The 144,179-nt window shown below is 39.8% G+C and overlaps 3 protein-coding genes across 6 annotated transcripts; all 3 read right to left on the minus strand.

The window, feature by feature from the left end:
* Nucleotides 1-493: 493 nt before the first annotated feature.
* On the minus strand, nucleotides 494-77,409 carry SLC16A10 (solute carrier family 16 member 10). Its single transcript, XM_082481121.1, has 6 exons — nucleotides 76,801-77,409; nucleotides 29,449-29,593; nucleotides 25,611-26,049; nucleotides 5,139-5,282; nucleotides 1,913-2,141; nucleotides 494-1,115 (listed from the first exon to the last, which is right to left on the minus strand). Exons 1-6 carry the CDS (start codon nucleotides 77,180-77,182, stop codon nucleotides 880-882), a joined length of 1,575 nt encoding a protein of 524 aa, XP_082337247.1. The 5' UTR covers nucleotides 77,183-77,409; the 3' UTR covers nucleotides 494-879.
* A 26,799-nt stretch (nucleotides 77,410-104,208) lies between these two features.
* RPF2 (ribosome production factor 2 homolog) lies at nucleotides 104,209-122,621 on the minus strand. 2 transcript variants are annotated; one of them, XM_082480278.1, is made up of 10 exons: nucleotides 122,490-122,621; nucleotides 121,392-121,524; nucleotides 120,544-120,581; nucleotides 119,781-119,820; nucleotides 112,810-112,891; nucleotides 112,641-112,717; nucleotides 110,578-110,677; nucleotides 106,057-106,159; nucleotides 104,965-105,109; nucleotides 104,209-104,604 (listed from the first exon to the last, which is right to left on the minus strand). In XM_082480278.1, exons 1-10 carry the CDS (start codon nucleotides 122,510-122,512, stop codon nucleotides 104,425-104,427), a joined length of 921 nt encoding a protein of 306 aa, XP_082336404.1. In that variant the 5' UTR covers nucleotides 122,513-122,621; the 3' UTR covers nucleotides 104,209-104,424. The 2 variants fall into 2 exon arrangements, with proteins under 2 accessions (XP_082336404.1, XP_082336405.1); XM_082480279.1 differs by lacking the exons at nucleotides 112,641-112,717; nucleotides 112,810-112,891 and having other exon boundaries at nucleotides 122,490-122,619.
* A 3,672-nt stretch (nucleotides 122,622-126,293) lies between these two features.
* On the minus strand, nucleotides 126,294-133,560 carry GTF3C6 (general transcription factor IIIC subunit 6; the record flags this gene model as incomplete). 3 transcript variants are annotated; one of them, XM_082480962.1, is made up of 7 exons in its annotated part: nucleotides 126,294-126,655; nucleotides 126,745-126,887; nucleotides 127,789-127,902; nucleotides 128,033-128,077; nucleotides 128,657-128,720; nucleotides 131,554-131,634; nucleotides 133,495-133,560. In XM_082480962.1, the coding sequence occupies 7 exons, from the start codon at nucleotides 133,558-133,560 to the stop codon at nucleotides 126,515-126,517; spliced, it is 654 nt and encodes a 217-aa protein (XP_082337088.1). In that variant the 3' UTR covers nucleotides 126,294-126,514. The 3 variants fall into 3 exon arrangements, with proteins under 3 accessions (XP_082337088.1, XP_082337087.1, XP_082337086.1); XM_082480961.1 differs by having other exon boundaries at nucleotides 126,294-126,887; nucleotides 127,789-127,899; XM_082480960.1 differs by having other exon boundaries at nucleotides 126,294-126,887.
* Nucleotides 133,561-144,179: the final 10,619 nt, after the last annotated feature.

The following is a 144,179-nucleotide window of genomic DNA, read 5'->3' on the forward strand; positions in this document are numbered from 1 at the left end:
AATAATTTGAAATTTAGTATCATTTTTACAATACTGCTCCAAAGTATTACTGTCAGTACAATTCAAAACTATCAGCTATTCTGAGGTTTAGCCAAAAAAAAATGTACACATACATTAATAGTATTGCTTTCATCAAATAAAAAAAAAATCTATCATTCAGCAGCTTTACTTCTGAATGTGTTTGCACTCGGAGCTTAGTTTGTGCATATTCAAAACCTTTGCCCATCAAAAAAATCATCCTTAATGTTCTTTGCTTGGGCTACTGTGAAAAGGTGAATCAATGCAAAAACAGGTGAAAGTTTAAGCAAACTGAGCAGCAGGCTGCACTATTTAAAGAAAATAAAATAGATGTTTAATAATTTAGCTTTCTAATGATTTCAGCAAGAATTAAGGAAATCAAAAAGATGCATATTTGCATTCATGATATAGAATTGTAAAAGGCTGTAAAACAGCATGAGAAACTTCAAAAAACAAATCAGTCATGAGAGCTACTACAGTTCCCAGTATAAACACCCATGGTGTGCCTGCACTGGATGGATCATAAATGTTATTGGAGAACCCTGGGTCAGTAAACCAAAACCAGCTTTCACACTTTCAGAAATAGGTTCTGATGAATTAGAAAAATATTCTCTTCACACACAGAATCACTACGCACGTACACACTAATGCTACAAAACTTCAAATACCTTGAAAATGTGGCTTGAAATCAAACTCAACGACTCATCAAAAAAAAGTTCACTGATATAAAAGATTCTTATAGCAGTTTTGCAATTTGAGCAATGGTTCAAAACTTCTTCAGCATCATATAGTATCTTCAGCCAAAAAGTACAAATCTAGCTTCGGTAGCAGAAGGTCAGGCTGGTACAGGAAAAGAAAGCATCAAAAACCAGATTCCATGTCTTTGACTGGCTTTTCTGTAGTGTCCAACACTGAAGTGTTTTCATTTTCCAGCATTTTCTCAGTAGTTTCTCCATCAACAGGTTTTGCTCTTTCTTTTAACTTCTGCCGTTCATGGACCCAGGGGATGACGCATAATATAGCTCCGCCAATAAGAGGAGGGACTCCAGCCAGGTAGAATGCTACATCATAGGTGCCAAGGTGATCACGCAGCAAACCTGGAAAGACAACGTTACAACTGATAAATAATAGTGCATCGGAATCTACAAAAAACACATTTTTTTCTTTGGAATCAGAAACCTGAGAGCTGGCACAGATTACCATAACCACTAATCTGACTACCTGATGGCCAAACATAGGTATATATAGGTAGAAAGGTATTCCAGAGTAGATTTAAAGACTCCAAGTAACAAATAATTCAGCATGTCACTCCCAACTGCTCAATTACCACTCATCATTAAAAACACATATCATGTTTCCTATTTGAACATTGCTCATTTCAGCTTCTGCAGCACTTGAATCTTGCAATGACTTGGTGACATTCTCCCTCTTTTGGTAACAGTTGCCTTTGATCAAGGTGCCTCTTAATCTTATTCTAGATATGCTGCATACATTGCATTACTGGTAGCCGCTCATTAAAAGTGTGTTTTCCAACAATTCACTCTAGTTGCTTTCTCAAAACTCCTCCCATTAATCAAAATCTATTCATGTAATAGTAGCTGTGATGGTGTATCCAGATCAGGAATTGCCTAGTCTATGCTATTCTAGCTTTAACATGCTTTTTGAGGAATGTTTTATATCTGCATAACAATAAAGAAGACTGAAGCAAACTTTAAAGAGTACAGTAAATTAATAACCCACAAGCAGCAGTTAAATTCACCATATATTCTGGAGCACATACCAAGAAAAATTCCAATGTAAGTCCACCACAAATGATGTGGGAACAGAAAATATGGCCAAAGAATCATGCAACCATAGAAATATATTTACAGCTACAGACCATATCTATACTTACCTGCAATGGGTGGACCAACTGTCATAGGTATTGACATGAGTCCTAGTAGAAATCCTATGGCCTGGGAGACATCCTGAGCCCCAACAAGCTCAAAGGCAATAGGAGCCATAATACAAATGAAGCACCCATCAAAAAGGCCCATGAAGAGACAGACAGCAATGAGACCTCCAAAGACGTGGCACAATGGAATCATCATAGACATCAGGCCAATAAAGAAGAATGAGGCCACCTAAACACGACCGAAGAAAAAATATAAAAACATGTTGCTTCAAATCAGCAAAGATAAAGGAAACAGATGTGCTTTCTTCCATTTATAGTGAATTGTCTGCCTACATTTACTTTGAAATAAACATAAGCAGTCTCTATGCATTACCACCATCAGAAGTCATATACCAAGATAAAACAAACACGTATAACTGTCATGACACGCAATTGATGAAATTCCACTGCCCATTTCACAAGTTTTCAAAATGCATTTGTGATCAAATATCCTGCAGTGAGGATGACTGTAAGGTCATTTCTTGTACACCAACATTTTTTGAAAAGTTACTCCCTGCTCTTTTCACAAATGAAAGCCACAAAAATATCAAAAGTTTAATATAGCTAAAACACTATAACTAGACTACTCACTGTTGTAATTTATATAAAGATATCAGTATTATGAGTGGTTACTTCAGGGTGCTTATATTCAACAGCTGGTATTTGAAAGTCTCATTTCACTTTTTCCATACAAAGGTATCTTGCTGTATTCCTGTAGCCGTGCATACTTACAAAGATTTCATATTATAACCTTAGATTAAGTTTATTGTTTGTTGTAAATTAAAGGAATAAAACTCTGTCTTTCCGCAAAATTAAGCAGAATTAAGAAGAAAATAAAAAAGGTAAGAGTTTTGCTTGTGTACCATCCATATGTCAGCATAGGAAACCAATGTTCCACCTAACTGCACAAGCACATTTTCCAAACAAGACATATGCATTATGCATTGGTCACTTGTAGACGATTAAAGAAAAACAAGGTCACTTACAAACTACTAGACATGACAATTTTTTGACAGATAAGTGACATCAAATAAATTCATATGAAAATTCTTTAAGCAGACAGATAGATGAAAATTAACTTTTGGGACAGCATAAAAATTCTTTTAGGTAATGTACTTTATTTAGCATACTAAAGAAAAACTGTTGTGAAGCATCTAAAGTATGGTATACAACCAGAAACTGAAGAACTGGGCTTCTAATAGAAACTTAAGGATAGAGGTGAAGAAATTCTCAGTTCTGTGTATTCTGATATAGAAAATACAAGTATTATTTGAGATGAATTTGTATCCAAGTAGTAATGTGGTTACCTGTAGATAAACTCTAAACAAGATATTGTTGAGCAGATTCTTTGTATTACCATATTATGGTAAAAGCAGCACTAAAACCAGAATCAGTAAACTTTGTATTCACAAGAGACAGAATATATAATTCTACTAAAGACAGGATTTATAATCATGTTACTAAAGATCGAATTTATAAAGCAAAATCCAGCAAGACAGATCTGTAAGAAAGCATGCAGAAACAGAAAGATGAAGGTTGAACTTGCTGGGTAGAATTCTTGTAAGTTGTTCACTTATGAGACACTAAAGTTCTAAGAGGAAAGAGGTTTCATTTATGTTAGTCAAAGTTAGTTCTTAAATAATTTTTGCATGAGATAGGATGATAATATGAACTGTTCGACCATCCAGAATAATACTTGAGGTGAATATTCACTTTCCCTCAAAAATGCTGATTTGAAACAGGAGAGCTGAAGATGCTGGGGATGGATTAGCAAAAGTCCATGTTTTTTGTGCTTAAAACTAGGTGAAACCAACAGCGCTTAGAAGCATCCTAGTTCATGTCCCAAGCAGAAGTCCATGTTTTTCAGTTCTAGCTATTCAAGGAAAAAAAAAATAAAGCAGCTTGTAGTTTTTACTGCAAGATTGGTATTTGTGCTTTGTAAATCATGTGGCATCTTCATGCTGTCTTTTCACTTTTTATCTTAATATTGACATTACCTGGAAGTGTAACAATAGGTATTAAATCAATGCCAATGAATGAGATACAGTCCCAGTCTCTATCATCAGGGAATTTAAAATTTATGTAACTATGGCAACAAAGACTCCATCTTCAGAAAAGTGGTTCTCTCCTAATTTTTATTTTCAAGAATGAAGTACACATAATAGCCATTAGATGTCTCCCTTGTTATTCATTTTAAAACAACAAAATAAAACCACCCAGTAGTTGATAACATGCAAGTTATTAAACTAAAGCTATTCAAAAAATCTACACTAACACTGCTACTTTCTCAAAAAAAGTAGAATTTGTAAGTGTGGAGGGAAAAAAGTGTATATCTTCCTGCATCCCCAAGCTTCAGCATTTCAGGAAGCTGTGACTCTTTCTGCAAGTAACCCCCTTAAAAATCATCTCAGCTAAGGATCTCTTAGATTCCCATGGTTTTACCAGTGTGCACTATACACAGAATATACTTGACACCAAATTATCATCTATGAAAGATCATGAAAAGGAACCAAAATCCTTAACAGAGGAACATAAGAAAAAAAATAATTTTTCTGCAACCTTTATGAAATCATGGCATAAAACAGTTTGGAAAGAAAGCAGAATCTGGAGACTCCCCAAAGTTTTTTTCACTCACATGGTAACTATTAGTAATTTCTTTCATTCCCAGCTGAAAAGAGCCAGCAGGTACGTCCTGGTTTCCAAGAAATATTCCACACCACAGACGTCATGCTTAGTATTTAAATGGGGACTGGCCGGGGATGGGGGGCAGGAATCTGCAATCCCTGCTTGGGACAGGCCGGGCAACCAATCCTCAGGTGGTAAGAGCAATTTGTGTTGCATCTTTTCATTTTCTATATTCTTTTACCATTATTGTCATTAGTATTTTTTTTTCCTTTCATTACTGTTCTATTATATATGCTTTTGGTTGGGGTTTTTTGGGGAAGCTGTGGGGGTATGTTTGAGTGACAAGGTAGCAGACACTTTTTCTTAGCATTAAGAAAAAGAAAAAAAATATTCATGAACCAAAGGCTCCTAGTATCAAAACCCATACATTGAGTTTCCTAGAGTTTTGAACTTTCTCAAATTTGAATCTCCAATCAGTTAATTCTGCTTACTTAACAGTACCTGCCACCAAAGCCTTCAGAATATTGTTTGTACATTCCTTCAGACCAGTGTAAAGACATACCTGTAAATAAACTTTTTTTGCACCAGGAATATAATCTGCAACTCTGCCAAAGATCAATCTGCCAACTCCTGAAGTAATGCCCAGACACAGTAGAAGCACTTCTTCTGGCACGCTGTCACCAAATCTGTCTTTTACGTGCTTCATCTGTTTAAAAAGAGGGTTGAGAAAATAAAGTGACTTTAGAATTAAAAGGAAGATAAACCTTAGAAAACTTGATTTAAATAGAAGTAATCTGTGAATCTCAGACTTACAAATACGGCTACAAATGGTCAACTAACTTACTCTGCTTTTACAGATTTTGGAATAAGTTCTGCACTGGCTTATCAGTATTAAGTGCAATACAGTAAAAACAATCTGAAAACTTATTGTTGCTTTATTCACAATTAAGGAACTCCCTTCAAGAAAACAACAAGGCTGCGTCTAATACCAAGAAAATTGAGGAGAACCCAGAAATGTTCTCCCCAGCCACATTTAATTTACCAGTCATAGATTGAACATAATGTAGAATCCACAAAGGATGTCTAGAAAGAACGGGTTGCTTCACTGGCCGAGGCATGCTTTCAGGTCTGAAAGTACTGAATGATTAAAGAGTACCACCACAGTACTGTTCTGTGCAGTATGACAGAGTTAAATGCTACCAAACTTAGAAGAAAGCTCAGGGCAGGAGCAAGAAAGCAGGGGGCAGAGCACTGGAGGCCAGACAGTGCAAGTAGGAGGGGCCCCTCCAGACTGCCTCATCCTGACATCCACGATCACCATGACATGCAGGGGCAAGGAGGAATAAGAGCAGGAACCACCTGCAGTGTCAAACACAACAGCAAGCGCTTTCAGGAGAGGGTGCAGCTGCAGCAACAAAGAATGTGGCATGACGGAAGAATGACTTATCAGCCACTTCAACCAAAAGAACTGGATCCACTGATCGATGGTCCTGACAGTAGATCATCAACTACAATGTCAAGAACTACCAGTGTCAGTAGTTCTAACCTTTCCAGTCATGGTCAAAAAAAAAAAAAAAAAAAAAATTGTAAGAGTGGCTTGATGGATTTGGATTTCTTATAATCTTTCTTGTTCCAGAGTTTTTTGTTTGTCTGTGGTTTGTTGTTTTGTTGTGTTTTGTTTTTTTTTTTTTTTTTTTAAATCAACCATGAAGACCAGAAATTTCCCATAAGAATGATTTTTTGCACAATCACTTTTTGAAACACACTTGGCAATACCAAATATGACAAAGTGATCATGAGATGTAGAAATCATTTGCATAGTGCTGCAATCTCTGTGCTCATAACTAGTTCCGAACAAGAAACTGTAAAGACTCAGAAGTGTGAAGAAGCAAATGGAAGAAATTGATTTCAGTAAAGATGTAGTAAAAATATTCAAGAGACAAGGTGACCACAGGCTGACAGACCTGGATAGCAAAAGCTGCACACCACTTTTTGTTATTAATCCTGATTAGGTGATATCACTTCAAACTAGAGAACACTTATTCTCCTAACTATAAAATAGAAAAGTCCAGTTTTAGTAAATACTTCTAGAGCAAAATAGTCAAGATTCTTTCCTGGCCAGAGCCTACACAAGCAGAGCCTTTCCCCTGCCCCCCCGCTCCCCAATGTAAACAGGATTTGCTCAGTGATGGTGATTTTCTTAAGTATAAAATCAGTTCAGTTTTGTTTACACATTACAGAGAGTCTATTAAATCTATTAAATCTTAGATAGATAGATTATATATATAGATTATATAGAGATAAATCTTATATATATATCAAATATATAAAAATATATGTAAATATATTAAGTCTATAAAGTCTATTAAATATGTTGTAATTGATTTTGTCAGAAAGCAAATTAAAAACATGGGTTAGTGGTTTTGGTTTTTTTTGAAGAATAACTTCTAACTTCAATTGAAGACAGATGCTTGCTCTTTCTATTTTTGAGGTGGTTTTTTTCTTTGCTTTAAGACACATTTGGGAATAGAATCTGACGAAGTTTTTCTTCTGGAATTGTATTTAAACATAAAAGATAAGTTGTTCTATTTATTCCCTTTCTGTGAAAGATGAGAATAGGAAAAGCTGACAGTTTTCCCACCCCTACGTTTATGTGTCTGTCAACACCTGCTGGCCCAGCCAGCAAGAGAAGCCAAGGTATTTTCTGTCATTCTCGTCACCTGTTCCACTTCCATGTTTCTGCAGCCTCTAGCTTGTTTAATCAGGAGACCTGATTCATCCACTCCCCAGAGGCTTTTTCAAGAGGTAAGATAAAGCTCCAAGTCTAGATAACTATTAACCCTGCATCTGCAACTGAGTAACTGGATTTCTCAAAGCAGCACCTTGAGGGTGAAATGCAGTCCTCTTAGATCAATAGGGGGAAATAGTGGATTCAATCAACTCCTTAAGTAGGAAAAGAACCACTACTCATCTCGATCTTCAAATACCTAAATTAATATTTATTTTTTTAGCTTTCATTCCTCTTAAGCATACCATAACCTTAAAGAGAGCTGCCAACTAGATGTAAGGAGGAACTTTTTCCCCAGAAGGGCAGTAGGCAGTGGCACAGGCTGCCCAGAGAGCTCCTTCCTTGGAAGTTTTCCAGACCCAAGTGCACAAAGTCCTGAGCAACCTGGTCAGATCTCAGAGCTGACCCTCTGATCCTTAGCAGCATATTCAATTTCAGTGATATGGTCACTAAATAAGCTGTAACAGCAGGATTATTAACTGAATATCTGAAAATACAGTGATTCAGGATTAATTCAGTACTGTAAATGCTAACCCATCGTGGACTTAGCGACATCTCTTGTAACTATAGGTTGAATATATGTATTTATTTATGAAGAAGTAGCTTAAAAGAGATTCAGATTTCCACAGATATTTAACTGATAGAACTACTCAAAAAATCCCGTGATGGGCAATTGCTTGTGAACCCTCTCAGGCAGCATCTCATGCATTAATGCTCTTGTCATTGCAGAACTATAGAGGCTGTAATTAAATGACTCCTTAAGCATTATCTACAGCAGTCAAATGGGGACCCAGGCACACAGCAGACACAAAGGCCAAAGCATTTCCCTATGGGTTTTGCCTGTTCTCAGTAATGTAGCTAGCTCCTCACTCTCATTAGAGCTGTGTGAATGCTGAATTGCAAGTTTGATTTTTCCAAGTGTAGAAAAGGCCTGTAATTTTGTCTGAGCCAACCAGTACAAGATTTTCCAGAGTAGCACAACTTCTTTACTATTTTGAAGTAAGTTATTTTTGTACAATCCCATTTTCCAAATCAAGACATAGACAGTGGACAATATAACTGAATGCATCCCTGGCACTAGAATTTTAACTTACATCCTTGCTTTCTATTATCAGCCATACAAACACAGATCTTATTGTCCAAATTCTCATTAGTCCTAGGATGAGACTAGAGGAAAGATTAGCCACTTGGTAGTGGCTGGAATGCTTTCAGACATATTTTCTTGGCTAACCTCTCTCCATCCAACCAAGATCCAGATTTTTGCCAAGATCTTCCATTCAACGCACACACATTTCAGCTATATTCATGCACTAAATCAAAGATAGCGAGATCAGTCTCAGTTTAGCATCAATTCCTTTTTCCAAACACAAAGACCCTGAATCTGAAAGAAGTGGTAGCGAACTAGTAAGAAATAATTCTGTCAACTGCTCTCCTCCCATGTATATTCCATTTTGGGAATTCCCAGTCAAGTAAAGCTTTAGTAGGCTAAATACAGTGCAATCTCTTTCTCACCAAAAGACATTGCCAACAGCAATATATAACCTAGAAAAGTGTGAGCACATAAAAACTAGCATTTTCTTCAAGTACTGATGTCTGACACTTTCACTCAGAACTAGTGTAAGGATAAAAGGAAACATTTGCAGAGTACTGCTGGTACCATTTGTAAATTGGAGATACTATTCCTAACTGCTCCAAATTAAAAGTTTCCTGAAAGAGCTAAGGGGGGTTCTTTTGGTTTTGATTTTTCTTTCTCAGACAGGAAAAGGAAAAGGATAGCCTACACAAACAAACTTTTCATTCTTAATGCTTTCCAGAAATGTATAAATTCTATAGAAATCCAGGCAAAACTGTGCTTCTTTAGAATGAAAATTAGTGAACCATGCCTGTAAGTAACAAAGATGAAGCTCTGCATGAGGTGTCGGATGAGTAAAACATAACCTTACAGGCAAAAACTCTGATCAGAGACTGAATCTATCATAGCGCTCATAGTATGGAACCTGCCCTGAGGTATAAGCACTTGTAACATCCAGAACCATTTTAATAATACTGTTTTTTTTTCAGTACTAATTGGGCCTCTTAGCCATGCAACAATTTTAAATCGAGACACCCAAAATAATTCTAGACTTGTATAACGTATGAGGCTTAACCATCAATCTAGGCATGGCAATACCTCCACGATCTATTGATTTGATTATTACTACCATGGCCTTCAAAAACCCATTCACTATTATTACAAGACGAGATGGCCTTATCATTCCATCACTAAAGATATCTTTTTTTTTTTCCAAGCTGTAAGTGCAAAAAAGGCAAAAGACAAAAATAAACTAAGTGCATGTCCACTAAGGGTATTAGCAACTGACAGCACACATCTGGACTGGATATTAAGAATTATATTGGTGCTCATCTTCAAGACCACAATTAGAGCCCAAAAATTTCAGAAAACTAAAAGCTTAGGTTTATTTCACACACATCTCCTGAGAAAAGAACAGCCTTACTGATGACTTACAGATCTTTTTGTGCCATTAGTGACATCACACAGCAACCTTCCTTCAATGAACATTCAACTACATTCCTGAACAAGCAGATTCCTTCAAAGGCCTAGAGAAAAATGCTAACTGGTCTCTTGATAAAGATATATTGAGAACTTTGCAGCAAACTGTCATTGGAAGATCAAAATTTTCAGGCTATGCTGAAAAACAAAACAAAGTAACTCTGGACAAGTCACTGTTTATTCTCTAACATGAGGACTTACCATAAAAATGAGGGGAGAGGGGGGCCAAGATCAGAGAAACTCAGTGGCCAGAGAACTGCTTGAAACTAGGCACAGGGAAGATCATTTAATGCAAATACATTTCTGGTCCAGACTCCACTAAAGAAACTTTTACTGAGGAGCCCAAAACTAGCAAGCGAACCAGCAGCTCCCGACTCCTGAACATCTACTGAAACAATGTTCTCCATGTTAAGAGACATGAAATAGCATCACTCATAGCTTACACAGATCTATTTTTAAGGGCGTGCCATGGTCTCAAGATGGCTACAGTAGCATTTTTTTGGAAATTAAGTGTCTTCACATGACAAAAATATGCATATATACATCTTCAAGATAATTCCTGTTTACAAACTTGCCACAACAGTGATAGTATCTCTTTCTATCTCTGCTCAATTTAATCTACATAATAAACAAGAAGAGACTTAAAGAAATAAGGTGACTATCACATGGCAATTGGGAAATTTTTTATTATTCCACTAACTAAAGCAGATTAAAGAGAATTATCCATACATCATGAAGGTTCAGAACAAGTATAATCTGGATTTCTTAAGTAAAACTGAACATAAGAGTTAACAGGTTACCTGTTAAGCTCATTTAGCATAAAAAAGGTTAGGAATTCAGATTAGATTAAGAAAAACTCAGGTTGACAATTACATAGTTAGAATTGTCTGGGTTTTTTTTCCCCTCACAAAATAGCTAGTCCTGAAGAAATTTGCCCTAAATAATAAAAAAAATAAAATCTTAGAGCTGTTAGTGTTATCTTCAAAGGCATGTGAAGGATGAGCATGATCCCAGAGATCAAAATAGGCAACTGATAGCATAAAACTTAAATTGGAAAAACCAAGACAATGGTTGTTAACCAATAAACAGTTTGTCCACTTAGTCTCACAAATGCTAATAATTTTTAAAGCAATTAAACCAGTTCTCATGTCTTGAGAGAGTGAATGCCAATTGGTAGGCCTGAAAGATATTCAGGGCATAGTGCAAGAAAGCATGCTGGGGACTGAGAAAAGCATGAAGCATGGGGGGCAACCCCTACTGAGCAGAACAAGACAGTCCACGACTTCTGCTCTTTCCTTCTTCCACTCCATCTCTCAGAAAATTTTCAGGTCCTATCCTCTACTAGTAGCTCCTGGAGGCGCCAACAGAGACTGGATCCCATTGGAACCACAAGAGAAAGCATATAGAAATGGGCACAAGGATACTGGTGGGTTGGTGTGGCTTGGGCAGCATCAGCAAAACAGATAAGGCACTCCATGTATCTGGGGAAGCTCACAGTGACTGAGAACAAGGGTGAGGAATAAAGCCAGGGATATGTAAGAAATGAAGTGTTACATGAGGACTGAGAGTTAAATTGTCAAATAACTTACCCTTTCTAAGTGTTTTTTTTTTTTTAATTGCTTCTCATTTGTGACTACTATCCACAATTTAGTCTTAGTTCTATCTGTTCTTCTGTGGCCCTAAAGCAGTGTTTCCTTAGCCTATCTTACTTTCAAAACTCAACTAAGCCACTACGTCCAAAATCAGCTGCTATCAGCAAGCCCTAGAGAGTTACAGTAACATCATAAGCTAAGGATCAACATAGATTTGTGAGAAAACAACCAACCTTAATTTCTCTCTACTACATGGCTGGTAGCAAACCTTGGCAACAGAGGGAAGGACAGATGTAACAAATCTTGACCTTGGCCAGAGTTTTGAATTTCTCTCAAACATAACAATTCTTATGACCCAGCTTGGAACACATGACTTAAATGGAACAACTGTAAAGATGGATGTTCAAATGTTTGGAAAAGCTATTTTTAATTAGTGATTCATTGCAAAATTGAATATGCCAAAGAAAGCTCCATAAAAACCTGCCCAAATCTACTGCTATTTAACATTGTCATCGATGATATGGACAGTGAAATAGAATTTACTTAAATTTGCAAATTACATCAAATGATGAGTATTGCAGGCACTGAAAAGAAAAAGACTGGAATTCAAAATTATCTTGGCAACCTGGCATCTCAGTCAACAGCCATGAAATAAATGATTAATTTCCATAAAAACATTATGAGGCAAATAATACTGAAAAAATACTACACGAGGTAAAAATCAGATGCATGAATACAAGATGGAAGAATGATCTGGCAACAGCTCTTTAGAAAGGGTACTGAAAGTTTAGTAGATTAAACTCCAGCATATTCTAGTAATGTCATCATATTGCAAAAGTAATAGAATATATCAATTCATGACACAATGTGACCTTCACACACCGCTCTCTACCAGTAAGGCCTCAGCTGAATTATGTCCTGTTTTGGTCATTACTCATTATTAAAGACATGGACTACGTATACAGAATCCAAAAGAAAGATCTGGCAATAAGCAGAAATTTGATAAGCATGACTTATGAAAAAAAGATTAAAAAAAAAAATATTTAAAAAGGTCCTTTCCCAAAGTAAATCTGTACTCAAAAAAATGGGTAAATTGGATAAAGTACTGGGACACCTCCAATCTTATTTTCTACGATTCATGAAGTGACTTGATGGATGTCTTAGTATAGTCAAATACATACTTATTAAGTCTTATAACCTGAAAACGTTTTTTTTTTCTGCTCTAGCTTGGTAAAACTCTGCTGCACATTTGATTAAAAGTAACCTTATGACCAAAGGAAGTAGTTTCCTGACATCACCACTTAAATTTTAGAAGTGTAATTGAAGTAATTCTTTTTCATATCATTGTGGCATTTACTAAAATGACAAAGTGTTATCAGGTTATAACTTATGTAATTAAAACTGAGCATATTATATGATATGCTATGATTAAGAAATTATGGAATATCAAAACAATGGATTAAGATATCCTCTACAAATACCCAAAGTAACAAGAAAATACTTCACTAATCGCTGATGACTAACATTGTATGCGCTGGACTTATTAAAAACCCACTTTGGCTAATTCTTGTAAACACAATTTAAAATGGATGCTCAAAGCAGCTAATAGAAGTGAAGCAACTAAAATCTAATATAGCAAGTTCATCCTTTCTATAATATTAAAATCTTATAGCATGGATTAATTTTATTTAGCATACTACAGTAAAATTTTAATACAAGTCTGCTGCTACACATCCAGTTTAGTCTTCAACTTTAAAACATGAAAAATATATCTATTGTACTATTCTGCCTAGTGATGATAATGCCTTGGCTTCCAAACAAATAAGGTCAAACTTCATTACCCTAGCTTAAAAATAAAAATAATAAAGGAATACTGAGAAGAGGTATATAAACTTATATGCTATTTCCCCAGAAATAAGTGCAAAGATATGCTAACAAAAGCGATTTTATTAAACTAAGAACTGTTAGAAGTTATAGTTACTTCAGTTAAATAACTAATTTCCTTCCTTATTTTTGCCTAAATTAGACATTGCTGGAAATATTACACAAATTTTATAGAAAGCATTATATTTAGCTTCTGACAATTAAGTTCAGCAAAGCTGAAGGTAAGCTTACAGTGGACTATACGGGAGGATAAGTGTGACTAACAGTGTATTAACCAATGAAATGAAGTAGTAAGTAGAAAAAGGGAAGTGCTAACACCCATTACAATACAACAAGCAAGACCGTTATTAGAATATCGTGTTAACTACAGTATTTACATGTCACAAAAGGATGTCTTCTCACTGCTGAACTTAAGATGTCTGCCTTAGCCAACTAGTCTTCCTAACTGATACCCAAAAAACCCCATATTATTTGAGAGGCAATTCAGATTCCTGACACTGATGCTCCAAATTGCTCTCTGGAGAAGCTTCTTATTCTTTGGACTGTAAGACCTAGTCAGTCAAACTAAAGGTCTTCAAGTCAAAAGTGAGGTGAGTACCCCTCAGCTTGAAAAACATTTTGAAAGACAGTTACAAGCCTGATTCAAGGTCTCTGGAATCTGCCATACTGAAAAACTTATCAGGAGAGCGTTCATGTTCTGTAACTACTCAGACGGGAAGGTGACAAAGGCAAAGAGAAACACTGGAAGCTGGACTAAGATCAGAATGAAAATAAGTGTTTATTTGCATCAGTGAAAGTAATTAGCCAGGAAAAAAAAGAAGCCTTTACAAAAGGATGGGTTTCCATTTTACAAAATAATGCTGTTACCTCAAGTAAATTTTTCAAGTCAGCAGTATAATTCACAATAAGATTACCAGACAAGATTGTATGACTCATTTCTGTGAAAAGAAAGCATCTTATTACAGTAGCCCCTTCTAAAATTTACAAAGATTGTATTTCTCACCTATTTTGAAGAACAACACAATAAGCACCTAAGTAGGAGTTAATTGGTTTGTAAAATAGGGATGCATTCATCTACCTACATGTTACAATGCTACTGTCATATTTTAAGAGAGGTTGCTTCCTTACTCCACAAGAGGATTTGTGTTATTTTTATCAAGTCTCTCAGGACTAGACTCCTTCAAACCATAGGACTTAGGTGAGTAAAATCAAAACACAGATTCTGAAACCTTTATTCAGAAGCCAGAATTCTGAGGGCATCCATAAAACTTCAATATTAGACATCTACTTGTGGACATGGTCATAATCACATCATCTTTCACAGAGCTGGGTGAAGTGCCTGTCTCATTCTACTGGAAAACACAGAAGAAAGCTGCCAAATATCTACCAGATCAGGGCTCAGAGAAATTGAATCAAGTAGTCATATCTTCATTTAAAACACAACAAAAAGATGATAATGATAGACTCCCCTCCTCATACAGAGATATAGCCCTTATTCAGGATACAGACATTAACGTTCAGTTTTCTTTCCTGCCTGGAGCAACCCGAAACCCCCTCTCCCTTTTCCTAGGAAATATTCCGCTCAATAGTAATGGCAAATTTTAACTCGATCATCAAAGAACCTGAAAAATAGCACACAGCTTGACAATTACTGGCAATCAAATAGAAAGAGCTAGGTTCCAGGATTTCTTCAAAGGGAAATTCAGAACATATGGAAGGAAATTCACAACTCTGAACAGGACTTAAAAAGCACAGGGGGTTTCTATGCAGCTCTTCTTGGAGCAGAAACTGGACACAAAAACTGGTCTGTATATGAATGAAGGAAGGTTCTTAACTTAATTTTGGAAATTAGTTTTCTTTACTTTGTATGATGATAGCAGGAAAAAACATCAACTGTGATCTCAGGCTTCTGGGCACTTGTGGAGCTTGAAGAGTTTAGTCCAGGTCAAGATGCTTCAAGCATCCAAAGACAGGATGCTGATAGCATTTAAAAAAAAAACAAAAACAAAAAAAAACACAAACCACCAGAGAATACACTTTTACACTTTACAATTTAATCTGACTTCAAACTATATGCTCTGTTTGCTATTAGAATAGTTTGTATTAGGCAAGAGTACATTAACTAGTGTGCTGTTAGAGACTAACACGAAATGAAACCATAACGTAACTCAGACCTTTCAATTTGCTAATATTGCACTGACCTCAGGAAGACTGCTTTGCTCTTATCGTTCAACATCATCTTACTGTTTATACCTGCTACCTAAAATATTTTTTGTAAACTTTCATTTACTTTTACTTGTAAAAAGGTAGCTATTTTATTCTTTTCAGTTTCTATTCTTTCTGTACTTATGATTTTTATTCTTCTCCAGTACTTATTTGGATAAACATAGTTTAAATATGCTTTCATAACAATTACAAGTATGAAGTAGGAAATAATTTCTTTTCCCACCACCACCCCCAATGTCAAAAGTGGATAATCTAGCCAAGAATAAATACTGCCAGATCAACATTGAGGAATACTGGGAAAGAAGTCAGTGCACAGGATAATTACAGAAGTGGATAAAGGGGGAAAATTTCACTAACCTGGGCAATCAAACTGCAGCAGATGTTGAGATCTGAAGGGAGATAAATGCAAAGATTAGAAAAGCAAGTAAAGCATGGGGAGCCACTGAAGATTTGGGGTCTCAGAGATATCTGCTTAATTACATTGGACCTTTACAAAACCAGTGCCTTGTTAGTCTTCCGTTGGAGACAGAAATATGGTAGATTAAGTGGATGAGAAAGGTAACAGTGCTAAAATTGACAGCTATACCTAATGTTTTAACTTTTTTAGATTATCTACAGTGTAGAGAAATACCAGTTTGACACACAGTTATCTGTTAGTACTGGACATAATTTAAAAGATACTATCCTACCATTACAAAACAGACTAACAGCAGATTCCGGGAAATAAAAGACGTAGACTTCAGACAAATGACTGATGTAGGAGATCTAAATAAATGAACAGGTTTCCTGAATAGCAGCCCATAAAATCAAGTGAATGTAGTGATGGAGGCTGATTTTTTTGCAGTTTGAGTAAAAAAATCCAGACATACCAATTAAACATTATTTTACACGTTTTAAAAGTAGCAAATTTATGACATAATACAAGTGGTTCACAAAACAGAGACAGTACTTACCTTACAAGAACTGAATTTCTTCAAGATGTGCTATGTGTATGCACTTTACTGTGTATATGCATGTGGTTTATATGTTTAAGTTTAGAGATTTTTGGTTACTAGAGTCCATACAAGTATACATCATATACATCATGCTTTGCACTCAGACATAAAGGACAGTATTTATATCTGTGCTTCTGTTTGTCTCCACTGTGGAATCCAGGGCATAGGACTTAAAGGGAGGAGAGAGGTGCAGGATTAGAACTGTACACACAGAATACACAACCTGAAGAGCTTCACTTATTGCAAGGTACGTAACTCCTTTCTGCTATGGCTCCTTGAGCAGATGCATGTCTGTCCACAGAGAACACAAAGCAACAACACTATGTGGAGATGACCACTCTTGCAAGGACAGCAACTGAAACACTGGTTTCTCAAATGAGAAGTCTAATCTAGAGATGTCACACCTGACAATTTTTAAGGAACACAAAATCAGTAAGGGGGTTTGAAGAATTACAAAAATATTTGTAAGCAATGTTATGGATGATGACTTGGGTCTTGTTAGGCAGAACATCAACTACTGCAGTGAGATTCATCCTGACTATCCTATAGCTTGTCCCAATAAGACCTTTCAGAAACAAAGTATATGGAAGTGAACACTATTTTCAAAGTACATAGCAAGAATTTCATATAAGTTCCTAGAAAAACTGTGGATACAGAGGATCTCATGAGAGCTTGGCTCTTCATTTCTCCAAGTTAATCGCACAGGAAGACAGTTTTTGTTGGCACATGTTCTAGGGTGCAAAGGTTCAGACACTGAATTTGCACAGCAGACTATGATCTCTCATAAACAAAAACAAGGTACATCACTGATACAGAGTGAGAAATAAGTAAAGGCAAGTCAAAATAGCTGGCTGGTAAAGAACAGAGCTGAAGGACAAATCATGCTGGTTCAATTTAAGAAGGCAGTCCAAGGTGATAAAACAGTTAAATCAGATGAAGGCAAGGATCTTACGCTACAGAGGGGAAAAGAGGGGGGAATCAAATCTGGCAACAAAAACCTGCATGACCTATAATACATATCAGCAAGTCCTTCTGTTCATTATGTTGTTTCTAAAGTAAAAGCAAGAAGAATTTTCTTAGCTAAAGAACAGGAACAAAATATATGTTCCAGCAAAAGATATGAAGTATAGACAAATAGCACTATCTTTTTGTCTGAGGACAGACTATGGGGGCACAGCACTAGACCCAGCAATGTCAAAGTAACAACCAGAGAAGATCTGGAGACAGATACAAGGGACAGACTAATATTTATTTGAGCTGTCTGATTTTGTTATGCAGCCTAGAAAAATGAGTTTGTTTATATGCATTTAAAAGTTCTTACCACTAACAAGTACTTTACAGATATTCCAACTATCTCCATGCCCCTCCCAGGAATAAATGTGTGTCTTGTTAGGATGGTGAAGATTTTTGAATGACGTTTAGCTTCCATCTGAGAAGCAGACTGCCTAAACAATTTAGTCTTTAAGTGCCCATCATCTGTTCTGATGAAATATATCTGAAATACATTGCTTTAAAGCTTCCCTGTACAGGAGAAGGGCTGTGACCTTTCTCTCTGATAACAGAAAATGCAATTGCAGTATTGCCCACAGCTATCTTTAAGCACAGAGATTGTCTAGAGAACAGATTCGTGAATTCTGAAAGACAGTTTACATTTTGAGGGTGCTATATCTGTCACTAAAACCAGTGAGCTTCCCCCAGTGACCAAGTTGCTCTGGATGTCAAAGTGAGTTTCACCCCAAACACTTACTAAACTATTATAGAATTTCAAGCAGGCAGAAGCATATATAGAAATACCTGCCTGTGGAACAGGCCAACCTTCAACAGCCCATATGCGATCACAGATGTAGCTTGGCACGTGGCACAATGTACATTTTCACTGTTGTGTTTTGATGTGCAAGCCTGAACAGGCTCTAGAACTTACTGCAAGAGAGGTACGCCCTTGCAAATGTAGAAACCAAACAGGCCACCATAGCCTTCATTATGCCAAGGGAAAAGGTTTGACTTCTGAAGGTTTAAAAACCCTACTGAGCTCTTTGATGAGGTCTCTAAATATAGAATCATAGAATATTTCACCACTAAATATTTTCTGTAGAGAAGATCTGTCTGTATTAGTCAGCTACCTCAAAGACCTGGGTTAAAATCCTCAAAGATGTCAATAATACAAATGACAAGGCCCCTAGTATTGCTAATAGTTTTGACCTAACACAAGCTAAGGAACTTCACACATGTGGTAATGTAACAGAAATGCTGAATTCTGAATGCTAAGACATAAGAATTAGTCTCTTAATTCCATTTCACTTCAGTTTGCAGATGAACAAGTTTTCCTAAATCTCTTCATTTTTGGAGAAGAAAGCGAGCCATTTCCTATTTCCCAGGAAAGTTCCTATTGTAAAAGATACCATTGGAAGGACAGGTGAAAGACCACTGGAGGTAATGAATAGGAAATGAACTGAACTGGAAGGATTATCCAGATGAAAGAGAGCCCAAGATGACTACCCAAGATGTTGGGTAATGCCAACTCAAATGCTCAAAATGGGCTGAGTGGTCTCCAAAGGACACACAGCAAGGCTCTCAATCTGTAATAGCTGTTTGTGGACTGAGCAGGGTATTACTGGCCTGGTAAGAATGCTTGTCATCACTGGCACTTCTTCCCAGCCTTTCCCAAGGTCTATAAAAAGAGAAGGAGGCTAAACTGATTACCTTCATGCAACTTACAATACTGTGGGGAGCAAGGAATCTCCTCTGAATTCTTCCAAACACAGTGTATTCCTCGTTTTCACACAGCAAAGCACAGCACCATAGAGAACATATACACTATGGTACATTTTTATTTCCAGTAAAAAACAGCTACACAGTGTCCACCACTGGCAGCCAGGCTTATTTAGAGCCTAAACCTTCATTTCATTGTTACAAAATTTCCCCAAGAATCTGAAAAGCCAATTTACCAGAGACAGCAAATCTCGTATTTTCAAAGAAGACGGCAGCAGAGCCTGAGAGTCTGTACCAAACAATGGTCCTGGGGCTGCTATATCTTTTGGGAATACCTTTTAGTTGGCCAGCTGCTTGGAAGACTCTTTACTTTCCCTTGTGATATGCATCTTCTTGTCCAATAACAGTTCATAAAGATCTTGGAGCAGAGTCCAAGGTGATGCTGTATTTCTCAGTGGCAGTATCTACCTATATTTTCCAAGCATTAAGTCTGCAGTCTCACTTCCCTGTTCCTTGGAGGTCCAGCTGAACCTATTCACGGCATGTGCAGATTCAGAGAAGCAATGAGATACTGAATCTTCAGTATCTATCCATGAAGGAGAATAAATCCAGTCTTGGGAAGACATTCTCCCAAGGAAGTTGTTGGAAAAAATGGCCAGGCACACACACCATTTTTTTCGTATCTTAAAGATCAAGCACACAGACATAGAACACATGCACTTCACATAGCTACTGCTAACCAAAAATCTCTACATATGCAAGTATGTACCCATCATGGAATATGAACATGGAAAAGCATCAAAAGGAAAAGTCAAGATTTACACAGTAAATTAAGAAACAGGCAGAAAAGCAGGGTGAGAAATATTGAAATCTATTTTTCCTGAGCTATTATGAAGTTTCAAGAGTACAGTCAGTGTTATGGTAAATTTCACATTGCTTATCAATTAATGGGTAGCTTTGTATACAAGTCTATAACCATATTTAAACAATAAGCCTAATTTTCAAATAGCTCTGGCCATTCTTTAAAAGTATGTATATTCTTTATCAAAAAGATTTAGACTTAGAAAGGTAAACGTGATCAATACACACTTTTATTGCATTGACCTAATTGACCTAACAAGTTCATAAGAATTCAGGATTTATGATTAAGTACATACTTTTTTAAGCGATAAGAGAGAACAGCACTAAAGGCTTAACATTAGACTGTGATTCCTGAAAATCAGTTCTCTGTTTATTAGCACAACAAGCACAAGACATGGCACAGAGACAAGGTATACTTTCTTCCAAATATACTTAATTTCCTTGTGAGACTGTTCTTATTAAAAACAACTTTGAAATTGTTTTGCATTAATCTGATAAGATTTCTGTTGTGGACTCACAATTTAAACCGGAATGGACTAAACTTTTTTTTTTTTTTTTACTTGGCTGTTTGTCTAATTTAGAGAGATATCAAAAGAAAAAAAAACACCTCTCAATCACTGTAGTTTAGACTGGTTTTAAAATTGAGAGGAATAACAACTGTTTGGTTTAGTAATCCTATGAATTATCAGTTTGCTCTTAACAATCTGAATTAATGCTACAAGTAAACAAAAAATTAAGTCAAAACCTATTTATAGTATTTCTCCCAACCCAATTCCCCAAAATCACATGGAATAGAACACCTACTAATGGAATTTGACACCAATTAAACTGGGATAAGAAAAGCTCTCCCTTTTTAGTTCTCCCCTGCAAGAGCCAAAAGGAATATGATGCTTATTTTGCATGCAGCTGATATCTACCAGTCCGGGACTGGTAATTCTTGCCAGCTGCTTGATATGAATCCTATCTAGCATGCCATATAATTAATTTGTTGATTTGTTTAATTTTAGTTAGAGCCTAGTTCACGAGCAGGTTATTTTCTCTGCTTTTATCAAGCTTTTACTTTTACTAGCAAATACTGTGCAGCTGGTTAAAGTCACAATGGCCTGACTACTTCTATTATTCCAAAGCCCAAAATGAGCTTTTATTTCTTTTTTATTACAAGTTTCACAACATACATCCTCCTTTCCAATACACTTCAGGAAACACAAGAGACACAAACAGAAATCAGGACTGGCCTCAGAAGCACTCAGAGACCTGCCTGGGACCTTAGGACTTCCTCCCCTGTGCCAAGCTGGCAGACAGCAGCTGGTGTGCAGTGACTGAAGCACACCAAGTCCGCAACCTCCAGTTACCATGGTCCCAAGTGGTGACACACAACAACCCTAACCAGTAGGGCCTGTGGCACCCGTGTTTCAGAACATGGCCAAGAGCACCCAACACTCTCGGGTGCTACTCTACTCTGGAAAGCTGCCTTTCCAGGTGGGAAAAATGGGATTTAATAAGTAAAGGAACCAGATCTGAGGGCTAAGGGAAGAGTTGTGGGCATGCAGCTCCACGTATAAGTGTTTTTTCTTAGGCTGAACTCACAACCAGCATCCCATTCTAGCATTCTGGCTATTATTGGCCATCCTTAACAGTGGGAAAATTTCAAGAGTTTTAGCATAACCAAAGCTGTCTCTTGTCCAAGTATCATATATCCCTTTTCCAGTATAGCTACAATTTTTAAAATGCAGTAAACAGTGGAACAACAGTAACTTTCATTTTCAAAAGCTGAAGAAAGTAATCTCTGGTTTGGTAGATGTACCACTAAAAGTTATTTTTTTCTTATAGCCTTTGACTTATCTGGAATTACATACTTCTATGTACTTCCAGAAGTACATAAAATTGTGGGTTTTATCAAAAGCAGACAAAACTAGGATAAAAAAAAAATCCAGAGCTATCTGCTGGAGTTGAAGTATCTGTGTTGAAAGGCAGAATCCATGCTGTTCCTTCGTAAACACTGATCTATTCACTTCCTCAAATACAGATACACAGAGACTTTGTAAGGTTTTAAATAGTACCCCCAGCATACCCCCAGCATACATCATTGCCCACCAGCAATTAACACTATGGTTCATCATTTATTCATGTTTTCACAGAAAGAAATACTTCTTTCAATTAAAAAGATTTTCCCTTCTTTTTGAACTATTAAATTTGAGTTAGAGGGATGAGTGTTTGCTTAGTTCTAAAAGTAGACCTAAATTCTTGAATGAGTTCAGGTTTATGTAGAAATAATTACAGAAGTGGTGGGTTTAGCTGCAAGAACACTTCATTTTTTAAGCACCAAGCAGCAAGTTTATTGTTAGTCCTACAATTGTATCCTCCAATTCGAACTCCTGCTTTCTGTCACAAAGATTTCTGCAACTTAGTATACATCCGTCCTTGACAAACTAATTATTAAATAATCTCAAATACATGACCTGCAGGTATTAAACTCTCTTCATCCTGATCACTGGAAATCCTTCCAAGACTGAAGGTTAGAAAAATCTTACATGTTCTGGAAGGGGAAATACTGCTATTTATGAAATTCAAGTTTTAATTTTCCATTTCAACATCAGTAAAGCTAGGGATTATTTTATTAAACTATTGGTATGTCAAGCTTTCTGAAAGATTAGTGAGCATTTACATAGTACTTAATGAACCATATACATAAGCAAACAGAAATCTGACATTGATGGTACCTACATAATTTCTTATCAGTCTGAATAAACACATGAAATTTTATTCCAATTCATACTGTTTCTTACCATCCTTATCATACTCACTGATCAAAGTTTGGTTTAGGTTTTAAATATTTCAGAGTATGGTCAAGATTCCTGCATACACAACACAAGTTAAGCAGTACCCCAATCCTCCATGGATTCTTTGTGTATATTGAAAGGTATCTAATATTAGATTAAAGACTAAAGAAAAAATCAAGCAATTTTCCATTTAATAATGCTATCTGCAAAGCTAAGAATGAAAGCTAAGCTTCTTGATTAGAATGGTTTTATTTAAAAGTAGTGGGAGCTTACTATACATTGTTTAAGAAGATTTTCCTCTCTGGTTTACAAGAGGACCAGAGAACTGCACAGTAAAATTGAGTATTTAGAGACAAGTAAATTAAAACAAAAACTTGTGGGTTTCAGGAAGGGGTTCTGATAATAAAATTTATCAGTGAAGAGTTCCGAAGAGCTGGTAAAGCTTCCCCCTCTCAAAAGTGGCATACAAAGCAAACTGACTACCATTGAAGATTTTATGTTATAAATAGTTAAGCTTCATGGTTCCTCTGAATCTCTGAGCAAAAAAAAAAATAAAAAATGCTGGAATTTAAATCTCTTACTATAATTTTGCGGTAATCTTTAAAATATTAGATTCTAACTGTACTTTGGAATAGTTTTATAGTGTTATCAAACATTATATTAGAAACAGCCTTGATCAAGTTGTTTTCATGTACTGGAGCTGTATTTCGCAACCAGAATTTGTGTCAATCTGATGGGGGGGGCTGGGGGAGGCACACTCAACAGGAGTGAAAGCACACTATAAAAATATATATAATATTAAAAAAAGATACAAAGGACTTTGTCCTCTACAAGTTGACCAGCAGCTATAGTCCAATCTAGAAACAACAAGCATTCACGCGAGCATCTTGGTAAAAAAATTACAAGCTTTTTTTTAAATAAATGTATTTTATAGAGGTTTGATGTGACTGCATGTATAGCTTCATTCTTCAGTTCTCTGCAACTGTTAATGATCATTTACAATCTATCAAACACTGTTCTCCAGAACACTTCCCTTCTACGCCTCTGAACACTTTTATTTCAAAACATCTTTACAAAACTTATGGGGAAATAGCATAAGATGTCACAATAGCCTACTCATCTTTTATAGTCCTTTGAAATAGTCTAATTCTAAGTCTTATAGAATAACATCTACATGATGAAAAACTACGTAACAAGAACTAGCCATGAAGTCAGTTTACAACTACTAAGAAACAAACCAGCCCCCACACTGAGGTAATTTTTAAAATAAATATCTAATGCAAATTCAGTAGCCTAACCCATGTATTACCAGAAAGCAGTGACACCACTTGCTATACTGCATACAAACCCACGAGCTTTTAAGGAATTGAATATTTTTGACAGAATTCAAGACATTTATCATCATTAATGTTACTGTTATATCACAGATAAATAATAAATATTAACATGATCCTTCTGTTTTCATAGCGGGTATTAGTTCTACTAGTCCATGCTTTTTATCAAATACTCTTGAATATGAGGATGTGTAACGGTTTAAATAGAGCATCCCATTGCAGGTTGTGGGCTTCCCCCCCCCCCCCCCCCCCCCCTTTCCCTTTTAAGCCTTTTGGTTTGCACTACTTCAGTTTAGACAACACCATCAGGAAGCTGTTCAAAAATAATTCACCACTTTAGTGCAATGAAGGCCAGCCAGATACATTTTATGTAATGCATCTCCCAGTTGCATCAGAATTTCTTAGACAAACAGTGTACTACAGAAAAAAAGAATTCTGCTAGGGGAAAAAGGTTAACTTTAGTACATATCACAGAATCACAGAATCACAGAATTATCAGAGTTGGAAGGGACCTCTAGAGATCATCTAGTCCAACTCCCCTGCTAAAGCAGGTTTGCCTAGAGCACATTACTCAGGACTGCATCCAGGCGGGTCTTGAAAATCTCCAGGGAAGGGGACTCCACAACCTCCCTGGGCAGCCTGTACATGTATCAGAATTGGCTGATTGACAGCTTCCCCATCATCAGAAGCTAAAGCTCTATCAGTTACTATAGACAGCAACTAAAACCAGGTGAACTGGCAGCTAAAAAGCACCGGATAACAGGATCAGTTATATTAGTGCTATATGAGTAAACTACAAAGCTAAAGTTTGAGAGATAGAAAAATCCAAATATTTTGCTTTTAATAAACCTGGAAAACAGTCAATAAGGTATACTCTAAAACCACACATTTTAACAAACACACCTCAATTTAAAAGCACAAAAATTAGACATTTCAACTGTTTTCTGTTATTTACTTCTTCCATTATTGCTCTGAAATGCACAAGTATCATTGGCAATGTATGCAGCTGGGTACCAAAATAAAGAATTCTCTTTGGAATAGTACAGAATACTTTTCAAGTATCTCTTCTGACGATTAAGTATTTTAAACCTTTGACTGAAAACAAGGAACTAAAATTTTAACTGCCTCAACTAATAGTTCTGATTAGAGCCCTGGAATCTCTTTTAATCACAGACAACAATTTCATGTTACTCCCCAACACAATTTGCACTTTAAATATTGCTTCCTATCACCAACCATTTTCTTAGTCCATAACACAAACGGAAATAGCTGTAGTTTTAAATATATCATATGTAGGAAGAAACATGCACTTACCAAATGAACATAAGGCACAAAGTATCCAAAAAGTGCAGCTGGGATCCCAAAAGCCCAGATTCGGTAACTGAGAACTTTGAAAACGGAGAAATTGCAAATCTTTTTTTCAGGAGGAAATCTGAACTTTCCCTTCTTTCCATTCTCCTTGTCTTTGGCATTGGGAACAAGGGGTTTGTACGTAAAGCCAGCCAGGAACAGAATAAACATAAGGACGCACAGGACCCGCAAGGTGTTGTATAGGCCAACAGAATCGATCAAAACTCTCAAGAGGAAGGGCAGTGACACGGTGAACAAGCTGCTGCCTGCAGTGACAATGCCATTCACTAGTCCAAGGCGTTGCTTGAAATAGTGCCCAAGAATGACCAAGGATGGCTGGTATGCAAATGAGCAGCCACAGGCAAATAAGACTCCATAAGTGAAATATAGAGGTTCAATGGTGCTATATCAAAAGAAAAAAGAAAAAAATTAGTGTTTTGTACAACATTGTGTGCTCACATTCACCTACCATATGCAAGACAGTTTTTCAATGAATTGACATATTTACAGAAGTGAGTTAAGAGTTTGTATGTACTTATAGTTGAAATACACTGTGTCAGCTTAATTCAGCAGTTATTCTATTTTCTTCCACTGAAAATTTCCATAGAGTTCACTGAACAGGTAAAAAAGCAAAGTTATATTTAAGCATAACTACTCCAAACAGTCTGACTAAAAAAGTTTTAAAAATCATCGTCAGGGTGAATTAGCGAAATATAAGTTCAACCATTGCCAGGGTTTTGGTTTTTTCTTTTCCAAAGAAAACGATACTGTTTTGATTTACACATTTCTTCACTGTGCAAGCAGTTTAAATGTAATACTGAACACTCCTCATGAACACAGATAAAGCAAGTATTTACACAGTTTATCATGAAAATACAATAGCAAAAGCAGTAATCATTAATAATGAAATATAAAACATAAAAATACTGTCAAGTTTGGGTAATATAATACACACATTACTAGCAAATGATAGACTTTTTAGGTATTAATTTTTTCAGACAAATAATCTCCTTTTATTAAATATACTAAATTCGGTGTTTTGATCCAGATATTGGATATGCTAAGAAAGAAACAGAAAAAAGTTAATGAAGAATGAAATATTTCAGGTCATATTAAGAAGGTTCTTAATCACAAGGTTCTCCTCCATTACCATCTACTATACTACTGAAATGAAGCAGAGCGGTTGTATTAGAACACAGGCAGACATGTGATGGTAAAAGGTACTTGCAAAAGAAATCTTAACAGTATGAAGTAACAGTGTTAGTATAATTAAATTAATATTATAGTATTAATAAGTCAAAGGAAACATTTTTTACATTTAGATGAAACAGGCAATGGATTCCTGAGGTGGCACGTGATGATTTATCCAATTATTTTTTAAAATACTATGTTTTCAATGAACCATGGGCTTTTTTTTTTATCAGCTAACACCTGATTTTAAAGCAGTTACAGAAAACCATTTAACCTGTTAGCCAATATATTAACTTTTTTTTTAAGGAGTATGAATGCTTTATGCAGTACTTTTCATCATAGGATCTTACCTACCAGCCATGATATCAAAACAGACTCCACAAGCTTACCATGCAATTACAGGTATTCTTAGAAAAAAGTATTTGACTAACAAAGGTCTAACACCAGGAACTCTGGTGCTGTGTATTATAGTGAAAAAGAATATTTGTGTAACAATATTGTTGCTTTTTACATTAAACTATCGATTTCTAAAACTGATTATACACAAGGTAAGCCAGCAGAAACAACATAAGGGGGGAAACAACTGATTACTTTTATCAATGGAAAATAACCAGGAAAAATAAAAACAGAAGTTATCAAATGAGAGGAGGAATGCAATACAGTAAGGACAGAACTTCTGCTTCCATCTGTAGATTCATTCAAAGAGTTTGAGCATGACATACATAGTAAAATATTTTCCTGCATTACAAATATTCTTACATCTCAGGTTCCCAAGAGATAAAATTTATATTAAGAAATCACTATGTAACAAAAGCAGTAAATCATATTTACTTTTATCTACTATACAATATTTTACTTTTGGAACACTGACTTCCTTATCTGAACTCCTTCAATTAAGCGATAACATCATAGGCATAAATCATTTTACTGTAACATAATGAAACACCAAGAATGCATATTAACATGCCATGTACTCTAACAAGAATTCACCTTTCCTCCTAAAGTGCTCCTCATGTTCTAAAACAAAATTCAAATAAGCTAAAATATTTTTAAAACCTTTACAAAATAACTTCCTTTTGCATGCCTCTTCTGTGCCCTTGTTCCACTGGATATCAGGGAAACACAAGGATGATAGCATTTTGTTCAAAGGAAGAAAACATCTTTCCTGTATCCAGAGGTTTAATTTATAATAACGAGACTGGTTTAGTATTCATCACTTAACACACTACTGGGAGGCAAGGAGGAAGAAAGACTTCCCATATGCATTATTTTAGTTTTTACCTCACCTGTGGTAACAAGTCTCTTAAAACATATTGGGAAGTGGGGGGTTTGTTCACTTTAATAAAGTGAATTAAGCAAAATATTTGCACTTGGATTAACAAAAAAAAAATAATCAGAAACTTGCTCAAGTAACAAGAAAACAAAGCTTTCTTTTTCCAATAAATATAAGTTATTCCAAGAATAAATATAAGCAGTAGTCTCAGTACCTAAAACATAACTATTTGTCTTCTCTTCCTGTAAATTTGTGGATACATTTTTCACATTATGGGACATATGCCCAAACTAGACATATTAGCACAGGCATAGCGTCACACAGCAAGGATATTCATTCATCCAGACCACAGTGAGCTCACATCTATCTGGTCCAGAGTACAGGCATAGAAAACACATTTTTACAAGGCTGTCTATATAGATATATTTTCATTTATGTAGGAAACTTGTGAATTTTGCTTTTGATTGTTCCTGTACTTATTCTGTTAAGTGTGGAAAAAAAGCAGACTGAGAACTAGAGGTAACTGTGGCTTATTTTCCTGCTACTTCTTACCCTATCTTCACTAACCAATTTCTGCAGATGACTAGATAAGTGAGTAAATTTCCTGTTTCCTCATCTTTTATTGGGCACATTCAACAAGTCAGCCGCTCTTGAACTTGTAGGATTTATTCTGCAAAAGTTACAGAAATGTACAAAATAAAGTGTAATCTGGAGGAAAAAACCCCACTCAACTACTGTTCCAAGTTTTTTCAATAACGCAAGGAAGAACTGAGATTTTCTTAATAAAGCAAACAAGCCCTAAGTATATGTCATTATGCCAAGGGTTTCACTATCTCTGTGTTTGGCAATTGGACCAGTAATAGTAGAAGAAAACATCAAATTTTATTAGAACATTAACACTTTCCTGGAGGTCCTACTGCATATTTATCAACATCAAAACAGTCTTGAAAGACAGAAACAATGTTCATGCACCTGCTAAAACACAGCATACCTCAAGCAAACATACAAAAAGTTTATCCAGGACAATGCTGTTCATCTTATAGCATTAGTCTTGCTGTTGATACATTTATACCTAGTGGTTCCTGTTAAATAGGGAGTGCCATTATGAGGTTATATTATATTTTTAAAGTTACTTTTGAAGTTGAAAGTACCACTTGGAGTTTTCACAACTCATAGTTAGAAAGACAAAACCAAAAACAAATAAAACAAGGTTTCTACTCTAACAGATAATATAAAGTAGCACTGCTTAATCCTTCATATTCTGTTGCTAGGATCAGCATTACCTCTCAACTGTATAATTGATAAAATACTCCAAATGTAAAGAAAAGAATTTTTTACCTTACAAAAGAACTTGAAAGGAGTCCAGCAAACCCTACTGCAGCTCCAATAACAGCTACTTTTCGACAACCAAACAGGTCTGTGAATATGCTGACTATTGGAGAACAGAAGAAGACCATCCCCATTGAAAGAGAGCTCACCCATGCTGCAAAACAGAAAAAGACAGCATTTTTGAAGACCAATTGATTTAAGCTTTCAGCTAGTATTTATTTTAGTTCAGCAACATAAAATCTTAGATAAAAGTTAGGTAATGCTTTGGTAACTATTTTAAAAATGTTAAACACATTTTTAAATATATTTACCTAACATGGTAAAAGAGCCTGACCAATTTACATAATCAACTAATTTAGACTTTATCTGCTCAAGGAATGCAATTAGCTACAGAAGTTATCACTTTTCCCTTTAAAAAAAAAAATCCATATGCATTCTGACATCAATTAGCACATTTCACTTGATTTAACTCTAGACTTTAATGACTTTAAACAGCTAGGTTTGCTGAAAAAAATTAACAAACTTTTAACTTAATTACATAGATCTAGATCATACTGAACATTAATGTGTAAATGAACAACAACAGGCTTTTATACTGTATTATACACATTAGGAATATAATTTTACTTTAAACTAAAAGAACTTGAGCTAGTATAACTATTTCCATATATAAAGGGAAAATGTCACTACATGTGATACTGCTCCAGCTTTACAGACATTGTTAGAACTGTACTTTGTTTACAAATTACTCTTTAGTTCATTAAGATTTAGTTGAGGTGAGTACACTGAAGTTTCAGCCACAACTGTGGTTTTTATCCAAGGTGTACGAAAAATATCTTCAAACAACTTAGGTAGGACATAATTTGATTCATTTTATATTAAAAGTCAGCTTTCTGCTTTACTTCATACAGGTGTTCAGAACCACATCATTTACCTGCTATCATCTAATCATTCTTTCAAACATGCATTACTGCCGTTACACCCAATAGTTCTCTCAGGGCATAAAGGTAAATCAAGCTGCTGCAGTGCAACAGTTACAACAAATATATTCAGGTGGGTCCCCATTTGTTTGGAAAAAAATGGTCTAAACAGGTAGTGGAAAAAGCTGTAAGATGCACTGTAAAAAATATTTTAACTTTTTTTAATTGTACGGAAGATGAAAGAACTCTTTCAACCTGGAATGGATTTATATCTATGTAACTGGAATTTTGTTTTGAATATCTCTCCTAAAGACACAGTTAGGTAAACAACTGTGACGCAGTGATAAGGGCAAATAAAATCATCTGGAAAAAAATACAACCAAGACACCTAATGAAGAATATTTGCAAGTATATCTATCAATACCAAGACTTAGAATTAGTGCTGTTAAAGTACTAATAAGCCCTATGCATTGATGGAGACCCCATTGTGCAACGCACTAAGGAAAACAGCAAAACAAACAAGCAAACAAAAAAATTTGTTTGTTCAAAGAGTTTACAGTGTAAAGAAAGACAAGAGAACAGATGTCTAGAGAAAAACAGAAACGAGAGTACAAGAAATAAAACCTTTATTTTAGGGCAAACAATAATCTCGATAAACCATGACCTAACTGTTTGGGGCAGGGGGGGCGTTATTGGGGGCATTTGAGCACGTGATAAATACAACAGAATTTCAAAGCACAATCTGAAGAAGACTGAGGTACTTTTATGGGTATTTCCTGCATTTCCTGGGTATAACTAACCCAGACAAGATAGCCCTGCCAGCCTTGCACCTCTGCAGCAAACATGAGCTGTATGAAGGGAGAGCACAAAAGACTGGGAAGAACAAGGCCCCTGTGATACTGACTGAAAGGCAAAGACCCTTATGAAAGGTCTGTCCTTTCTCTTCCTCTGCAGTCAAGAACAGCTCAAATGCACCTTGGGTGTGGCAAGAGGTAACTTAAATATCTGTCCCATTTTACAGCCCAGATGGGTCCTGATGCTGCAAGAGAACATTTACCAACTACTGGAGTCAGAGGGAGTAAAAGCTCTCATACAGTCTGGAGACCAGCCAATTGCAAAGCTTCTAAGATGTCCAACTTCCACAAGACTCCTCATCTTTTTACTTGTCTTTTCCGTTTTTACTTATCTTTCCCAGAGTGAGCTATATAGACCCTGCAGTTCTACTGTCCAGAGGAAACTGCAAACACTAGGAGGTAGAACGACCATGGCTTCCTGTCATCTCCTCAAATAAATTGTAGCTCCACCACCATGAACAGCCCTCAGCATCTCTGCATAACTTGCAGGGCAGCACTAAAAATCAGAGAGTACCTGTAACACCTTGGATATCTGCAAGGACAAGAAAAAAGGCAGCTAAGTCTTGAAAAGTAGGCTTTACAAGACTCATTGTCATCAGATTCATGGTGATATGAAGGTACCAAGGAATGGTTGAACCTCCTGCCAGCCTTCCTGCCTAGGTACGAGAAGGCACAAAGGCAGCTGTGACACTAGACAAGCCCACTAGAGATTACTGGTTATGAGCATCCAATCTCACATGGACAGGTACATGCACCCCATTCATGGAGACAAATTGGTAAAGAAAACTCTGTTTCAGTTGCCCGGTTAAGTAGCTTGCATAAAGTCACAGACTAAATTACTTCAGAGCCACAGATACAAGTCCAGCAGTCCTAATTTCCAGTTAGCACAGGCTGTGATTGAATTAGCATTCTCCTTAGTGAAATACAATAGTTTGTGGTATTTTTTAATGGCTTATATAGCTAATAAAGTATTTGGAATATAAAAGCCTGAAGTGAAAACATTCAGCTCAAATTACATTCAGTTAACAACACACTGTCCCTTCATGCTTCCAGGTACTAATGAAAGAAATATGCCTTTCTTATCACTTGATTCTCTCTTCTTTTTGTTACAGCAATGACATGCAAAGCCTAAAAGAGAAGAAAGGTTCCCAATGATTTTCAACACAACAGGCAGTTAGGAGGAAGGACAATGGCCTCATCTGAAGCATTTCAGGAGGGCACTGCACTAAACTGCACAAGTGGGAGCCCATGCTCTACCACTTATTTCCCTCATGGAAACTGGAGCCCTTTAACTTACAACTTGAAGTTAATATAAGGCTCTTGAGTCCTACAGAAATATAACTTAAAGAGATGTTGTTGGCATATCTTGTATGAACAGCTTTATTATTGAATGGAAAAAATGTTCCTGGAGTTTAACTTCCCATGTACGCATAGTTCAAGAAAATTTACTGTATTCATCCTCTGTGAAGAAATCTAGCACCAAAAGGAATTAAGATATAAACAGAACAGCATGTTTAAATCGTTAGTTTCCTGAAAGCAAATAATTCTTGCTGCAATATGTTGATCCTATGAAGAAATTGATGGATACAAAATACATTCAATAGATCCAAGTAATCTTTCACTTTGCTCAAATAAGTTTTCAATCATTCTTACACTTTTTCACTCAGTAGGTGCAATGAATTGCCTTCCACATTTTTTAAATAGAAATTACAACAACTGTCCCAAATAAGTAATATGAAAAATTACAAATGCAGCTTGCCAGGATAATGAGAGCTCTCTACAGCAGTTATTACATATTAATTAAAACATTTCCCCTCTAGGCTATTGGCTGCTTTCCTGGCCACAAGCTGGCTATATTCCAGAGTTGCTAACTCAGATACTAATACAGCACCTAATTGCTACATATAACCGCATTTATATTCATACACAAAACATTTTGATTGCCATAGAAGAAAAGCTATTCTTACTTTAAGGACTTAAGCCTTCTTTAAGGCACTGGAAGTTAAGAATTAGATCCTCAAAATATGTTATTGCAGAGTAACCAATTCCCAAGCTTCCCTAGAAGACGTAACCAACATTATCCTTAAGATAAAAATACCAGACCAGAGAGCCTATAGGTAGCACCTATACTGAAAAATCTGTTTCTGTGTCATTGAAACACATAACAGATTACAAAAAAAAATTATTCCAAAATGAAAAGTCACAGCTACATGTCCTTTTCTTATCAATTCACTACAAATGCATGTACTTCAGCTATAACCTAGGTTCTCATATTTCTTCTATTATTTCTCTGCTCAGCTATGAAACTAGACCACCTACTATTCCACATATATGCTGCCATTTTACCATGAATTTTTAAAGTCAGCTACATTTTAAATAGAGAGTCTTTTGTCTTCAGCAATAAATACATATCTAATATCTAAGCGTTTACAAAATCATTCCTATCCTCACAGCTGGGTTACATAATATGTATTTATCTAGCAAATTATGAACCAAGCTGTTAAATGTTTTAGTTCATTCTTTACACTCAAGCACTAGGACTTACAAGACAACAGTAAAAAAAGCATTAATACCATATCACATTGGAATGCTTTATCATGCATAAATTTAAATAAAGGCTACTCATCCACAGCATTCCTCTTCACAATCAAATTTTTTCTATGCATTACAATAAGAATTTTATCAGTTTTATCCCCACAAGTGCCTTTCAAGTGGTTAGCTTAACACGGTAATAACACCCTTCATTCTTTAATGAACTTAAGATGATTTTTTTTTAATATCTTCCCCTGAGAATTTTCTGGTTGAGACAGGGAACAAAAAGCTACTGTCTGGAAGACAAGTAATAGAAGTGAAGGCAAGTGAAAAGAAGAATATTTAAACAGAGGATTCAAAATCAACTCAAAAATATTTTGGTTCCCCATATTAAAAAATCAGATGTGTGTTTGTGTAGCTCACGGAGCAAAACAAGACAACGGTATAATTACAGTTCACTGCATAGCTTGCAGAGTAGTACGTGTAGTGCCAAACAGATAAAGACAAAAGCACAGACTGGAAAGTGAGAGCAAACTTTCTACATTTAATATAACAGATTCTCATGTGCAAAGACCTATAGCTATTGTTTTTAAGCACTTGCAAAATAGACTGGCCAGCCATCCCCTAAACCAGTACCTCTGCTCACTGTTAAACATCCCTTGTAAAAATCCATTCTCCCACCACCTCATTACGCAACCAGTACAGTAGTTCAGGCCATACTACACTGCTAATACCTTTAAGTACAAGCTATAATGATGCTGGATAATGAGAAATTCTTGCACTAACTCACAATGAGCAGTAAGTACAGAATCAGAGACAAACCGCTTCAGAGTCAATCTCTTGATTTATAAGATGGGAATAATATTTCTCATACTGAAAGTTTGTGAAGCTGTTTTGTGCAAAGTACTCTACAAAGCAGATTTCTAAGAAATAAATTATTTTTAAATGATTGTGTAAAATAATATAGGACAAGTTATATGAATGGCAGATGTCTAAAAATGTTTCATTGTCTCATACCGAAAAGTTTTGTGCAGAAGTAGCCTATTACAATAAAATCATAATGCAGAGTTAATATAACTGCTTAAACAATGGCACTTCTGAAAACTCAGCTTTAATACTATTTAGGACACTTTTCCTTGTATTTTATAAAAATACTTGGAGAAAAGGGAATGACAGTATTTAGAATACGAAAATCTTGAGTTATTAGTTATGATTTATGCAAGAATAAGGAAGCCTGTATGTACTCTCCCAGTCTCAAACCATTAACAGCTGAGGGTCTTCCTAAGTCAGTTTTTTTTGTTGGTTTTTTTTTTTCCCTACTAAACAAATTTGGACATCACTTTTTTTTCCAGTGTATTTATCAATATTCTTGCAATTTCTCCTCCATGAACTTCCATCCTCACCTGGAACACTTATACATTTTCAGCATCCGCAACATCTTACAGCAAACTACTCCATAATTCAACTATGGGCCGTGTGAAGGACTTCCACTTCCATCATAGCCATTTACATACAAGGATATTCTCTTCAGCAAAGCAGAAGAATGGCTTCCATAACATGAGTGTAGCTTGGGAATTTGAGAGGTCCTCTTTTGGAGGAAACAGAAGTAGTTGTTCAAAGTTATTTCTGGAGATAATTTGCTCATCTCCAGCTAGTATTAATAATTCCTTGCCTGCATAATCACATTTATATGGCATTTATTTTTAAGAACAAAAGAACTGCCATACTGTGTAGATCAAACACTGATTTAGCCCAGTATCCTGTTTCTGACCACCACAAAATACTTAGACAAAGAACATTTGAAACTGGGCTAGCATCCTGCAATACTTTTTCCCTGGCTGTGTCCTCCCAACATCTAGCAATAAGCAGCTTAGAAACGTCCTAAGCAGAAAGTTGCATCTAGCCATTCTTGAAGAACATTTAGTTCCATTAATATTACTTTGGCTTAACTGCATTTTATTGTAATCAGTTACAGTACATGCTCAGACACCAGCACCACATAAAAAATAAACTCCCCTTGAACCTGCTCATACTTTAATACTCCTGTTCCAAATATGAACTGATCAGCCCTGCTAAGCTTCCTCTTGAAACCTACGATTTTATATGCCTTTATGAGATGTGTTCATACTAGTTTCTTCTCCAAAATGAAGCATCTTTTTGACTTTGTCTTTGTATAGAAGATACACTTTTCCCTCTTCGCTCTTTATATTGAATCTGAATGTATCATACTGTTTATGAGACAGGGTAGTCAGAACTGCATACAGTAATTAATATGGGGCAAACAATAAGTTTCTGTACTAACGTAACTTTTTTTTTTTCCATTCTCTATCTCCTATGTTGTTTTTTTTTTTTTTTTTTAAAGTATTGCAACTGCTAATGGTAAGGACCGATGTAGAGGCCATTTTTTTTCCCAGCATGTATTTGGATTATATTTCTCCCCATAAGACACATATGTACACCGAATTTAATCTGCTATATTAATTGCTCAGCAATAACACAAGAACTCAGCAAGTCTGAAGGTCAGCCACCAACATGCTCACGTACGAGGACAGGCTACAAAGTTTGAATTTGTTCAGCCTGCAGATGAGAAGACCAGCAGCTCAAAAAGTATCTAACTAGTGCCTCTGGATATCTAACAGGTGATTATTACAGCATATAAAGCTAGTCTTTCAGTGGGGCACAGTGACAGGACAAAAAACAACTGAAACTGCAATAAAGGATATTCCAATTAGATGTTATGAAACAATTTTTTCACAATGAAGGCAGTCAAACACCAGAATGTGTAGTCCAGAACAGCTGTTGAATTTCCATCCTTAGATATGTTGGAAACTTGACTGGACAAGGCCATGAACAACCTAATCTAATTCAGATGTTCAGTTTATTTTTTTAACTTGGCTCTGCTTTCAGTCAGGGGTGTCAGACCAGATAACCAGAGCCTCTTCCAACTCAAGTTATTCTAAGACACCATAACTTATGGAAGAATACTATTCTAAACCCCTGCTTCTTGAAAAACTATATTCTGAAGATCATGTTAAACATTAGCAGTTCTTCAGAAAAAAAAAATAGGTTGGCAATATTAGGCTGACCACCAATCCCTTGTTTGTGAATCTTAGATGTAAAAACTTTGAGGTAAGAAAGAAAAACAAAATAGAACTGAACCATAAGATTTCTCGTGAGACCCCACCTGGAGTACTGCATCCAGCTTTGGATGCAGCAAGAAGGACATGGACCTGTTAGAGCGGGTCCAGAGGAGGGCCACCAAGACTATCAGAGGGCTGGAGCACATCTCCTATGAGGACAGGCTGAGAGAGCTGGGGTTGTTCACCCTGGAGAAGAGAAGGCTCCGCAGAGACCTTATAGCAGCTTTCCAGTATCTGAAATGGGCCTACAAGAAAGTTGGAGAGGGACTTTTTGCAAGGGCATGCAGTGATAGGACAAGGGGTAATGGTTTCAAACTGGAAGAGGGGAGATTTAGAGTAGATAGTAATTTTTCACTCTGGGGGTGGTGAGGCACTGGAACAGGTTGCCCAGAGAAGTTGTGGAAGCTGCATCCCTAGATGTGTTCAAGGCCAGGCCAGATGGAGCTTTGTGCAACCTGGTTTAGTGAGAGGTGTCCCTGCCCATGGCAGGGGGGTTGAAACCGGATGATCTTTACGGTCCCTTCAAACCTAAACCATTCTATGACTCTACAATTAAAAACCTTTTTTTTCCCTTAGGAAATGAGAAGGAGTTGAAGGTATGCTTGAATTCTAAGCCAAATAGATCCTTACAAGTAGAGTTCATGAAACCTGTTGTCAGCATTACAGATGTAAGCTTCATTGCTTAGAACTACTGTATCTCCCTCCTACTGATGCACTTTTTCCATTGATACTGTTTTATTCTTGTTGCCTGTGCCCAGAAGCACAGGGTTACCCTTTGCCTAAGGCACTCCAGATACATCCTCTTCTATCCATTATCTGTTTTTCTTTCTCCAGGAAGATCCTAGTAATTTCCAAAACACGGACTTGTTCAACAGATGTTAGGTAATCAACAAAGCAACTGAACCATTAGAGCCAGCAAGTATCAGAATATCCTCCCCATGTCCACAGAGCTTCTATAGGTCAGCCTCCTGGAAATTGCCAAGCCTATTTTTATCCAACCTATCACTACACAAAGAAGACATCAAATGCCTTGTGCTACATGCCTTGCTTACACACACCTGTGAAAATTATTTCACAGACTGCTCAGTAGCTTCTCATGAATTCTGAGCAATTTCGTTAGTTGTGAGTGCAAAAGGGAGAACAACTGGATTTCCACATAGTCGTTCCCATTACTGAGCAAACCACAGATCACAAAACAGTAAGTCAGTAGAAAAGGAAAGCCAATGTTGAAATGAATATATTGAAACATTTAGAATTCCTACTGTCAAAAGAGTGCACTGCTTGTTTTATTCAAGAGATCTGCTGATTCCATTAGAGAAAGCATGTGTTTAAGGGCTAAAAATAAATTTATGACATAATGCTGCCACAGGAAGTATCCTATACTCTGAACTCAGGTTACATGATTACAGCTTTCAATGTGCTTACTTTCAAGAGTATAGTTTGCAGATGACTGAGCTAGGCTCTCCCTTAAAGCAACACTATCAAAAAAACCCCAACCAATCAAAAACTTAAAACCCAGTTTAAATGAAAATTCTAAAATATTTTAGACAAAGGGAATTTAGCACAAGGAGATACCATCTCTTTTGGACACCAAAGCTATCTTGAACAAGCTTTAAGAATCAGAATTATCTATAAAGGACCTAATCAGATTTCCACAACACACTCAAAGAGATCATGGCCAATACACAAAGATTTATGAACCAGGGACTAGTGGAAGTATCCAACAGGAATATAAGACATTGGGTTTTCCCCCACTCTTTCTTTTTTTTTCCTCTTGTCCCTGAGGAACAAGTCTTTTATTGAATAACCTTATTACTGAAAGATACTGGTAGGTATAGTTGTAATAAGTAATTTGGCAAAAATTTTGCTTCAGCTAAAATGAATGTGTGCTCACTATGGCTTCAGCTAAGATGGGTGTGTGCTTGCTATGCGTTTGGAAAAGGGATAGTTTTAAATAGGATATCAGACAAAAGCAACAGTTAGAACTACCGAAAATTTGCAGAACAAAGGGTAGTGTAGTTAGCTAAGATAACCACAGAAGTGTAAAGAACGAAGAAGCCACAAGAAGGACATGGTGATAAAGACTTTGGCCCTCCCTCCATGGACTATCAGGAAGACCCCTGAGGAAGCATACCGCCTGGGAGGGGGGCATGTTACATTCCCAGAACTCATTGATTATGTATTTGGGGGTGGGTTGCATTCCCAGAACTCAATGATTATGTATTTGGGGGTGGGTCGCGTTCCAAAAACTCATTGATTATGCAAACTATGTTCCAAGAAGAAACATAAATAATTATAAGGAATACGAAATAAAAACAAGCGGTTGTAAAGGGAAAAATGAGCCACAGGAGGAGAAATCCCCTGTGTATCTCCCAGCGCTGTAATAAATATTCTTTGCTCCACCGAATTTGCCCCGGACCAAAATTCAATACAGTGAGCGCGTTTCTCACATAATGATTCGGAAACCAAGAACTACATACGACCCACTGGATCCCAATAAAGAGATCTTTGAACAGATACCCTGTTTCCATAATCAAACTGTTTGCTATCACAAGCATGAAAGTGTAACCTCTGTTTTTAGCCGATGTTAAGTCATTATCAGACAATCTGAATTGTTTATTCTGAATCAAAAGATTGAACTCACAGATTTTGCGAATAGCTGTAATCTTTCCTGTGCTTATGCGTAGCATCTCTTCAGTATACATGCCTTGTGACAGTCCAAAATGCTAGTTTCAGTTTGTATGTGCCATTTTGATCTTGATGCAACAAGGTGGAAAGAAGCATAAACTTACCAATGAGTTGTAAAATTAGCAAAATAAGCTCATATAGTAAGAGTAAGAAACAAAAACAAACATTAGATCAAGTCAGAACATACACTGATTTATTCCAAGGCTTTATACACCATAAATGCTCTCTGACATGACGTGTGAAAGATGAAAAGCCAAGTGCCAGAAAAGATTCATGTATATCCTTAATACAGTGGCCCTCCCCAAGCTTGCCATTTACAAAAATAGGACTAGACCAGTTTTACCCTCTTCCTTCATAAGTAATGACAACACAAGATCAGAATTTCTACTGAGATCAAGTCCTTGTGAGCATAAGCACCAGGAAAACAGAAAAGTCAGAAGAATGGGTATTTGTGCACTGACAAAACGTACTGTATCACTGCAACTAGCTGATTACTTAACTACCATCTAATTTACACTCAATATAATAACACAAGCTTAGGCAGAGTTTTGGGGGGTTTTTGCTTGTTGGTTACCCCTTTAACAAATCAACAAAACAGATAGTGAATTCAAAACAAGTATCATGGGAAACTGATCATGACATTTTCTTCAAACTATATGGCACAAAATAGGAACCTGAAACAGTTAAAAAGATGTTCTTATAGGCAAACAACTTTTACTACTAGAGAGACTGCAGATCTACTATTTAGTTTAAAAACTCAGAGGAAGGTAAACAAATGCTTCAGTTAGTAATGGCTAAAACAAAAGCTCAAAAGTAAAAAGCACACTTAGGCAAAATATTGCTGGTAGAGATTATAAGTATCAAGCCTTCAGGAACCTTTAAAGGAAGGTTGAAGTCAATCATTAACAGGAAAACACATGCATTTGGATTTCATGGCAAACTGTGCTTGACCTTTGACACCTAATAAAGTCTGAAAATGCTGTGGTAGGAAGAATAAACAAGGAACAAATCGATAAGAAATGGCTGTAACCACTTGTTTTTCCTTTTAGAAGTCATACAAGAATGTTTTCTGCTGACTGTCTAAGACAGTTTTCAAAGCACAATGTAATCACATTTTTAACTAACAGCCTAAAAAAAAACTGAATTCCAGAACTGATTTCCAGGCACATTTTTTATCTTTCCTTCCCTCCCCCTCCCCCTCCCCCCAAATTAGCACTGGTTTCTTTATTCGTTTATTTTAAATACCAAACAGTTGAACACCAAGGATCATGTTCTGTTTTGATTTAGGATCAGTAACATTCTGCATAAGAAAGTATTCCCTATTAACTTCAGAGATGACAGCCTGATTTGCCAGAAAGGTTTAAACCTAACTGCTTTCATAACCAACAGTTACACACATAATCCAATGCATCTGCAACCAAGCATGTAATGCAATGGTCTCACATTTCAGAGCTATAGCAAAGATTAGACCTCAAGACCCAAATTCCTAAGTTCTTAATGGAGCTACTAGTCTTCTTCCTTTCTGCCACTTCACATGCATTGGGGCAAGACCTGCAAATCAAGGTTGCCTTTTAGATGGCACAAGCATACATTTCACTTCTACAGCATCAGAAGTCCTTGTGAGACCATAATGAAGCTAAAAACAGACAAAGTAAAGAAATCTGTCTTTACAAGTAAGTTTGGTACGCTATTTGAAGTTCAGTAGCGTAGTTTGTCACCAAGCAGCTCACAAACTAACAACTTTTCACATGCAACAATCCTTCTGACTCTATCAGAATTGGCTAACAGACCCCATCACATCTTAATAACTTTGTGAACATCCTCAGGACAGATTATAACAGCATGTATTCTCTGATTACATCAACATATGTTATGTTGATGTAATCAACATATGTAATCAACCCTTATGTTCTATAGGTCGCTACAGAATAATCAAACTTAATTTAGGTCTTAAATCCAGATCCTCAAGGCTTAAATTTACCTAAAAGATCTCCTAGGGTTACAAACCACCATTCCCCACTATCCACCCTAAAATAGTCATTGAGAATATCACATTTAGAGTTTTATAGGCAAACAAGTCCCCATTTTCAGCAAGGGATAGACTATTTACCATAAAGAAAAAAGTACACTAACCAAACCCTAACTAAAACAGAAGAACAAGTGATTTTAGGACAAATCATTTAGATGCTGTAACAGGTAAATATTTTTCAAATCCGATTGTTGTTCAAGGTAAGATCCGATTGTTGAACTAGCATCTGCTTCAGAGGAGAAGAATCTGCATTTATATAGAAAGAAAAGCGTCTCTTTTGAAACAGGAGGTTTGAATCCAAAAAACAGACAAGTGTTCAGAGGCATGTGTCTGCATTTAGTGTAACAAGTACAAACACTGAACTATACAGCAAAATTATGTCTTTCCAATTGTAACATTATTTTGACCTATAAGTTATGTGGAAAGCTACATTTGACTTTAAAAGAAGCAATCTTAAGGTAAAGTGAGGTTACAAATAAGAAGTTCAGTATGCCCATCTTTCATAAAGAATGCTTTTTTTTTTTCCTTCAATATTTACATATAAATTTATCAGTCTCATTACAAATACCCTGCCAAATGGAAAGACAAGTCCAAAACTGGGCTATTTTTAAATGACACTAAGAATTAAATGTTGTTTTTGCAGGCTGAGGAAAAAAGGGATTTATATGCATCATACTTTCTTTCACCCATATCCCCCGTTCTCTTCCCTTCAAATACTGAAAACTTGGTAAAATAACAGGGGTACCATAAATTTTTGCAGAGCAAACATATGGATTAAAGTGTTGTCCCTTTCAGAGGATTAATAGGAAGAGGGAATCATTTGCATGAAAAGCTTGATAAGAGAAAATACAAGGAAAAGCACATATGACAGGGTAATTCTCTATGTCAGCAAGCACCCTTTATATCAGTTACATGCACACATGACTCAGCTTGTGCACTCTGTAACTCTTGTAACCGAGTGAACCAGCCACTGTAACTCTTGACCTTGTTCTTCTACTTCATCTCTATCCAAAATTTTCAAGTCTGCCAATATCACTCACTGAGACAAACTATTTCTCATTAATTTAGCACCCAACTACTCCAGCAGTTATCTTATCTATCTGATTTCCAGCAATCCAAATGCCCAGTTTGACACAGATCTAAAAAACCCAAGCAAATTGCTACTTTGCACACACAAGGTAATTTTATCTTAGATATACAGCTGAAACCCTCATGAATGTGACTTGCTGTAAATATAATATTTCACATATGCAACTGACGTAAATCAGTCTGACAAAGGACATATGAACTACAGCTTGTTGAAGCAGTTAGATTTGGAGTTCACATCTGTTGCATCTAGTCTAATATCCAGTTGGCAAAAAAAATCAAAAGCAAGAGATTACACGTATTTTTATTTATCCATAGTACCAACTAGAATTTTTGACTAGAATCTCTAGACACTGCAAATACTTGCCACTGCTAACAGTTATAGTTAACAACAGTTAAACAGTTAAAGTACAAAAAAAATTTAAACAAAAATCTTCCTGTCAACCTGTACAATCACAGGCCCCCTCTCCCAACTATCAAAGTGGTTTTTTTTCTTAGGAAGCACTACTGAGTCAACCAGGAAAGCAAACTCTTCCATACTATTTTAAAAGGCGCACCGTATTTATTTAAAGGTCATATTCTACAGCTGAGAATTTAAATTTGTGGTGGGTTGACCCCGGCTGAACACCAGGTGCCTACCAAGCTGCTCTGTCACTCCCCCTCCTCAGCTAGATGGGGGGAGAAAATATAATGAAAGGTTCATGGGTCTGTATCAGGATAGGGAGAGACCACTCAGCAATTACCATCACAGAGAAAACAGACTTGGCTTAGGGAAATTAATTTAATTTATTACCAATCAAATCAGAATAGGGCAATGAGAAATAAAACCAAGTCTTAAAACACCTTGACCCCATCCCTCCCTTCTTCCTGGGCTCAACTTCATTCCTGATTTCTCTACCTCCTCCTCCCGAGTGGCACAGGTGGTTGGGGAACGGGGCTGTGGTCAGTTCATCACACCTTGCCTCTGCCACTCCTTCCTCCTCACACTTTTCCCCTGCTTCAGCATGGGGTCCCTCCCATGGGAGACAGCTCTCCCCAAATTTCTCCAAGCATCAGTCCTTCCCACAGGCTGCAGTTCTTCACAAACTGCTCCAGCATGGGTCCCATCCACGAGGTGCAGTCCTTCAGGAACAAACTGTTCCAGCATGTGTCCCCCATGGGGTCACAAGTCCTGCCAGCAAATCTGCTCCAGCGTGGGCTCCTCTCTCCACACGGTCACAGGTTTATACAGGTTACTGAGTTTATCAAAAAATACAATTTAAACTCAGTTTTTCATACCCATTTTCATACAGCTTCCATATTTCACACTCAGCACCAGATACTTCCACATAGCAATTTCATTTTAAAATACATACAAATGGACAAGTAATTGAGCTACTTTAGCATTGGTTTATAGTTTCAAAACTACAATATTTCTTTTGAACTAAAATTCTATTTACTTGAGATAATGCACAAATTTTATTCTGCAACATTTGTCACATATATAAGTATTCTTTAGCATTACAAGTGGTCTCCTTTATCATACTGTATTACTCTTCAAAAATTATTTTGTCATGCTTAAGACATAATAAACAGTTCTCAAAATACAGAGTATACTTCTAAAGAAAATATTTAAGTGTTTTTAAAGTTTTATATAGGTAAAATCTAGCCAAAAAATAAGGGAGTAGTAAAGCATATATATCATATACAGAAAATAAAAAGTATATATAAACAATGATATATGGAATAAATTTGTTGTTTAACTCAAGAAACACATCTTTCTATTCCAGTAATATTCCTACTACATTACTTATTCTTTTACTTTGGATCCACCTATTAGTGATCCTTTATCAAAACTATGATACCTACATTCCCAAAAACCCCCAAAGTTCTGTTAGCAGATACAACTTTCTGAAGATTCTTTAAAAGAAATAATAGTTATGCTCGATAAAGATCCCACTATCTTAAAAACAAAACCAATGCTTTTACTGAATATTTTGCTGTATTCTGAAAAATATCAGAAGTCCAAAGCTCTTATTTATAAAATAAGTAGGTACAACAGCACAAAACTCTGAGCCAATCACACTGCTGTTTCATTTCCTCCCCCGTTTTTCACCAATGCCTTTTGGTCTTCAAGCTTCTGCTTGGCTGTATTAAAAAGACTCTTTGTACCCACCATGAGCAAACAGACACATGCACACGCTGTTTAGTATAAATTTTTTCACTGAAGTCCTGGATTAAAACATTGTTTATAACTTCCTTAAGGTATGAAAGTCTCTTTTCTTTCAAGAGAAACTGTAAAATTTAGTCAAGAAAACTGCTGGAATCAGTCATCTCCTTCAGATACCTGATGAGGGTTGGAAGACCTTAGGGAGTTTCAATGCCTCCTTAATTGTTCACTAGAGAATCTTTCTCTCTGTTTGTTAAAAAGAAACTTAAATCCACCAGTCTGCCTAGCAATTGCAATAGACTTGCTTAAGCTGCACAAATCCGAAACACTCTTTCCTGCAGTGACTCAGCTGTTTTTGTTGTGTCAATGGTATATAATCAGTACAGAGATTTTTTTTCCAGTTATTGCACATTATAAAATAGTGTAACAGTTGTTATCAGAAAAGAAAAGCACTCAAGTCTTTCTGCTGAAGGATCAGTCTCCATCCATAAGCATTGCACTTTAATTTCTTAGAACTTGAGCATTTTAAATACGTTTTTATTTTATCAGCTTGCAATCTAAGCACCTAGTAGCTTGGCTACTAGCATTTCTACAACCATGTTTACTTTAATGCTATTCCCAGAACAATAACTCCACTAGATCAATTAAGGAATTACACCAACAACTTGCCATTTTCACAGTCAGATCTTAATTCCAAATGAATAAGTAAACTGTTATTCCCTATTTCTAATTTCAAGGGAAAGGAAGAGAAGAAACTAAAAATAATATTAAACCTCAGAAAAATGCTATTATGTAAACAGTAACTGTCACTAGATAATGTAATAATTTTAACATTATTAATAATAATAATGGGCTTATAATACATACCCACACCTCACAGAAAACAGTCATATTACATCTACAGGGATTTTTGGTCTTCTAGAACACAAAAAAGAAAGCTTCTAGCTCTTAAAATGATCTAAAAGCTTAAGAGACAGGGCTATTTCCACTGAAAAACAAATTACAGCTTCTGAGAGAAGAAAATGCAGAAAAAGCAACAGAAGGAAAAAGATTGCTGTTACATGTATTACACGCAAGATTCTGAACAAGGTCTTTGGTTCTGTTGGTCATAGAGCCCTGACAGCACCAGCCCATGCTGTATGCCCAGAGGAACACAGGGGAGCAAAGGCAGGTGGGAACCTGAGCTGCAGGCACAGAAGAGAGGACAACCCTACACTGTCCAGTCCCTCCCAGGGCTACCCCAGGAGAGCCTCAGCCCCTGTGTGTCCAGGTGTGACATCCATCAGGATAAGTCAGTGCCAGGGCACTTTTGGGACAGAGGGGGATTACTGCCTTGGGGCAAGGGACACATTGGAGGATGCTATGGAAAAGCATTTCAGGATCCCACAGGACTTACTATGGGATGTTCATAGGAGTAACCAAGGAGACATTTAAGTGATCTGGGGAGGAGCAAGTGTGTGGAAAAAAGAAGAGGGATAAGAGGATAAAAAGGATTGGCCACATGTAAACAGTTTGCTGGTCAATACACTTTGCTGGCCATGCCCTGCCCCTGATCAGCAGGGCCTGTCCTGTCTTCTTGCTAAATTCTTTTCTAACCTTCTCCTGGGCATTTGTGTGCAATATGTGAGTGACTAAGCCCCACCCCACACCTGGACAGATCCACATTGCAAACATGTATACATATATTATATACATACATATACACATATTTACTCTCACTAGCAGACCTCCATTCTGTTCAGGATGAGGCCACTTAGCGCTGTGTTCACGTGAGTGTTATTCGAGTGTCTGTCAGTTCATCTGTGTGGATGACTATGTATATATGTGCTCATATCAGAAATACATTTTCAGCCTCACTACTGGCTAGACCAGGGACAAAACTGAGGCAGCCTCGCTTCTCTCAGGCTGTTGGATCTGGCCTGATATTTTCCCAAACACTTAGAACAAAAGAGGGGGAAAAAAAAAAAAAAAAAAAAAAAAAAAAGCACACTATAGTCCTATTAAAATACACTAGTCCTTCCCTTCTGGTCCAAGCTTGGATTTTCAATAAGTTGCACTTGTCATACTAGAACAATTAGCTCTTTCTTCCACCTGGTCTGGTGAAACAGCCAATAAAAAAAAAAAAAAAAAACACACACAATTGTCCAAAATCTGGGTTCTTTACCCAGTGTGCAAGCCAGTAACACAGAGAGCAGAAGTATTTCCAAGTTTATTCCATTAATGCACAGAAATGGGGTGCTCATCCAAAAACAGAAGCATACTTGCTAAAATCTCCACTTTTATACATTGATTACATATTCAAACAATTAACACATTCATTGTTATTCTCTTTAATGATGGGTCAAGATTTCTTCACTTATGTAAATTAGTGCACAGACTCTGTCTTCTTCCATTGTGCTCTTGAGTAAGTGGTATCATTTGGGCAGGTGGTCAGTGAGTCAGTGATCACGATCTCCCCCTGCCAGAATTACCTTTTACCTACTTCTCCTCTGATGCTGGCAGTTCCAAGTGGTTTTCTTGGTTTTCTGATGGAGCCTACAGTTCCTCACTCTCTTGACAGGAATAGCCTGCTTATCAACAATGCTACATTGTCTGGTGGTTAGTCCCTTAATTGAAGTGTAGATAAATCATGTCTAGTTATTATTTCTCTATTTTAATATTAGGTAAATCATTAATATGGCTGGGGCAGTATAGAGGACTTAAGCAGCAGCAGGTTTCCTTGGTTGCTTCAATTACATTTTACATTTAATTTTCCCAGTTAATGTCAATTTTAATACCACACAGTGACACCATAAAGCTTAGTAAAGGTGCCTATGCAAGACAGTTTCGAAAGTTCAGTTTTAATTCCACCATCTTAAAGGACTTTTCATGTATAGTGCCCCTTCAGAAACAAGCTTATCCTCCTGAGGAGCTACTGTAGCGCTTATTTCCAGCTACTACAGACCTAACTGACACAGCACCGGAAGTCCTAAGTCGTACCGGAGGGGAAGAGATGCTCAGTTGCACTAAAATAATGCCCTTCCCCCAGAGGTCTCCCTGTCAGTTAAATTCACAAGTAGCTTTTATATTGATAAAAGGAGCACTTACTCATATTACTCTACTATAAAGAAAACCTCTGGTGAGTTCTGCACTTCCTCCCAAGGACTCTCACAGTATAAGAAGAGTTGCTAGGAGGGAACACTCTCCTTGCAGCAACTGGAATACAAGTTAGGGAACTCAGCAGCAGTTTTAAACTACACCAGCCAAAGCATCCAAAGGATAGCAAAGGCAAAATATCTTCATGGAAAAAATAACATACTTCCATGCACTGATCCCTAATCAGAAATGGAAATTCAGTGCACATAACTTCATCTTGATGGCATAACATGGTATAAACCAGCATTAGGTAAAAGTTACCAGGACTATTCTCTCTTTTGATGGTACCAGCAGGTACCATCAAAAAGCAAAATAAAAACACATGAATTAGTAGTATGCCTGCCCATGAGTACAGTTTGGAAGAACTTTCAAGTAAGACAGCAAATGAAAAATTTCAATCCAATACACTACAAGAATAATTAACTGTTGGGAGTGTGTACAGCAAAAGTTTTCAATTATTGTAAAATTATTAAAAATTGAAGCATGCTGCAAGTGTTATTTTAGCTGAAGTGCTTCAAAAAAACACCACAACTGTTAACAGTCAGCATCTCCTAGCCAGCCCAAAGAGAGAATCAACAAAGCCTGCTGGCTTTCAATTTAGCCTGTAGACTGGAGTGCAGAAAGCTTTGTTGCTTGTGCTTTTAGTGAAAAGCACTAGGTGCCAAAGGAGGAAGAAATCAGCAGCAATGTGATGAGCCCTTGGCAGTTCAAACCTGATAACAACTACCTCACCAGTCCTCTAGGACTCCACGTCCAGAAGAAGATGGCTGCTCTTAGGAGTTTGAGGCAAACAATAGAAGGTTTACTGTGCAAGGAATGCATCTTCAGCCTGTGAGAGGAAACAGGAGTCAAAGGCAGAGAGAAATTGCAAAGTATTGAGCAGATTGATAGGATTTGGGGATGTGGAAATCCACATGTATGAACAAGACAGGAGCCTGCAATACCAAGAACAAGAAAAGGATTAAGCTGGTAAGCTCCAACAGCTAAGGCTGGTGTAACAGCAGTCCTGTGTTTCCTCTAGCACCAGCAAGGTTTAAAAAAAAAAAAAAAAAAAAAAAAAAAAGGGCGAGAAGGAAGACATGGATGACAGGGTAGGAACAAAAAGATTCTAGGATTCTAGCACACAAACTAGAGCCCCATACAAGAATGGGTAGCAGAAGCTATGTTAATACACAAAGAATGAGTAATTTTAACAAGTCAGACAATAGGTCTGACAAACATTTTGGTGATTTAAGAGGTAGTAACAGATTACCACCTGAGGAATCTGAAGGTGCACAAGTTCATGGGACATCCGTGTTCATGAGATACATCTGTGGATCTGTGGGTCCTGAGGGACCTGGCAGATGACATCGCTAAGCCACTAGCCCATCATATTTGAGAAGTCATGGCAAGAAGGTCTGGCAAGGTTCCTGCCAACTGGAAAAGGGGAAACATAACCCCTATTTTCAAAAAGGGAAACAAGGAAGACCCAGGGAACTACAGGCCAGTCAGTCTCACCTGTGTGCCTGGCAAGATCATGGAGCAGATCCTCCTGGAAACTCTGCATGAGGCATATGAGCAGCCCTGAGAAGGACCTGGGGGTGCTGATTGACGAGAAGCTCAACATGAGCCAGCAGTGTGCAATCACAGCCCAGAAGGCCAACCATATCCCAGGCTGCATCCAAAGAAGTGTGGCCAGCAGGTCAAAGGAGGTGATTCTGCCCCTCTACTGCACTCTCCTGAGATCCCACCTGGAGGGCTGCATCCAGCTCTGGAGTCCCCAACATAAGGACATGGACTTGCTGGAGCGTGTCTAGAGGAGAGCCACGAGGATGATCCGAGGGCTGGAGCCCCTATGAGGAGAGCCACGAGGATGATCCGAGGGCTGGAGCCCCTCTCCTATGAGGAGAGGCTGAAAGAGTTGGGGCTGATCAGCCTGGAGAAGAGAAGGCTCCGGGGAGATCTTATTGCAGCCTTCCAGTACCTAATGGGGACCTACAGGAGAGCTGGGGAAGGACTTTTTACTAGGGCATGTAGGGATAGGACGAGGAGCATGGCTTTAAACTAGAAGAGGGCAGGTTCAGATTGAACATTAGGAAGTTTTTCACTTTGAGGGTAGTAAGGCACTGGAACAGGTTGCCCAGAGAGGTTGTTGAGGCCCCATCCCTGGAGGTGTTCAAGGCCAGGCTGGATGTGGCCTTGGGCAACCTGGTCTAGTGGGAGGTGTCCCTGTCTATGGCAGGGGTGTTAGAACTCGATGATCTTCAAGGTCCTTTCCAACCTAAACCATTCTATGATTAAGAGCTGCAAGCATGAAATAGAGACAGGTGTTCCCTTCTTGTACAAATGTAGAGACACTTCATAATAGAAACATTAAGACTGTTATAATCGGACAATGAATGAGAATGCCTGGGTATGGAAACACCAGTATAGCAGAAGAAAAGCCTTAAGAACAGCATATATTGATGACACCTAGATAAGCAGATCAAAGATCACAGTACAACTACATAGGAGCACTTCAAAATAGCCAAGTCAGTAAAACAAGAACTGCATTTACACTAAAACAAGGGACAAACTATAGACTTAAGTTAAGAGATAATGGTGGGAAGATAAGTACCAGGACGGAAGCTGTAAGACAGCAAAGAGAGACACAAAAGACTGAGTAAATCCTAATGACTCAGAGGTGGAACAGGATGAAGAGATTCTTGTCATTGTCAGCTCCTACAGGGTACAAAAGTCACATCCAAATTCAGCACACAGCTTCTGACCTAAGAACCCAGAAGACATGACTGATGGTTGGCCTTGATAATCTTAAAGGTCCCTTCCAGCCTAGACGATTCCATGATTGGATAGCAGGAATGTGTCACCCCTCATTTCACTGGGAGTATTTCTAGCCAGGCCACTCTGACACACTCATCTGCTTGGTCTAGTTGCTTGACTACTTGGGATACACGTGCCTCAATGCTCATGAGTACAACAGTGTATATAAATGTGTGTTGGGGGGTGCTTTTTTTGTTTTGTTTTGTTGTTGTTGTGTTTGTTTGTTTTTTTACTAAAGAATCACAAATACTACCCTTCGTGCAGACCATTTTATGTCTGACTCAACTTTTCCCACTGGGAAATTTGACTGGGGAGAAATTCCTGCCTTCCTAAAGAGTATATAACACTAGTTTATTCTGAAAAAAAGATAGAGCAATTTAAATGCCAAACCACTCCAAATTCAACATTCTTTTATGTCTCCAATTTAATTAATTCTCTCCCTGGGTATTCCTGGCTTATGAACCTCACAATTTAAAGAACAATTCAGACAATTCTATACACCAATACAATCATGTTGCATTTTAATACATTCTTAAACATTAACTTACATGTGGTGCCTTCCATTTAAGCTAGACAATGCAATATCAGGTCACTTGTATCCTTCACTCATTTCTTAGGATTACCTACTCAACCCAGTGAAATTGGCAAAAAGTAAGACTTGTTAGAAAACAAGTGAAAACAGAAACAAAGTAAAGCTTGTTAAAAAACAAAGGGAAACTAATTAGGACAGGAATTTGATCTAATAAGTTATTCCGCATGAATAATGATTAGCTTGTCAAAATTCATAGTGTTTGTTCATGAAGCTCACAGCTGGAAACAGCAGGGATATTTCAGGTCAAGAATGAGGTTCTTTGGCAAAAACTACACAAAGAAGTTTGCATAGCTCCTGCCAACACCGTGCTTAGCTTGAGGCAATGCTTTTACTTTCAGGAGCTCTGAAGTGACTCCATTTAAGAAAAAGCCTTACTAACATATCCACTAGTGAAAATAAAGGATTCTGGTAGTTCGACAACCAGTTTACTGTTAAGAATATTGCAGACTTCGGATAAGAAATTACAGAAGCTTGAAAATAAAAAGATTCAAAACAGTGGCATTTGCAAGCATTTATATTCCTTTGGTAAATGCAGCTAGGGACAGCCCCTTAGACAACAGAGGTCAAATTCACTGAAGTTTCTCATACTCAAGATGGCTACTGGCAAACAGGGTCATTGCTGCTCTTAAAAAGCCTGCAAGGAGGATGACATGAGAGCATCTTTCACCCTTACCCCTCACCCTCAGTCAAAGAATATCTTCTCATAATCCTGCCAAGGCAAAGAGATGATACTATACAGTTCAATATTGGTGGCCATAAATAAAAGATTTCCTAACAATCAGAACTAAATATCTTTTTAGGTACAGGCTGGTAAGGGCTTCATGAAGAACTTTTTTTCATAGCTTTAATATAGCCAGATACAATAAAGGTATTAAAAAAATTTAAAAAATGGGGATATGAAAAAAAATTGTCCTTGTTGGAGAAAAAAAAACACCCACAGCATTTCTTCACAGCAGAGATGCAGCTAGGAATTGTCTTAAAAACTAATCCTCTAGATGACAATCCCCCAGATGATCAAAGGCACCTCAGTAAATTTGAGAAATGGTATTTTTAAGTATGTTTTCTGCATTTTAACAATCTAAACTAAAACTTAAAAGAAAAAGTGAAAGTTATATTATTCTTTTCTTTATTTTTTTTTCTTAGGAGCATTCTTCTCCTCTGCATCTAAATTTTATTCTAGGAAGCACTAAAATAAAATTATTTCTTCACCATAATGAAGCCATCACCTCCTCTGATGTAAGACCTCTTCAAAGTAGCTGAATATCATGAGCTTTTGCATACCTAAAAGCAGCTTTAAATACTTATCATTCATCAAGCAATCATGAATCATGTGATTACACACCTTTTGAATAAAAAGATTCTAAAAAAAAAAAAAAAAAGACAGTGTTTAGATACAATCACTTACTGAGAATTATCTGGTTAATGCTAAAGTAAACATGCCATTCAAAATAAGACTAATGTTAATTGCTTAGAACTTTAGAACTTGTTACAGCTTTCAACAAAAGGTTCATCCATAACAAAAGATTCTTAGAAAAGCAAAGTTTCCATTGGACAAGAGGAAAAAGCCCTGGAGGTATGAATAAACTGGCTAAAAGAAACAAGAAGAGGTCAGATTAGCATACAGAGAGCAGTTACCAGCAACATCCAGAAAGAATCCATCTTGAGTGCCCTTGTTGTTTGGTAATCTTAACAATACCTGGAAAAGGGAGAAGGGATGAAGTGACAAACATTGCTCCACGACAACTTCAAACAGAACCCAGGTGACTGCAGCTGAGGGGGTTTTTGTTGGGTTGTTTTTTTGTTATTGTTGGGTTTTTTGGGGTTGGTTTTTTTTTGGTTTTTTTTGTTTTTGGTTTTTTGGTTTTTTTTTAGGGTGAGTTTGGGTTGTTGTTGTTTTTTTTTTTTTGTATTTTGTTTGTTTTTAGAGTTACAGAATATATCTGGATGATATAAGAGTGAGAGACTTTTTTTATTATTTCTCTTAAAACAAAAATGGGATGGTACTCCCAAAGTTAACAGGAAGAACATTTAGAACAAAGAAGTGTGAATTATGTTAAGAAAATAAATTCAACTGTGCATCCTCTACAACTGAGCATTCTGAAGTCCACAGGTATTAAGTGACTTTGGATACAGAACACTGGCTTAGATCAGTTTGAAGTGTGACAAATTATTTTTATGTAATTCTGTTTCCTCATGCATGATATACAGTCATGCAATACATAGCATGTATTAAGCTTTCATTAAGCATTGAAGTCATTAAGCATTTCTTTCGTTAAGCATTGAAGTCATACACCTGGTTTTACAGAGACAATAGGGATGAAAAGAAAGATTTCACATGCACCAAGACTGGATAATACCACATTGGAAGGAGTGACCGATACGCTGAAGGACAGGGCTGCTATGTGCAGGTACCTCAACATGCTGAGAAACAGGCCAACAGGAATTCAACAAAGGCAGATGTAAAGTCCTGCACCTGGGATGACAAACAACAGGAGCCAGTACAGGCTGCAGGTGGATTGCTTAGAAAGCAGATTTGCAGAAGGGGACATGGGGGACCTCATGGGCACAAGTTGAATCTGAGTCAGTGTGCCCTTCAGCAACAAAAACTGACTGCATTCCAGGTTACATTAATAGGAGCGTTGCCAGCAGGCTGAGGGATACAGGCATTCCACTTAAGATACATAAGACTGTATCTGGAGTCATACTGTTTTCTGCTCCCCAAAACAGGACATACACATGGACATATTGGAGTGCAGGAGAAGGCCACCAAGACTGAGGGCTGGGGCACCTAATATAGGAGAAAAGACTTGGAGAATTAGGTTTGTTCAACCTTAAGAAAATACTTGGGAGGCAGGAGGAGTTCAGATGTTATTGCTGTCTACAGTTACATAAATGACAGAAAACAGAATCACACTGCTCAAAGGTGCACAGATATAGCACAAGAGGCAGACGACAAGATGGAGCGTGGGGATTTTTCACCACAAGGGTGGTGAAACATTGGAATGTGTTACCCAGAGCAAGAGTAGACTCCATCCAAACTCAATTGGACCTGAGTAATGATCTGACTGAACTTGTTCTGAACAGGGGGTTGAACAAGAGGGTCTCCAGAGATCCTATTCAGCCTTAACTATTCCATGATTCTATGAATAGAGATACCACAGCTAGAAGAGTTTTGCAGGCAGGGCTATTTCCTCTAAATTCTACTGCCAGGACCCTTGAAAGGAAAGGTCATAGATCTTCCTTGCAATTAACAGGAGGGTCTATGTAATCACAGCATTATAAGTTGCATAAAAACATTCCAAAACCTCAATGAGATTCTCTTCTCTATAGATACCAAATACAAATAAGAAGACACAACTGAATATTAAAAAAAAATTGGGTAATGTTAAGTGAAACATTTGTTAGTTTACCCTAGAGTTGTTCCCGAAGTGGCTCAAGCTGGTAACTGTAAATAAAAGATCAATTTCAATTATCTAATTTCTGCCAGAAAATTACAGAGTTTACATATTTCTGTCAGCAGCTTCTGATTCGCTTTGGAAGAGTTATCATGCCACTGAAGATGTTACTTTAAAAAGACAAAAAGTTGAACTCAAGTTATTCTAAGAGCTTTATGAACAGGTTTAACACAAAGATCATTTGTTTTCTCAGCTATAGTCATGCCACTGAGCACACTGACACAATTTAACCTCTCATTAGTCACAACAATTCAAATCCCATTTAAAAAAGCAGTAAATCACATGGTCAGGCATGTATGCAACCATTTGTGTACAAAGTGAAAGCTACCACTGCTTCCTATGGTGCCATGTTCTCGGCTTGCATTCAGAAGTTCAAGTCTGGATGAGAACAAGTTTTGTCTTAAGCGTTTTAACAGCTAGGAAATTGGAAGCCCAAGAGCATGTGAATGGAACTTGTAAGGAATATGACTTCTGTCTTGCATAGTAATCCAAAACCAGACCAGTTAGTCTCACCTCTGTCCCAGGGAAGGTAATGGAGCGACTCATTCTGGATGTCATCTCCAAACACATTGAGGAACAGGAAGTTATTGGAAGTGGTCAACATGGATTTACCAAGGGTAAATCATGCTTGACCAATCTGATAGCTTTCTATGATGTTATAACTGGTTGGCTGGATGAGGGAAGAGTTGTGGATGTCATCTACCTTGATTTTAGCAAGGCTTTTGACACTGTCTCCCATGACATCCTCTTTAGGAAGCTGAGGAAGTATGGGCTAGATGAGGTGACAGTGAGGTGGATTGAGAGTTGGTTGTGGGACAGAACTCAGAGGGTTGTAATCAGCGGCACAGAGTCTAGTTGGAGGCCTGTAACCAGTGGTGTCCCCCAAGGGTCAATACTTGGTCCAATTTTGTTTAATATATTCATTAATGACCTGGATGAAGGGACAGAGTGAATCCTCAGCAAGTTTGCTGATGATACCAAACTGGGTGGGGTGGCTGACACCCCAGAGGGCCGTGCTGCCATCCAGCGTGACCTGGACAGGCTGGAGAGCTGGGCAGAGAAGAACCTAATGAGGTTCAACAAAAGCAAGTGCAAGGTCCTGCACCTGGGGAGGAAGAATGCTAGGCACCAGTACAGGTTAGGGGCGGACCTGCTGGGAAGTAGCTCGGAGGAGAAGGATCTGGGGGTTGTGGTAGACAGTAAGTTATCCATGGCCCAGCAATGTGCCCTTGTTGCCAAAAAGGCCAATGGAATCCTGGGCTGCATAGGGAAGAGTGCGGCCAGTAGGTCGAGGGAGGTCATCTTCCCCCTCTACTCTGCACTGGTGAGGCCACAACTGGAATGCTGTGTCCAGTTTTGGGCTCCCCAGTTCAAGAGGGACAGGGAACTGCTGGAGCGAGTCCAGCGAAGGGCAACAAAGATGATTAAGGGCTTGGAGCATCTGCCTTATGAGGAAAGGCTGAGAGAGCTGGGACTCTTTAGCCTGGAGAAGAGAAGGCTGAGGGGAGACCTTATTAGGGCATACAAGTATCTAAAGGGTGGGTTGAAGGAGGATGGAGCCAGGCTCTTTTCAATGGTTCCCAGTGACAGGACGAGGGGTAACGGGCACAAGTTAGTACACAGGAAGTTCCGTTCAAATACACGGAAAAACTTCTTTAAGGTGAGGGTGACAGAGCACTGGAACAGGCTGCCCAGGGAGGTTGTGGAGTCCCCTTCTCTGGAGATTTTCAAGACCCGCCTGGATGCAGTCCTGAGTAATGTGCTCTAGGCGATCCTGCTTTAGCAGGGGAGTTGGACTAGATGATCTCTAGAGGTCCCTTCCAACTCTGAAAATTCTGTGATTCTGTGAAAACAGTTACAGAATTAGCATTGAATTATTAATAACATTAACAGCTATGTAAAGCAAGTTCTTGATTTTTAAATTTAATAAAATTCTTATCCCTAGAGTTATGCAGAAAAAAAAATCTAGGACCTGTTAATAGTCAAGACAAAACATCCATCAGGTACACCACTGGAAAACTAAGAAAATCATGGTAAAGATATACTGTTTGATGAACAGTTTGTTTTGGTTTGTGAACCAAATAAAACTTTACCTTACTAGCTAGAAAAAGAACTTGGAAAGTGAAGCCAAGCATCAGCAAGAATAATAGTCATTTATATTTGTTGTGGTTTAGGACAATACTGCACATCATGTTTGTAGTCTTATTTGGAAACCTTTGTGCAATCTGACAATTTAAGTAGCTGGTTTATATCAAAATTTGCAATTTCAAGACCTACATCTACATTTCTGCTATAGTGCTGAACAAGTGCTCTGGTCTACCACATCAGCATTTTGTTTTATTAAACTAGAACATGTCTAATGTTTAAATTCTCTCTATATATATACAGATTCTTTTGCATACACTTAAGTTCTTTGTAAAATTCAGAAGTTGAGCCATCTGGGTTTAGAGCCAACTTTCAAGTGTTGAAGAAAGGTATAAAGTAATTCTAGTTAACTTCAAATTAGCAATAAAAAGACATTAGGAAATACCAAATCATATAGATTTCTATTAGCAGTAGCCCAGGAGAGCAAAACACTAAAGTACTTAAAAACTCAAGGACAACATCGGGGAAAAAAATAACATGCTCCATTTGCTCTGCTTCTGATAAGCTATGCAAAGTGCGACACCCCCAACTACTGAAAAACGCCAATATGCCATTTTCTGGTTTGCCTATGCATGGTACAGCAGATCTATAAATTTGAAATCACATACCTCTGTTTTATATCAGCCTATTCAAATAAGTTTTGAATAAGTTTAAATTTTATTACTCTAATCAATATTAATATCAAAATTCAGATCTGTAATGACAAATACATATAATACTACTGACTTCTTTCCCTTAATTAACATATTTCCACTGTACAGGGTTTACAAACAAAGCACTGGATCCGTGTCATGGCAGAAATAAATCTGAAAACAGCAGGCTGTGTTTGATTCTGGTTTTATACTTTCCTAAAAATTTGTATGTGTGTGCATTCAGAAACAGAAGTTCCTGTGTGCAAAAAGGAAATGCTGTTTTCTGTTTGTGTGTTAAGAATAAAACATTATGTATTTGCAGCAAGTATCTGTGATGCTACATGCCTTTTACCTCTACTGTTACCAACCCACAGATGTCTGAACCTTGACTGTTGAGTAGTGCTCTGAAGCCTCCCTGCAAGCATTCCCAGTAACCTTTGGAAGTCATGCAGAGCTTTTAGCACCCTTTCCTCCCGGGGTGGGGGCAGTACAAGTGCTTCCTATAACCCATCTCTGGAAAGGAAAATATGCATACACACACACACACACACACACACACACACACACACCCTCTTTCTTAGTGTGCTAAGAACAGCTGTAAAACCCGATCCACTCAACTGAGGGTCTGGCCACAGCTAGGTCTAAGGAAAAGTGGTTTCAAAAGCATAGCTAGACCTACCTCCAACATTGCTAGTATATCAGTAACAGGAATGTATTTAAGATTGTGGAGATATCGCCTTAGTTCTTAAGGGTATAGATGCATTTCACCTTTTGATGCACAAACAAAATTTAACCAGATAAAGTCTGAAGATCCAATATGTTTTTTCCCCTATTAAAATGGCATTCTGAAGACAAACAGCAGTATTAACATGAAATTCTGCAACAACTCTAAATGTAAGCAAGTCAAGCGTAACTTACTGAAATCACTTTGTCCTTACAGAATATTAATAACAGTGTCCAAGTCTGCTATATCCTGATATTTTGACAGTAATTAAAAGAGATGAAAGGAGATTAAATAAAGCCTATTTCTTTAAATTGAGGAAGTGTCAAGCAGAGATTCCACAATGAAAAGACTGTCTACAGGAAATAAGTCCAGTTCTCATTGACAGGCAGAAATGTACTGCACGGAACAATTACTTCCAATCAGAGTATTTAATCTGAGTTAACCAGAGGTATGTATTGTTATCCCTTTGCAGAATCCCGGTGGAATTTTAATCAAAGAAGTAATCTAATAAACATAATATATAGTTTGAGAGAATCAGAAGGAATACATCCTGTAATTTGTAAAGACCAGGTGCAGAATAGGAATTTGACAGAAGCAAATAGATTTTTATAGCCTCAAAAAAACACATAACTGCCCATAGCAACAATCTACAGGAGACAGAATGTACCTGTCAGGTCAGAAAGATCCAGGAACCACTTTAATTACTCTTTAGTTATCCTGAAAATACAAGATGCTGAGAAGTTAACAGGCATTGTGTTCTGATAGAGTAAATTCTTAGGTGGATTTGAGGCTTGCTTATCTAATTATTTTGGGACCCTGAATGTTTCCAGATGGGGGGGGGGGAGGGGGGGAAGGAAGTCTGCTCCTACACAAAGTAAAAGACTCCAGTGAAGTCAAAGCAGTAAGAGTAGCCCAAGGCTACTGAGTAGGAGCTATAAATAATGACTCCTAAAACCCTCTTTCAGGCTGCTCCTTAAAGTCAAAGGAGTGATGGCACCGGTGACAAGGACTTTCAAATACAAATACCCTAAAGACATAAGTGGGGGTGGACTTGTGATTTATCAAGAACAAAAAGAATTTTGAAATCTAACCTGCCTAATTTATGTCAAATAAGGGAGAATCAGGAAAATTACATGCATGATGTAATGTCACAGGGTAGACTGTCTAAAGCTAAAAAGCATACGCCTTCTTCTATGTCCAAATTAGAAGAACAACCCAAAATGAGTAAGAGTTACTTTAAACCCAAAATGGTTTGTTTGTTCAAAACAGCAATACATACTCTGTCTTATTCCACATATATCCTAACTCTGTACTGCCAGAAACATTGGCACAAACTCCAGTCTTCAGCTTAAACTTTGGTTGATAAGCTATACTAAAACTCACTAAGGGGAAAGATAATATCTGTCTCCATGTACTACATATACTGCCAGGTTCAACTGCAATAGTTATGAATAAAAAACTGGAAGTTCAGCTTCTGTTCATTTATGGTTAACCTTTAAATAGATCACTAGTTCTGACAGTTCTATAAACTTACAAAACTAATTTCTTTAAGAGCTAAGATCTCCTGCTCAGTGAGCAATTATCCAAAGATTAGTGTCTGGTAATTAATTTATTCCCTTCAATGAGCAGAAATAATGGGGATTGGGGTTTCTGTGACTTTAAGCAGCTCATGCTCAGTTACTACCAGATGCTCAAAGTCATCACAATGAATCAGAGCAGGAAAATACATTAATTGGATTAAGTATTACTTTTACCTTTCCCTCTTTCCAATTGAAAATGGAGAGCATTTTACCTCATTTAATGTGAGGAATGTAAAAGTAAATGTAATAAGAATAATAGTAAAACAAGTAAAATAACAGAAGAGTAATTCCATTTTCCTACATTTCTTCTCTGGTTCAAGAGCTCAGAAAAGCAAATGGTTGCAATCAACTCGGCTACAGAAACTGTAGAAACTACTGCTTCCTATTGACAATTCACATCAGTAATGTATTGAGAGCTGACACATACAGAAGTCAGAGACCTTACATCTTGCTGCTGAAGATCATAGAGTAGTTTAGATTGGAAAGGACCTTGAAGATCATCGAGTTCTAACACCCCTGCCATAGACAGGGACACCTCCCACTAGACCAGGTTGCCCAAGGCCACATCCAGCCTGGCCTTGAACACCTCCAGGGATGGGGCCTCAACAACCTCTCTGGGCAACCTGTTCCAGTGCCTTACTACCCTCAAAGTGAAAAACTTCTTCCTAATGTTCAATCTGAACCTGCCCTCTTCTAGTTTAAAGCCATGCTCCTCGTCCTATCCCTACATGCCCTAGTAAAAAGTCCTTCCCCAGCTCTCCTGTAGGTCCCCATTAGGTACTGGAAGGCTGCAATAAGATCTCCCCGGAGCCTTCTCTTCTCCAGGCTGATCAGCCCCAACTCTTTCAGCCTCTCCTCATAGGAGAGGGGCTTCAGCCCTCGGATCATCCTCATGGCTTTCCTCTAGACACGCTCCAGCAGGTCCATGTCCTTCTTCTGTTGGGGACTCCAGAGCTAGATGCAGTACAACAACAAAACAAAATCTTAAGATGATCTGTCTATAACACATTCCTACTTAAGGGGAAGAGGGAGCAATTTCATAAAGATAAAACCTAAAATACTCTTGGAGCCATTTTCTAATAGGGCAACACTGACCTTTCAAAATGTTACCTGTATACAGACAATAAATGTTAAGAAAAGAAGCAGCCTCTGATTTGCATGCAGAACCTTGGGAGTACCACTGGTCACCTACACCTGTTTAAGCCAAAACCAGCAGCATGCTATTCCAGCAATCTATTTTCATAGCAACTGGTGTGTTTTCAGAGAAACTGAAAGCATTACAAAAGGTAGAACACTCAAGTTAAATAAATGACAAAAACAAAATAGAAACATTTTAACATATCATATATATTCAGCATATGTAAGAGTGAGCACAAATGTGAACATAAATGGAACCTTTTAATCAGGAGATCCACGTACATGATGTCTAGGCTCTCAGATTCAGTTTTTCAATTGTTGTTTTATCTAACCTATAATACCAACACAACCCAAAAATATCTACAAATTCTATGTTATAGCAAAATACTTCCAAGTTATATTTGCTACAATGTTTTCTTAGAGTGTTTTCCTTAGAATAAGAAAACATTACCAGATGCTTCCACTTGTATTTGCTTATACCCAGTTAAACCCCAATCAGCTAGTTAGACAGTTTCCTTCTAAAAAAACTCCAAACTTTTTACAAGTATTTGGTCATCTTCATAAGCTATAACTAACACATGATCAAAAGTCTCAAATAGCATATTATCCCAGCCAACACTTTAAAATTTAAAAAAAAAAAAAAAGTTGACTGGCAGGTACCAACTGGCATCTCCTGGATACTTTGGCAAAACATTATGCCCTGCCATTACAGCTTTCAGAGGAGCAACACACTGCTTCAGAGAAAGCAACTTTCAGTTTCCAACTCTTATCAAATATGGGGCTCAGCATGAATTCTGTCTCCCAGAGACAGGGCATAACTGACTGGCACTGTCTGGCCTCTGTATAAGATAGGGTCTCTGTAATCCTGCCAAGATCAAAACTGGAACCAGAAAGATTAGATGGGGGGAAAAAAAAAAAAAAAAAAAAACACACACACCAAAACACACACACCCCACACTAAGCAGCTATATCTTGCCTCTGAGAACATGCTTTAGAAGTCTGATAATGTTGGCTGGTAAACTACTTCATCTTTCTTGATGTATTCACATTGATTTTTTTCTTCTGTGCAGCTTAACTTTGCACATCAACAAACCACTGGCCACAATCACGCCTGGAGAAGCTGCCTCATATTTGGAAATGGCTGAAAATAATGCAGCACCTACAGTTACAGTTTAACTGTCAGGAGCTATATAAACAAATGTAAGCATTCCAGAATGAAAAGATGAATTAACATTTACTTCTGAGGAACAGAATCATACAAAAGCTTTGGCCACAGAAACTCAGTATCAGCCTGTTTTCCATCTGCACATGAACTACATTCTAGAGCAATTTAGAGGTTGAAGCTCACACAACATCCCATAGAGTTCAGCAAATACAACTAAATTAGTAACTACATAAAGCATCAGAGCATCAAACAGTTCTATTGGGCATTGTTTTCTGTACTGATCTTATCAGGCTCTGATAAACCTTCAAAATGGAAGATAATTTTCACAATAAAACCACTAGAGATCCAACTAACCGGGTCAGTAAATGTGATTTCTAACTAGCAGCCACTGGTGTGGTGTTGGAGCGTGGGTACTGTTAACAGATGTAGCACATACAAGTGTATCAAGTGTACAACAGAATTTTTTTTTATTGTGCCCCAAAAAAAATTTAAATGATCAGGGTGAATACAGGACACCTAGAGTTGGATTCAGCTTCCATGTTAAACCACCCAAGTACAGATGTCTTTGAGAGCAGTCAAAGCTCCCACTAGAGTCAGTGGAGATCTAGTCAGCACAGCGAGGTTAAACTGCAGTTTCAGCCCACCCTAAAGTTGAAGCCTGCATCTGGCCAGCTGAGTAACTCTCCAGGTTCCACTGAATATATGGAGTACATCTCCATCTACTCTAATCTGCAAGTTGAATCCCATACCTTGCCAGTTCTCTCCTGATGTTGCATCACTCTTTTACATTTTGCATCACTGGCTGAAAACACCCATGTCACCAAATATTCCAGTACAGCAGAACAGACAAGCAGAGCAAAGCAAAAGAAAACATACCAGTAAACACAAAATGCACGTTACTGGTCCAGTGTGATACCAAGCATCACTGAATGATTGGCACCAGTGCAATTTAGGAAGGCTGCACTGCACCTCAGTATATATCATGCCTTTCAGAACACAAACCCCTCCAACCATCACAGTTGCTTCAACGGTCCCATAGTGACCCAGATAAAAACAGGAAAAAAAGCAGGGAGGGGAACTACTAAATATAGTTTACCTATTTATGATTTTAGCACACGCCAGAAATAACTGAGGGCAAAAATGCAACTATAATACTTCCAAAGTGATACTCCTTAAATTGGAGACAAGCACATGAACAGACTAGCTCTAAAATCCTATAGTACGGTTTTCCTTCACAAAACATTTGTGATATCCTTGTCTTACTAAACTGAAATTCACTAATTCCAGAATCTCAAAGGACCTGTGCCTGTCTAAGCTAAACCATGTAGGAAAAGGCTCCACAATTATGAAACTACTTCATAAAACAGATGTAGAGTAGCTAAAGACAAAAAGTAGCTGCTAAAACAAATTACAATGCCAACAGCAAAGCATAGATGTAATCAGAAGGAGTACAAGTCAATTTGGAAGATTAGACCTTATACAATCACGCAAGTAAATGTGTGTGGATGCAGCACCCTAACTAGAGGGTAGCTTAACAAGACACATCCTACCTTTAAAATAAGCAAATTGATTTTACCTCTGATCTCTTCTTTGCCAGCCTTAACAACTGGTAGAGGCTCATTCTTCCTTCCTCTGCTTTTACACTAGTCCCAAACTCCCCTAATTTCAGCTACCTTTGTGTAAACACTGCTAAGCCATTCTCTAACTACCTCTTAGGTTCCCACTAAACATCCATGCACTCCCCCGATCACAAACCCTTAATCCCATTCCTCAATCAATATCTTTGTATTATACAAAGCTACACTCAACACTTCATTAAAAGGTTGGCCACTACAGGGACTTATTCAAGAAAATGAAGAATTTTATTAAGTATACAGTTCCATTCTTAGCAGCATTTTTTACTTTAAAATTAATTGATCACACTCCCAAACTCTGAGTTGTGCACAGAGACAGGGGGTAGTTCTTGTGGTAACAGTACAGGGAGCCTGCAAGAAAAACAGTTTATAGCCCTTATGATTCTTCTATCAGGAAATTTAAAGTCAAGAAAAGGTAGAGCTTAAGAACTGATGGAGGACCCTAGATTAGATGTTCTGCCTTTGAAAAAAAAAAAAAAAAAAGTAGGCAGTAAAGGTCTAGAGCTTGTTAGGAAACTGATAAGGTATATACAGAATACAGTGGTTGTTAGAGGGCAACCTCTCTCCCTCCTCTGACTGTTTTTATGGGCAGTCTTAAAGATATGATACAGTAAATATAAAAGCCAGGTGAACAATTGTATATAGCACCACACTTACCTACCCTGATCAGGAAAACATGGACCCAGAAGACTAGTTTGTGGGATATCTCACAAAACAGGAAAGAAGTCTCAGTTGCTCAGAGGCAGCCAAAAAAAAACAACCAGAGTAGTTTGTAGGGTATATGCTTGTCCTTACCTGTATTTTCATAATACAGTTATCCTTAGTAAATACAGTAAGATTATTTTAAAGTATTTTGGCCAATTGCTGAAATAACACATGTTCAGCTAAAAAAATACAGTATACAGTTGTTTTGTCATAGACCTCGATGTAGAGACTGAAGTTGTATCATATAACCGCCATTAATAGTAAATTAAATGTATTATAACACGTACAAGAGATTAATACTGTCTGAAAAACAAATGCACTGAACAGTCTTTATTTCAGGATTAACACTATTTGAAATTAGAATCTTACAAAACCTTTTTGCCACATTTCTTGTGGTGAGGCCACAACTGGAATACTGTGTCCAGTTTTGGGCTCCCCAGTCCAAGAGGGACAGGGAACTGCTGGAGCGAGTCCAGCGAAAGGCAACAAAGATGATTAAGGGCTTGGAGCATCTGCCTTATGAGGAAAGGCTGAGAGAGCTGGGACTCTTTAGCCTGGAGAAGAGAAGGCTGAGGGGAGACCTTATTAGGGCATACAAGTATCTAAAGGGTGGGTTGAAGAAGGATGGAGCCAGGCTCTTTTCAATGGTTCCCAGTGACAGGACGAGGGGTAACGGGCACAAGTTAGTACACAGGAAGTTCCGTTCAAATACATGGAAAAACTTCTTTAAGGTGAGGGTGATGGAGCACTGGAACAGGCTGCCCAGGGAGGTTGTGGAGTCCTCTTCTCTGGAGCTTTTCAAGACCCGCCTGGATGCAGTCCTGAGTAATGTGCTCTGGGCAATCCTGCTTTAGCAGGGGAGTTGGACTAGATGATCTCTAGAGGTCCCTTCCAACTCTGAAAATTCTGTGATTCTGTGATTGTAAATACTTGGACAAATCAGTTTTACAGCTCTTAGGTAGCATGAATTGCATGCAACATATTATTTTCTTTGCTTAATATTAGAAAAATCCAGAACACCAGAGTTAGGTCATGCTGACTAAACTTCTGACTGCGCATACAAAAACTAACATTGTCCGTGCCAATTTTGTGCAGTTCTACTCCAGCCTTCCCACTAAGCTACCCAGTTCTATCCCCATTCCCCCACACACACACCTTCAAGGGTCACTGATTTCACTGCATGAAACTAAATGTTCATTAAACTGCTGCACTATGAATAAAAGACTTTGATATGTACAGAGGTGTAAAAAGCTGTTAATGCTCCATGCTTCAATTTGTAAAAAATAGGGTTACTCTGATAGGATTAGAAAATACATCAAGATTGCACATTTTTTTAAGCTTCCAGAAAACTTCCTAGCGTTGATTTAATTTTCTAGATCACTGCCTGCACCCAGCAGTGTCAGAAATTTTAAGTTGAGAGTTCTAATTTCTTTCAAGTTTGGAAATGCAATGTTGGGTTTTGAAGAGCCTAAGCTACATAAATATTTCAAAACTAAGAAATTACTTGATAGTATAAAAGAACAAAGGGCAATTTCAAATTCGCTTTTATGTACCAAAGTCATAAAGGCTTTCTTTAAAGTACACACCTTCAGTTTTGCCACATACAACTTAAACCAATGAACTCAAGGAGCCACAAGCAGTATTTTCACAAATGAATTGAAGGAGAACCCAAAAGTCATCATATATTGTACACCCAAGGTTTGAAAAAAATATTATCTAGCAACACTACATTGACTTTGAGAAGGCTGTTACTCTGAACCTTGACACATACAATGACACATCCAAAATATGCACCAGAGTTCAGGTTCTCAATTCCAATCTTACTTGCTTTAAGGTTAATAGCATCTTTCAGGTAAAGTGCCATTACCACACCTTCTTTCCTCTCAAAAAAATAAGCAGCATTGTATAGCAGCTGATGTCAACCAGTTCAAACCACTCTGAAACTACCATAGTATGCACTAAACATGGAGCAAACTGACAATAAATAGGCTCTCAGTCTCACCTATGTAATCCATTGAGATTATTCCAAGCCCGGTATGTTCTCCAGCATGTTTAATTGTAACACAGAATCAGGTTACTTTTCAAGTAAGCCCAGACTGTGTGGCCCGAGAACACTCAGTACTTCTGATTCTTTTGATAAGAGATACAGGCCTCCTTGGGCAAACCAAATTGATTTCTGTTTTACACCAATGTCCTTGTTGTTCAGCTATTCCTTCTGTATACTGCTTAGCTGCCATCCAGACTCTAGTCTAGAGCAAACTCAGCAGCTCCTTAAGAGACATCTCCATAGTACGTCTGGATGTAGAAAATAAACAGGACAGTCACAGTCAGCCCAAGGACAACAGGGGGCTCTGGAGTGCCAACACCAGAAACAGCACAGACAAAAGCCTCTAAAGATATGGCCCATCTCAACATTCACGAAGGATCACTTTTTAATGAATACTAAGATTCTCTTTTCTTGAATTCTTTGGCTCTTAAGCATTCAATGCCATACAGTAAGAACCCAAACTAGGACTTCTCTAATTAGAAGAATCCTTTTTGGTGTTGTAGTTAAGATGATTATTTTTTTCTTTTGCAAAAGAGCAGCTTTCTTACCTTGTACACAAGAATGCTATACCTGGACATCATATAATGAACTTGCAACTATCACAGCTGTGTTTTAGTCCAAAAGAAAGGACTGTTCATTCCTTCTGGACTGCAGAAGCAGAAAGCTTGAAGATGACTGTTTGTATAGGATATTCTACCATAGTCTTTTATCCTTGCTCAGAGTTACAGCATTGATAAAACAGTAAAAGTATTTTAAAAATCTGTCAACTGTGGTATCAACATACTTTTTTTGTTGTTTTTACAGTGAACTAGAAAGATTTTGGGGTCACTTACCCAATGCACTTTGTTTGGAACCTTATTACTGAAGCATCTTGAAAAAATGTCTAAAACCTAGACCATGAGACAGAAGACAGTCCTTATTGTCCATTTTAGAAGTCATTTGCACAACGACAAAAATTAAGGGAAGTAAATTAATAGGTAGCATGTTTTAAATTACTTATTATTCTTCATATATATATTTACAAATGCAAAAGAAAAAACTATTCTGAGGTACTTCAAACATATACATGAAGTACAGTTCTACTGAACAAAGCACACTGCAGAAGTTAGAGAGCCAAAGAATTCACTACTTCTGCTTATTACAGCAAAAAGGCAAAGTAGTTGCTTTACAACTTGCAGTCCAAATACAACCCCACCACCTAAGGGAGAGGATGTTCCATGGGATTATAGACATGCTGCTGATGACAGCAAGAGGCTGGGCTCAACATCCCAGTAATCCGTTCCTGTGTGTGGGAACTAACACTGATGCTTTTTAAATTGGTCCCATCCTTGCTAAAGGGCTGCTACTCTAACTTAGCTATTAGAAAAAGTCATTCCTATCCAGTTCCCATGAAAATTAACAGCAGGATATAAAACAGAGCTGCTATTATTGTAATAAATTAGATTTCTGGAAGTAAAACAGATAATGTAAGATCACAAGGGAATGTTTTCTCATAGAATTATCCTTTCTGTACGTATTTGGTAAAGATTAAACTGCAGTAGACTAAGGCTGCATTAACTGTGTGTGTTCACAAAACAAAATATTAAAAAATTGTGGAAGATATGAGAGAACCTGTATTATTCCTTCTGCCACAATGAGTATTGTCAAATAAAGGAGTTGCATCCAAGCTAATGTAACACTAATGACGTAAGTAATCAGTATATCTCCCTCCTTGTAGTTCATGGAGCAGAAGCAACTTCGAATTGGGCGATTACTTGCTATGCATTGTAAATCAATGTTTATTAAAAATCCTTGTTTTCCTTAGCAACACACAGCAATGTAAGTTTGAATTTTATGAATATTCCTCATTTCAAAGCATGGTATTTGAGGTGTAGGATTCTATTAAAAGGTTTTATTCATAATTCAGAACAACCCCTTTTCTTCCTTATGATGGTGTTACATTACATAAAGATTTTGGAAAAAACTGTCATATAAAACCAAACTAAGATTTATATAGGTATTTCTGAAAACTAAACTGAAGATTTTTTTTTATACATATTTTATTTAAAAGGCTAGAAAATATCAAGAGCACCAATTACAAAATTTTCTTAACATTCAGGAAACTAAAGGTGCTTTCATGTGACTGATCAAATAGTTATACCAATTTCCAAGTGTTTTATAAGTATTAATAAACTAATCCATAAAGCTAGAAATGAGGAATTGAAATACAGATTAGGATAGTTTCCAAAAGTATAACAATTCTACAGCTAAATCTGAACTGCCACTCAGTTCCTCAGTTAAGATTATTTGCATGTGGCTCTTCAAATAGTAAATAATGTCTATATAAACTTTAGGAAACATTAAATTTCACATGACTGTTGAATCCCTACATTATGAAAGGGGCTGGCCTAGAGCACAGCTCCCACAGCACAGCCAAGGCAGCCAGACACAGCAGTCTGCACAGCAGCTAGCCAACAGCAGGACATACCAAAGAGGGCCAGCAGCTCTTCTCAGAACAGCAAATACTTGCTCAGCAGTGGTGGTGCCACATGGCACAGACCCCAGCAACCAGTGGAGCAATTGTCCCTGTCACACCATAGGTTCCAACCCAGACAGTGCTCCTGGGGGAGGATGCATCTGAGCAGGTCTGGGGCCCCTAACTGAGGCAGCAGGAGCCAGACTACCTGCCTGCAGAATGGGTGTGCAGGTAGAGTGTATGTCTTACCCAGTGAAGGAAATGTGGGAGGAGGTCAGCACACTACAGAGCATCAGAGATGTCGAGAGATTTACTTTTATCTCCTCTGAGACTCTGAAGCTTCAAGAATCTGAACCCCCCGACTATGCTGAAGGAGAAGCAGGTAGTCTGCTTGTTACTGTGAATCCAGCAAAGGGCTGCAAAGATGATCAAGGACCTGGAACATCCGACACACGATGAGAGGCTGAAAGCAGTGAGGCTTGTTAGGCTCAAGAAGAAAAGGCTGGGAGGGGAAATCTTATAAGTGTGCATAAGTACCTGAGGAGAGAAAGTTAAAAAATAAGTCTGAGCCAAACTCTTCTCAGTGGTATTCAGTGAAAGGACAGGAGGCAATGGGCACAAATTGAAATACAGGAAATTCCATTTAAATGTAAGAAAAATCTTTTTTATTGCAAGGGTGGTCGAACACTGGCACAGGTCACCCACAGAGGCTGTGGAGTCTCCATCCTTGGAGATGATCAAAACCCAACTGAGCAAGGTCCTCAGCAGCCTGCTCTAGTAGACATTGCTCCAAGCAGAGAGGCTATAACCTTAGCCATTTTGTTATTATCTGTAATTACTGAAGTAATTCAAACTGGCTAAAAGAATATTACATTTCTTCATGCAAAACTAGTAAATGAATAAAAGGAAGAGAGACCAGTAACATTTAAACTTCAAGTTTGCCATTAACACCACTCCTCTCAAGAGGCTAAAGAAATCAAATCATGATAAGAGAGACAGAATACTATCAGGAAACTTAAAATGTCTGGAGACAAAGCAGACTAAGTTAAAAGATTAAGTCATCTTTATGGATAGGCAAACAGCACTAAGCACTCTTGCTAAGTCTAAGAAGAGGGTCTATTAATAGACATATACATTTTGTTAGCCTAAATAACTGCTGTCTAAAGAGGAAGTTAACGCAAAAATCAGGAAGGGATTTGATGAACCTCAAGGAATAGTAGCCAAAATGGATGAATAAGACGACGTTAAACAGACTACAGGGACCAATTAAAGAAAAGTTGAAGACTAAGGAGCAATGCACACTGGAAAACTTCAAATTCAACTAAATTCCACTGAATGCAGATACTAATAAAAAGCAGCCAGAAAAACATTAGGTTATGTAAATAATGCAAGCTAGATAGCACAATGTCATCACAGGACATCACATTATGCCATAAAATGGCAGAGTGTTATTTGGAATATGACACAGTACCCTTTTCCATATTACAGAAGGTTATAGAGGCATCAGAGACAATGACAAAGAAATAGCATTAACTGAGAGTATGAAAAGTGTTCCACGTGGAACAAAACTGTTAAGCCTTCAAAGATTTATCTGAGGAAAAGACATAAGGAGACACACACATAAGTATATACACACACCAGTCCACTTAGGCTGCAAAACAAAGTGGCAGAAGATGGACCAGCAAGCCATCTAGATAAAGTATCTTCAAAGTGAAGGACAAAAAGGTTTCTTCTGCTACTCAGAAATCAAACTTTGTTTGAGTCTACAACCATCTGCAGAACAGTCTAACCCCATGACACTGCCGTTTACTTGGATTAGAAACGAGAGCCTTCAACTTTACATACACCCTTTAGAAATTGTCATTTAAGGATAAGACTGGAAAACAGTTTTAACACTATCTTAAGAACCATCAAACAAGGCATTTATCCTATGAATAAAAAATAAGCCAAAATACATTTTCATTTTAACACTTCTTTTTTTAAAGATGTTTTAAACTATTTTAACCTCATGTTTAAGAGCTCCTTCATTACTTTGATGCATGTAACTAGATTAGTATAGCTACAGGCAGGCACTAAACTACATTTCACTTTTTAGTGTTATAACAATGTAATAGCTTTAAGACAGTTTCATCTTTACTGATAAGGTTACACTAAGAGCAAATTACTCTGCAGGACATTCAGTAAATTTCACTCTCTTCTAACTTTTCACCTCATGAATGAAGTACTGTAAAAACTTTGAATTTAAGTGCATTTGACTGAGATTTTTAGAGAATACAGTTTTGTCTGAAAGGCAGCACACAAAAGCACATAACAAAGCACATACATTTAAAGCAGAGCAGTGGCAATAGCCAGCCATCTTTAACGTTTATAAGGATGTTTCATCACTGTGAAATTAAAGTACTGCCTCTAAAGAAGCCCACAAAAATAAACTGGTAAATAGCTTTCAGACACATTAGGAAGATTATACTCCGTAATTAAGCAACTTGTTGCAAGTTCATCCACAGTTGGAACAGGAAGAGATCTAACCAATGTGAATTCCAACAAGACAAAGAAAACCAAGACAACCTAGCTAGCAGGCACAAGGCTAATCAGTCTGCAAACTAGTTATCAAGAGTACAACAGAAACGCCCCAGAGCTGGAGGCATAAAGATATATGTGCATGTATGTATGCATAAACAGTAGCGGAATTAGGTATTCTGTCCTAAAGAGACAGCACGCCAAAGAAACTACTTTCAACTTTCCAGTTTGACCCAGTCATAATTTCAGCTACTCCAGAGTCTTCATTTACATACATATTTATAATCACAAAGCAAGGTCAAAAGAATACAAAAATATAATTAGAGTTGAATAAAATGAATCATTACTTTTACATTAGGTTAGTTCTCAGACAATCTGCTCATGTTGCTAGCTCCCTGCACTGGTTTCAATGGCCACAAAAAACATGGGAAGGAAGGCAGACTACAGCAGCACAGATATCCAGTTTTTGTGGAACTACATCCTTCATTGCAATGTAACACTTATTGACCAAACTGTTACATAGTAGTGTGCTTTCTTGTACCTCACACAAATTACAGTTTTGTGCTCTGATAACTTATATGTTTCAAATTTATTTCTTCTCAAAAAGGGAGAAGAAAAAGAAGTCAACTGCTCTCTCATAAGCCATGTGACATCATTCCAGCCTGCCAAGCTTCCCAATTTACTGGAAACCACATGCCATAGAATTACAGATGAAAGCATGGTTCTGAAGGACAGTTACAGAAAAAGGTCTTGAATAACAAAACTGCCGGTGGTGTTTTTATCTCTGAAGCAAACCTCAGGAAGATAGCAAAAGACTCAAGGAAAGAGTAAAGGAAAAACCTCAACTTCAAACTGTCCTGATAAATTAAAAAGCCAGCCCTGCTCAGCAAAAATAAGTTACCATATATGGTAGTGGCTCAGTTCAATACTTGTAGATCTCTGTAGTCATCCAACAGCATTGTGACAGTATCTGAGTTATGGCCTAGATAACACAGCAAAGGCAAAATTTTTCTCCCTGCCCTATTGGACCCACAGCTGACGGTGTTAAGGCAGCTCAATGAATGACCAATCATTCTGATATCCAGAGACATCACCAAAGGCTGCACCTTACAAAGTCAAACCAAGGTAGATACATACAAGCATACAGATAACCAGTTCAGGCCAGCTGATGCACTGTCTTCTATTAACACTTGCTACCACAAAACAAACAAGGATGCAGAACAGTAATAACAGTATATACTCACTGTGCAGGGCTACTTGTACAAGTGAAGAGGAACAAACATACGGAGAATAATCCAGTGGTGTTACAGAACCCACATTGTAAATCATAGAAAGAGGAGTAATTAAACTAGTAGAATTAGTATTTTATCTGCCCTTTCTTAATAAAACCCAGTTTTTCTGTTGCCACTAGTATCTCAGCATTTATTTACCTTTTGAAAGCAGGTATGTGTATATACACACAAAAAACCCTACATAGTAGAGGCATCTATCATGAGAGCACAACACAGGACTAGATGGGGCTCACACATCAGATCTCTAACCTAAGATCTAAGATAATACAGGGGCTGGCTCAGTGTGTCACATCCCTCTGTGCCAATGCCAACAGGGAGAGGAACCAAGTGCTCCTCCTGCCAGAACCTGGACTGGCTGCAGGGCCGGATCCTTTCCCTTCAAGGACAATCAGACTACAATTGCATTTGAACACTAGAGGCCTACTAGGTCTGCCCTATTTCCAAGGACTAAAAGCCTCCTGTATTTCGTTGTCATTGTGTTTTTCCGCTCAACTTGTTCCTCAAACACAATGAGCTATAAACAATGAATGGGGGTAGTTTCCTGAGACTTCAGGCACATCTTTCTAAAAGTTTTATACTTATATTGGGGGCTTTTCCTCTTCTGTAGTTGTGCATCAATTAGCTTTTGAACAAAAAACTGGCTACACAAATAAACAATGGAAGTGTGCCACATAAGCAAAGAAATTAGCTTTTCACCAATATGAATACCAAAATATTGTATACTCATTATGTTCAAAATTTTTTTATAAATAGTATGAATTATAGTTAGATGCTCCTTGAAATCTGTGAAGCCTCTATAACCCACAGCACAAGTTTTTCTATTAATGCTCCTAAAACCTACAACAATGTTATAGTTATTCATCTTATTTACCTAGTGCTGATGCTGCATTTTGGAGGCAGCCTTGCTGCTTTGCCTGTACTTTTGGTTCCTTCCACTCCTTATCTGCGAGGCAAAGTCACTTCTTGACTACATCCTCCTCCCATTTTGCCTTTCATACTGATAAATATCCATCCATCTACTAAAAATAACTAAAATAAGCACATACTATGATTACTTAATTCCCTCCCATTTTGCCTTACATAGAGATGGCAAAATGTTTTTAAGAGATAAAAATAGCACGTACTATAGTCTACTTAATTCTTCTTTTTGAGGAAAACACCAGGCAAGAGACAACTACTGGCTGGTCCCAAAAGAGCAGGCACACAAAAACCTCTGGCAACACATACGCTTCTGGCAACAGCTAAGTAGTTAAGAAAAATTGAATTCTGTGGTAATCTGGATCAACTGCAAGATTCCAGACACCTGGGGTCCCAGGCGGGATTATCTGGAATATTCATGCCTTTCAAAAATCAACATTTCAGATTTTAAAGATTTTTTTTTTTCCAGAAGGATTAGAATATTAAACTTTGTATTCTAAAACAAAACCACACAGCAAGAAAACGTTCATTACAAATCCCAGTTTTCACATTCATTAAACGTGACTCAAACTCAGTTTCCACTGTCAGTTTTGAGTCACAATCAGTCTGACTACAAGAGACTAACTAGATTAAGTACTATAATCAATACCACAGGAATGATCAGGCTTGAGTTTTCTCTAACACTAAAAATCATACTGAATTTATCCCATTAGTCATTCTTTTTCTGTCTACAATATACCAGCTAATCCATCAGCATTCAACGAGAGCTTCACAAAGTGCAATTTGCCATTTCTGATCATAGCTCCCCTTCATGGTAATATTGTATCAGAATTTGGTTAGTACCATTCACTCTTGGTCCTATCTTCAGCAAGACAAAAAATAGCATACAAATAGTTTCTAGGCAATGAAGTTCAACATTAAGAAAAGAAACTCCTGTTTGACAGCTGCTGCTTAGCCCTTGTGGCACCCACTCATTCGGGTAGTTTCAGGTATTAAAAGGGAAGACACCTTTTTATCTGCTGTTCTGCTATTTACAGGAGGCACTTTTGTATTTGCAGTACTTCACATCCATGCAAGTCATCTAGTCAATGTAGCTGTCTCATGCCATTTCCTCCAACTTAAACCCATTTGGATTTAAAAAAGCAAAATGAGTGTCTTATGCATTACCCAACACAAAGCACATCTGACGGCAAAACAAAATGCAGCTGTAGCTTTTTTTTTTTAATAAAATTAAAAAAAAAAAAGTGATGCAGGAGGTGCTGGCCACATCCAGGACTCGGAACTCTTCCTGCTCTTCTAAGCAGGATGCAAAACATCTAGGCTCTAAAGCCAGGTTCTATTCCCACCCCCCCCTTTTCTGCAGTTGGGCAAACGTTCAAAAACATGGGTGGAGTGCACCCGCAATCTCACCTCACTTAAACACCAGTGGTGCAATTACTCTTCTGGAAGGTAAGAGATAATAATTTCAATCCTCCTCTCGTTGATTATTTTGACTACTGCACTATCACCTAAAAGCCAAATATTTTTTTTTTAAGTACAAGAAGATTATTTTGAAAGAACCAGATCTGCAGATAAAGCAATTGCATCTCTGTACCATGAACAGCAGAGTATCAATCACCCATGTGCTTCTGCATTTGACTGGCCATCAGCTCCCAGATCAGTATGTGAATGTTCACAGCCCCTCCTCTGAACAATCTCATTCTTCTCCTGTACAAGCAAAGGAGCCCAGGCACCTACTTCTGGATGTGTTTCCCTTCTGTGAAACAGGCACTGCCACACCCGATGTGTAGAGATACATAGCTTCCCATCTTTCTCGCTGAAGAACACCGAGCAATGTACCTTGTACGTCACCACAACAGTTCAAACGCTGGAGAGCACATTGCTTAATGCTCCACCACAGCTTTCCAACATTCTTACTTCAGTCTAAACACCTGCCCCGGTTTTCTACTTCAAACAACAATAGTAAGTGAGGGGAGGAAAATCAGCTTCTTTGTCTCCTACATCTCAACTTTAGGCCCACTTAACCCAATATTAAGGAAAACAAATTTCAAGACTCTTGTAAAGGTCTGTAACACCACCCTGTACTGAAAGTTTCCTAGAATGCTTATACCTCTGCAAGGCTACATAGCTAGAACTCCTTTTTTTAGTGAGGAAAAAAAACATGAAAGATGCTTGGTTTTTTAATATTTCATGTTAATATGTAAGTTACCTTTCAAAGAAGTCAACTTTATTATTATAATTATTAATTCGTTATTATTGTTATAAATTGTTATTACTGCATTTCCTCAACTTACAAAGTCAAAGCACAAGACACTTTTCAAACAGAATTTACATAAAATACAATAGAATATACGCTTACCTTTGAATTAATACATACTGGTGTGTCTCGAATGATTTATATTAGTAATGGCAGAGTAGAGATTTGATTGTGATAGTACTGTTATGTCTTCAGAGTTTAGTAAACATCATTAACTTTACTGGTGAGTTTGGGGATACTGGTTACAGCAGTAAATCTGCACATCAAAATGCTGGTTTTGGCAACTGTTAAGCCCATTCTTGACATATTTTAAGTGCCACTATACACCGCTGTTAATTAATCATTTAGACTAATCATTAGACTAACTGGGGCAGGGGAATAAAACTTTCTGGGACCACCAGTATGCATTCTTCCCATAATGCACGATGACAGATGCCTAAAAATACTGCTGTGGAAGGAGTCGGAGTACACCTGCTTCTCTCCCCGCAGCTTCTCCCCCAGCGTCCTAGCAGGTTTCTGCCCCGTGCCCTGCCTCTGGGGCACGGCTGCGAGCGCAAACCCTCGTTAAGGAGAGAAGAGCTCCTCCGCCTCGATGAAACGGCTATTTCCGAGTCCCTCAGCCCAGCCCCACGTGCTGGCGGCGGGGCAGGCTCCGGCCCGGCCCTGCCGCCCGTCCCGGGGGGGTGGGTCTCGGACACTGACAGCCGGGCAGTGAAGGCCCGAGGCGAAACGGGCTGGAAGCCACCGCGACCTTCTCCCTCGCCAACCCCTCACCTGTTTTGAACGCCAGCTGCTTGTCCTCGCCGCCGCCGAAGAGCTGGAGCATAGAGACGAAGAGGACCCCGCACGAGTTCTGGATGCCGAAGACGGCGCCGTTGCACCACATGGCGGCCAGCATCACCACCCAGCCCCAGCCGCCCTCGGGGGGCTCTGCCGCCGCGCCCCCGGGGCAGCCCGCGCTCCCGGGGTCTTCCGTCGCTTCCCGGGCTTGGGCCCCGCTTTCGCCGCCCGGTGCGGCCGGGCTACCGCTCCCGGGGCACCACTCGCCGCCGTTCTCCCGCCGCGGCTCCGCCACCGGCGGGGCGGGCAGGGGGGCGGCGGCGGGGAGGGGGCCCCCCGCGCCCTGCGGCGCCAGCTGCTCGCTCACCGGCGCCATCCTCAGCCGCGCCGCCGAGCCGCTCCCGCCTTCCTCCTCCTCCTCGCGACCTCTCTCGGCCCCCGCGCCGCCTCAGCCCCTCACCGCGGGAGCTGCGGGCATCCTGCGGCGCTCTGTCTGTCGGTCTGTCTGTCTGCGCGCGCCAGCGAGGCCGCCCCGCCGCTCACTCGCGCCCGCCCCACACACACACGCGCGCGCGCGCCCCGCGTCCTCCTTCGCCTTCGCTGTCGCTGTCCCCCCCTCTCCAGCTCTTCCCGCCGCGCCGCGCGCCGAGGGGTGACCCGCCGCCGCCGCGTTATTTTAAAAGGGGGGCTCCCGTGGGGGCGTCAGCGGCACGAGGGCTTTCCTCCGCGCCGATTGGCTGAGGGGAGGGAGGCGGGGGGGGAACCGCAAGGGGAGGGCGGTGAAGCCACGCTCCCCTCTCTCTCCTATCCCCCCCGCCTCCACCCCCCTCGCCCTCTTCTGCCTCTTCAGCCGAGGGGGCGGGGCGGGGCGGGGGCGGGCGCGGGCCGCGGCGTGTTAGCGGCGGCGATAAGCACTCGTGCCGCGGCCCCTTGCGCCGCCGCTCGAGGAGGGAAGGGGGGGGCGGGGGGGCCGGGCAGGCGCGGGGCTGGAAGTCAACAGTTAACGGCCGCCGCTCGCGCTGGACGGGGTCGAGCGCCCCGGGTCCCCACACGCAGGTAGCGCGCGCGCACTGCCCTGGCGAACCTCGGCGGGGACGCGGGGAGAGTAGTAAACAAGCCCCTGGCCCCGCTCCCAGACCGAGTTAGTTCCCCGTGAGCAGGGCAGTTACACCCGGCGGTGTCCTGTCGCGGCCACCCTTTCTGGGCAGCCGTGAACAGAGGGAAAAGCGTTGAATGTCCCCTCCCCTGGCGGTTCGCTAACAACAACCAAGTAAAGAAGAAAAAAAAACACGCCAAAACGCTCAGGGAGGGGCGCGCTCCTTGCCTTCTCCTCCCCGCCACGCCCGCGCACGTTGACAGCCGTTGCTCTCCCCTCATGGCCGTTGCGTGGCCCTGCCCGGCGCTCGCCGGCCCCGAGGAGCTCTTCATCCTCCTGAAAGGAGGGCCGGCCCGCCTCGGGGCTATCAGCCCCGGTACGGAGGCGCACCGCTCCAGGGGCCCTCGGGGCATCCACCTTCCTCAGAGAGCTGCTCTCCGGAACAGCTCTCCGCCTCCCCTTGGGCCACCCTTAGCACTTTGCCAGGGGTGAGGCTGTGGTGAAACCGTTTCTCCCCGGTTGTCTTCTTTTTCTTTCTTTCTTTTTGTTTTTAACCAAAGAAAGAGAAAATACTGCACTTGCACACCTCGTGAAATGTTTCCCACTTGCATAGAGGCATCAACTCTTGATCTTTCCTCCCCACCGCCAGCAAAGTGAGAGGATAGGGAAAGCTGAAGTCAGGAGTGTTAAATGACAAGCTTTTTGACCCGTGATCCTACTTCCAAAACTCTCAACTGCACATCTGTTCGTGTGTTTGGCAGCTACTTATGTTTTAAGCAGTTTGGGCCTGATGAGGAAAAGGAGCTTCTTGAAAGAAAATCAGCAGATTAAATCTGGAGACTTTGTCCTTCCCCGTGAGACCTGGAGGGCTCTTGCATTCATCCGCCATCCCCATTTCTTCCCTCAGAACCCGGGCTGCTACTGCTCTGCCAGTTGCCCCATCCAACTCCCCTGCCTGCCTGTTAAAGCCTCTTCCTCCTTTTTTGACCCTGAATCACCACCTCCCTCCTACCTACCAGTGGCCACATGGGGAAACAAAACGTAGTCCAAAGTAAAGCACAGATTCTTAAGACTGTGCCTCGTTCAGCACAAATTACTCAGTCACTCTCCGCATGAAAAGTCATAGCTAAAGAAAGGAAACCATATAATGATGTAATGAAAGCGTGTGTAATAATGCACAATGAATGGGTGTCAGCTTCAGGAATGCCTGGCTTTTAGAATTAACCGACCTTTGTATTTTTCATTTTGCATGTTTAGTATCCTTCAATTTGTTTTAAAATAAGTTAATTTTTTAAAAAAAGTTTACAGATACATTTATGATAAAAATGAAGTTCATTTTATAGATGCACTAATCTTGCTGCATGCTCCCTTTGTCTTGTTACCCATGCCCATCTAAGTTAAACACAGAAACATTACACATACACATACAACAGCAGTAGAATACGGAAAAAATAAAAGTCTGTAAGAAAACACAATATAGCTCTATGAAATACATAATCATCGTTAAAGGAAAGAGAGAACTTTTGGCTGACCATTGAAAAACACATCTGTTCCCCCCAAGGAAAAATTTTTAATGCTTATGAAAAACCCCAAGCCTATCATAAGCTTAAATGTGCTCAGAATATTTTGTAAGCAATTTAACATACAAAAGTTAACACTTCACATTCTCCAGCACGTCTTTGTCCAGAGGCTGTTGTCCAAATCTATTGAGCTTTCTTACAATAAATCAAGCTTTGCCCACCACAATATGACATTTTTTAACAGGTATGACAGAGCAAACCCTTTTTGGAACCAGATTCAGTCTTCATTACGTTTGCCAACAATGATTAACTTAATTAAACTTTGGGTCGCATAGGAATAAACAAGGGCAAAATCCAAGACTGGATCTTAATATGACTGACTAGAAGGGGCCCAGTTCTGCAAGCACTTAAATATGTTTCGAACTTTCAGCTAGACTCCTCAGATTACTTCAACTGCCTTCCTGAACGGGGGGCTCTGAACTGTTTGACAGACAGTCAAATCAGCCTGAGGGAAGAACCATATATTTTTTCTGGTTTGGGTAATGTTCAGTTAAGCACAAGACTAATTCCTTCTCCACTTCTCTTTCAATATATTATTTATGTACTGCAGTTTCATTTCCCTTTTTCCCATAAACAGTGTAATGACTCCCCCCACTTTTTAAGATGAAGGATGTGTTTTTTTAAAAAAACATTGTGAACATATTGTGTGCAACTTCTACTTCTGGGCGTTTTTTAAAATAGATTCTATTTTCCAGTTTTTAAGTGTTTCTTATCCCCTGATTAGTATGAAATAACTATTTTCCCTTTCTCTCACATTGTTGGGAATGCAGAGTCACAAAGTCTGATTCTCCAATACATACAATTTTTATAAATTTGATGGGTATAACTACTCTGAGTGTTCTTTCACCATTCTGTATCTTATTGTCCTATTGCTATTTATCTAAACTAAAAAAAAAAAAGTTTATATTATCAAAGAAAAATAGGGCACATGGGGCCTTCCTTTAGAGGCCTTAAGTAGATATCTAGGGAAACTTTGTACCTCTTTGCTCTTTGGTACACTCTGCTCCTGTCAAGAACTAAGTCTCTTCCCTTTCAAGAGAGGTCTCTTGAGATCTCAGCTATTTCCCTGGTAGTTTCCAAGAACAAGAACAATAAAGGCTCACTCTTCATAGTCAGATAATTTTCAATCCCCACCTTCCATAGAAAATGTACTTTGCAAACCGAATACAGGCAGGTTGGTCTTCAGTTTGGTTTCTAAAGTTTTTGTAACCACAACAATTCACAATAAATGCATTGGCATTTAAATTTTTTTGCTGTCAACGAATTAAAAAAAAAAAAAAAGATTACTTGAAATTAAAAAAAATACTAACTCTGGAAATATATGTAAAAGGAAGCCACCCTTGTGCCTCTGTTAATCGAGCTCTGCATGATCACAAGAAAAATAGTTAAAAAAGAAAGGGCATGTAGCGATAGGACGAGGGGGAATGGCTTTAAACTAGAAGAGGGCAGGTTCAGATTGAACATTAAGAAGTTTTTCACTTTGAGGGTGGTAAGGCACTGGAACAGGTTGCCCAGAGAGGTTGTTGAGGCCCCATCCCTGGAGGTGTTCAAGGCCAGGCTGGATGTGGCCTTGGGCAACCTGGTCTAGTGGGAGGTGTCCCTGCCTATGGCAGGGGTGTTGGAACTCGATGATCTTCAAGGTCCCTTCCAACCTAAACCATTCTATGATTCTATGATTCCATGAAAGGGGAAAAAGAAGGAAGACGGACATGAGAGAATTGCCATAAAACCAGTGAAAATAAAAAGACTACAGACTTGTAAATAGGTAACTGTATCTATTTCAGCTAAATTGTTGTTATGAGAAAGGAAAAAAAAAATCATAAACCCAAGACCAAAACAGAGAGGAAAGTGAAAAATGGATAAGCTGAGAAATGTGATATGAGAAACACCTTGGTTTTGTCTAAGATTTGTTTCTGTTTATAGTAATTTACTTGTTGTACAGGTTTTATTGATACCCTACAGCTGATAAAACAAACGAACAGCAATTGTTCATGCAAAAGACATAATGCTTCCAACAGACACCTGCTGTGGTGGCACATAGGTTATGCCTATTTTAGGATCAATATATAAAATGCCAGTGTCAAAGGAGGAATTTGCCTTGTTATTTGTGGGCTCTCAAAAGCCACACACCAGGAAATGGCATCTTCTGCAACCCCATCTGAAATTCTGGCCAGCTCCCTATTAAACATTCCCTCGTTTTCTCACAAGCTATTGAAAATAGACCAATACTTCAGTAGCCCTCACATGGAGCATTTTCTTTGACCATAAGGAATGTTTCGGTTGCCAACCACTTTAAAAGAATTTACCTATGCAGTTGAAGTATGCTGTCAGTGATACACCAAGGCAGCTTTTTCCATAAATCATTTTATTTGTCAAGCATTTCAAAATTATGTAGTGTTCTGCAAAGGTAAAGTGGATAGGATGCCAAGCCTGAAGGATACGTGTTCAGAGAGTTTAATTCTTCCTTCTGTTGATCTGACTAGAATCTGTACTGTAATCAATGAAAAGGGTATGCCTACATCATCCAGAAAAAAAACCATTCTTTAGTAAAATGTCTAACTTTGTCATAAATTTGCAACAAGCGGTACAATAGACCCAAACCCAAGAAAGATAGGCACTGTACTGAGAGGACATAAAGCTACCACAAAATTATGTGACCACTTAGGCTAATACATGCTCTTAAGGATTAAGCCTTTTTGTTGTTAAATTTTCAGCTAGGATTAATAATGCACCTATTCAACAGAGGGATTTGGCCTTAAGTCAGAAAGATGAGATAAACAGGATAACCATTAAAACACAAAAACATATGGTATCACCAACTGCATGAAGATCAACATTAGATTAAATCCCATTCAGTAAGCAGTGTTTATGCATCTCTCAGCCAGACAGGATGTTCTACTGATGTTTCAGACCGGGCTCCAGCTGAGTCGTATGAAGTACAGGGACTGTATCTTGCTGCTGAAGCGAGTGAGTCACATTTTCAAAGATAAAAAGCACAGATTTCACTTGTTTACTGTGGGGAGTGTTGGGAGCGTCTAATGTTAGGTGTAGTGTGTGGTACTATCTGCAGTAAAAGTTTCCTAAAATGCAATTAGTTATCAAGATATAGGTTCCCTCCTACTTCACAAATAGCTAGAGAATTTTCTTTTTTGTCCTGTCAAAAGAGCTGAATGAGAGAGGGAAACAGCGTAGCCAAAGTGTCTAAGTAGTGAAGCTGAGGGTAAGCAACACATCTGATTCCCACTCCTACATTTATTTAAAACAGTTCCAGATTTCTCTTAATTATTTCCTCTTTTAGGTTCACTTAAAGCATGGGTTATGGCTCAGGTCTGGCCCTTACAAATTAAATTCAGTTTTGTTTTTTTCTTCAACAAAGTGTACATGGGACTTGACAGGCTGTTATCTGGGACCTAGTTAACATATGAGTACTATTACTAAAGGTAGACAAGTGAAAGAAAGTGGTAGTCACTAACTGTAAAAGCCCTCTGCCCCTTGCAAATCTCCAATTGCACAAAGCTAAGTTTTTGATTGCAGTCTTTCCGTGAAGGATTCCTCTATCCTACCTTGTCACTGTCTCTGCTGTGAACATCTGATCAGAGGTGGTCATCTACATAGTGTTGGTAGGAGGGAATAGGGAATTCCAGGGGACAAATTACTTTAAACATTAACATTTATGATGAGATAAGTGATATTAAAGGAGCCCAGATGACTAGCTTAGATGTAGATGTGAGAACTCTAGGCACCTAAAATTTGGTGAAATTAATCCCACCCTCAGACATTAAGTTGAAGAACATCTTAAGATAATTTTTATTCAGACCCCAAACATGGAATTTGTTTTGATCCCATTTCTAAATGAGGAAGCATGAAGAATACATTGTCTTAGCATGATCATTCACCTCTTTCTTGGCAGTGAAATAACTAACACTGTTGGCAACATTCTCATTCAGCTTCAAAGTTAACATCTCTTTCAAATGAGCAGGAACTGCTTCAAGCCATTGTTTTAGGCTGTCTTCAGGCATGGTTTGATACCACTATCCAGGTCAAGTATTTCATATTGCATCCATTATCATAGGATCTAAGTACCTCAAAGTTCCTTCCTTTGTTTACATGGATTTAATATCTTCCAGGCCACCTTTGCAGTCTCAAGAACTCAATTTTGTTTTCAACAAAAGTTTGGAGCATCAGAGAAGCAAATGTTTTATCAAATAAACCAAATCCAATTGTTGTTTAGAAGCAGATTTTGGTTGTCTGCTCAGTTGCTACTCAATTGACCTTTCAGGTTGCAAAAAATCAAAAAATCGAGGAGCTACTACCTCTTCTAATGCTACCTAAGTAACAAACCACCAGGAATAGAAGTGACACTAATCTTGCTTGCTTTTTAAGAATTCTAATTTCTGTTCAAGTGAAATTAACTCTTTTTATGATTTTTTTTTTGTCACTTTAAAAGTGCTTCTGTATTAAAAGCTATAGCAAGGGTTAGCAGGTGTTAGTCACCCCATTTCAAGATATGATTTACAACACTGTCAGCATTTTACTTACTAGATAAGCAAAACTATGCATCTAAGTGAGTCAATTCAAATATTAAGGTATACAAAAACTGTTAACAAAGTCTTCCATGTAGAAAGTCCAGATGTCTTGTGGACATCTTTGCAAACTGAACAGTGTCGAGAAATACAAACATTAAAAAAATCTGACATTTTAAGAGTAGTATAAGGATACTACATATATTAAGGAATATTTTCAGATTGTACATATTTGCATTGAAATGCTTAAACTATATAGGACATATTAAATATATGATAAATCACTTCATACAGCATATTACTTTGCAGCTGGCACAGAAGAGCTTCATTTCATTCTACTTTTCTACTTGCCAAGAGCTGCTTTAATATATGAAAGAGTAACAGAAAGGCAATCTTTTTTCAATTTTTTTTTAATGGTTGTGCTAGGTCTACATCTGTTTCTTAACTATTATCTGAAATACTGAATTTAAAGTCGGTTATCCCACAGCAAAAAATCCAGTCTGTTGCAGGTCAGTTCAGAACAAAGTTTACATAGTCTCTCTGGTTCAGTTTTCTCCATCTGATAGATTATTTAACCCACAATTCATCCCATATTTGGTAATACAGGTAAAACATATTTCAAAAAAAGGCACATGGAAATGCCTCATTCACTTTGCAATGAGTGTATTCTGTGAAATAAACATAACAATTCCTGTTAGTACCATCAAATACCTCCTCTCTTTCCAAAGCAGAACTAAGTTAATCCTTGAACTGACAGGGATTAATTTTTTAAAGTTAAATAAATCCTATATCAATGCCCTTCCTCTAAGTATATATTTACTTAGTGGCTAAAGTAAAAATACACCACTTGTGGAAAAGTAAGCACACACATAGGCCCTGCACTTTGTATTTATATTCTGATAAAAATCCATCCCTACCAGATTAATGGGATAACCCTTACTGTAGATATAGAAATAAAATAAATGAATACAGAAAAAAAAAAAAAAGGATCTATAGCATAGCATATATTCACAAAAGGCAATTTCATAAAGAAATCCTAAATTTAACTACTACTGCCTCTCATAGTGCTCAGGTTGAGAAAGCCATAGTGCTACCCCTGGCTAATCCCATGTACAAGGACTACCAAGTTACCAAATAGCTATCCATTCATAGTGCAGCATTTACTTGAAAGCCAGATGTGTATCGTCCAGATTCAGTAGCTCCCAAGTGCTATTTTCACTCCCTCTGAAATAGCTTTTTTGGTAACTCAGGGAATGCAAACAGACTAAGATTCCTCTCTAGGAAACCAAGATTGCATTCCCTCGGATAAAATTGATAATCAATTTGTTTTATCATCGTAATTATCCTCCCAATTATTTAAAAGAAAGACTATGAAAAGATTCTGCGTTACAGCAGCGTGTGATCACAGAGACGTGACACAACAGATGCAGTATCAGTTTTCAGGCAGAATTACTTGGTATATAAAATGTCTAACTGTTTAGGTGGCTGTCTCTGTCTTACATTTTAATTACAAACACTTTAAAGAAAAAGGCGAGTCTCCTCTTTTCTCACCAGGGTGAAATCAAGGTCATCTTATATAAGAGTAAATTCTCCTTGAGATAGTAATATTTAAAATTAAATGACACTCCACCTAAATTATTTTACTAAAAGCCTTCAACTCCTCTAAGCTCTCCAAGTAGCATCATCTAAACCTTTAAGAAGTTGCCAACAGTTTGAATAATATAATACACAGAGTACCGCCCTTTAAGGGAATGATTGTGTGCTCAAATTGGGCTAAATAAGAAATAAGATGATATAAACCCAAGCCACTTAAACCACATGAATGATTCCTAAACACATAGGAATCTGATTTGTAACCATGCACAAACAGCAATATCATAGTTCCAAAATTGACTTTGCTGGAATTTATTGCAGGATACTACTGTGTACTAACAGGATTTTACAATTAATGAGACCTAAAATGCTACTAGCTGGGCACAAAAACTATGTACTAAATGAGGTACAATTCTTCTATTTAAGGTAAATTTACTATGGAGAATAGCATTATTAATCATTAAGTCATCTCTGATTTCTATATCACTATCCAAACATGCCTAGTATTCTTGCTAAGAAAGTCACTCCTGACATAAGGAGGTGATCTTAAAAATTACCCAAGGCCCTTGTTTTTACAGAAAGAATGTTTTCTAACCTTTTATGACCCCCTTTGTTCCCAGACATTGTAATTCTGTAGTTCCTTTGATCTTAAGGCATTTTGCTAATTGTACTTCTGCAGGATACCTGATGTACTGCCACCGGTCAGTAGAAAAGCGGAAGCTAAAGGACTACTGGCCCTTTCTTATACATACTGATGTATATCCACATATAGAAAAGGGGTTTTGTTTTTTGGTTTTTTTTTTCATGAATTAGCTTAATATATCATGGGCATGTGGAAAAAGTTGAACAAGAAGAAAAAAATGTATTCTAAGACTGTCCACGTATGAACTGTTGTGGAATAACTACAGAGCTTTAACTTCTGTTCACACATGAACTATTGGGGAGTAACTACAGAGCTTTAACTTCAGTCCATCTTTTACTTTACACAGTGTAATAACTCGCACCAGCCTAACAAATGGGTATAGTTAAAGTGGTGTTAAATTTTAGCGTGGAAACACTTGTTAAAAACCTGCTCACCTGAGTACGTCCAGTCTGCTATCTGCTTTTCTCCTTGGGAAAAATAAAGTTGTTTTTTATTCAGTGTTAGAAGGGTTGATCCACTCCAATTTAAATATAATTAGCAAAACTGTTAAGCAAGCTGCAGTTGCCAGATCTTTATGGCTGGTAATACCTCAGCCAAAGTACACACTAATTTCTGTTTCCAGTATGACTTTGCAAGGCTATCAGTTGGAGAAAGCAGTTTTCTGGTTGTGCAATGAATCCGACCGTAGCCAGGAATTACAGACACAAACAGAAAATCCCAACCTCGTGTTTGACTTCAGCTTTCACAGTAGCAGGGTATCCTAAAAGGGGATTTGAGTGCCATTTTTTCTCATTTTGCTTTTCCTGATATGCAGGAGCAATGTGAGAGAGCTAGGTTTCTGATCTTTTCTAGCCAAGATGTGTGCTTCTTATAAAGATGGGACGTCAATCTCATTTGGGGGAGCAAGATATGTATAAGATATTAACTGGAAGCACTAATTGTCACAGGTGGGTTGATTTCTGTTCTCTGGTTAGGCATCGATTTGTTGTGATTGTGTCCAACCTCAATCTCCCGCGTTTCAAAGACTTGCTGACGCAGATAGACCCAGTGTTCCTAAGTCTGGATTTCTCAAGCAAATTGCCAGTTACAGATCCCTGGTTTAACCCCATTCTCACCACTGCGAGTCTTTTCTGTCTCTTACCCCCAACCCAACCCTCCTAATTACTTGGATAAATTCCTTCTGAGTCTACCTTGCTGTTTCCTAATAACATGGTTTCCTAATGACAGTTTTCAGAAACAACTTTGGTGTTAAAATAAGGGGCACAGGCTTAGTTCAGGAATTTCTTACTGGTGAACGTGTAAGAGTTACAGGTTGGTTTGTTTTTAAACAAACTTTTGAACATAGTCCCTGCGGTCTGCTTAAACTATTCACCACCAGCAAATCCTGGGCTTCCTTTGAAGCCTGAGGCCAGACAGCCCCTCCAGACTTCCGCTACGACTGGCTTGTTTCTGGTGGTACAGGCTCTCTCTTACTCGAGGAAGCACTTTCTTTTTTGACAATGAGAGGGCTTCTAAGTCGGGGTTTCACAAAGCACTGGCCACTAATGACAGAAACGCAAGGGCGGACATTGCACGCTACTGGTCTCTCTGCAATAGCTCGGGAAAGGACCTTGAGTTAAAAACTGTTAATCCCACTCTCTGTTTAGGAATTCATTCTCTCATTGTAGTTTGATCATATCAGTATGACTGGAAAGTCAAACATAGTATTTCAGTCAGTCTGAAATATTGAGTGTTTAAAAGTAAACCAGCCTTTTTGGCAGGACCCCGAGTTCCTCTTACCACTAATTTTCCTTCTTTGCTCCCTTCAGCCCTCAATCTCACGTCAGGGCAACTAAACTTTGAGCCATGCAAAGCTAGATAAAGCTTGGTTCATATCCTATTTATGCTTCTCGAGGTAAAAAGGTCACAACAGAACGATTTAAGAAACGTTTTCCCCCACACTTACTAAGGACTTCTGTATTCCTTTCTGGCCCAGTCAGCATGATAGCCAGGAACCAAATTTTACTGCCAGCTTGAACCTCCTTCTTAACCCTTCCTCCTCCCCACATTGGGAGTTACCCCCCTGAGCTGTAACAACTCACAGCATTCCCTAAATACCCCATTGTAGTTAGCTCCACAGAGCCATTTCACTGTGAAAATGAAAGAGAAATGCAGGCAAGGAAAAGGAAAATGTCAGTATATTTGTCCATTAACCATAGCTCTGACTTGCTTCCTTGCTGGCTTTTCACATCATCCCTGAAACATTCTCCTTATTCAGCAAAGAACCTAACCCGAGTTTACATTATTTCGCTACAGCAACCTTCGCTGCTAACCTGTTCCAGAAGTTTGTAATTTATTACATATATGATCAGTACCTGCATGCTCTGCTTTTTCTGCTTCTGAAATTAAACAGCTCATATCCCCATGATCTTTAACAACAATAGGAAACACACACATATATTAAATTTTTCTTTAATTTCAACTCTCTGTGTCAATGCATATCAGGACCTTTTGATGTGACAGAAGGCACCACAGAAACAACATAGATTTTACAATACCTTTGAAAAGGGACCAGAAGTTCCTGTACTGCATGTTATGGCAGCATAACAGAGGGTTAACTGCTGAGTGAATAACTCAGAACAGCATTAAGTGCTTTTCTCCTTAATGTATAACAGTACTTATTTCATGAAGTAAGAAGCTCTGATATTTGATATGTTAATAGGTGACAGAAAAGGTGAACTCAATTTCCAGAAGTTCAGATTCCAGATTTTTTGCACTCGATGTAATACCGCAGACTCATCTACTGCAAACTCCTTTTTCTGTACACTTTAAAGGCCACCTAAGGATCTCTTCGAGAGCAGTAATTGCCATCTGCTGGCCAAGCCGGGAACGGTCTTTGTCCACAATTTCTTCATCTATCTGGCTAAATTTGGAAATGGATTTGAGCAAAGGAGACAGTGCAACGTGGGAGCAGGACAGTGCAACTGGCAGCTAAGGCTGCACCCTGGGACAGAAGCCTGCGCGTCCTTCCCTGTCTCACATTGGAAAAGGAGGAGAAAAACAGGAAAGGAGGAGATGGGTTTGGGGGATCTGTGTCATTACTATGATTTGCTGAGATGTTGATTTAAAAATAGATAGCCAGCAAAATTATTGTTATCTTCTCGTCTGGAAATTAAACTTGAAATTTTATGCTTTTGAGTGACAAAAAGAGAATGGAGGGAATGCAAACCCTGTGCTGCTGGGGGAGGAAGGCCAGGTCTCTACAAATGTCTGTTTCCAGATCAGAGCTGGTTAGAGGCAGCAGAGTGGCACTGCGGTAATCCCTGCCCATTCTCACCCCAAAGCCTATGTAGCACAGCACACTCATCCCCTCACTCTCCCCTCATCTGCTTTTTCCCAGCTGTGACTTTTTATCTCCCAAGCCTTTCTGCCTCCAAATTCCTTTCACAACCCGCCCCAGATCTCAGAATCAAAACATTTCTCCTCATCATTTCAATCCAGAACCCCCGCCATTTTCCATCTTCTTTCCCTAAATTCTCTTTCCTCCCAAGACTTCCTCCTCTTCTCCTACTCACACTCCTTCCCATCCCCAACCTTCCTACCCCAAGAAGCCCCAGCCTATAAGGCACACCTCTTGCCCCCAGGCCCTCAAATCTGCCCCAGCTGCTTGCCACCTTCTGCTCTGCCTGCTCAGAACAACTCTATCACTCTAAAGTCAAGCTGGGTAAGACACAGAAGGTACAAAGGCATGACAAGTCTTGGGAAACACAGATGTAGGGTAGGTTTATTTGAATACTTCTCTGACAACTACCCATTAGGTGGTAGAAAACAGGAATCAGAGCCCCCTCTTAGTCTTCTTGTCTACTGGCTGAATAAACCCAGCCCTCTCAGCCTCTGCTCATGCAGTACGTTCTCCAGTGTCCTGACAATCTTGGTGACCCTCCCTGGACTCTCTCCAGTTTGTAAATATCCCTTTTGCTCTGGGGTGGCCCAAACCAAACACACTACTCCAGACATGGCCCCATAAGTGTCGAATACAGAGGAATAATCACTTCCCTCAATGTGCTGGCTGTGCTCTTGCTAGTATAGACCGGTATGTGATTAGTCCTCATTGTTGCAAGAGAAACTGCAGATGCCTATTCATCTGGTTGCTCACGAGCACCGTTCTGCAAACTATTTTTTATCCTGTGTATCCCCAGCCTGCACAGGTGCATGGGGTTATGACATCCCAGATGCAGGATTTTGCGTTTACCTTCATTGAACTCCATGAGGTTTTTGTTGGCCATTCAGAAGGAACTTTCTAAGCTAGAGGAATGATCCATCCTGGAGGAATGATCCTCCTCCAGTAGATTGACTGCTTTCTCCAATTCAGTATCATCCATGAGCTTCATGAAGGTGTAGACTATCCCACTGCACAGCTGGTTGATACAGATGTAAAGCAGGAGCTTCCTCTTAGTGTTCCCCAATCTTAGAGGAAACATGGTAAATGGACTTATTCTATCACTCAGTATTTTCTGGCAGGAGTTCCGTAGCTTAACTGCATATGAGGAAAAAAAAAAAAGCATCCTTTGACGCGACACCTATTTCCTGTAAGCTTCATTGGATAGTCCCAAATTAACTGTCTCTTCCCATACAAGAACAACTTTTTTTCTATCAACCATCTCCATATCATCCATGAATTCACGTATCTTTGTTAGAATCCCTTTCAGTTATATCTTTCCCAGGCAGAAAGGCTGATTCAGTCATTCTTCCTGTAGAAGCCATACCATATCTTTCAATCACCTTTGCCCTCCTTTTAAGTAGAACCATAGAACCATAGAATATCTTGAGTTGGAAGGGACCCATAGGGATCATCGAGTCCAACTCCCTGCTCCTCACAGAACTACCTAACACTAAACCATATGACTAAAAGTGTCATCCAGACGCTCCTTGAACTGTGACAGGCTTGGTGCTGTGACCACTTCCCTGGGGAGCCTGTTCCAGTGACCAACCACCCTCTCAGTGAAGGCGCTTTTCCTAATGTCCCATCTGAACTTCCCCGATGCAGCTTCATTCCATTTCCTTGTGTCCTATCGCTGGTCACTAGAGAAAGATCAGCACCTCCCCCTCTGCTGCCTTCCTTGAGGTAGCTGTAGACTGCCATGAGGTCACCCCTCAGCCTTCTTCAGGCTGAACAAACCAAGTGACCTCAGCTGCTCCTTGTAAGTCTTGCCCTCAAGGCCCTTCACCGTCTCAGTCGTCCTCCTCTGGACACACTCTAGTAGTTTGATGTCCTTCTTACACTGAGGTGCCCAAAACTGCACACAGTACTCAAGGTGGGGCCACAACAGTGCAGTGTAGAGTGGGACAATCGCCTTCCTTGGCTGGCTAGTGATGCTGTGCTTGATGCACCCCAGGACACGGTGGCCCTTTTGGCTGCCAGGGCACACTGTTGACTCATATTTCAGTTGCCATCAACCCAAACTCCAGCTCTCTTTATGCGGGGCTGCTCTCCAGCCTCTCGTCCCCCAGTTTGTATGTATAACCAGGATTACCCTGTCCCAGGTGGAGAATCCAGCACTTGCTTTTGTTAAATTTCATACAGTTGGTGATTGCCCAGCTTTCCAGTCTGTCCAAATCTCTAAAACTAGTTCTGTTATAGCTCTTTTCAAGGTAGGGGACATGGATAGCTGAACAGCACACAGCAGTCAGGGTGTGGGCACACTTTGAATTCATGCAACAGCATATATTTGTACTCTATTTAATTTTCATCCTCCCATACTAATTCCTAACATTTGATTTGATTTTTTGACTGTGAGTATCAGAGTGACATTTTCATTCTCAAATATAATCTCAAGGTCTCATTCCCAAATAGCCATGGTTAGCTCAGAACCCATCTTTTTTTTTTTAAGCTGATGTCAGGTTTGTTCATCATTTCTACATACCAACACTGAATTTAATTTGAGTGGTATTAAAATGGCACCCTCAGAAGAGTCTTCTGGGTATCTTTTCAAGTGACACTCATCTTTACAACACTAACTTATCCAACATCATCAGCAAACTTCATCATATCATGTTACCAAACAACAAGTTGTGGAAGAATTTGAATATAGCCAGTAACTGGGAAGCAAAATAGCAAGTTCAAGTCAATACTGAGAAACATAAATGTGAAAAACCCCTTCTCTAGGTACATAAAATAATGGTCTCTAGAATGTTATTATCATCAGAAAGTTCATTACAGAGGAGAGATCTTGGACGTATTTTAGCTCCTCATTTGGCAGCAATAGCTCCCTAAACAATAATGTCTAACAGGCACATAGAACATTAATCATTATTAAGAAGAGAAAATTTAAAAAGTAAGTGTTGCATATGTCAGAATTAGTCATGCAGCAATACCTTTGATACTACATACAAGTCTGTTCTCAGAAAGAATATAACAGAACTAGAAAAAGTACAAAGAGGACAAATTAGCCATATGATACAGCTTCTGCATGACAAGCATTTAAGTTGATCAGGACTCTAGCTTGGGAAAGAAATCAGTAAGGAAACTGAGGCCAGTAAAATCATCACTGGCATGAGACGGGAAGGAAAATGTTAATGTGCTAGCTCTCAAATAAAAGACCTAAGGGACATCCAAGAATATGATCAAGCCTCAAGTTTAACTCAACAATTACTATTTCATTCAACAAAACTAAATTATGGAACTAATCAATACAAAGTGTTTAAGATGCCAAAATGATATACTTAACAAACCAATAGGAAAAGCCATAAAAGAAAGATGCAGTAACAACAAAATATAACAAACTGAAGATTATCTCCAGCTCAAGAACTTTATCCTTGTACTTGGAAACAATGGGAGAGGTATTGAAATAAAGCTCTGTTGAGCTTCTCCCCATTCTCATGCTCTTTTCCAAAGCGCCTGGAACAGGACACTTATACTCATTTTCAACTTCCAGGGTGAAGCACAAATGCAGTTCCCTGCTACCACAGACACTGTATTTTATTTTCCCATATTTGGGGAAATTGCATAGACAACCCATCCAGCACGTAAGGGGTGAGTCTTACTTTTGGAAAGTCACTCTAAATCATGTCCCCTCCTCACATGAAAAAAACTCTTAATGTGAATTGAGCGTGGTTGTTCCTTTGGTCTTGTGACATGGGTGAAAATTTGAAATGGGTAGAAGTAAAAATGTCAGAGTAAAGCACTGTACTTCCACTGAACTGAATTTCTTTTTTTTTTTTTAACTTATGAAACATTAGCATTGGTGTTTGCATTATCAACATGTTATACTGAATATAAAGATATGAAATGTTTCCATGGTCATGAATCAACTTTCTCCTATGCCCAGAGTTTTCATTCAATGGGAAGCTTTGGCTCTTTGTTCTGATTTGGAACAACACAGGGTTTGCAAATGTTACAATTCCCAGAACTTCCATTTTCCTCATCACAGACTGACTATGAAACCTCAGTGTGTTTTGTCTGGAAGGGAAGGTTTGTGTCACTTACAAGCATTCATCTCATAGATATCTTTTCATCTCATAGATATCTTGATTGGTACAACTGCTAATCCTTAGTGATCCCACTAAGATCTCTCCCTCAGCAGGGAGCCAGAGTGGCAGTGAGGTCACTTAGATTTTTTGGTCCATGGAAGTTGGATCCAGCAATTCTTGTATCCCACACCCGAACTATCGATCTAAAACAATAAACCCCTTTAATCACACAAGCACTTCTTGGCAAGCGCAAAATGCAAAAGAGGAATAACGATTCTCCAAACAAAGAAACAGGAATGCTTGTTCTCATTAAGGGTTTCCCTTGAATTTTACTCAGCAGCAGTAAGAAACAGGGTTCTCCAGGGCAGGCTGTGTTCAACACTCTTCTGTGTGAGTGCAAGTAAACAGAAGCCCTTGGAGGATAAGATCTTAAGGCACTTTGTTTTTTCTTTTTTAAGGAGAAGCTACTGCAATGCAGGAAAGACATGTTGTCTCTGAAGAGCCATGTGCTACTTCAATATATTGGTGAGGACTTTTTCTTTGCACTGTGTTTTTTCCTATGCCTAGCACAACAGGGTTCTGGGATCCTTCTCAAAGGAACCTGGCTATTACTGTCCTACAATAAATAAATAAATAAATACATAAATAAACCTCTCCAACAAGTCCGCTATAAAACAGACTGTGTCAAGTAAATATAAAGTTCGGAAGTTGTGCTTGCTTTGTTTGTTTGTTATTTTAAATAAGTCTCAATGGGGTCTCAGACCTTTTACAAATGGAACACAATTCATGATCTTCGGGTCAGAATGATATGCCACTTTATACTGCAGTGCACTCACGGAGACCCACACAGCTATGTGTGCGTGGGGAGGGGACAGCTTTCTCTATGTGACATATGGGAAAATGTCTTAAAGATCTTGCTCCAACTTCCATTTTATAATTGATGATTCTTTCTGCCCTGCAAAACCCACTTTTCATACAGGTTTCAAAATTGTTTCTGCAGATATGAATAAGTATAAGTTCTTATCTCTCCTTTTCCTGTCTTGCAAGTCAGATGTCTAGTTCAATGTCCAAGAGGGGACTTCGAAGACCAGAAAGTTTCTGATTTCAGTCATCTGGCTTTTGCTGTGCGAAAACACCTCCGCTAATGCCATGTCTTAATAGTTTGCCTGTTTTTTCTTAAAACTGATTTGTTTTGCTGACAGAGTTAGGCCCATGGAAACTAGCTCTTTACCTAGCAGGTTGAAAAGTTCATCCTGTTCTGCTTTTTAATAGAACAACAAAACTTTCCTGTAAACTCAGCTCCCAGAATCCATTACAAGGCTAGTGTAGCTGGCTCTGACCAAATGCTGGCACCATTTTAATAAACCACAGATTCTGACAAGTTTTTTCCTTCTTCTCTGCTAGCATTTAATACATCTTTTCCTCCAGGCGTACCAGTCAGGTAGCATAAATCTCCTGCCACGAGCACGAGTCTCTAAATGAAGAAGATTTACCTTTGGCAGAATCTCATGCATGAGACCATCTCTGGGGTAGATTTATCACGTCCTATGCAGCCCACGTGCTAAAAAAAAGCATTTCACCTTTCACTTTTTCATAATATTCCTTTAACTATACTTTTTCCTTAACAGGGACAGCTTTGTCTATCTGCACTTAAACTCTTCAGTCAGTTTACCACGTAAGCCACAGAAGAGATTTCCTTCCAGGAATTGAAAGAAATGTAACTGAGAACCTAATCAGCTATTACCTTCTGAAAATAGCAACACAGGTCTAATGGAATTTAAATGAAATTTAAAATATTTTTCATAACTGGAGAAAATAACTACATCTGTCTTCTAAAGATTTGAGGCTTGTGCTCAGATGCAGTGTTAGCTTTCCAAACATAACATACCACCATGCAGTGTTTCTGGTCATGCTCAGACTAGACCAAGCACAACTTAATCTTTTATTCAAGTTCATTAAGGAAAAGCATTCAACACAGCTCAAAAAGTCCTGTTCATCGCCATAGCTCCATAGCATCAGAGGGGAAAGAAGTATGTTTAAAAATCTTCATAGTGGAGAAAATCCTTCCAGCTAAAACAGAAGCCACATAAGGAGTTTTGTCAGGTTACTGCTGACGGAAAGGAGAAGTTTCCTGAATGTTTTGAAGGTTGCCTTAAAACCAATCTGAACAGATTTCTTCGTGTTTTGCTAAAAGGCAAACAGATGATCTAGTGTCTCTTTTACTACTGACCAGGGCTGGGTGGTGTTGATCTTTGTTGATAAACCTCAAAATTTCTGAGGGGTTTTCTTTGCAAAGAAAATGACAAATCGTGAGTGGTTCCACTTAGGTCAACTTCTTTCTGGCCAAGTGCTGTTGCCAGCTGCTCCAGCTCCACCACAGCACAGACTCCGGCCACAGGAAGATACATGAAAGCCACCAACAGAGACCACACGGACAAGAAACTCTCAACTTTCACATTTTACCTTTGTTCCCAAAGCAAATCCCTTTTAAAGAAGTCAGTTAACCTTCACTGTCACAGCTGTAAAGTGGTGTTAAAAGTCATCTTAACAGGGAAAGTTGTGATGAAGCCTACTGGCAAATGTAGGTCCCAAAACCTGTTGGTTTCCTTAAGAACAGACTCAGAATCATAGTGTCCTGGTTTGAGAGACACAGGACTAATTTCTCTTCTAATGCTTGGGAAAACTGCACTTTTAGAAGACTCCAGTGTCTGAATTTGTGAAAATATTTACTTTACAGCCAGCTATGGTGTGTGGGTCTCAAGGTCTCAGTGGTTTTGAGCTAGCCAGGTGCAGGGATGAGGAGGAGCGAGACCCGGGCACTTGACCCAAGCTGGCCAACAGGATTATTTCATACCATCAACGTCACACTCATTATAAATTAGAAAGTTTGCTGTGAAGTTCGCTCTCTCCCTTGATGGCTGCCATCCTGAGAACTTCGTGCCCTGGTGCTGGAGCCCTGAGGCCTTCCCTTCCTCCTGAAGCTGTAGCGCTCGCAGTGTCCGACATTAGCTGTCCACTGCTGGGAGTGCACAGCTTCCTACTGATATAATTGGCTGAGTATAATCTTTGCATATTCTGTATTGGTGTCGGGATCAATATCAGTTCTTTAGTGCTGTTAATGTTAATTATCTAATCTTATTTTATTAAATCTGTTTATACTTCAGCTCTCGGGTTTTCTTGTTTTTCCCGATTTCCCTTTCCCAGGTGGGGAGGGGTCATCGGGTGATAGAATGATTGTCTAAATGACAACAAATTGTTATGGGTCTCTCAAACCATAACACATAGTAATTCTCAAAATCGGCCACTGCCTTACAGATACTACTGTAAGAAGCAATACAAGCAGCAGGAGTTCCCTCACATCTCCCATCCTGCTCCCAGCCTTTTGCTCCCTCCCCAGTGCAGCAGTGCACCACCCAGCTGTGCTGAGAGCCAGATCAGGGAAGGGATCCAGCTTCAAAACAAAACCACCACCCCTTTTCTCCCTCCACCCCCTGCCTTTTAAAGCTAGTTTGATTCCCTAATCTGGTTGCCAGTCCCACAAACAGCTGCACCTTCATAACTCCTTACGTCAGTGCTGCTGCTGAACTCCCCACATGGTGTTATCTATAAAGCGTTGGGTTTGTGGGTTCTTTTTTTAAGAAATATCATTATGTCTGACCTGCCACCTTTGAGAAACTGGAGGAAGGTAATGGTGGGAAGGGAGGGTACCCCTCTCTCTCTGGAAGGAAAGCGAGAAGAAAATGCTGAGCAGTTACCAGGTCTTTGAATCTTCCTTCAAGTAAGCCTTTCTGCTCAGCCCTGAAGAGATGAGCATCCTGGACACAACCAGAAATCCCTCACTCATCAACTACTGAGCGCATTTGAGTTGCACAGCTGTTTGCCTTTCTGTGCTACAATATCCTAGAAACCCCGAGGTATTTCAGGTATGTTCAGAGAAGAAAGGAGAAGAAAGAACGAAAAAAAAAAAAGTGGTGCCTATAGACTTCTTTTCAAGCCTGCCTATTATTTCATTCAAATAACCCTAATGAACAAGGAATTATTCCCGTGTGTAAAGAAAGCCAACAGGAGCTGAAATCTATCACCTCTTATGAATTAAAAGCTTATTACTGTTTATTGGCATACTGCATGTGCACTTCAGAGGGTCTCATTAATTCCTCAGAATAATCTGTTTTCAATTACAAGAAGTAAATGGCTGTGATGAGAGGTGAATGCAAGTTCTGCATTGCACTTTTTGCAGCGAACCATCCCAATACAAACTTCTGGATAGAGCAGATGTGACTGCCCGTCTTTTGGCAGTGAAAACGTGCCAAACAGCTCTCTGCTCATGAGAACCGGGAGAGTTCAGCTTTGTTTAGAGGTGTTTGGTGTCAATTTGCACCGCTAAATACCTTACATTTCTTTGTTGCATCGGGACTAATTTCTGTCACATGCAAAAGCATGACACAACAGGAGAGAGAGGAGATATTTTGCCTGAATCCCTTCTTCCCCCTCACTTGTGTGTTCCCTTCCTCACCTTCCCCCAGAGGAGAGAGCAACTTCTGAGCCAAGGAGCTCAATTTTCACTGGAGAAAAATGTTAGTAACTCGCAACTAAAACTGAAAAGACGTAACTACTTGTGGACTTTTTTGAATTAGGGAAACAGAAACCCTGACTTAGTACAAGGAATACGCCTTTATCTGAAAAACAGGCAGGGAGGGAAGAGGCTTTAAAACTATCTTTTGGCAACAGCTGATATCGGGCCCCGGCGTGCCTATCTATGGCTAATGTAGATAGTCACTGTTGCAGCAGTAATTCCAGAGCACAAAGCAGCGTCAGTAATTCTCCTGCCTAGAGGCCAGCAGCAGCACTCAGTGGTTTAATTTTACAGATTTAAAAAGGAGAGGAATAACATCAGCACCTAAAGCAGCCTTAGAATTGATCACACAGGGCTCAATCCGAAGTGAAGGCCCCTTCACTGCACGCATGCTGAGTGCTGCCTTCTCCATGGAGTTCATGTTAATTTTAGGAAAGAGGGAGATAAAGATAGATTTTAAATTCATCTCACTTTGCATTGCAGCACTGTATCTGTAAAAAAAAAAAAAACAACAAACCAACAACAAAACAAAAGGGTTTATTGTGCATCACTCAGATGTTTGCAGGCTATGTAGCACCAGGCAAATGTACATAACCCCCTGGCAGATCAACCAAGAATCTCCTTCCAAGTTTGCTGAGCAAAGCCTGGCATCCATTCCCCTGGCACCAACAGGTCAGTGCTCTTGCTCACATTTTCCCACTTAGGTAACAGCTGGAGAAGTGGGCCTGGTTAGGCCTTTCCTGCAGATTTCCCTGCCTGCCTGACTTGCCTAATGCTGTAATTGACAGGACAGGTCTCCATCCCATTCCCTCTTTTGATTCTGGCTCCTGAGCCTCTGGCTTTGAAGTTTGACTCCTGACCTGAACATGGCTCTTGATTCCTTGTTTGAGTTTGTCCAGCCACTCTCAGTAAGTGCCTTGTTACAGTGATCAACAGAACAGGGAATAAAGCAAATAATGGTCAGTGCAAAGTACAGAAGATAACCAAGAAAGATGGGGGAGACCAATATCATGACCACTAGTACAGCCGAAAGAAGAGATTAACAATTGCCATGAGCAATAATGGACAAAAACTGACTTCTTGCCAGCACAGAGAGATGATCTGGACAAACAGTAGGAAACCAGTCACTGCAGCTGTGTCTGGTTTGGTTTGGAGGATGCGATAGTGAAGGAAGTCAAGAGAAGAAAATTGCAGCAATCAAAGCAGAAGACAGCTAGGACCACATGGGTGTACTTTGGTATCATGGAAAGAGTGAGAAATCCAGATTTTATAGGTGTCGTGTTGCATCACAGGAAAGATCATGAGATTATCAAGGGGGAAACATGATGAGAATTTGGGGGAAAGTCATTGAGCACACATGCTTTCTGTTAAGTTTTGTTCAAAACTTGACAACTACTTCCCCTGAACTGCTTTGTGCTTATCTTAGAGATAAGGGGGTGTGGTTGGGGGTGGGTGGGGGTGTCAAGTAGACAGAGTATGACAGAATGCCAAAGAAAATAAGAAAGAAAAAGGGACACCTTTCTCAATCAGCACACACCTATTGCATTCACTGATTGCTCTGAGTAGATTATTTCTATGTTATTTAAGGTAGGGCTTAATCCCAGAGCACCTATAAATTAGAATCATAGCCTACGTTGGAAGGGACCTTTAAGATCATTGAGTCCAACCATCAACCACTGCCAAAACCATCACTAAACCATGTCCCTCAGCACCATGTCTACACGGCTTTTAAATACCTCCAGGGATGGTGACTCCACCACTTCCCTGGGCAGCCTGTTCCAACGCTTGATAACCCTTTGGGTAAAAAACTTTTTCCTAATATCCAATCTAAACCCACCCTGGCATAACTTGAGGCCATCTCCTCTTGTCCTATCGCTTGTAACTGGCGAGAAGAGGTTGACCCCCACCTCTCTACAACCTCCTTTCAGGTAATTGTAGAGAGTGATAAGGTTTCCCCTCAGCCTCCTTTTCTCCAAGTTTTTCCTCTCCCGATGCCCATCTTAATTTCTTTGCCCACATAGCACTTAGATCCCTCCACCCTACCATGGTATCTGAGATAATCAACTCCCAGCCTTCTGGCAACCCTATGTCCTCCCAAAATGTCTTTGCCAGCTCCTCCTCGCTAACTTCTGCATAAATGCATGAGAGCAAAGCTATTTTTCCTGTACAGTATTAGCCATATTGTTCACTTTGAACACTCTTTCATTTAGGAAGGCTACAGAGGCTTCACGTTCAGGAGCCTCGCATCTCTTTTCCTTGTATATTTTTAGGAATATACCTGACTTCTGATACAACAGACCTATTTCTCAGCTATGTCTTTGGATTGCATCTGGGATGCGTCAGCCCTGCTAGAAGCACTTTAGCAAAGTCCAAAAGGAGGAGATAAATTACACTGGAGACAGGGGAGAACTATCTGCACCACATGTAATACACATGTTTATATGTATTATGTATGGCTATGTTATATATATTATGCACAGCTAACATTTTCCACTTCCCTCTCTTTAATAATGAAAATGTCTCCAACGCAGTTCTGCTCTAGTTTCCTTACCCCCCTTATATTTGATAGCATATGGAATAAGCAGTGGTCAGCCTTTTTTTCCCCTGGCTGGGGGGTGCAGCAGTCAGTGTGACACCTGGTATGTCTGATGTTTAACCGTCCTCCCTTCATGCTCTCTTCAACCCTCCCCAGCTGCAACCTAGCCAGTGGGGGAAGGAAACCCTCAGAGTCAAACCCAGAAAGCACTTAGTGAAAACAAATAAGGTTGCTAAGGAACCGTAAAGATAAACTCAAACCCACAAAATCCAGGAAACAGAAAGGTGTTCGTATGCTTTTTTCAAAATCGCACCACTCAGTCCCCTCTGTGCTTGGTCTGTCACGTTATACTAGCACACAGCTAAGGCTGTGATTATACATGCCCAGGACTGATTCCCCAAAATGTGGGAATCCCAAGAGCCCAGCACATTGCGCCACTCGACAACATCTACCTCTCTTCCTACTTTTTTTTTTTTTTTAATTACACCACACATAAAAAGAGCCAAGTAAACTTATAGTGCAGGTAGACTATAAATTCTATGTTAATCATTAGTTATCTATAATGACAACAGCCTAAGTAACAGTAGCAATGACAATGCCAGCAGCACAGCTGGGCAACATCAGCATACAAACTGAGGGTCCACAGAAGGCACAAATCGTACCCTCGCTGCCGCTGCCACCCTACTAGCTAGACTAAAGACAGCACGGGTTTGACTGCTGATTTGCAACTCCACTTCCGTTTTACCACACAGGTACAGCCTCGGGAGCCATGCTGTGCCCACAGGGATTTTGTTGAAGCTGAATCTATTACTGCGCTCAACCCATAAATAAAGCTATCTCCAGTGCATTGGGAGGTAAGAAGATGAAAGCCAAAGGAAAGGAGCGAACATGCCAGTTACGCCTTGCCTGTGCCACGCAGACCCTGGGGCTGTGTTTACATGTTTCCAGAGCCCGGTGAACTCTGGAAGCAAGAGGCAACTGAGGCAAGGCAAGCCCCTCTCATCAGCTGCCCTTTGAGCACTGCATGTTCTCTTCTCGATGTGCACAGCTACACTGCACACCTGAAAAATTTACTCACACTTTGAAAGACTCTGGGAAATAAAAAACATGCCACTGGAAAGGTTATATTTAGCCCTCCTATCGCCATTCACCTTGAATTCAGATACTCAAGATGTAGCAATTTGCCTACCATGCAGAGGAGCAGTTGTACATGCCGTACATCTGAAATCACATTAGCCACCAGCCTCGTGGCTTAATCATTGCTTCACAGCAAGGCTGAAACTTCTCTGAAAGAAATGCAGTGAACTCAGTTGCTAATCTGGCTTCATCCTATCCTGTCATAGAGATCAGAGTGGTTCACTTCTGCCATGAGAACAAAATGAGAGTATTTCCACTTCCCACTCAGTTTGCACCAAAACAGCATCAGTCTGAGTAACACAAAGTATTTATCAGAAATGGAGCAAACTTTAATTCTTGCTAACAATACAACTTGAAAGTGATTAGAATGAAAAAGCATAGCCTAAATATCCTTACACTACATCTAGGTGAATTTCTCCTTGCCTCACACATCTAATGCATTTTGTCTACCACGTGGCTGGATTTCACCAGTACAAAAACTAACAAAAGGACACAAACAGCCACAGGTGTGAGACATCAGGCACTTCACGTTCCACCTTGAGTCAGCAGAGACAAAACGCCCTGCAAAGGGTGAATAAATGCACCTGGGTTCTCCCCATTGACCAATTTCCTGTGCTCGAGGACTTTGCATCTCTCTGAAGTTGTGCAGTAACCACAAACATTTGTCAGCAGGTGTAGTAGCTCTCACCTGTCCCAGCTTCCTCTTCAACACAAGGAAACTAGCAGCAGCATGAAACAAAACCAATGCCAGGATGCAACAGCTTATCGCTGATGGCTACTACAGAGTAACTCTCACTTTTTCCACTAACAGGATGTTAGATGGTCTACAATACTGCTGTGAAATTCAGTTTTTAAACACCAAATCAAGACCAAAATTAGCTTCCACATTAGGAAAATACAACTTAGTCTTTTATGACTAAGGACATGCTGTCTTCTATGAATAGTCTTTTGCTGTTACTTTTACGACTACAGGTTTGTAAATGACAGCATGCCCATTAGTACAATTATTCTGCAGCTATTACCAAACATGGCTTTCAGTCAAAAGCGTAGCAATTTGCACTTCAGAAAGATATGGTGGGAAATACAAATCTGAAGTAGTTTTTGGGATTATCAATTTCTCAAACACATGTTTATAGATCAGAGAAAAGGATTTAGAGAGAGCCATGCTATTTATTATGTGTATGGATACAAAGAAAAAATTTAGCTAATACATTGAAGATAGGTATATTTGGGCCCTCAGAAAGATCCAAAACTTTTAAAGGCCTTTCTTTTTCATAGTTTTATTAAATTCATAGTTTTATTAAATGAGCACAGCAAGAATGTTATGTGTGGCATTTGCACAGCCACAGTTTGGGCTCAGCTCTCACATAAGGAGAGCAAAGCTGCCCCACTGCTTCCATCCAGGATGCAGAAGACAAGAGAAAATAACAAACGGCCTATTTCTAATGTGACACCTCAGCTGATTACACCAAGAAAACTAACCAGAAAAGACAAACTATTAAAAATGTAACCAGGATGAGCAAGCTTGCTGTGTTCATGATAAAGCATGTACACTTTTATCATAATTATGCTAAAGAGCAGAGTAATAGCTTCCAAGGAGACAAGCAGAAGGAAAAAAAAGCAAGGTTTTAATATGTTCCAAAACACAGAACACCACACCAAAGTCTCACTAAGCTCTTAAAACTCTTCTCCCCCTTACCCAGGTCTTTAACTGAATCTTCACTAACTCATGAGCACAAACTTATGAGGACCGCAGGGTAAGAAGAAAAGACTTGTACCTTTCATGGTTCCTTCGCATACTTCCATTCTGGGCACAAATCAAGCATCAAAGATTGAAATTCAAACTGTAAAGGTTTCATTTATGCCTAAAGCAAACATCAGGTACTTTGCTACCATGGTGATGAACACAGTAAAAACACCTTAATCACTCCTGATTCTGCAAGTGTAAAGCAAGGCTTGGTGCAATAGTTAAAAACATAGTCTGGCATCAGACACGTATTGTGAGTTCACACTTTAGAAAATGGTTTATAGTTTATAGAGTACTGCAGCTTTGCAAAAACTGAAATACATAAACAATAAACGAACAGAGATGTTGTGCTGTGTATATTATGCATGTACACTACTCTGGTCCTGCACAGAATTTATAAGATGAGCTGACTGATCAGGGTTCCCAACATAATAGCCATAGAACTGTTCGGGAAATGAGTCACCTGCTTGACTAGAATATGTTTGCTAACACCAAGAGAATAAATACTCGGCTTCAGAAAACTAAGCAAGGTATACCATATTTTTTATTTTACATAACCAAGTTCCATGTTAAAGCTTAATACCCCCATGTTCCCTTAAAAATGGCAAATCATTAAAAAGATTTTTTTTTATATAAAACCAAAGCTAACAGCAGCTGAATCTTTTATGTCCAACACATTTATATTACAACATATATACTAAATTTGAAGGTATACGGAGTTTTTAAAGCCGTTCCAGACCATCAACCTGATTTTGACTTTTTGGGACTAACCCCACCATCTTCAGCTGACTTCTCTGCTGGCCTCTTTTTTAACCCTTTCATTTTCCGTGTCTGTAGTTTACTAAGATCTTGCTTCTGCATGTGAATTCGACCATAAGTTGTACCAAACACATCATGGGAGATATTCTTTTTCTTCTTAGGCTGTAAGGGAAGAAGAACATTAGTATTTCTGAGTAGAGAGTGCCAGAAGTTCTGGTGAGAAGCCAGATATCTGGCCTTGCCATCACCACATTCACCCATAATTAAACTACCAAATCAAGTGCCTAAAAGCAAGACCGCACACATTGCTTGGAGCTTAGAGAGTAAGATTTGTTCTGTTCTTACATGCTACCAGAGGAGAGTTTGTATGCCAGCTGATCACCACAAAAGTTCTGTGGCCCCAGAAATATCAGTTGGCCTATATAAAAGTAAACTTTGGCTGAATATACAATAATTAATACTTCTGCTTTTTCTCTTCTTCACAGATAGATCTGAAAGTAATATACTTTCCAAGGTATTTACCTTCAGGGCTTTTGGTTGTTTTAAAGACAGTTTATAAAGGTCATCTGAAGCTAAATGTGTCCTCCTCATAACCAGATCTAATGAAGGTCCCATCTCTTCCAGTTCAATTCTTGGTATTTTACAGCCAGATTTCTTCAGAAGTACCCTAGAAGGGAAAAGCAACCAAAATACAACATTGTCCTCTGTGATAAAGATTTGCCAATCTTCCTAAAGGGCAGGTTCAATCCTGTAGTTCGGAAGACTATTAAAAACAATTGCTACCGCTAACTCTATTATTGAGAAAGATGTCTGTCAATAACAATTTACAGTATTTTAAATCTGTTCCATCACAATTTGAACACACCCAAAATATAACCTGGCTAACGTAACATTTTTTTTTTCCCCCTCAATGAGACTGGTATTATCAGCATTGCTGTTAAAACTCAGTCCCAGTACCCTGAAAAGCCCGATCACTCCTCAAATTCAAAACAGTGAAAGTTTGGGGTTTTTTTTGTTTTTGTTTTTTTTTTTTTTGTTTGTTTTGTTTTTTTTTTTTTTTAAGAACAAGACTAATAAAAGTGATTTTGTTACATCAAAATTGCATGGAACCAAGCTACAAACGCTCACAGCCTGCTAAGGCAAGGCCATGAACTGTGAGCGTGAACACCAATGCAGCAAGAAAGATTGTCTTGTCCTGCCTCTTCCTGTTTTCCCTGCTGGCTGCAGCCTCCCACCTGTCGTTCTGTGACCAACACCTGAGTCAGGACAGTCCTAGAAATCAGCCTGAGAACAGACTAAGTCTATGAAGTCTAAGACAGTACTTGGAATTCACCAAATCAATTCACACCGCCTTACTAATCCAACCATATGAAAGAGCAATCCTCCTCACTAGAAGGGAACTCAACAAGGAAGGAAGCAGCAGGTTTAGGGCTTATGTGTTTTCCTTCTGCTGTACAAGTTACTCTGTGTTATGCTGGAACACCTCTATGCATTACATATTTTAAACATGGCACTATTGCTCAAGCTAGTTGAATTACACAACTACGGGCTAAATTGCAGGAAAAGTTGACAAGCATACCAAAAAGCAAACTAATAGATAAAACACATACTCACTTATAGCTTCGCATGTAAATTTTCCCATCTAGAGCTGTGAAATGCAGAACGTACTCTAAACCAGCCAGACGAATACTGGGCACACTAGGACCTCTGAAGAAATCTGAAGTAACATTTAAAAAGAATAAAAGCCAGGTTTCTTGGCTGAAAAATCAAACCAACAGCTGACTATAACAAACTGGTTTATTTAATTAACAGACCTGCTTCACAAGACTGAATTGAACTCCTTACCTATATAGATGTTTTTATTGCATATAACTAACTAAGCAAGGCTATACATGGGGCAGCTCTAGAAAAGGCCTAATCTGTAAGTTTAATGGGAATCTCATGAAATAGCCGCTACTTAAAACTGCAGCCCTGTGGAAACATGGGAGAGAAACTTAACATTACAAGTATTAGCTCCTGCACTGGTGAAACCAAATGTGTAGAAAGCCTGACAGGACCGCAGTGACTTCCCAGAGATAATTTGGCAGCAATATACACACTACCTAAAAATTAAGTGCCTGGAAAAGAGCAAACATACTTTCAGAGCAGTAACTTAGTTTTATTAAGCTAATTGTCTATTCTTCTAAATATTCAGCTCTAAAGTCAGAAAAATGAAATGTATTTTATTTTGTGTTTAGGCCAGTTCATGCTCAGCTAAACATAAAATACAGAGAAGACATTAGTTCAGATATCTGTTTAAAGACATCATTCAACAAACTGATACTTAAGATTCTTAATCAGAGCCAGATTTGGATGAGTACAAAAAAGGATCAAACCAGTAGAAAACAGAATGAAACTGTACCTTGTCTACTCTTACCTACATTTTCTCCCACTGTCTTGGAGAAAAAGTTTAAATATATCATTTCTTTCATACCTCCCTCACAACAAAGCATTTCTGTCCTTTAGGTAAGGCAGTATTCATCATTACAATTAATGTTTTCTCTAATAAGCAACACTTAACTATAAAAATAAGACACTTGAAATACTCGCTTAGTTTGTAAAGAGAACACTGAAATACAGGTTAAACACAAAATAAGCTGTCTCTAGAAAGGTTCCTATATCAGACTATGAAAAAAATACCGTGCAGAGAGCTCGCAATAAGCACAGCAATCTGTCCAACATATGCAGAGGGTGGAGAAAGAATGTGACCTTGACTGAGGGAACAAGGTGTGCTAATAAACATGACAGGGCAATGCTGAAACACAGGAGAACTGCTAACAGATGCAAAACACATCAGTCTTTTCCGTTCTGTCCCATTTTCAGATCCCTCAGCTAGTTGTCTTTTCCTCCACTACCTTTTTCAAGAGGATCAGCACTGGAGTGACATCCAAAACAAAGTTTTGCTGCCAGATATCAGCTGGAACCTAGCCAGGAAATTTCCTTGGTCAATTAAATATTCTCTCTCCTCTTCTTGTGGGTTGACCTCGTAGTTAGAGGAAAAGTTGCAAATAAAATATTTTGTTTGCTTCCCGCATATATTTTCTCTTTGACTAGTTCTCTGCAGGTACACAAGCTTACATTTACAATGTGTTTTATTGCCAACATCTCCTTTTCGTATTTTCCTGTGGCATCATACATCTTTTTACCCACAGGATGATCACTTCCAAAGAAATGCAGGTGGTCAGGAATTTCTGTTTCCTAGCACTGCTGAACAGCTGCAGAAACCTTATGCTTCAGTATACTCAGAGACTTGACGTTTTTTTTTAATGTACCTTAATTTACAACTCTTGCTTTGGTTGGACTAGAGACTTGCTTTCTCCTTTCTTTCCATTCCTAGTTCTTTCTCCTCTTGCACTCAACATGTTTCCAGAACTTCTGATTTACTTTTTCCTGCAGAGAGCTTCACAGTACCTTTCCATTTCCAGCTTAAATTCCTAAATTATTTTGGAAGGAGTCTATACACTACTTTTAGTATCAATTTGTATCCAAAAGCTGGTAACACTGTAACCTATGTAGCTATGGTTAGCATTAGAAGGGTTTAAATTTTATCCCAGCCATTTCCCAGCCATCCTCTTTCTTGGCCAGAAGGAACCCATAAGTCTTTGAGACCCTCCAAAAAGTCCACGTGAGGAAGGCTGTATGAAGAACAAGCTGATGGTCAATCTAAAATTGTAGAGGTCTCCTGGAAACCAACATTTTAGAAAGTGTATAAGCAAGTCACGTAGCGCCTAGCCATTTTTAAGGTTAAATGGGTATGCAATAACAGAACTAGCAAGCAGGCAGTGTTGTGAGAGATGAAACATTTTATAAATACAAACATAAGACGATATTAGAATTTCATGAACTGCATTCCAAGGACTTATATCGTAAATTAATTCCTACACTACCACATCAGTAGGCAACAAAAACCAAAAGAAAAAGAAAGGGATGTCTTTGTCTTCCAGGTCTCTAAATTAAAAAAATGCAGCTGCCATTTATTTCCCCTAAATAACTTCTTGCATTTCACAATTTAAGCAGACTACAGGGTTTGGTTACCATGAAGACAATAACTTACCCTTGCCTTTAATTTTATAAAGACACTGCTGTAAGGCGATATCCCAAACATACATAAACCCTGTTGATACCACAAAGGCCAATGGGGCTTGGTTGTTCACCAGCATCACTGGCATCACTTTGCTTTGGCAACAAGAAGCTGTTAGCAATCTAATATTCCCTCTGGGATCCCAACAATACTGCTACAGTAACAAAATATTTGCTGCCGTTGTTATAAAGACACTTTTCTATCTTTCTTAGCAATAGAGTGGCAGCTTAAAAGCACTATCTTTTCAGGAACAGAAAGAATCCGTTTTTCCCTGTAAGTTAAGGGCAATTTTGAAGCAGGTCAAATTGTTACCCAAATGATTTTAATTGGTTAGTGATACCTGCAAGCCTTTATGCTCCTTAACCTTCTCCTTTGTCTGTTGTTTTGCATCTAGGTATTTCATAGAAGTCAGCAGAACATTAAGACCTGGAGTACTTGGAGTACATTCAGGAAGAAAGACTGGGTGTCGATATAATCAGATTTGACTGCAGAGTCATTAAAGGCAAATAAATAAGAGAGGAGAAAGGACAGATGAACATATAAAGAAATAGGACAGGAGAGACTAGTTAGTTATTTGGCAACTATCTAATGATGCATGTCTTCCATTTAAGGTATCAAGCTGTTTGATCACAGGGTGCATGAGCACATCTGGATGCTAATCACCAATATCATGCAGTTACCTGCGCATCACACACTTCAGAAAATAATGCACCTGCTTCCTGCAGAGTAAATATTCATTAACAGTGACACAAACATGCAGTATTATAAATCACTTATCTTTGCATTCAGTATTTACCCACCTTCAAATGTTTGTAAGCACAGTTACTAGCCTTCCATCTATCCCCAAGAACCAGTCAGCTGTACTGAGAGGATGCAAATTTTCTCCTCCCATGCTCCCTTTTCAGTCTCATTCCATATTAAACATCTCGCTTTAAGGAATTATAAGACTAAGAAAAAATATCTCATTTCTAAGGTCTGTTTCTAAAAAGCAATCATTTATCTGTTTGCCTACTAAAAAAGCAGCACAACCAATATTTATTTTATATGAAAGGGAGATCTTGAAAAGCTGTAAGATTATAAATTGGTACAACCCAAGAATAGAACTGAAAGAACAAGACTGTTCTTATTGGGCTGGTTTCAGTATTTTACCAGAGCTTAAGAAAAAAAGAAAAGTAATCTACTTTTAGGAAACCTATTAAAAAGAAAAACACCACCACCCTACTAACTAGATCTAGTTCTACCAAGCAAGACGTGTTTTTTAGGTATCAAGAGATACAGTACCATATAGATACAGTACCATATGACTTCTACGAGCCAAAAAGCTACCCTATGAAAAGTATAATCATTTTTTGTAGTTCCCCAGAAAAAAGAACACACAATGTGCTTTATCTTCCAGAGCCTCGAGCCTTGAGATAATAAAAAACTTTATGCCAGTGTGTTTACTAAGATCCAAGCCTGCCTTGAAGTTATGACACAGTTATTATGTAAAGCTGATTTTTACCGCATGTATTCTTTCCAAGTACTCTAATCAATGGCACTTTTGTTAGAACTGGTCAAATTCCCAACAGAAAATGCTTTCATTATAAAAACACAAGTTCAATTATGCTGATTTGACTTTTTTCTAAGCGAAAGTATCCCACTTTTGAACTTAATCCACTGATTTCAAATTAGATACTTCAAAAACATTATTTGGTTAGAAAAGTGATGATCTAGTACAATTACAAGGTAAAGACTTTTTGAAAAATGCCAGAACTTTCCCACAATCAAAATAATGAATTTCAGTGAACACAAAGCTTCAACTTCAGAGTCTTTTAGGCTAGTCTTCCCCCCCTGCCTTAACAGTCACGATGATTAGTCAACTTTATTTCATATGACATGAAATCTTCAAGTGCCTGTTCTTGTTTTCTTTCTGTGCTGAACATAAGCAAACATTTATTGACAAACCAGAATTTCCCAACAGATCATATTACTGCAGATTTATGCAATCCTACTGCTCAAATAATCAAAATACTGACCAATAAGAAGGCTCTTCAGTCTTCTGTATTCTTCATTTACATCAAACATGTCACCAGCAAATATCAACATTGGCTTTGTTCCTTCAGGACATTTACTGTTCTGTAGGATAAGAATTGTAAAACAGAACAAAAATTCAGATGGTGTTAGGGAACATATTATTGACTTAATAGGTGGTTAGCTATTCAACACTGAATGAAAAAATCATTGTGACCTGTGATCAATATGGACAGAATAGACACTTATTTTTCATTGAACAACATTGTATGTGTATGGAAGGACTTTTGTTTTGAAATGGGTGAACTGTATTATTCTTTGTGATGGATAAAAAAGGAGACTCTCTACTATAAAATGTATAACACCTTGCAGTGAAACAGGAGAGTAGTTGTAGTCAAATTCAGACAAGAAACCCAAAGTTAGAGGGAAACAATTCTCTCACACTTCTGATACTAGTGAGTACATGAAAAAGGCTAAAACCATAGTTTAGTTAATCACCCAATGCTAATTTTGGCCAACAAATACAATTACTTGACTACAATTTCCCTGCTATAAACAGTGTTATAAAGATAGACACTACAAACAATCTGATTTCAAGGGGAAGATTCACCTTTATAAAAGGCAGTTTCTTCAATGCAGGTGCACAGTGGGATTGAGTGCACCCTCAGCAAGTTTGTTGACGACACCAAGCTGTGTGGTGTGGTTGACATGCTGGAGGGAAGGGATGCCATCCAGAGGGACCTGGACAGGCTTAAGAGGTGGGCCCATGTGAACCTCATGAAGTTCAAACAAGGCCAAGAGCAAGGTCCTGCATGAGGGTTGGGGCAATCCCAAGCACAAATACGGGCTGGGCAGAGAATGGATTGAGAGCAGCCCTGAGAAGGACTTGGGGGTGTCGGTGGATGAGAAGCTCAACACAAGCTGGCAATGTGCGCTCGCAACCCAGAAGGCCAGCGGCACCCCGGGTTGCATCAAAAGAAGTCTGGCCAGCAGGTCAAAGGAGGTGATTCTATCCCTCTGCTCTGGTGAGACCCCATCTGGAGTCCTGCATCCAGCTCTGGGTCCCCCAACATAAGAAAGACATAGACCTGTTGGAGCGAGTCCAGAGGAGGACCACGAAATGAAGAGAAGGCTGGAGCACCTCTTCTATGAAGACAGGTTGAAAGAGTTGGGGTTGTTCAGCCTAGAGAAGAGAAGGCTCCAGGGAGACCTTATAGCAGCCTTCCAGTATATGAAGGGGGCCTACAGGAAGGATGGGGAGGGACTCTTTATCAGGGAGTGTTGCAACAGGAGGAGGGGTAACAGTTTTAAACTCAAAAAAGGTAGATTTAGATTAGATATTAGGAAGATATTAGGGGGTGGAACTCGATGATCTTTAAGGTCCCTTCCAACCCAAACCATTCTATGGTTCTGTGATTCAGTACCCTTCTAGACTTCCCTGACAATTTACACACTGTGATGAAAATGGGGACCATAAATATTCCTATTTTTTCAGTGTATGAATTGCTTGATACGAAAGTACACACATATGAAATAAGTTTTAGTCTTGCCAAAATGAGCCTAACTTGTCCATAAAAGGTAAATTTTCTCCAGGTTTAAATAATTAAGATCTTAGCTCCCTGTCTGAATTAGGCATAGTTCCCTGAAAACTGGCATTTATGTGCTACTGAAAGCTAAAGAAAGTTTCAGAATCATCTCAGTCAGCAGTGTTGACCCTCTATGGTTATAATTTGAGAATAGGGATTTCAGTTTTGAAAGCCTGTGCCAGTTTATACAGGAACCTCCCACAAGCAGAACCTAAGGAATTTTGTAAATGTAACTCTAATTAAAAATGAAAATATTAGGAATAAACCAAGTCTAAAAAAAGAATCTGCAATGAAAGTTGCAAGCTTGCTCAAAACAACCAAAACCAAATAAAAAGCAGAGCATTCTGGGGTACACAAATTAGCAATCCTCATACACCACATAAAAAGACTTCTTCAAACAACTCCTGTCCTTACTTCAAAGCACACAAAAAAAAAAATCCACCAGTAGGTGTCACTGAAGTACTGAAGTAGCAATTCCTTACCTTCACATCTTTTAGGGATACAAACTTCTCAATGCCTAGCTCAATCATGTCTAGGACATGATAGTCAAACATGCGACCTGTGAAAGTAAAAAAAGAAAATCCAGCTATTTAAATATTCGCTGAAAACTAGACTTTTCATCCAAATAAAAACTGAAGTGAGACATATTACCTATTATCAGGTTGTTAGGTCGCTTCTTGTTATGAGAGCCAAACAGAAACAAAGAACAATCTGATTTCTTGGAAAAAAATTCCTATAATTAAAGAAAAGAATAAAATTCATGAGTTCCAGTCTGTAGTGTTTAAAATATTTGGTGAAGGTATATGTCACAAACATGTGAGTTTAGGAGCTGCTTAATGAGAAGAGCAACTGCACTCACCAGACGAGTTTTGAGCATGTCCAGGTCCACTTAAACTAAAACTGACAGCCAGATTCAATGTTCAATTAACAATTCATTGTTTTTTTGATTTCCCATTGCAGTCTTAAAGATCAAGACAGGCAATTGTTTCTTGCCATTTTATCTGTAATGCCCTTTTTTGTAATTCCTCATTATTTGTTTTTATATAAGATACCTTCAACTACTACTCCTTGCCTGAAGAGTATTTTCAAGTCGGCTGCAGTTGCAATGCCTCATTCTAGTTACCCAGCTAAACTTTATGCAGCATATCAGCTCTGCCTAACAGCTTCTCAACAACCAGTTAATCCCCTGAAAAAGCAAGCCTTGGAACATCTGCAAATATCTAATGTTCTCACACTTGGGCAGAAGACTCCTACTACAGAGCAACTTCACGTTAATTTATTATTTAACACTAAGATGCTACTTAAAACCAAGTCAGTGGTGACTATCACAGAGAAGATCTTTTCTCCAGGTAGAGTAGATAGAGAACCTATTATGGTATTATGTCCAGAGCCAATATTACAGCAATTCTGTCTGAGGTTGTCCAACTCCAAAGCTTTTTTATGAACTACTGCTTCCCAAGGCAGCCCCTCATCAACCGTGATTCCTAGATATACACACACGCTATTTATCCAGTACTTCCCAGAAGTACCAGAGTTTCTATACCCGCACTTAGCAGTTGTGAAGCAGAAAAAGCCACTGCATCTTCTCCCAGCCCTGCAACAGCAGCAGCTCAGAGAGGACACTGCCCCTCTGAGAGGTCAGGACGGACACCCCCAGGAGCAATCCCTGGCTGGATTAATTGCACATACAAATCACAGCTCAGCACTGAGCTCTGCCACCAGGTCCCTGAAAAATACTGACTGTAGACAGATCAAGAACAGACCAGAGGGAGCTCTCCTTGAAACACTTGCTCATACAGCTCTGTTAATCACTGTGTTGATATATGTAAATTCTCTAACAGCTGTATGATATTTTATTAAAAAGATGCAACAAACTCAAATGCCTCGAATGTGTCCTTGCATATCCAACATCACATAAACTGCAAAATTGCCCTTATAAATAATGCCTGTAACAAAGTTAAAAAAAAACCCAAACACCAAACTTGATTTGACTTTCCACACCTTTCTAGTCTCTGATTATTTGTTGACACACTTCTCAATGAACCAGCCCCATTGTTTTGAGGTTACAAGAATGAGAGTTCCCCATAGTACCCCCTTTTAAAATATCAGAATTATTTTAGCTGCCATGTTTTCCCAGAAATTAGCAGAAGTTTAAACCAGCAGTCAGCTGATGATCAGCTAGTTCCTATATGACTGTGAAATCAAGTCATCCAGCTATGGGATTGCAAGAGGTTTAGTTTCAGCAAATAATGTCGCAAATTATTTTGGCAAGGGAAAGAGACCTGCATGGCTAAGCAGGGACCTTCTGAAAAAGCTCAGGTGGAAGAAGGGAGTTTACAGTAGGTGGAAGAAGGGGCTGACCGCTTGGGACAAGTATAAGAACGCTGTCAGGGTATGCAGGGAGGAAACAAGGAAAGCCAAGGCAGCCTTGGAATTGAACCTGGTGAAGGATGTCAAGGTTAATAGGAAGGGTTTCTTTAAGTATATAGGAGGCAAAAGGAAAACTAGGGAAAACGTGGGCCGGTTGTTGAATGAAACGGGTGCTGTTGTGACAGATGATGCGGAGAAGGCGGAGTTACTGAATGCCTTCTTTGCTTCTATCTTCACCGCTCGGGCCAGTCCTCAGGAGTCCCAGACTTTGCAGGTAACAGAGAAAGTCTGGAGGAAGCAAGACTTTCCCTTGGTTGAAGAAGAACACGTTAGAGATCAGTTAGGTAAACAGGATATCCACAAGTTCATGGGGCCTGACAGGATGCACCCACAAGTGCTGAGGGAGCTGGCAGAAGTCATTGCTGGGCTGCTCTCCATCATCTTTGAAAAGTCATGGAGAACAGATGAGGTGCCCAAGGACTGGAGGAAAGCCAATGTCACTCCAGTCTTCAAAAAGGGCAAGAAGGATGACCTGGGAAACTACAGGCTGGTCAGCCTCACCTCCATCGTTGGAAAGATGATGGAACAGCTTGTTCTGGGTGTCATCTCAAAGCATCTGGAAGAAAAGAAGGTTATCAGAAGTCAACATGAATTCACCAAGGGGAAGTCATGTCTGACTAATCTGATAGCCTTCTACGAAGGCGTGACTGGAGGGGTGGATGAGGGGAGGGCAGTGGATGTTGTCTACCTTCACTTCAGCAAGGCTTTCAACATCGTCTTCCACATCATCCTCACAGGCAAGCTTAGGAAGTGTGGGTTAGATAAATGAACAGTGGGGTGGACTGAACAGCGGCCAGCAGATAGAGCTCAGAGGGTTGTGATTAGTGGTGCAGTCTAGTTGGAGATCAGTAACAAGTGGTGTCCCTCAGGGGTCAGTACTGGGTCCAGTCCTGTTCAATATATTCATCAATGACCTGGATGAAGGGATAGAGTGTACCATCAGCAAGTTTGCTGATGATACAAAACTGGGAGGAGCAGCTGACAAGCCAGAAGGCTGTGCTGCCATACAGCTTGACCTGGACAGGCTAGAGAGTTGGGTGGAGAGGAACCCTGTGAAATTCAACAAAAGCAAGTGTAGGGTACTGCACCTGGGGAGGAATAACCCCACACATCAGCACTGGTTGGGGGCTGACCTCCTGGAGAACAGCTCTGTGGAGAGGAACCTGGGAGTCATGATGGACAACAGGATGACCATGAGCCAGCAATGTGCCCTGGTGGCCAAGAAGGCCAATGGCATCCTGGGGTGCATCAAGAAGAGTGTGGCCAGCAGATTGAGGGAAGTCATCCTCCCCCTCTAGTCTGCCCTGGTGAGGCCACATCTGGAGTATTGTGTCCAGTTCTGGGCTCCCCAGTTCAACGACAGGGAACTGCTGGAGAGGGTCCAGCAAAGGGCTACAAAGATGATTAAGGGATTGGAACATCTCTCTTATGAGGAAAGGCTGAGGGACTCGGGTCTTTTTAGTCTAGAGAATAGAAGACTGAGGAGGGATCTTATCAATGCTCATAAATACTTAAAGGGAGGGTGCCAGGGGGATGGAAACAGTCTTTTTTCAGTGGTGCCCAGGGATAGGACAAGAGGTAACAGGCACAAACTGGAACATAGGAAGTTCCATCTTAACATAAGGAGGAATTTCTTTACTTTGAGGGTGGCAGAGCACTGGAACAAGCTGCCCAGAGAGGTGGTGGAGTCTCCAACACTGGAGATACTCAAAACCCACCTGGACGCCATCCTGTGCAACCTGCTGTAGGTGACCCTGCTCTGGCAGGGAGGTTGGACTAGATGATCTCTAGAGGTCTTCCAACCCTGACCATTCTGTGAAATCTTTCCTCGCTGCCTACAGTAAGTTTTCTGTTCCACTTGAGATGTTTTAGGGATGGCTGTGTTACTGTGCTTCATGCCAAGAACAGAAGAGAGGCACATAACACAACTCCTCAGCATCAGAATTAATGCAGGCTAAGTGACTTTCTGTGTCAGTGTACCTACGCTGCAACCACAATCATTCTTTTGTTCCTAACAAATTAAAAATGCTTAACTCAACTGTCTAAGCAGCAACTCTTCTAGTACTCACTATTGGCTGCCTTCACTTTTTAAAAAAGGATCCTTAATGGTCATTAAGGATCCTTAGCTATCTTTCCCCTCCTCTCCCTTTTTACTTACAGAGAATTCTTTAGATATGTTTCCCATTCATTTTCACAATCCCTTTCAGACAATAAAGTGCATTTTTGCCCAGTGTGCATATGTCTTCATACACAGATTTACTTAACAACATATCCCAAAATTCCCAACTTCAGTGTGCATTTTCCATGAGTTATTTCAGCAACTGCCTCTCACGTTGGAAAGCAAACCCACATTTCCCTATGTGAGCTAGCAGTGGCACAGAGCAAACATTACCAGATCATGATCTCTGGGAAGAAAACAACTTACCTGGAGATAATTCAGTTTTGTGCTTATTGTAAAAACACAACTATACATGACCATCTCCTTTATCTTGTTTTTGTTGAAGGAAATATACATACTGCTTTTATGCAGTATTTCAGCAGTTCAAGTAAATGCATCAATAAAGAACAAATGTACAAGATGTAATCTTGGGATTAGCACCTCTGTTTTTTGCCTTCCTGCTTGTAAATTATCTTGACCTTAAAGCGCTGAATCAACACCAAATCCAGACAGGGACATATCACTAGATAGATTTCCAAACACACACCCCCTTCCAAAACACCCTCCAAGCCTCTGAAGAGACACTTTTCCAATCTCATTACAGGCCAAATACACATATTTAACTGAAATTGCTTGATTTTCTGATTGTTCTTGACTCAATGTTGGAACAGAACTCTCAGTGACCATCTCACATCCACACAACCGACGTGTGTATTTGTATGTGGTACTCTGCTGGGCTTTTCTTCCTCTATTCAAAATCAAGGAAAAGTCAAAGAAAGCTATGACCCCTCCATTTAACTATCTTAACATATAAATTCACCAAATTGAAAACAAGTTGTTCATAAGCTATGGCAGTTTAAAGAACTGACTTAGAAAACTGAAATAAAATGCTTTAAACTTCCTGTCATATCAAGCACTGTTACTTGTAACAGTGTTAGAGACTCCAAAATTTGCTTGTTAGTTTACAGAAACGTGCATTTACAGTAAAGACAAAGTCCTCACAACGTGACAATTCTGTCTTGCAACTAGAGGAAAAAAATGCCTACTGACACCGTAAATCCAGACATAGTCCTACTTCAACTTACCCAAACTCCCTATAAACTTTGTTTTTCACCTAGTTCCTCACAGAGTAATAGAAAATTATAGAATCACAGAATCATAGAATGGTTTAGGTTGGAAAGGACCTTGAAGGCCAACAGCATCCTGGCTTGTATCAGAAATAGCGTGGCCACAGGACTAGGGAAGACATTGTCCGGCTGTACTGGTGAGGCCCCACCTCGAATACTGTGTTCAGTTTTGGGCCCTTCACTACAAGAAAGACATAGAGGTGATGGAGCGTGTCCAGAGAAGGGCAACAAAGCTGGTGAGGGGTAGGGAGAGCAAGTCTTATGAGGAGTGGCTGAGGGAGCTAGGCTTGTTTAGCCTGGAGAAAAGGAGGCTGAGGGGAGCCCTTCACTCTCTACAGCTACCTGAAAGGAGGTTGTAGAGAGGTGGTGTGGGTCTCTTCTCCCAAATAACAAGCAATAAGACAAGAGAAAATCATAGCATGGTTTAGGTTGGAAAGGACCTTGAAGATCATCAAGTTCCAACCCCCCTGCCATAGACAGGGACACCTCCTACTAGACCAGGTTGCCCAAGGCCACATCCAGCCTGGCCTTGAACACCTCCAGGGATGGGGCCTCAACAATCCTCTCTGGGAAACCTGTTCCAGGGCCTTACCACCCTCAAAGTGAAGAACTTCCTAATGTTCAATCCGAACCTTCCCTCTTCTAGTTTAAAGCTATTCCCCCTCGTCCTATTGCTACATGCCCTAGTAAAAAGTCCTTCCCCAGCTCTCCTGTAGGCCCACTTTAGGGACTGGAAGGCTGCAATAAGATCTCCCCAGAGCCTTCTCTTCCCCAGGCTGAACAGCCCTAACTCTTTTAGCCTCTCCTCATAGGAGAGGTGCTACAGCCCTCGGATCATCCTTGTGGCTCTCCTCTGGACCTGCTCCAACAGGTCCATGTCCTTCTTCTGTTGGGGACTCCAGAGCTGGATGCAGTACTCCAGGTGGGGTCTCATGAGAGTGGAGTAGAGGGGCAGAATCACCTCCTTTGACCTGCTGGCCACGCTTCTTCTGATGCAGCCCAGGATACGGTTGGCCTTCTGGGCTGCGACTGCACATTGCTGGCTCATGTTGAGCTTCTCGTCAATCAGCACCCCCAGGTCCTTCTCCTCAGGGCTGCTCTCCAGCCATTCCCCGCCGAGCCTGTATTTGTGCTTGGGATTGCCTCGACCCAGATATAGGACCTTGCACTTGGCTTTGTTGAACTGCATGAGGTTGGCTTGGGCCCACCTCTGGTCATGGGCAAACTTGATAATGCCCTCTTCCCCCACCGAAACTAGTTTAAAGCCCTGTTAATGAGCCCTGCTAATTTTCAGGCGAAACCCCTTCTCCCCCTCTGAGTGAGACAACCCCCATGTGCTGCCAGCAGGCCTGGTGCCACATAGGCCACTCCATTGTTGAAAAACCCAAAATTGTGGCGGTGACACCAGCCACTGAGCCACATATTAACAGACTGAGCTCGTCTGTTCATTTCAATGTCATTGCCTGCAACAGGAAGTAGGGATGAAAAAATAACCTGTGCTCCAGATCCCCTTAGTGACTGTCCCAAGGCCCTGATATCTCTTTTAATCATCCTCGCACTCTGATCTGCACATTCGTCACCCCCCACATGGAGCAGGAGCAGTGGGTAGCAGTCCGAGGGCTGCACCAGGCTAGGGAGGCTCTTTGTGATGTCCTTAACCTGTGCCCCAGGGAGGCAGCAGACTTCCCTGAGAGTGGGGTCTACCCTACATATCGGGCCCTCTGTCCCCCTCAGAGCTGAGTCACCCATGACTATAGCCCTCCTTTTCTTCCTTGTAGAGGTGGTCTTAATACAGTGAGTAGGCCCTTCCGGTCCTGGTAGCTCCTGTGATGTATTATCCTCCAATAAAGTCCTTCACGACTTTAAGGCTGTAAAATGTCATAAGACAAGATGTGGTTTATACTTACCAATGATGTTTGATCCTCAAAAGGCCTGGTAATATTTTTCCTGAGAGGAAGAAAAAAAGGGGAAAAAAAGAGAAAGATTAAGAAAAGTACAGGCCCAGACAAGCACTTCTAATTAGTTCTCTGATAACATTCAGATTCTGCATTCTACTGGAAACTCCAGCATTAGGGGTTCAGTTTCAGTTCAAACCGTAAGCCACATTAATACCGACAGGAGTTCCTTAGTGCTGCCATTGCCATTTTAAGTACTTTCCTCCAGGTTTCCTGACTCCTGACTTCCAGACCACCACCACCAGTGACACTTCATAAACAACTGCCTTTGCTTGTTCACCCAGCGTTAAAGGTAGCTATTACAATTAATGCCTCTGCACTACCTCCATACAGATACTGGGTTCCCATTTTGAGCAAGACATATCTATCATTCTCATCTGTAACTCACATTTATAAGAATTTGGATATAAGAACTCCAGCCTAGCCACTGCACACAGAACCTCGCTGGCTGTTTGCGCAGCTCAGTCATAGAAGCCAACTGTTCAAGTTTGCTGAATCCTGCTCCGTAACACTTGGCGCAGAACTGGACTCAGCACCAATGCTGATTACGTGTAGCTTGTTCCCAGTCTACTGAAATTTATGATGAATCTTGGCCACCTTCTGCCACCTTCTATTGTTTGAGCCCCCACACTAGCCAGCATCTCTAGTCATGCTTTGAAATTACCAAATGCTGTCTTGTCAGAAGACTACTAGGTGTCAAAGTGAGACCACTTACTTTTTATACAGTACAGCAAAAGGCTTCTTGACAGCATACTGCAAAAGACAAAGTTAAACACGTGTTATCTCTTATACATTTAAATATACAGCACTGTTTCCTAAAACCCAACAACTTACATGATCACATGAAATACAGTAATTGTTTGTGCAAATCAAGCTAGAAAAGAAGTCATTTCAAAAGGTACACTCACAATATACCCTTCCAGTTAGTAGTACTAATCTTGGTTCAAAATTAATTGCAGAAGTACTTATTTCTAGACACTAAGAAATATCAAAGTAACTGAGAAACAGCTGAAATCAAAGCCACGTAATGGAATCTCTCTGCTTCTAGTGGCATGAGGAAAAACAGAGTGAACAACAAGCTGACTATCACCAGCATAAGACAGTAAGAAGACAACAAATCAAGGAGAGAAAAGAGTGCAGGAACAGCTATAATATTTTCAGGTATGGAGTTAGGACGCAGGATTAGTAAGTTTAAGTTTTGGGAGAGGCTGAAAGCTCCATATCAGTACACACAAGCAGTTTACAGGATTCTGGGATATGACTTCAGCTGTGTGATCCAGTACCTAATTCTCTTGTTTTCTACTAGACAACCATGGAAAAAATAATAATGAAGATAATGTGTTCAAAACTTCTGGCAAAAACGAAACTGGAAGAAAATAACCTCCATCGATGGGGTAGGTAATAACACCCTTGGAGTACCAGTCAAAGAACAGGGAGAATATGAAAATGTTGATCTTGCAGCAAAGAATACACAAATTTTAAGAAAAATAGAAAGGAAGGTACTTTTAGTGTAGCTCAAAAGGTTATATAATTAAAGGTTGCATGCTGTGTCCAACAACTTACAATGTCTTTTAGCACTTCAGTCACTGTTAGGTTTGCATTTCCTCCTTTTATAAGCATAGCATTTTTTGTATTTTCTTTAAGTTTTGGTTCTCTCTTCTCAAGAAACCTTTTAGCTCTCTTAGTTTTAGGTTTTCTGTAACAATAAATTAACAGTTAAAAACTTAAAATTAGTAACACCACCCCACACCGCAGAACGCAGCAAAACAAAACAAGCACTGGAACAAGTTGCATTCAAGTAACACGTCTCAGTTACAGTTACTCAAACTAATCCCAACCTCCAGAATTGCAATCAATGCTAACAGCCAGTCTCAGATGAATGTGTTTTACTGCCACACCTATTCGTCTCTGTCTCCCCAAGCTAGCAAAGGTGATTTTACGGGCTTGGGTTTTTCAGTTTCTGCTAATTCAGAGCTTAAACTACACCAGAATTCCCACAGACTGCTGACAGGCTGAAAGCTGCCCCTCGCACCGGCTCCTTGAGACGAAATGAGAAGAAATCAAAGTCCCACCAATGGCATCTGAAAGAAAAGCTGAAGCACGGCCTATCTGTTGGCAGGAACTGCGCATTATTTAGGTGAAATACACCAGCCTTAGCAGGGGCACGGATCTTCTATAAACTAATAACTACACGGCTTAAGAACTACATTTCTCCACTAGATAAGTGTAAAGCTTTTAACGTCTTCTCCATAAAGCATTATCTTTATTTTCTTTTAAACAAACAAACAAAACCCCACACACGGATACTTCCAACCACAGGCGAAGATGATTCTCTCAAGCGAACAGAAATACACAAACCCGATACCAGCTGGCCACCACGGATCTTTTAAGTCACCGACTGACCAAGGCCTGTCTTGCCCCCAACAAAAAGACGGCAGCGCTCAGTTTTCCTCCTTCCCTCACGTTCATCCGTGGGCCTTTCCTCTCTGGGGTCTCCCCCCCACCCTCCGCAAACCCTCCCCAGACCGGCGCCGCCCGGGGCTCCTCTCAGGGCCCCCTCACGCTTTCCCACCGCCCCTGGGGGGGAACCCCGCCCGGCACCGGCCGCCCCGCGAGCCTGGAGAAGGGACGACCGGCCCCCTCCGCCCCCGCCACACTCACACCACCCGGTCCAGCGCGTCCATGGCTGCCCCGGCCGCCTCACGCGTGCGCTCCGCCGCCGGCACACAACATCACCCGGTACGTCACATCCGCTGCGGAAGGGGCCGGGAAGCGCCCGCACCGTCAGCGCGCGAGTGGCGTGCTGCCTTCCCGTACTGCGGCGACGGGTCCCCACTACGCAGTGGGTGCAAATTAATTAAGGCGCAAATACCGACGCAGTTACGTCACTGTGCGTAACTGCGGCAGCGGCCGTGCAACTTGTTTCTGAGCTTTCTGCTTACGCGGGTGCAGCCGGGACCAAGTTGAAGTTGTACAGCTGAAGCGTGCCACTTTAAGCCTAATTTCCCCCCAAATTTACTTATGCAGCTATGATGACTGGAGAACATGACTTCACACGCAACAGAAACCAAATGCTAAAGATTTCTTTCTGACCAAAATCCCTAATGTGGGAACATCTCTTCTAAAGCAGTATCTACTCTTCATCTAAAAACCTTCAGGTCATTTCAGAGCCCACCAGCCATCAGTCAGTTGGTCAGAGCTGTCCAAGTTTGCTCAAGGTGCTGCATTTAACCCTCAAATTTGTGTTTCATAGAATCACAGAATAGCTTGGGTTGGAAGAGACCTTGAAGATCATTGAGTTCCAACCCCCCTGCCATGGCCAGGGACACCTCCCACTAGACCAGGGTACTCAAATCCCCATCCAGCCTGGGCTTTGAACACCTCCAGGGACGGGGCATCCACAACTTCTCTGGGCAACCTGTTCCAGTGCCTCACCACCCACAAAGTGAAAAATTTCTTCCCAATATCTAATCTAAATCTCCCCTCTTCCAGTTTGAAGCCATTACCCCTCATTCTATCACTACATGCCCTTGTACAAAGCCCCTCTCCAGCTTTCTTGTAGGCACCCTTCAGGTACTGGAAAGCTGCTATAAGGTCTCCCCAGAGCCTTCTCTTCTCCAGGCTGAACAGCTGCAACTCTCAGCCTCTGTCTCTCTCTGTCTTCATAGGAGAGGTGCTCCAGCTCTCTGATCATCTTTGTGGTCCTCCTCTGGACCCGCTCCAACAGGCCCATGTCCTTCTTAGTTTGACGGCAACTTGATAAACCAAAGGTATAAGAAAGCCAAAGAACCCAGCAAAACCCAAAGACCTTGAGCAGAAACATCTCCCCACCATCCTGTCAGCCAAGCTGGTGGTGGAAGGAAGCCCCCTTGTTGCTGAGTGTTTTCCAAAGTAGTTTTTTTTTAAATTTTTCTTTTAAAGTGCTAACACTGAAGATGAATGTTGGTTTTATCAGTAGTCTGAACACCGTGTATACCAACAACGGCGACAACGCATACAGAAAATGTGCTTAATACCCGCCGTGGCGAGGAGCTGTGGGGATGGGCCGGTGCTCCGGCACAGGGACGTGAACAACGTATAGCGACCAGACAAGAATGGTTATGGCAGTAATCGTACATCCAACTATCGTACTTACCCAGTACACTTTGTAACTCCACACCCTGACAACCAACCAGTTTTGAACTGTACTTGAAATAACCAACTTGTTGGGCTTTTTTGGGGCAAAATAGGTAAAGATGCAGAATATGCTATTGGTGGCAGCGGACTCACAGCACCTGCTTTCTGGGACGATGGGGGAAGAGATGGGTAAGGAGTGAGCATGGTTGCAAAAGTTAGGGCTAATAATAATAATAGAAACAAATGCTTGAGCATTATAAGTAACATTTAAAATCTAAGGCACATTATTATGAAGGTGCTCATAGTTTGTGATATACGTAAAATATTAAAAAAAATAATAATAATCCTCATTCCCAGATAAACTAGAACAAAGAAACAGCTTCAGTATACTACCGAGAGAAAAGGCTGAAAAAGCCAATTGTGCTAGAATACTCCTTGCACATGATTAAAAAAATTTACGCATAGCAACAGATTTAGCAATTGGTGGACAAAACATGAGAGAGTTGCTATGTTCACACACTGACGGAGAATAACCTCAGGGAAGTGCCGTGCTGCTCTCAGTGGCAGCAGACAGGACAGCGGGCGCCCACTGCCCACAGCCCGCCCAGCCTCTCTGGCAGGAGGTTCAGCCATCAGCAAGTGCAGCCCGGCACCACAAACACTCTGCACTGCAGACAAGCACATCCATTATACTAGTTCATAATAGGCTCAAGATTGTTATTCCAGTTCTAATTATTTGTGTGCTGCTGGTAGACAGAGGGTAAAGTTTGAACAATGCTTTCAAACTTCCACGACTGCCATTAAATCCAGAGGGAAGGCTGAGCAGTCTCCCTGAAACGTGAAGCGCAGACACTACCACGTGAAAGACCTGTACCCAGGCTGGAGGCGTGCAGAACATGTTCCCTCTTCTTCTTCACCTTCCTCCCCCACAATTCCAGTTGCTTCTACATGGAAAAACGGAGCAGCGGGATTAATGGTTTGAACACTTGCACTGTTTTGATGACTTATCTTTACTGATCCTGTGCTGTGAACAATGCTGGGGGCGAACTTCTCCTCTGATCATTACTAATTAAAGTATTATGCAATTATGCTGGAATTAATTAGGCATTCCCATCCTCATAGCATTGTTGCAGTTAAACTATTTTGAGGGAGGAAGAGAAAAGTTAGGAAGGAAGGTAGGTCAGGAAGAAGATGTTTTATGCTTAAAACAATGCTGTGCTTTTAAACACATTATCACAAATGCACCACATACTCAACTTTTACATGAAATACTGTGTGACAATATAAATGATGTAGCAGTATGTAGTATCAGCCCACAGACTAGCTAGGGGCTACAACAGTCACATGGATCAGTTTGGGAACCACTGAGGCATGGCTACAGGATCTTCAGCGTAAAAACTTTCAGAAAAATGCCAGTTTTCCATTACTGGAGGGGGTAAGGGGAGAAGACTTCCTTTTGTATAATATACATTATATTATATACAAAAAGGGTGAAGGAAGAGTGACAGATGCTTCGTTAAGACCTAGATTTTAGTTGCTGACAGGGGTTTTCAAGACTTGACTGGACAAAGCCCTGAGCAACGTGGCCTGAATTCAGTGTTGACACTATAGAATCATAGAATTGTCTAGGTTGGAAGAGACCCTTGGGATCATCGAGTCCAACCATCTACCCTACTCTACAAAGTTCTCCCCTACACCATATCCCCCAACACCACATCTAAACATCTCTTAAACACATCCAGGGATGGTGACTCAACCACCTCCCTGGGCAGTCTATTCCAATGCCTGACCACTCTTTCTGTGAAAAATTCTTTCCTAATGTTCAATCTACCCTCTTGGAGCTTGAGGCCATTCCCTCTTGTTCTGTCATTAGTTACCTGTGAGAATAGACCAGCACCAACCTCTCTACAGTGTCCTTTCAAATAGTTGTTTTGTTGAGAGTGATGAGGTCTCCTCTCAGCCTCCTCCTCCTCAAACTAAACAGTCCCAGCTCCTTCAACTGCTCTTCATATGATTTGTTTGCTAGGCCCTTCACCAGCTTCGTTGCCCTCCTCTGCACTTGCTCCAGCACTATTTTAAGCAGGAAGCTGGGCCAGAGACCTCCTGAAGTCCCTTCCCACATGAAGCATTTCTAAGATCCATCAAGGGGACAAAGGACACTAGAGAAAATCCAAACTACACAATTTGATGAGTAATCAAACAAGTAATAAAAGCCATACTTACTTGAATTTTTCTTTCAATAACTGCAGTACAAGAACAGACACAGTATGCGGCTGAATATGACACACAAGGTGAAGCTATACTTGAAAAAATTCAGGACTTTATTTTAAACAATGATTTCCCCCCCCCTTTTTTTCTTTTTACAAAATATCCCAGACTGTACAATACATCAACATTTTTTTAAGGTAGGAGTTCTCTTAAAATTTTGAGGTAGATATACACACATTTCCAATCAGCATGTTTAAAAAACACTTAAGCCCTCCCCACTATAATCCAAATATAAAAGCAATGCACAAGAACACAATGCCTGTTTTTCTACTACTAATTGCTCAGATAAATTGGAAATCACGTCACGGCCTATATAAAAGTTGGCATTTAAAAACTGGCCCATTAACACCATGAAGAAATCCTGAAAAGATCAGAGCTGATATCATGGAGGGGCATCGTCTAAGGCAACACTTCCAGGAGAATCCTCTGCACCAGAAGGAGGGCTGTCAGGCAGAGGAATAGCAGCATCTATTTCCAAGCTATGCTGCTTCTCCAGATCACAATTCATGTCAGAATTTCCTCCGCCACTCACCTCTCCCTCTGACTCTTCAGTCAATTTGTCTTGGGCCTGAGCTGACTCCTCAGAATCTTCTTTTTCACGCAGAAAGCTGCAAATCATATTAGGCCTGCTGTAGGAGAAATCTCTGTCCTTGATCTGTAACCACTCCACTCCTCCTGATGCAAAGAAGGAAAATTGATATTAGTGAAAAAAGGAGTTAAGAGTCAACAGCATTTTTTTCTTAGTTTAAGTTCACTGTTATTAAGGCTGAACCTGACCAACATTTAAGTAAAATAATCACTTAGGATAGCAAAATGTCTTTCAAGAACTCAGACCAACACTAATTTTTGTTGTGAGTCTCACCATTGGACCTAAACCGTTCATCTTCCTTGAAAAATAAGGCTATGAATAACAGAAAGGCATTTGATAAAGAAGACCAGCTTAAAATGAAGAGAAACTTTACTGTTGATAAATTAACAACATGCATAGGCTAAACCAACTTAACCAAGACATATAGCTACAGGTTTTTATCCAGATACTGTAGGCATTGCATATGGTTAAGTGATGTCACCACCTCGGTCTCTAAAGAACAGCCACAGAGATAAAATTATTAGGAAAGCAATGAAAAGCAGGAATGTCAAGATACAAAACTATGCTATGTCCATGTCATGCATTCTGTGTCTTGCTCAACCCATATTGTAAAACTAGAAAAAAGAAACAAGAATCGGTGAGAGTAAAGTTAGCTCTACAAGGGAAGAGGTTTTTTTTTTAAAAAAAAAAAAAACCACACAAAACAAACAAAAAGTACAAAAAAAGAAAAAGCACCAAAGAACAGAGAACTAGAATTCTACTTGGAGGAGAAGAGTCAAAAGTATGTACAGGTTAAAAAATCAAGTGAAGATGACAGAGCCTTTATGGATGACAGAGCCTTTATGGACTAAAAGCATAGTAAAGAAGTAAGCAAAGAAGAAAGTTCCTCTAAATTCCTGCATGCTCTTGAATCAAGCACTTAATCAAGGCTGACACTCCTAAGCGTAATCCATCCATGTCCCTATGCATAAGAGCAGAGGCACTAACCAACATTCTCTTCTCCTTCCTTCTTCTCTGTCAAAAGTGTCCGTGTCATGTTCAACTTCTTCATTGTATGGCATTTGTATTTCAGCTGTACTTTTTGATTGCCTTCTGCATCTACTATGAAGAGAAGAGAAAACACAATACCCAACCGTTACAGCAAATTCCACTATCAACTGAAACAAAGTAAGTGTTACTATTAACCTCCCAGGCTACCACAATGATCAGGATGTCAAATCACAATGATTACCATGCTCTGTGTTTTCTTCAAAAACCACACAGGTTCCCAAGGTATCTATGGAAAACAAAGTGAGAAAGTCTTAGAGACTAATTTATATCAGCTGTAGATACTGCACCCGCTGGCACAGCTCTGTGAATGTTCTGACTTCCAAGCCCTTGCAAAGGCCCAGCACTGGTAACCACACTGCCAACTCAGAAACAGACAGTAGTATCATGGTCACTGAAAGTCACTACAAGGGAGGACTTCAGATCATTTTTTTGCAGACCAATGTTGTCACCCACCATAAGGCAAATGGGAGCACTACAGATTGCACAACATATCAGTCCTGCTTATTCAGGAGACAACAAGCACTTTAAGGCATCTCATGTCCCACATTTTTCCCTGCAGAAGTACCAGCTGTTGCACCCTGCAGTCAGCTTCCAGGCATACTTTCCAGTTAGTAACACGGACGCATGGCTAATTTAGTGGTGAACTCAGACTGGTGCTGCTCTATACGGTGTTACACAAACACCACCCAGAATTTCAGCACCTCACAAGCCCGTGTTCTCCATTCACAGTGCAATTAATTGATATTAAGAAAGTTCTTTGGGTCACATGAAAAAGGAGAGATTGCATCCACATCGTTTTTCCTACCTTCATATTCTCCTGCAAATACATATCTGTCCACTTGTAAAATGGGCCTCTCTGTCTCTATTCCCTACAAAAAGAGGGACAAAATTGCACAGATGTCAGGTCTCCATTAGTCCAGGCAAATTTCTCGCTGTGAGACCACAGAAGATATATATAGCAGAATCCAGATTACAGCAATTCCTTGAAAAGATAAATAGTGTAAAAAAAAAAAAAAAACAAAACTCAATGTAAGGTAATAACAGTAAAATAAGTATTCCATAATGCTGTAAATGTGAAATAAAAAGTTTCTTTTGATATTAAAGGAGTGCATTCCACACTGTAAAGCCTTCTTAAGCTATAAACTTCATATGAAGAAAAGCACATCTTTAAAACAGGATTTATGGAAGCGGGTAAGAAAGCATAGCAGAGGCTATTATTCTACGGAAAATAGCAGAATCCTGAAAGAATGGCAAGACATACAATTAAATCAGTCTTCATTAATTCAAAAAAAAACATATTAAAGTCATTGCAAGGGACCCTGAGGTCTTCTACAATGTTAAATGTTTGGGGTGGGGGGAGAAGGAGTTTTCTTTCCATTTTTGTAGGAAGCTTAGTTAAGCAGAGGAAATAACTATTACAAATGGTTTAGCCAATCAGTGTAGAATCAGTGTACTGTAAAAAAAAAAAAAAAAAAGAAAGTAACAACAATTTTTCAGTCTATTATCATACATTTTACTTTAAGTATATTAAATACAAAGAATACACCAGATAATACTGTTCTAGTAATCACATCAAAACCAACAATGCTGAACTGGTATAGAAAGGGCTGTAGTATGTGAAAAAGGACCAAAGAAATTTAGATTAAACTGCAGCCAGCTGTCTATTTAGGCTACATGAAATAACTTTAAAATGCTGTTATTTCCTCTAGGAAATTAATTTAACCTCAGCTTTAAATAAGCAAATAAAAATATACATATTTGCATGAAAAAGTGATGTTATTTTCTAAGCTCCAATTAATGCCAACTTCGTGAAGCGGGAGAATCTTCAAAATTCTTTTGAAAAGACACAAGGTGAAGAAGTCTGGAATAAAGCATTACACCAGCACCAAAGTGCAATTGCAGGGCCACAGAAGCTGCTATGATTACTGTGCATCTACACTGTGAAGGAGTTGGAAATTGCTGTTATTTATTTTTTTTAAACAAGGAGTGGAAGAGTAAGGCAGCAGTTTCAGCAGCTCATTCCCTTTCTCTGCAGCAGAGCTTTTCCAAATACACAGGCCAGGATCCCATTATTTTTAACATAGGATATAGCTAGAAACAATATTTTGATAAAAATCAATGCCTGAACAGAATACACTAATAAAGGTAAAATGTCTTTTAATAGTACATTGTGAACATCAACATTATTCAGGACATGAAGATAAGCACATACTAAGTTTTGAAGATGAGGCACTACGTGGTAAATTGCATAAAATACAGATTATCACACAGGTTAATAGGAATCTATGCAATTTTCCTCTCGTACTTTTAACAAACAGAAGTATCTAAGATCAGCAAGATTTAAGCTCTGGGATTCTCTGCTGCATAAGTTGAGAACATCAATAGCATTAAGATAACATGTAGAACATTTCTGATTTTTTTTTACTGCAGAAAATTAAAAAGCAGCAGCATTAATGTTTTCAATATTCAAAACTTTATTTCTTTGACTGATTACATTTATTTTTGGACTATGCAAAAACGGAGACTGTCTTACCCTTATGTGACCAGCATCACAGAAAACTTGCTAAACAAAATAATACAAAGCAGAATCTTTTATTGGAGTTTTAACAACAGCTGCCCATTATAAAAATCTCAAGGAATGCTTACTCTGTTGAGTGAGCACAGGTAGATTTGGATACAAGTAGGCTACAGTATAGATACTTAAAAAAATTTTTCTAGCAACATTACAAGAGAATCTCAACACACAAAATATAAAAGAATCACATTAACACCACTGAAGAATATGTAGCCACTCAGCCACCAGTAATGAACCATCTAAATAAGACATTTAAAGCAACTTAGGTCAGATCCAGGAAGCAAATCTGCTTATAAAAGCATATCCAACCAGTGGTGAATAACCTAGGAATTTTGATTATATTTGAGATTTTTAGAATTGACTTTACCACCTCACATATATTCTGATCAGCTGCACACTCTCAGATGTTCCCTTCCATCTTTGCAGTCTTTAATAAAGGTCTAGTTTCACAAAGTATTTGCATATCAACGGTATTTGTACTATCTACCTACACATAGTCCAAGTAGATTTTGAAAGGTAAATAAAATTTGTCCCATAAAAAGTGATTAAACAACTCAAAAACAAAAAAAAAAAGGAAAAGGACAGGTAAGCCAGATTCTTACAATAACCTAAGTGAAGGAAACAAGATCATAAACAGTTTACCAAATACTTAAGACCCAATTATCCTTTACAACACTCAAACTTGCCAGGTAGTGCCTGAAAAAAAACCAACCCTGTAAATACAGTGCAATTCAGAAAGATTTTGGGTTTACCTGTCAGCTGTGTTCAAGTAATTTGAAGAAGTGTGCTTAACAATATTTTTTTTATAACCTATTAGACGCATCATTTAAAAAAAAAAAAAACTGAACTAAAAGGTTGAAATCAGAGGGTTTAATGGTCCTAGCTTATAAATACTTCTGAAAATACTTCCTTATATTTACATAATAATATATTCAAAGACCATATGCCATTTCTGACATAGAGAGAGCTCACAACCTGCAGCCAAACACAGCCAAGACCGTGCACTTAGTTCTCTATCAAAGATTTGATCTAAACATTATCAATTTCAGGGAATTTTGAAACAGCCTCAGTCCCTTGTTCACATGTGTACTGACTTACCCCTTTCCTATTGTGCTGTAATCACTCACCAAAATCTTGCATTTGTTTTCACATTTTTCTAAGAAGTCTGAATCAATAATTCCTGATAGTTCCACCATGACCAGTTGCTCCTACAAGATAAGTTTATGAAGTGCATCTGTAATTGATATATTTGAACTCAGGAGAAAAACAAAACAACACAAGAACCAACCCAAACCAAAACAACTAGCACACGTGGACACAGACCTTCAGAATAAACAGACCTCAGATCTGACTTATTCTGCATTTTGTCTAGAGAAAATGGCAGATATTGCAATACCCAGGGAAATGCAGCAACACACTACTCCATCACACTTGTTTCACACCCAAATTTCCTGGGCTTTTCTTCCTAGCTAGAAAGGGAGCTCACCATTCAAGGGTGAAATCAGTATGTGTAAGTGACTTATTAATTATAACAATATGACCATTTACGTATTCCAAAATATTTTCTAAAATTTTAGTACCTACCTAAATAAGACACCATAGCAAGAAGTTAAGAAACATGCTACTTGAAATGGTTACTTTTAACTCCTTGTAACGCATTGCCTTGCAATCAATTCCTGTTCGTAATTCCTTACAGGTTTGGGTAAAGAAAATGCAAAAACAAACCAGAAAATAGCCACCTTGAAAAAGCTTTTATTCAAGGACGGAAAAAAAAAGTTTTCAAGAATCATCATCTACTAGTTATTCACGAATACACACAATATTAGATGAACAATAGTTTGTATTTTCAGATGTTACAGGGGTAGGAAGCAACTGAAACTGGAAGAGTGCTGACAATGCTGTTTTACATAAAACCTTAAGTAAAACAATATAGCTTTATAACAATACAGCTTTCAGGACACAACCACTGCGGGGACAGAGAAAGCCGACAGGCCCAGGGCACTCTGCTTGCCCTGTGCCTGACGCCATTCCAGCACAGCAGCCCTGAGGAGAAGGACCTGGGTGTGTTGATTGACAAGAAGCTCAACATGAGCTGGCAATACACAATCGCAGCTCAGGAGGCCAACCACATCCCAGGCTGCATCAGAAGAAGCATGGCCAGCAGGTCAAAGGAGGTGATTCTGCCCCTCTACTCCACTCTCATGAGACCCCGACCTGGAGTACTGCATCCAGCTCTGGAGTCCCCAAAACAGGAAAGACATGGAACCATTAGAGCATGTCCAGAGGAGGGCCACAAAGATGATCTGAGAGCTGGATCACCTCTCCTGTTTAGACAGGCTGAAAGAGTTAGGGCTGTTCAGCCTGGAGAAGAGAAGGCTCCATGGAGACCTCCTAGCAGCATTCTAGTACCTAAAAGGGGCCTACAGGAAAGATGCAGAGGGAACTTTTTCAAGTACATGTAATGATAGGACAAGGGGGATGGCTTCAAAGTGGAAGAAGGCAGGTTCAGATTGAACATTAGGAAGAAGTTTTTCACTTTGAGGGTGGTAAGGCACTGGAACAGGTTGCCCAGAGAGGCTGTTGAGGCCCCATCCCTGGAGGTGTTCAAGGCCAGGCTGGAGGTGGCCTTGGGCAACCTGGTCTAGTGGGAGGCGTCCCTGCCTATGTCAGGGGAGTTGGAACTCGATGATCGCCGAGGTCCCTTCCAACCAAAACCATTCTATGGGGGACCCCCGCCCACCTCTCCTCACACCCCCAGTCTGCCCCGCCGAGCCCCTCCCGGGGGATGCCTTGCAGGGGTACGGCGAGAGGAGAGCCACCCCTTCCCTCACAGGGGCCCCGGAGCAGATGCTGGGCGCCGGCAGCCCACGGGAGGGCAGGCGCAGGTCCTCTCGCCACCATGACAGCCTGTCCCGGACCCCTCAGCACCAGCGGGGGCCGGGCCAGGCCCAGAGGCGGGGCACACCCCGAGGGGGGCCGGCCCGGCCGGGCCACGTCCCTTCCCCTAACGCTGCTCCACGGAAAGGGAAAGCCCGGCGGAGCGCGTCCCGGTGCCGCCATCCACCAACCTCCACCTCCTCTTCCTCTGCTTCATCTTTCCTCTCGCCCTCCTCCCTGCTCTCTGCCGCCGCCATGTCGCCAGGGAACGCCGCGCTTCCCCCCCGCCCGCCTCTTAGCCTCAACGCGTACCACGTGGGCTCGGCGCCGCCATCTTGGGGGGCGACCGGTCCCGCCTCCCGCCCGCGCCGCTTCTCTTCCCTTCCTCTCAGTGGCGGCTGGAAACGGCGCCAACAGCAAGCGGCCCTGACCCCGCCCGCGAGCCGCTGCTCGCGCCAGCCGCTTCCCAGCAGGGGGAGGGAGCGAGGCGCGCGCGCCTCAGCGGCCGTTGGGCGGTGGGACGTGAAGAGCCCTCCCCAGGCGGCGGGGGCAGGCTGGGAGGGAGGTCGGAGTGCGGCGGGGCTGGGGGGCGCGGCGGCTCGCTGGGCCCTGGGGAAGAGGGTGAAGCCCGGCTGGGGAGGCAGCCCGAGGCCTGGGTGTGTGTCGGGGTAAGATGGGGGGCTGTGGGAGCAGGAGGAAGGACGGGCAGCGGCGAGGCGGGGGGGACGGAGGAGTGGCAGCGCAGGGGGAGGAGGGATTTCCACAGAGGCAGCACTTCACCAGAGTCACACCCCGTTCTCAGTCATCGTTTTGCAGGTTGAACCAGGCGCGTCATCCCAGCTAGAAAGAGTCCTGGTTTCCCTCTTCGTCCTAGTAGCCCGTCTCTGCATCTGTGCCACTCGTCTCCCATCTTGTGTGCGAGCCTTACGTGCACCATTGCAGATTAAATCTTGCCAAACCCTTCTTCAGTGAAAGAAAGGAAAATGTTTTGCTTGGTGCGTGGCTAAATTGTATTTGCCTGATGCTTTCTGGTTATCTTGTCAGGTTCCAATATGCTCCTGTCTGATTTCTGTCTGATAAGGATTTCTGAGATAACGTGTTAATTTATTTCTTTATAAATGCAGGACATTGCACTCCATAATCCTCAGTCTCATACTGTTTTTTGTAATGTAATTCTGTATTTTCCTTCTGTATGCTATGTTTCTGATTTTGTGCCAGAAGTGTCTTCCTAATCATTGTGTCAAAGTCATAAAATTAAAACGTTAAATAAAAACTGATCCTAAGGGAGTTCACTGTAGATTTTCTTCCAGCCTCTACTTAACCTCCATCTTATGTAAGATAAACATAAATGTCCGCGTAGCACCATATCAAGTGTTTAACAATGTCCAGATATATGTAATCTATTGCGTTTCTCCTTTTCCTGGAAAAATCACTGATTTTAAACATATCAAGTAAGTTTAGCAGGATTTTTCTTTGGGAAGCTAGCATTAGGCTTCATGTCATTTTTTGTTAAGCTTCATGTTTTTAATTATTCTTTTCTTAGAGCTTGTTTTAGAATATCACATGCTGCTGTGGTAAGAACAGCCTATAAATTTGGATTAGTTCTAAATACAGACTAAGATGCTGGGGCATATTACCTTTTTGTCAGGCAAGTTGCAAAAGCTTGAATTTTGACTGCAGGGGATAATAGCTGTGGAACAGATGTTTGGTATATTACAAGTGTTAACTATCAGATATTTTAAAAGAATAGCTTATATAATTTGCTTCGTGTGGGCTTTAGAAAATAACAAAAATAATTTTTTGAGTATTTGATTTCATGTTCTGCCACTAGAAGGAGATAGATAAAATTATGCTTAGAGAGCTTGTTCAACATTTCTGATAAATGTTTTTAATGAGCTAACTTTTAAAGCTGTATGTAAATGTTAGTAACTTTAGGTAGTTGATCTTACGCTGTATGAGTAAATGTGTAGTAAACCCAGTCTTTTAATGGTTCTTAACTACTGGTTTCTATTTATTAAATCACTGTATTTGGCAATTACATTTTTGCATTAGGTCTTCCTGTCTTTCGATAAAATTTTTGTTGTTTTAAAAAAGTTCTGCATGAATAAAGGAGAATAAACTCTCTATTCTGAATATGTATTTTAAAAAATAATTGTCAGAACTGACAGTGCTTCTGTAACATTACATTAATACCATCATTCTCTTTTTGTAGATGGCAGGAGGTTAAGTGACTTAACTAAAACTACAGAAAGCCCTTACAGGAACATAAATGTGTGCCAGATCAGCCTGTGTAAATCATAGACTGGCATGAACTGCTGATGAAGGAGCCAGTACATTTGTTTGCTTTCATACCAGCCTAAGTGTCATATAGTACCTGGGGTTGTCTCGGTCTCCTAGTTATCATGAGTCAGGGCAAGCAGTTGGACGATGGGAGATTTTTGGTGCATTAGTGCCAAATATATTTTAAAAGAGACTACATCATTGTCAGGCTAAACTTACCACGGGCGTTAGTGGTTTGCCTTGGTCTATCATATCCTGGCAAGCGTATTTCAACAACTTATCTCTTAAAAGAGACTGTCCTCAGAGTCTGCCAGGGAGATTGAACTACTTTATGAGATAAATATGGAAATACGTGTTTTGAGGGTCCAGGTTTTGGGTTTCTGAGGCCTCAGCTAATAATCCTGTCAGTGCTTTAACAGATTTGTGTGTGCGTGCTTCCAGAGCCAAGTACCTAGGTGGCATTTAGGTCAATTTGAGTTAGTGACAACCAAATGGTAAATTTAAAATAAATTATCATGTTTGAGATCCATGTATGTGATATGTATGCACTATTTTTGGTGAGTTTGCTTGCAATTTAAGTGTGTTTTAAAAATATTTAAGCATATTTTATTTTGGGCCCTGTAGTTTGCAAATTTTAGCTGTGGGAGTTTGTAGATTAGAGACTTGGATTGTCTGTTTTAGCAAATGAACATTGCAGTTAATGTACATGACAGGAAATCAGAGAAAGTTCACTGAAACACATAATGAATAAGTTCTGGCTTTCTACTTTGTCTCATTTTCCCATTTTCTTTTGATTTTTATCTTCATGCTTGGAATTCTTTCTCAATCCTTTTGCAGAAGGCAATTGCCCTTTCTCCATTCCCTCCTGAACACTTACTTTCTTTGTGAGGCCCTGGCACTAGTCTGTCTAAGTAAAAGGTTAAATATTTTGTAAAAACACAAGGTAAGACAGAGTCTTTGCCTACGTTCTTGAGTTTTGTCTGTCTGTTTAGACTGTGAGTGTTTCTGGTTGAAAACCTTTTGTATTATGTAGTGAAAAAACACAGAATTTAGTATTTAAAAAAATATAATAGATCATATGTGTTCATGTATGCACACACACTATATATATAGTTTATGTATCTGTACTGTTTGCTGAATTGACTGCTTCAGAAGGGTGTTGTTTTTAGGCTCATTTTAAATTGGAAGTGTAACTAAAATTGATGTGACAAAAGGTGTTTGCCTGTGAATATCAGAAGAGACTCAGTAAAATGTTACTATGTGAAATGACCAAATGTAATAATACAGTGTTGTAAGATGCAGAAGAAAGCTTGTAAGAGTAGTGTGTATTTCTGGCTCTAATCAGGCTTACAAAAGGTAAATCAGCCCCAGGACAAAGGTAATTTGCTGATAGTATTACAGAGGGCAATTTCCATTTCCCTGCAGCTACATTGCTGAGCCTCTTCAATTAGTGCCCATAAGTGTCACTCATAAGTGTCACTGGAAAACAAAACAAAACAAAACAAAAAAGACCTGCTGGATTCCTTTGCATATGTGCAGTTGTCTTTTCAAAAAGCTCCTTAGACATCATGTAAGGAAATCCTAGCAACCCTGTTAGACAAAGCACAGTCAGAGAAGAGTAGTGTAAAGTTAAAGGTGCTTTATTTCCACAGTGCTTATTCTGTTTAATATGTCTAGTCTAAGACTATGGAGTGAGATGCAATACAGTAGGAGGGAGAGAAGGAAGAAGTTGAGTGAAGACCTTCCTATTCCAGCAGTTCTTAGTCTAGATGGTCTCACTCCCATTTGTCTTGGAATAAGCATAGTAAGAGGAGGGAGAAGAAGGGCTGGGAGGGAGACTCAGGCACAGGTGATCCTACAGTAGTTTGCTGGGCTTCTGCTTTACTTTTATCAGCTGGAATCAGATGCCAGCATAGTAGGAGATTAAAGAAGGGGTAAGGTGTTCCCTGAGTTCTCTGCTCAGGCAGTCTAGGTGTCATAGACCCAGTTGTTATACAAGGCAATTAGTCTGCCCAGGTGCTTGTTACTTGGCCTCTGCTTCCCCAGTCTCTTCCATTTCATTTCTACAGATACTCAGAGTGAGGTCTGTCATGGTAATGCAAGAACTGGTTACCCAGCACAGAGACAGAGCTGAGATACTCAATGACTTTTTTGCCTCAGTCTTCACTGGCAAGGACTGCAGCCACACTACCCTTGATGCAGAATGCAAAGACGAGGATTGGGAAAACGGAGAACCGCCCACTGTAGGTGAAGATCAAGTATGAGAACACCTGAGGAATCTGAAGGTGCACAAGTCCATGGGACCTGATGAGGTACATCCGTGGGCCCTGAGGGAGCTAGCAGATGAGGTCGCTAAGCCACTAGCCCATCATATTTGAGAAGTTGTGGCGGTCTGGCGAGGTTCCTGCCAACTGGAAAAGGGGAAACATAACCCTTATTTCCAAAAAGGGAAATAAGGAAGACCCAGGGAACTGGAGGCCAGTCAGTCTCACCTCTGTGCCTGGCAAGAGCAGATCCATGGAGCAGATCCTCCTGGAAACTCTGCTGAGGCACATAGAAAACAAGGAGGTGATTGGTGACAGCCAGCATGGCTTCACCAAGGGCAAGTCATGCCTAACAAATTTGGTGGCCTTCTATGAAGGGCTTACAGCGGCAGTGGACAAGGGAAGACCACCTGATGTCATCTACTTGGACTTGTGCAAAGCATTTGACACTGTCCCACATGATATCCTGGTCTCTAAATTGAAGAGACATGGATTCGACAAATGGACCCATCAGTGGATAAAGAACTGGCTGGATGGTTGCACTCAAAGAGTTGCGGTCAACGGCTCGATGTCCAAGTGGGGAGCAGTGTCAAGTGGCGTTCCTCAGGGGTCGGTACTGGGACCTGTACTGTTCAACATCTTTGTCGGTGACATGGACAGTGGGGTCGAGTTCATCCTCAGCAAGTTTGCTGATGATACCAAGCTGTTTGGTGAGGTAGACATGCTGGAGGGGAGAGATGCCATCCAGAGGGACCTGGACAAGCTGCAGAGGTGGGCCCAAGCCAACCTCATGCAGTTCAACAAGGCCAAGTGCAAGGTCCTATATCTGGGTCAGGGCAATCCCAAGCACAAATACAGGCTCGGCGGGGAATGGCTGGAGAGCAGCCCTGAGGAGAAGGACCTGGGGGTGCTGATTGACGAGAAGCTCAACATGAGCCAGCAATGTGCAGTCGCAGCCCAGAAGGCCAACCGTATCCTGGGCTGCATCAGAAGAAGCATGGCCAGCAGGTCAAAGGAGGTGATTCTGCCCCTCTGCTCCACTCTCCTGAGACCCCACCTGGAGTACTGCATCCAGCTCTGGAGTCCCCAACAGAAGAAGGACGTGGACCTGCTGGAGCATGTCCAGAGGAGAGCCACAAGGATGATCCGAGGGCTGAAGCACCTCTCCTATGAGGAGAGGCTAAAAGAGTTAGGGCTGTTCAGCCTGGGGAAGAGAAGGCTCTGGGGAGATCTTATTGTGGCCTTCCAGGACCTAAAGGGGGCCTACAGGAGAGCTGGGGAAGGACTTTTACTAGGGCATGTAGTGATAGGACAAGGGGCGAGGGGGAATGGTTTTAAACTAGAAGAGGGAAGGTTCGGATTGAACATTAGGAAGAAGTTCTTCACTTCGAGGGTGGTAAGGCCCTGGAACAGGTTGCCCAGAGAGGTTGTTGAAGCCCCATCCCTGGAGGTGTTCAAGGCCAGGCTGGACATGGCCTTGAGCAACCTGGTCTAGTGGGAGGTGTCCCTGTCTATGTCAGGGGAGTTGGAACTCGATGATCTTCGAGGTCCCTTCCAACCAAAACCATTCTGATTCTATGGTAGGAGCAGGGAAAGTTGAGAAGCAGCATGTGAGAGCATCCTGCCACCTACTGCATCTCAGCTGTGAAAGGGGAATTGAGCTGGGAAGGGCTGGGGAATCGGAGGTAAATAAGAGGCAGGCAAGGGTGGGCGCTTCTTACTGAGAACCCTCTAGTGCCTGCCTTATATGTGCATACAGTACAAACAGCACCACTTCTGTCATTCCCCCACAGCACACTGTCCTGTATGGGAGAAGCAGCATGGGGGAGTGTTCTCTCCTGCTTCCTGGGCTGATGTAGCAGATGAGAGGAGTTAAGAGCAGGAGAAACTTAGGAGAAATTGTTTTACTATTCTTTTTAAAAAATAACGGAAATGATACATGTCTTAGCCTCCCAACTTCTGATTCTGGACAGGTATTATTAACTTGTTCCCTGTGTAGCCCCTTAAAAACTTTCTGGAAAATCCATGCTGTATACCCATTCAGCAGCTGAGATTGTGGATTTCACTGAGCTGTTCTTTGTCTTACTGGTGTAGGTGGCTTTGAGCTAAAGCCGGTGTGCTCAGAATTGGAAAGGGTCCTCTTCTGGGCCCAGCTGTTTCAGCTGAATGTGCTGCTGTCTCCAGCCACTGACACTGCTGGACAACAGGAAGATATCACTCCTAAGGTTCATCTTAAAACACACATTTAATTTTTTTAAGCCAAGTAAAAGCCTGTGAGATTACAGAATGGTTGAGGTTGGAAGGGACCTCTGGACGTCATCTGGTCCAAACCCCTGAAGGAGGGCCACCTACATATGGCTTCCCAGGACCATATGACCGAATGATTTTTTAATATCTCCAAGGATGGAGACTTCACAAGCTCTCTGGGCCACCTGTGCCAGTGCTTGGTCACCCTCACAGTGAAAAAGTGTTTCCTGATGTGCAGAGGGAACCATCTGTGTTTCAGTTTGTTCCTATTGCCTCTGGTCCTGTCACTGGGCACCACTGAAAACAGCCTGACTCCATCCTCTTTGCACCCTCCCTCCAGGTATTCATATACATGGATAAAATCCCTCTTGAGCCTTCTCTAGGCTGAACAGTCCCAGCTCTTATGGCACTTCACTGGAGTCTCTCCAGCATGTCTATACCTCTGTTGTACTACGGAGCTCAGAACTGGACTCAGCACTCTATGTGTGGCCTCACCAGTGCTGAGTAGAGGGGAAGAATCATGTCCTTAGATCATAGAATCATAGAATCCTACTGCTGGCAATAGTCCTCCAAATGTAGCCCAGGCAACCATTAGCCTTCTTTGCCATGAGGACTAATTGCTGGCTCATTGTCAACTTGCTGTCTACTAGGACCTCATGGTCCTTTTCTGCAAAGCTGCTTTCCAGCTGGGCATTCCCTTCATATATTCATGTCTGGGGTTATTCCACCCCAGATGCAGAACTTTGCACTTCCTCTTGTTGAACTGCATAAGGTTCATTTCTCCAGCCTGTCTAGGTCCCCCTGGATGGGAGCATGACCCTCTTGTGTACCAGCCACTCCTCCCAGTTTTGTGTCAGCAGCGAACTTGCTGAGGCCACTCTCTGCCCCATCATCCAGGTCATTAAGGAAGGTGTTAAACAGGACTGGATCCAGTATTGACCCCTGGGGTACACCGCTAGTTACTGGCTTCCAACTAGACTTTGTGCCACTGATCACCATGCTCTGGGCCCAGTCATTCAGCCAGATTTCAATCCACCATGCTGTCTGCTCATCCAGCCCATACTTCAACAGCTTGTCTGAAAAGCCTTACTTAAGTCATGGTAGATAATATCCACTGCTCTCCAAGTCAATCATTTCATCATAGAAGGCTGTTAGGTTGGTCAAGCATGACTTCCCCTCAATGAATCCATGCTGACTCCTCCTGATGACTTTCTTGTCCTTCATGTGCCTGGTTTCCTGGATTAGCTTCTCCATCACCTTCTCACAGATTGAGGTGAGGCTGACCAGTTTATAGTTTCCCGGGTCCTCTTTCTTGCCCTTTTTGAAGGTGGGAATGACATTTGCTTTCCTCCAATCTTCGTGCATTTCTCCCAGTCACCAGGATGGACCAAAACTACCAAAGAGTGGCCTTGCAAGGACATTGGACGGTTCCCTCAGTAGTCATCCATCAAGTGCATCTCATCAGGGTGCACGGACTTATGTATTTACTTTAGTTTGCTTAAATATTCCATGGCCTGATCCTCTTCCACCAAAGGTACATCTTCCGTGCTCCAGACTTTCCTCCTGGTCTCCTGGGATTCCTGAAGGGTGGTCTTGCTAATAAAGACCGAGGGAAAGACTCTAAGGACCTGAGCCTTTTCCATGTTCTGTGTCACCAGGCCACTGCCCCATTCAGCAGTGGGTTCACGTTTTCCCTAGCCTTTCTTTTGTCACTTAGGTACTTAAAGAAGGAATTTGTGTTGTCTGACATCCCTCACCGGCTTCAGTTCTAGCTGGGCTTTGGCTTTCCTGACCTCACCCCTGCAGGCTCGGACAGCGTCTCTGTAGTCTTCACAGGTTACCTGTCCTTGATTCCACCTTCTTTTTGCTCCCTCTTTGTGTTTGAGTTTGGCTGAGCTCCTTGTTCATCCACACAGGCCTCCTGGCATTTTTGCCTGACATCCTACTCATTGGGATGGACAGCTCTTGAGCTTGGAGGAGGTGATCCTTGAAAATAAGCAGGTTTCCTGGGCCCTGTCTTCCCTCCAGCACCTTATCCCCTAGGACTCCACCAAGAAGTCCTTGAAGAGGTTCATTTTGTCTTTTTTTCTTTGCCTCAGGGGAAAAGAGCTTAGCTGTTAAAAGTAATGAACGCTGCCTTCTGCACACAAGCGGGCTCAGAGCTCCTGCATGGAGTCCTAAAACTGGGATCCCTCCCAGTAAAACTCAGCGGGTGACAATCTTCTGGTAACAAGCAGGTGGTAACAAGTAGGGAGTAAATTATGTTACTTGTTATCCAGCTGGATTAGAAGGGGGTGTCGTCTATCTATAGAACTGAGTTGGTAATGTATGAAATGTTAATGTTTGGAATCTTTTACGTGACCTCAGATTATTTGGCGTCAGTTATTTGAGATACCGAGATGTAAATTCTTACTCCTGTTGGGCTGAAAGCGGTTGAATGCCCTTGACTTCAAAGGTCACTGGGAATACTCATTGTTTTTCAGGGTAAAGCTCTTATTTAATCTGAGCTGTCCTGTCTGTATTTGTTTAAAATACGTTTAAAACAAACTGATATAAAAGGCATGTGGAATTATTTTTTTTGCATACAATTATGTAAAAGCAGAAGGTTATTTCTGTTTCATATTTATTTACTGATTTGATCAATGTTCCCAGGGCTTACTTTTTATTGAAGTGAAATATTTTTATTGAATTGTGTTTTGTTTTCCTTGTATGTGAACACTGCTTTGCTTGTTAGTGAAGTGCTGTTAAATCATTTTTTTACATACCTCAAGAACTGCCAAAGTGGTTTGCAGTGCAGGAAATAAAAAATACTTATTAGTCAATCTGCATCAGAATCATCAGAGTCTTAATTCAGTAGGCATTTATAGAGGTGTAACTTGGCAGCAATTTGGAATTCCTGGTAGTTTAGTGCTTTTGTAGGTATGCCCACTGACCTACAGAAAGTGTTTCTCACACAGTATAAAAAGAAAGAATCATATTGCTGAAGCCTGAGGGCAAATGCTGTATGAATTTGTTTTTCTTACTGTGATATTACTACAAGGTGTTAGAAAGTTGCTTTTTCAATGTTAGCTCGTACTATGTGGGTGAAATCATAAATGCATTCTCTATCTTCAAAGAACAGGACAGAACTGACAAAAGTGAGGTAGGAAATAGTGAAGAGTCATAAATAAGTAAGTCCAGTTGTACAACCAACAGAAGCATGCACTGACTCAGTTATCTGTGTGTGCATCTCTGTAAGTACTAAAAATCTATTGCTCCATAAACACCAAAAAACCCAAATCCAGAACACGAGAATAATAGCTACTTTAAATTGGGATAGTGTGATACTGTGGATGTTAGACATTTGGGGGAAGGAGGATAAACAGTGTAACACCAGGTCTAAATTATGTAGGGAAGGTGAAAATGGCCTTCTGCACTGCTGAAGGATGTTGAGTCAAGTCAAAGTTAAAATATATATCTTTAAAAACAAGTAATATACAACTTGTATGAATTCTAAATAGGAAATGCATCTTGTTAGGACTGCAGTATCTAGATGGTGGCAATCACTTCCTGATAAGGAAAATCAGACACTGTAAAAGCAGAAAACAAAAAAGAAAACATTGTCTAAATGCTCAAGTATTCTAGAAAAATGTCATATTGATTGGAGTCAGGAGACTAAAATTCTTGATGCCATAAATTTTAGGCTTCTTGGAGTGTCGTGGTTTGGGCCAGACTGGCCACTGAGACAAATGACAGATGCTTTTCCCCACTGCTCTCTCTAAAGAGAGGAGGGAGAGAGAAAGAGAAATGAGTTTAGAAGGAACTAAACTACTTTAATGAAATATTAATAATAAAATAAAAAGAAAATAATGAAATATGTACAAAACCAATATCGAGCTCCCAGGATGACAATCAGGTCACCGACATGCACTGGGACAAGGGTACTGGCTAGGTGGATCATTAATCTTGCTCAGTGTGTGGCTATTTTGGGCTTTTAAATTTGGTTCAGAATGACAAACCAAACATGTTGTAAACCTGTTGGATTCCTTTCCAAAGTTTGTAAAGGCAAAAATTTACATGAACTCAGTGGAAGACTGGACAAGTAC

This window comes from Vanellus vanellus, assembly GCF_965231255.1.
Source record: "Vanellus vanellus genome assembly, chromosome: 3".
Taxonomy (NCBI): Eukaryota; Metazoa; Chordata; class Aves; order Charadriiformes; family Charadriidae; genus Vanellus; species Vanellus vanellus.

Coding starts and splice junctions, on each gene's coding strand:
- SLC16A10 (XM_082481121.1), bottom strand. CDS start 77,182: ATGGCGCCGGTGAGCGAGCAGCTGGCGCCGCAGGGCGCGGGGGGCCCC. Junction 29,594..76,800: donor GCAGCTGGCGTTCAAAACAG/GTGAGGGGTTGG, acceptor TCTGTTTTGCAG/CATGGGTGAGCTCTCTTTCA. Junction 1,116..1,912: donor AGTTGGTCCACCCATTGCAG/GTAAGTATAGAT, acceptor TTGTCTTTCCAG/GTTTGCTGCGTGATCACCTT.
- RPF2 (XM_082480278.1), bottom strand. CDS start 122,512: ATGGACGCGCTGGACCGGGTGGT. Junction 121,525..122,489: donor GACGCGCTGGACCGGGTGGT/GTGAGTGTGGCG, acceptor TTATTGTTACAG/AAAACCTAAAACTAAGAGAG. Junction 105,110..106,056: donor ATTTACATGCGAAGCTATAA/GTGAGTATGTGT, acceptor TTTCCCTTCTAG/GGTACTTCTGAAGAAATCTG.